Source organism: Saimiri boliviensis, chromosome 18 (genome assembly GCF_048565385.1).
Source record: "Saimiri boliviensis isolate mSaiBol1 chromosome 18, mSaiBol1.pri, whole genome shotgun sequence".
NCBI lineage: Eukaryota > Metazoa > Chordata > Mammalia > Primates > Cebidae > Saimiri > Saimiri boliviensis.
The window spans coordinates 17,641,834-17,786,012 of NC_133466.1; the positions used below are offsets into that span (position 1 = coordinate 17,641,834).

The 144,179-nt window shown below is 38.5% G+C and overlaps 2 protein-coding genes across 2 annotated transcripts; both read left to right on the forward strand.

The window, feature by feature from the left end:
• Positions 1–14,835: 14,835 nt before the first annotated feature.
• On the forward strand, positions 14,836–64,684 carry ADAMTS5 (ADAM metallopeptidase with thrombospondin type 1 motif 5). Its single transcript, XM_003934347.4, has 8 exons — positions 14,836–17,354; positions 27,654–27,786; positions 40,509–40,676; positions 49,680–49,963; positions 51,736–51,919; positions 52,292–52,467; positions 54,084–54,259; positions 59,828–64,684. The coding sequence occupies exons 1-8, from the start codon at positions 16,251–16,253 to the stop codon at positions 60,393–60,395; spliced, it is 2,793 nt and encodes a 930-aa protein (XP_003934396.2). The 5' UTR covers positions 14,836–16,250; the 3' UTR covers positions 60,396–64,684.
• Positions 64,685–127,415: 62,731 nt separating this feature from the next.
• On the forward strand, positions 127,416–137,262 carry ADAMTS1 (ADAM metallopeptidase with thrombospondin type 1 motif 1). The gene is made up of 9 exons (XM_003934346.4): positions 127,416–128,611; positions 130,159–130,505; positions 130,851–130,983; positions 131,995–132,162; positions 132,595–132,881; positions 133,074–133,260; positions 133,369–133,544; positions 134,945–135,120; positions 135,281–137,262. Exons 1-9 carry the CDS (start codon positions 127,891–127,893, stop codon positions 135,978–135,980), a joined length of 2,895 nt encoding a protein of 964 aa, XP_003934395.3. The 5' UTR covers positions 127,416–127,890; the 3' UTR covers positions 135,981–137,262.
• Positions 137,263–144,179: the final 6,917 nt, after the last annotated feature.

The following is a 144,179-nucleotide window of genomic DNA, read 5'->3' on the forward strand; positions in this document are numbered from 1 at the left end:
AGCAAAATACAATTAATAATGTACTCCTCATAGGTCTCTTAAGGAATTAAATACACTCATCTATTTAAAGTGGCTGCTATAATGACTGTCACATAGTAAATGTTCAATATATATTTGTTTACTGATGTTAGTACAAAATGAAAGAATATGTGCACAAAGGTAAGTAGCAAAGCCTTATACAATATATTCTACATTGTTATTATTGATTATTAACAAGGAATGTTTGAAAACAAGTACCACACAGAGGAAGCTGCAAGCCTCTCAGGAGGTCATCTGAAGTTAAAGATCCAAGCAAAAGGGTCTTAAATATTGGTGCCTGTCAGAAAGAAGACAGTGTCAATGATGTAACTGTGTGTGGCATTCTGCCAGGGCTCTTGAGTAACTGGCAGAGCACTGAGCATATGACTCATTATAAGTCAAATTGCTGTAAGTGGGAACCAACTGTAGTTAAGACAAGTGCCTTATTGAATTTATTAGAGCATGAGAAAATTCAGTAAGAGTGATCTCTTTGATGCAAAATACATAGTCCTCAACTCTTACTTTCAGTACTTTCTAGGAATTCCCTCTGAGCACACCTGTATCCGGTAAAAACCTTCTCTTCCAAGCCTCCTCTTTGGAGAAAACTGAGATCGGGAATCCGAGGCTCCTATGGCCACCCTATACTTACATTATGTAGACTTGCCTTCTATACAACATTGTAGATGATGGATTGGTCTCAAAAAAAATAAAAATTAAAAAGGAAACCATTTCCCATCAACATCATATACAAATCATAAACAAGGGAGCCCTGTGCTACCTACTTATCCTGAGTTCTTTCCTGTGTATAGGCACTCAAACTTGGTTTAGAAAACGAAATTTTCCAAAACAGCATCACCATTCACAAAATATGTTTCCATTTCACTTCAACTTGTCCAGGGTAGTTTTCACTTTTTAACATTAAAGTTAAATCCTGTCTGGATATTGCCACACATTACTTGACAATTGTCTGTCTCTTCTCTTTTCATTATTAAAGTTTTACAAGTTCACTAGTTCTCTCTGTCCCTCCAATTCGATCTGAATCAACCCTTCATTTTCCCTCATTTTATTTTTGTATATTTACTTTTCAATTTCACTAAAAAGGCTTCTGAACCCCTCATAACTCTTTCTTTGCATTCCTTCCTAATCTTCCAGCAACATTAGCCCAATTTTAGCAGTGTGTTTTTCTCATGGTTTGACTAAGGTTTTTCAAAGGAAGACAGTAAAGATGAAGTGTCATTTTCATTTTCCTCATATCATATCAAGAGTACATATTATTCACATTAGTTATCAGTGATGTAGTTAATTTTGATCCCCTGGCAAGGTGGTGTTAACAGGATTTTTCTATTGTAAAGACACTTTTCTCTCCTTCTACACTCTATTCACTGGAAGCAAGTTATTAAGTATAACCCAAACTCAAGGGACAGAGCACTAAGCTCCAACTCCTGAAGGAAGGGAGTGTTGACATGGTATGTAGTATTCTTCTGTATGGGAAATTTGCTATCTTTTCTTCCTTTTATTTGTTTAATAAGCATGTTCATAGCAATATGGACTTATAGATGTTTATTTTTTTGCTTTGAGTTACAATTCTATAGTACCTCTTATTTTGCTTTTCAAGTTGTTTCATCTTTGGCTATTAGAAGCTTTTTCAGGATAGTTTCTATACTAAAGTTCATAATAATTTTTTCCATTTAATTACCTTGAATGAAATAAGAAAAGCATACAAGTTGGGCTGTTTTACCTTTATGTCAAAATTCAATATATTTATCAATGCATTTTATCAATTTTGCATTTATCATCTTCTCTCTGGGCTGACCTTCTTTCTTGCTAAGTTTTATCCTTTAACATTTCCTTTATAAAGGTCTATTCATTGATGGTAAAACTTCTTAGTTATAAAAACTTTTTTAAAGCATATTTTGTCTTCATTCTTGAAAAATAATATAGCTGGGTATAAAAATTTAAGTTTAAATTTTCAGTCCTTTAAAGATATTATCTACTGTTTTCAGTTATCTATTTTTGCTGACAAAAAAAAATTGTCTAAAATGTGTTAATCTGGGTTTCCCTTCCATTTGGAAGCCATTAAGATAAATGAATTATCTCTCTTGTTAGTAAAATTCAACACAAAGAGTCTAAATTAAAATTATTTTCAATTAATTCATTTTGCATGCATAGTAAAGTTTTGATCTAATGAATTCTGGAAAATTATCAAATATTTTCCATTCATATACTGCTTTTCTATCATTCCCTTATTCTATTGTTACCCTTCTTATTAACATATACATCTTTTACCTGGCCTTTGTGTCTCTATTATGAAAAACTTTAGATGAAGTCACCTTCTTCCAAATCACTAATTCACTTGAACTGTATGCACAGTTTATGGAATCCATTAAAATAGTTTTTATATTTTTAAAACATATACTTTTTACTTTCAAGATTTTGACTTTATTCCTTTTTATGCTTCCTCTTACTTTTTATTTTACCTAATATTCTATTTTTTAATCAAATTTATTTCTTCATTTATCTCTTAAAATATCCTCAGAAACTTTACTTAAAATTTTTGTCAACCTCCACTGAAATTATATTTATATTTTGACGTATGATTTTGTTGCCTGTAATTTTAGCATTTTATTTCTGTATAATATCATTTGTGCATTTAGATAGGAAGGTTTGGTTTTTTCTAAAAATTTTCCTCGGTACTTACCCATCTCTGCTTAGCAGTCATTAGCTCTAACACCCTAATACTGCATGATTTCAATGCTTCTGCCAGAGGAGATACTTGGGATAGGACAGGTGTATTCACTAGTCCTCTAGTTTTGTTGGTTCAGCTTATGGTTTCTGAGCTTGGTTCCATTACTGACCTGGACCATAGCTTGTAACAAAACATTGTTGCAGATAACATTTAGTTGCCATTTTTGTAAGCCTCCTACTGTAATCTAGGTATCAGTGGTAAGATTTAAGTTTGAGCTTTAAGTAGTGAGGCAGATTTTAGCCCTTCATTTATTGTGCTAGAGCACTTTTTTTTTTTGTCTCTATTAGCACACAGGGGCCAAACACTTAGATGCCATTGCCTGCTTATCACAGAGGCCAGAAAGCCTCTGACTTCTTAACTTTGAGTTTCTGTTTCTGATCTAAAGAGATATGCTTTAGAGAATGCCTGTTTCTATTTATCTCTTTTCATATTTTATCTTACCCATATTCATTGCATATTTGAATGGAGGGATATAAACATGCATAAATATAAATTTAAAATGTAAGTTTATATATTTATAATTGTGACTTAGATGTAAAAGTATAAACTTTATGTGTTTTGTTGATCCTAGGTGTTAATATCTACTCCTGTAAAAATATTTAAAGTCTATTTTTTTCAAAGTAAAAGAATAATTGTTCTGTGTACCATGGCTTATACCTGTAATCCCAGCACTGTGGAAGGCCAAGGCAGGAGGTTAACCTGAGCCCAGGAATTCCAAGCTAGCCTGAGCAACATAATGAGAACCTATCTCTACAACTAAATAAAAACAAAAATGCCAGATGTGGTGGCATGTGCTTATAGTCCCAGCTATTCTGGGGGCTAAAGTGAGAGGATCGCTTGAGCCCAAGAGGTCAAAGCTATAGTGAGCTATAATTGTACCACTACATTGCATCTTGAGTAAAAAGGTGAGACTTTGTCTCAGAAAAAAAGAAAAAGAATAATTGAACCAATATTAAGTTCTAGATTATTCTTCTACATCCAATAGCAGCAGCAACATTTAATGAGCACATACGCTGACTGGGCTAAGCATTGCACAGAAGACTTATATTTGCTAGTTTTAGAGAGATGTGGGAATAGCAAATTATCACAGCCTTCTCCCTTTCTGAACCAACTTAGAAACAGGATACAGATCAAAATATAATTGGCAAAGCATAATTGAAGGATGGTTTTAACATGATTCTTTATCCTTCCATCCTGACTTCCTTGGTTAGCCTTGGGAGCTGCTACGGGAAGAGCAAGACATTTATCCAGTTTGCTACATGAACCATTAAGCGCAGAAGATCCATCTCACCCTCCATCCACCCTGACACACAAAAAGGCCACATATGCCCAGTGATTTCTGCCATATTAATTACATTCAACTTGAAAATGTGGGCTGACATTTGTCTACCTTTTTACTTCACCAATCAATTGATCCACTCTTTTCCCCTGGGGTGGGGGGAGTCAGGAAGAGATGGAAACAAAGTAACAGCATCCTTCTATTCACTAGTGTACAGGAGAATTACCTGGAGAGTTTGTGAAAATGCAAATCCAATAGGTCTGCGGTCTAGCCTGAGATTTTGCATTTCTAACCAGCTCTAAGTCATGCAGATGCTGGTTTGCAGTAGCAAGTTTCTAGGGCAAGATTTGTGAAGCTTTTTCAAGAGAGCTCCAAGATTTTAAAAATGTTCTTATAATAATACAAAGATATTACAGTGGAGTTTTCTGGAGAGTACACGTGATGTTAAAATGACTGAATACAGAAGAAGTTAGTAGAATTCAGCTATCTTCTATACAGAAATTTGTCAATATATAAAACAACAACATTTGTTTCACTATTTTTTTTGTTTGGGGGAATATAATTATTTGTCATAAAAATATTACCTACATTAGCATATGATAATTGTGTTATTGTTATTAAAAATACTTTTTCAGTTGTAATTTTCATCATGGTAAATATGAGTAGATATAACCCACATAAACCAAAGTTTTTAGGGTCCTTAAGAATTTTTAAAGGGATAAAAGGGCCCCAAAATATTTGAGATTCACTGCTTCCTAGAGGATGGAAGTCTATTTTTCCCTGGTCAACAGACACACAAAGACAAAATATGCTCTCCTGCTCTTATAGATATGTCAAGAAAATATTGAGAACACACATCTTTTAAAATACCACCTTAGCCCAATGTACTTGTGGACATTTTTGAAGAAAAAAAATTTTTTTGGCAGTGTCTTATGCTCTTTTTAATGGAATGTCAATAAACATTCAGCGAGTTCCTATTCAAGTTTCTTAATATTGGGAAATGGCAGAACAGGAAAACAAGTGAGTCTTAATCCCAAAATATGCTGCATTGCCACAAAAGTAGATGAGTCAATTTATCCTTGGCTTTCTTAAATCCTCGTGTTTTCTTACCCATCACATGAATGAATATTTGGGGAAGTATTCTCTTGTAACGTAGACCAGTATTTTCTTTATTAAACATACTATTTCTCTTCTATGAGTTTCTTCTCATCAAGAGAACACATGTGGGGCAGTAAGTCAAACAATGAATTTGTTGACATCACATGTGGCAGAAACTATAAAATGTTTTTGGAAGTTTAAAAGCAACATTCACTACAGGTGTGCTTAGTTTAGCTGCCTACAACTTGCCTTCACCACCTGTAGCTTTGTTGAAATGTTTGCACTCTTGACTCTCTTTCTTCAACCTCATTTTAATGGAAACTTACAGATGTGTTTTTTTGTGTGTAATAACACATTTGGCCATTTGCAACTTCTACCAAGCATTTATTGATGAGTGAATTCTGAAACAGATCAACTGCCTGGAGGGGCTGTCTCATCCACCACTTTTTCTTCTACCTGTGGGCAGCATAATGGAGATGATTTCCATGGTAGATTTCTGCCATTACTCAATTCCCTTTTTAAACCTATCTGTTTTACTTTCTGCCTTAAAACACAATGTCTTGCACTTACTTATGTTCTCATCACTTCCACCACCACCAATAACAGCTAACCTTCTGAGGAGGAGCATCTCTTTTAAAGAAACAGAGTTGTGGCTTTAGCATTTGCTTTAATCTCCTTACCTTAGCTGCTTGCTATGTAATAAAAAATACTCAAACCAAGACAAACAAACCAACAAAACCCAGAAGAAGAAATGTCATGCGACTGCATAGACTGGCCACATTTCAAATTATGAATTGCTGGGTTCTATGCATCTGAGTTCTTCAGGGAACCGCTCAGAGATTGAAAATGTAAATACCATATACGCTCATCCTAGGGGTCAAATACAACATTATGCTGCGGGAAAGATGAGAGTCATCGACTCTTCCCTCAAGTTAAAAGCAACCAATACCATTTGTTACTACCTGTATTAGCCCATTATCACACTGCTATAAAGATATTACCCGAGACTGGATATTTTATGAAGGAAAGAGGTTTAATTGACTCACAGTTCCACACGGCTGGGGAGGCCTCAGGAAGCTTGCAATCACAGCAGAAGCCCAAGTTGAAGCAAGGCCCATCTTACCTGGCAGCAGGAGAGAGAGACAGTGAAGGAAGTGACACACTTTTAAACCATCAGCTCTTCTGAGAACTCATTCACTATCAAGAGAACAGCATGCAGGGAACTGCCCCATGATCCAGTCACCTCCCACCAGGTCCCTCCCTGGATATATGGAGATTACAATTTGGATTACAATTCAAGGTGAGATTTGGATGGGGACACAGCCAAACCATATCACCCTCTGAGTTTTCTTTGGGGTATGGAGCTCTAGAACCTAAAAGTTTCTATTAAACTGAGTTACAGATAGTAATGATTCCTTTCTTAAGCTGTATTTCTTGTTCTTTTTCTTTAACTTAGACCAAGTCTTGCATCTTTATACACCTTTTTGGACTTTCTACTTGTTTGCATCAGGCTTTTCTCCAGCTTTAGTACCTGGAATGTCTTAAACTCTTTATTCCACACAGCCTTAGTGATTCTCTTCCAAAAGATTCTCTCAGGACAAAGTCAGAGGTAATCTCTGAGGCAAAATTATGAAAGAGTTAAAACAAGACCCTTAACTGCCATAGTGGGTAATTTAAAATAACAATAATACGTTTATTATTTTTTGCTATGTACTAGGTATTTCACACATATTCAAATTCTTAACCTCACTAATCTTCATAAAAAACCAATGAGGCATGTGTTATAATTGTCACTTTTTTTGCAGATGAGGGAAAAATACACAAAGTGTCTAAATAATTTCCACAGGATCCCAGATAGTGCCTATGCTAGAATATAAACTCAGGCATTTTGGCTGGTTGGTTTTGGCAGGGTGTGCTCAACCATACAGAAAGTTAGCACATAGTGAATATGCGCCTTCCATGCATTGTCGTTTGGTAGAAGAATTTTGTTATGATGTTCAGCTAGGCAGTTAGCTCTAATGGTTTAAGAACCACAATGATCAGTATTTTTCTATACTGCAAGGTCAGACGTGATATGAGGAGGGCTAGCTAAACATTTCTTCAGAATAAACATTGGAGGAAGGTTAATGTCCTTACATTCCAGGATTTTGCAGATAATTATTCAGTATGATTAAGCAAGCTTAGAATAATAGGAATACAGTGGAAGTCTTGGTTTTGATTAATTATAAATGTAAAAATGTTATATTTACTATACCAATGCAGATAAGAGGTGTTGACAATTTTGATATAGACCAGCAAATAAATGACATTCATAGGTGACAGAACAGAAAAACAGGGAGTACAATAACAGAATAAATGTCACACATTTATTAGTTACCTGAGACTACAATTTTTAGAAATAATATAAAAAATAAGCTCTTAGTTAACATCACACCAATAACTATATACATTTTTTTTTTTTTTTGAGATGGAGTTTCGCTCTTGTTACCCAAGCTGGAGTGCAATGGCGCGATCTCGGCTCACCGCAACCTCCGCCTCCTGGGTTCAGGCAATTCTCCTGCCTCAGCCTCCTGAGTAGCTGGGATTACAGGCACGCGCCACCATGCCCAGCTAGTTTTTTGTATTTTTTTTTTTAAGTAGAGACGGGGTTTCTCCATGTTGACCAGGATGGTCTCGATCTCTTGACCTCATGATCCACCTGCCTCGGCCTCCCAACGTGCTGTGATTACAGGCTTGAGCCACCATGCCTGGCACTATATACAATTTTAACTCAATATCTTAATATTGAGTATTCATTCTTATGCTCTTTGATACCAAAAATATTTAGATTGTCTATTACGTGCAAAGCACTGAGCTAGGAGCTAAATGTAACGGGCCTGGACGAAGTAGCATGTTAACCAGGTTACTTCTGCTTTAGATGACAGAATCCCTAATTAAACTTACTTAAACAAAAGTAAGGGATTTTATTGACATCACTGGATTCAAGAATCCTGATGACTTGTCTTCTCCTTTTTCTCTCCTTTCTTACTTTTTCCTTTTTTCTCCCTTTCTCCTCTCTGTTCATCTTCATTCTTAGACTTTCCCATTTGGTGGGATCTCTGAGATAAAATGACAGTCAGTAGAGACTGGCTAGATGTTTCTCCCTCTTTCTTCTTGGCTCACTACTGGTTTGTATTTTTCAGCTTCCCACTCCCATCTTTACATCCGGTTGAAGCCATAGGGCTATTACTGCCATATGGACTATATTTCTGACAATGGTCCAGAATTTTGCTACTTCTAGGAAAAGGTAAGCAAGGGAGAGTGTGCCTTCACTACTCTCTTTTCCCTTTCTGCATCAGCCTTGTAGGCACCTGGTTAAGGATGGGGAAGGATTACAGCATGGAGCAGGCTTGAGCTCCTACTGCATGGATCACCACTGTGCTTGCCATCAGCCCACAAGGGACAGTGACAGTAGCAAAGAATACACTTGATGTGAAACCACTGAGCATTTAAAGGTGTTTGTTACAGCAGTTTGACTTCCCTTCTTAACACATGATCTTTGGATTGTCTGATCCCAGAGAAAAGGTGCTTTTGGCTAATAGTTTGAGTAAATGTCCAGTGGGCAGAGCTCTTACCAAAACCAGCAGCTCTGGCCAGATGTACGGGGCACTCTGACCTGTCAGGCTTAGTATCCAGTGTCCAGATCTAAGGGAAGGCATTCAACCTTATTCAAACACGTGGACTGACTTTCTTTGGAAAGGTATGCTTTCATTATTAGAAAAAGAATGGTAAAGAAGGGCAAGAGGGAAATATCAGTAACCACCTGCATATATATTTTTAAAAAGTAGTTAACATATGTGCTTTGCATAGTTTACATGTGTCTTGGCATGCCTCCAATTTGCTAGTTACTGAACTAGAAACTGGAAATACCATGGTGAGGATGGCAGGTATGGTCCCTAGTTCCATAGAACATACATTCCATGGCAAAGACAGAAAGAAAAAGAGGAAGAAAAGAAAAAAATGTGGAAAGAAGAAAGAGATGTTAGACAAAAATAATTCTGAGACATTATTATCCTCAGCATGCAAAAAGTTGACTCATGTAGGAGGGACCCAACCATTAAACTCCTGTCAACAATCCAAAGCAAAAATGAGATTTATGATAGAGAGAGAAGAGAGGGGAAAGAAATCTCATAATCTCAAGACATTGTTTTGAATTTTTTGGAAGGTAAACTGGTTGCCTGGAAGCTAGCAGAGACTTTAATCAGGTTACTTTGCCCTTTAATGCTCTATCAGCACATTTTTTAAGTTATTTATGGATTCTCTAAAATTTCTGTGGAGTTTAGCTATGTAACATATGTAAGAGGCTTTCTCTGTGTCATACTGGCCATTTTTCCTATGTTAATACATCTACCTTTCTGAGATTCAATCGACATCCTTTTTCTCATTTGAATTCTCTAAAAGAAGGAAAGATACCTAGTAAGCTAATAGATGAATGAAATAATTGCCTATTTGATTAATACTTATCAGAAATTAAGTGTGAGTCTGAGATGCAAAAAAACCTGGAGATTATATAGTTAGTTATAAATATGAATTTAGTAATTTACAAGCAACTATCAATAAATTCGATAATGTCACTAGTCAGATTAACTTTTTCAGGTGCCATTTAAAAGTCACCTGAAACATTGGGACCCAAAATAACATGGGCCATTGAGGGTCTGATAAACTTTCTGGGCAGATGTGGTGAGGATGTATCTGAGAAGATGATTATGAACAAGAGTTTGAGTCTCACAAATGAGGGCACCACAACAGAATCCTTTCCTCTCCACCCCCATTCTGAAAATAATCTGATGTTCCATTTCCTTGAAGGATGGAGGAGTCTTGTTTTATCACTAACATAAACTGGAAACGGTATAGATGGATTGGAAGAGGATTGAAATGGTAGTCTGGCTCTTGGAAAGAACCATACCAGAAGCTGTGGGCAAGAGTTAGTTCCCTGAACTGTAAATCAGTCAAAGCCCACTTCCTCTCTTCCTGCTGCCTCAAGCTCATGTGCTCATATTTTCAAAGGTCAGAGGCATTTCATCTAGTGATGAAAGAGAAGTTTCCAACAGGCCCAGGTTGGGCCAGCTGGGAGGAGGAAAGGGGGAGAGTTGATGGCGAGTTCCTGGAATGCACTGTCACTTCCTGTTTCCAACTTGATTTAAAAGAGTAAGAAACAGACATGTAGGAAGAGAAACACATCCTAAGAAAAATAAAGTGGGAAAAAACTGAAATGTATTCACTTGAACCCAGGTCTAGAAATGTAACCCAGATAACTGCTCTTCCACTTGTTAGTACCTGACCAAGAAAGGTGTGTATGAGAGGGTATGTAATAGTGTATGGACAGTCGGAGAAAAGACAGTGTCTTCTTCCACTGACCACAAAAGCAACTTACAATGACCCCAAGATCATGGGTAGGAGATAATCACATTGATCAAGAAGCTACAGTTTCCATTTCCCTACTTGCCAGGGGTGAGACTGAAACCAAATGATATTTATCAGCTTTGTCTGGACTTACTTCAAATTCTTACTTCATTTACCAGAAAAATATATTGAACATAGAGAGACCAGATAGTTTTGAGGAAGAATGTAATATTCTAGAGCTTGAACAAGGTGGTGTGAAGATATAACCTTAACTTTAAAATGTATACATATATGTAATTATAGGACTGAGAAACGATTCCCACTACAACTACAGCTACTGCTCAGTAAGTAATCTGAAATCTTTGCTTGAAATTTGCCATTATGAAGTGGAGGAAAAAAACTCTCAAATGTTTCAAATTACTTTCTGCTGGGAATTCCTGATTTTCCATGTGTTTCTAGTAAGGTTTGATTTTTGATGATTTCTGGAAAATAAAGAAAAAATAGAACTCAAGTAACTAATAAAAGCAAGTAATATGTGCATAATTGTGTGAGAAAAGCTAAAACAACATTTCACAGCTGGTCAGTATAAAACATGACTTGTTGGTTTTACTTTACAGATAACACCTGTATGTCTTAAATAATGCATATGTACATTATTCATTTGAAGACTTCTATATAGTATAAAATTACTGTGTATAAAAAATGAAAATCTGGTTTTTCAAAAAAATGTATTTTCTATAATATTAAGTAAAATGGATTCTAATGTGTATGTTATTCATCACAATAGATAGCTTGTTTTGTAATATGTCTTAATCAGATAGCAGAGATGGTTTCGAGTTTTATCAGGCATTCAAGTAACATTTCCTGAGAGGGCTAAAAAAAGGAACCTCTACAATACAGGTCTCTAGAAAGTGTTCTTCCTGAGGGCAGGGGATGGTTCATTTAATTCCCTCTCCTATTATCTGATCTCTGATTAGGATTTCTATTAATCCATCAGTGCAGCCTAGAGGGAAACACGAGTTCTAGTGAATATGTGTGTGTCACATGGATGCTGCCCTGTGTTGTGTGTACTAATGCATATGAGATTGGGTACACATGCATTAATGCATCAGGATGCATGTTCTGCCATTGTAAATGTCAAAGGGGATAGACAGGAAGAAAAAGAGCTGGAAAAGGAGGGAAGAAGGATGATTCAGATGTAGTTTCAACCTCTAAAAATGAAGAATTCATATCAAAGCTAGAGTCACTCTCAAAGTGTAACCTTTGGTTTTGAAACAAAGCCTTCTAAAAACTAGTATTTGCAACGCAAGTGTCACAAAAGGAAAAAGCTCACCCAGAGTCTCAGGCATTCATTAGTGGTCCCATGCAGTAGTGGTGTTTAGTAGTGGAGATCCTACCCACAGAATCCATATACCCTGCTACCACCAAAGGTGCTGATATTAAAAGGGGTTCCAAAGCAGCAGGCCTAGGGTAGGGATCTTGATGTGGGAAAGGAAAACACAGAGCTGAGAGACTGTAATTCTTCTACATGGGAGGTAAGGAGCAGGTGTTTGGCTGGAAGGGAATATTTTACTGTCAGATATTTCCTCACTCTTACCATTAAAATCATAGTTTGGGGTGGGGAGTAGGAAATGACACTTTAGCAAATGGAAATTTGAGAAAATACTACTTACAGGGGTATACAAATCCTACGGCGTGGAGCTATATTGAAAATACAGGGCTCGGAGCACCTGCAGGAGTTATTCTCTTGCTTTTTCTCCCTCTATATTTCAATTTTCCAGTTCGTATTCTGTGCATCTGTTACACAAATGGCTCCATCTCTAAATTGTGAGTTTCCTCCAAATATTACTCATGACTTGTTGATCTTCTCATGCCTCCAGAGAGCCTCATAAGGCACTTTGTGGTAGAACATTGATAGATAGGTATTTATTGAACTGTATACTTTGTGAGAAATGCTGTAGCATGAGCCCAATTAGGAGCTGGGAGATTTAGGTTTCAGGACATTTGGCCACTAGTAGACTTTTTATCCATAGGCAAGCCATTTTGGGCTCTAGGTCTCAGCTTTTCACTCTTAGATGGAAGAAGTTGTCCTACCTGATCTCCAAGATAAATTCTAACCTTCTCAAGTAGTAAGTCCTTCTTCCATTTGGGAAATGTAAAGTCACATATCAGTGATATTTGTGATCATAATACTCTATAAAAGCAGTGGAAATTTCTCTTTAAATATGCACAAATAAAATTGTTACTTAGAATAAGTAGCAATTAGTCTACTTAAAGAAAAATATTTTTCCTTTCTACTGTAAAAATAAAAAAGTTCAGCTACTTTTATCCAGTGCAAATTACTTTCTTGGACTGACAGATGGTAATTTTTTCCACAACATAGCAGCTCATCCTAATCCACTAGTGTAATATTTTAAAAATACTACCAAATGAGGTTTCTAAAGTCTCCAAGTTACTTTCTAAAAAAAATTTATATCCAACTAGAGATTTTCTGAGATGTAAGAATTTACTCATTGTATTCATAAGATTTAGTATTTATTCCCTTGTGAATATGTGACTCTAGCAAATATTTTATGCTTGATATTCATGTTTGGAATTTTATCTGTGTCTGTGCTGTTCTTCCCATGTATTTCTAAACATTTGAATAAACTGATTATATATGTCACTATATAGTTAAAGGCATAAAATTCAGATTCAGCATTCAGCACAGTGTTTGTGAAAGAGCAGAAAGGCTTCATTAAGAAGCAAATTCAAGCTGGCACTGTGTCTCATGCCTGCAATCACCGGTAATCAGGAGGCTGAGGTGGGATAATCCCCGGAGGCCATGAGTTCAAGACCATCCTGAGTGACACAGAAAGACCCCTCATCTAAAAAACAAAAGAAAGAAAGAAAAGAAAATCTGTTGGAATTTCCTGAAATGCTAAATAACAAATCTGTCTGTGAATGAAAAGAACTGTAATTAACAAATTTAAACCATTGTCACCTAAAATGCCTGTCTATCAAAATGATTCTTTAAAATGAACAATGACGAAATGGTTAAATTTACTGAACCAAGGTTGTATTAGAAATGGCGTTTAGTGCCAAATATTAGACTTTTTTCAGTGTAACTGATTAAAAAGATCAAGTTTGCTATTCGTAGGTGAAAAGCAAGGACCACGGGAGAGAGAATGGTTAACGCAAGGCTCAAAGGCCTTGGTGGGACAGAGAATATTGCTGGAACCTCCTATCCTGACCCATCCAGCTGGCAGCATGGGCCTGGGGCAACTGGCCACTGAGAGGCTGAGGCATTGTGGAATTATCAAGCAATGGCCTTCAGCAATAGTTAACTTCCTCCCTAGTCCCGATGTATGTCAGAACCCATCAGGGGCTGTTGGATGTCCCTAGGCCCCAATGGTCTCTTAATTTATAAGTTAAAACAAAATGTTTTGTCGACCTCTCACATGACTCCAGAGGGTGTTCCAGGCATGAGACAATGGGCAGCATCGTTGCCGGGCAATTCTGTAATTCCTTCCAGAAATTATTGCCGTTCCAAGAACCTCCAACCAGTCCTGGACCCTCATGGTTACCTCCCGGAGAAGGTGATCAGCGTGGAAACCATTGAGGCACCAGCCCTGCTATTACCAGCATCACCAAAGTTAAATGCAGAAAAAGATGGAAATGTGCTAATTACACCACATTCATTTTTTTCCCTGGTGCATTAGTTAATTAGCCTGAAGAATAATTGGGGGATGGACGGAGCTCTTGCCCCTACAGTGTAGGTAGACCTTCTAATCCTTACCAGGTATTGGTTAGAAAGTCGTCGGGTTTTCCTTCTCCCTTCTTAGAATGATAATTAGAGGAAACAAAGAGGACAGAGAAAATGAGTAGCAGTGATAATGCCATCCGCGTACTAATAAGCACCAATCTTCCTTCCGCCAAAAGTATTCTTTTTTTTCTAAAAGGAATTTCTGAGAACGAAGGTAGGTCAAGGTCTATGGCCATAAATGCTTGCTTTAGAAAAGACAAAAACAGATACAGGAATTTATTGTTTAATTATCATTTAAGCCAAAATATAAAAAGTGTGAGCGCAAAATTTAAAAATCTTTCTGGAAGAAAAAAATGAGAATTCCCTTTAAGAGTTCACTCTTTCCCACCTTGCGTTTGCATAGCAAAGGAAGTTCCAGTGGGCCAGGATTAAGGGCCAGATTGTGGACCCTGATGAAAGGCGCGCTGGTGAAATCAGGAAGCCAGCCCTTTGCACACAAAGCTAAGGAGTTCCCAGGCCGCGCCTTCTTGCCCCAGGGCACAGCAGCGCGCCAGGAAGCGCCCTGGGCTTTCCGACCGCCCAGCAGCTCTGCTGGTGGCTGGGAGAAGTTAGTCACCCGGAGCCCAAATCTGGCGAGCCACAAAGCACGAAGAGGCTGGAGAATGGAGAGGGAAGAAACCGGGTGCCGGGACAGAGGGGAGGAAGCGAAGGGAACGCGGTGGGTAGCGGACGCACGGGATGCTGAGAAGCTCTGGCGGGTGGATGGAGTTGCACGGTCTGCGAGCGCACCGGTGTGCGAAGGGGGAAAATTTGCAGCAGGAACTTCCCACCGAGGGCGAGAAAAGCAGGCAAGGAGGAGGCAGGGAGAGACTTGAAACGTCTCAATAACTTTAAAAACACACCAAAACACCCGTTCAGGAGATGAGGTAAGCCGAGGTTGGCCAACCCCAATCGGTTGTGAAATATCAGACAGACCCGGAGCCGTGTGGCTTTAAAAGTGGCCAAGGAAACTGTTTTTCTTGCTCCATTACTTTTTTTTTCCCCCTCCTCGTCCCTCCTTCCACCTCTCCGGGTCCCAGTCCCTTCCTCCTACTTGGTCTCCCTTTCCTAGATCACCCTCCTCTTTTGCCCTCCCCCGTCTGATTAGGCGCGGACCGGGAAGGGTGGGAGTGGTGGGGGTAGCTCTCCCTTTAAGAGGCAGTGTGCAGTGACGAATTGTTGAAATTGCCATTGCAGGATGGCATGCCGCTATAAATTCATTGTTCCACCTCCTCGCATCTTCACAGCGCTCGCGCTGCTCTCGGCGCTCGCAGTGGCCGACTGGGGATGACGGCGGGTAGGAAGACACCGCAGCCAGAGGGACACACACAGGCCGCTTCGCCAGCTCGCCTCAGGCTGCCCGCTGCGTTTTTGTTTTAATTTTTATGGCTTTTCCCCCTCTCTTTCTTCTCTTCCTCCTGGTCCCAGCAGAGCCAAGGAAAGCCACAAAATACGAAAGGAAGTGGGCCCCGGAGCTTGGAACCTCCGCAGCCGGCGAGTCCAGCGCGGCGCGGGGGCGGGAGGCTGCGCGCACCAGTTGCCAGCCGGGTGCGCGGTACCTTCCTTACTTTTCTTGGAGCAGCGATCGTGTCTGCATTTGGTGGTTTTTTCGTTTTGTTTTTTTTTCCTTTTCCCGTTTTTGCTGAATCTCTACTATCCGACTTTTTTTTTTTTTTTTTTTTTTCAATCTGCTCTTTTTTTCCTCCTCCTCTTTCTGGAGCACAAATCCAAACATTTTCCCAAGCAACAAAGAAAAGTTCGCACGCTGGCACCGCGGCCGGGACAGGCTGGCGCTGCTGCCGGGCCCCCCTCCCTCCGGCACTTGACTCAACCTTGCAAGCAAGTGTGTGTGTGTCCCCATCCCCCGCCCCGGTAACTTCATAGCAAACAACAAATACCCATAAAGTCCCCGTTGCGCAGCCCCTCCCCACGGGCAGCGCACTATGCTGCTCGGGTGGGCGTCCCTGCTGCTGTGCGCATTCCGCCTGCCACTGGCCACGGCCGGCCCCGCAGCGGCACCTGCCCAGGATAAAGCCGGGCAGCCTCCGACTGCTGCAGCAGCAGCCCAGCCCCGCCGGCGGCAGGGGGAGGAGGTGCAGGAGCGGACCAAGCCTCCCGGCCACCCGCACCCCCTGGCGCAGCGGCGCAGGAGCAGGGGGCTGGTGCAGAACATCGACCAACTCTACTCCGGTGGCGGCAAGGTGGGCTACCTCGTCTACGCGGGCGGCCGGAGGTTCCTCTTGGACCTGGAGCGGGATGGTTTGGTGGGCACTGCTGGCTTCGTGCCCGCAGGAGGCGGGACGAGTGCGCCCTGGCGCCACCGGAGCCACTGCTTCTACCGGGGCACAGTGGACGGCAGTCCCCGCTCTCTGGCTGTCTTTGACCTCTGTGGGGGTCTCGATGGCTTCTTTGCTGTCAAGCACGCGCGCTACATCCTGAAGCCGCTGCTGCACGGACCCTGGGCGGAGGAGGAAACGGGGCGCGTGTACGGGGATGGGTCCACGCGGATCCTGCACGTCTATACCCGCGAGGGCTTCAGCTTCGAGGCCCTGCCGCAGCGCGCCAGCTGCGAGACCCCCACGTCTACACCGGAGCCTCACGAGCGTCCCCCGGCACACAGCAGTCCGGGCCGACGCACAGCGCTGGCCTCGCAGCTCTTGGACCAGTCCGCTCTCTCGCCCGCTGGGGGTCCAGGACCGCAGACGTGGTGGCGGCGGCGGCGCCGCTCCATCTCCCGGGCCCGCCAGGTGGAGCTGCTTCTGGTGGCTGACGCGTCCATGGCGCGGTTGTATGGCCGGGGCCTGCAGCACTACCTGCTCACCCTGGCCTCCATTGCCAATAGGCTGTACAGCCATGCCAGCATCGAGAACCACATTCGCCTGGCCGTGGTGAAGGTGGTGGTGCTGGGCGACAAGGACAAGAGCCTGGAGGTGAGCAAGAACGCGGCCACCACGCTCAAGAACTTTTGCAAGTGGCAGCACCAACACAACCAGCTGGGAGATGATCATGAGGAGCACTACGACGCAGCTATCCTGTTTACTCGGGAGGTAGGTCCAGCCGGGATGCGGGGGTCCCAGCCCTAGGATCAGGAGGTAGGTCGGAGGGAATCTTACTGGTGGCTTTGCTTCTCCCACAAACCTGCAGCTGTGGATGTGTTTAACTGCTTCTTGCAGGAAATCCAACCAGCCTTCAACTCTGCTCCTGTATTCAGGTTAGCCCCACAGGATTTTTTGCCTTAAATGCCAAGACCTGGTTAAGTAATCATGAAGAATCAGTAATGCTGCATGTCATCTAGTCTGATGTATTGCGGCCTGGGAACGTAGACGTAAGAAGGCACTAGAATGCTTGGGGAAATGACACAGTTAAATGGGGAAAAGAAAGGAAAACAAGATTGCCTCTGGGATCATGGGTCTTCTTTACAGTAAAAATAAAAGTGTCCAACCTTGATAGTTCATTCACGGTAGTCACTGTTGTCCGATGGCTTTCTTTTGTAAATGTCCACACCTTTTTACTAGAACCCCTTCTGCTTCACATGGGAAGGGAAAAGGAATCCTTTTCCAGGTTGGATTCCTAATGGAGTTCTTACAGGTCCACCGTGGAATCTCAGCTCCTGGGAAGAGAGGAATGTGGGCGGGCCAGCAGGGTATAGAGACCCAATCAGCTGAGAGGACAAACTTCTGAGGTTCCTTAACAGCTCCTTTGCTTAGTCCACCAGTGCATCGCAGGCACTGCCCAGGCCAACTCTGCCGCCTAGGGAGGGTCACATCCCGTTTGCATGTTTGGGTTTTGGATGACTATGTTTCCGAAGCCCCAGTGCAGAAGAACTGGGCGAAGAGTCAAGACAGGAGGAAGAAATGTGTTCCCAGCATTTCCCCCTTTTAAGAAGGATGGCAATGGGGAAGAAAAGAAATGGATGTTTAAGACTCAGAGGCTCTGGAGAGAATGCAGTATCTATTTATACAGTGTTTGTGTGACATTTACACAAAAAGTCTGGGTTGGTTTGGGGCCTGGCTTGGGTATAGTTCTAAGCCTCAATTGTCACAACTCTACTCTGACTGGCAGTTTTAAGTTGTGCCTCTTCAATGCCTGGTAATTGACTTTTAAAGCTCATTCTTTAAGCGTTTGAGACCCATCCAGAATAGATAAAAGATTACAAACTTTGAGGTATGATGTAAAATCATGGTATGAAATGAAGCAGACAGAACAAGGATAAGAAGTTACATGATGGATTGCAGGAGACTTTAGAATCACACAGCTTCATTACCTAATTCTTCTATTTTTACTAAGACACCTCTGGTATGAAGGGAAAGTGTTGATAAATTTGGAGTAGAGAAACACTTGTGGTTCATAGGGTGGACATTAATGTAAACCACATGTAAACAAAGATGCTGGAGGGCGGCAGTTTAGGGAGAGCCAGGCAATGCTCCGTGCTGTGCACAATGGAAAAAAATTTTTTCCTCATTAAGTGATTTTCTGGAAGCCATCTTTTAATTCCTCCATTCCTCCACACATTAGTCTTTGAAATGGTAGAACGCTGGTTTGCAGACTTCTCTGTAAAGTGAAGTTCTGTAAAACTATCTCTTTCTTGTTTGGTTTCCAAGCTCTTTTTTTTTTTTTTTTTTTTGGTAAGCAACTTTCCATGTCTGGGTTTCCTTGCTTTGCTGCATCACAAGAGGATGCCAAGCAGGAGTCTTTGGAGAGTTTATGGAAGGAGGTTCTCTTAAGAAAAAGGAAGAAATACTTTTGTAAGCCTACTGCTCCAAGAGAGTAGGTCATTTTAGTAGTTCACTTTCATTTTTAAACACAAATCCACATTTCATAATTTTAAAATAAATAAAAATTAATATAAGGTCTGTTACTTCCTACCTCCTGCCCAATAATGTTCCTAATTGTTTCCCAGAAAACAGGGAACTACTCAGTGATTCTCAATGATTTGTAGATTGCTTTTTCTGAATTTGTTTTTTGTTTGGGTGGTTCGCTGTTTCTATTTTTCCAAAGTCTAAAACCTAATGGCATATTTTAAATAGATAAAAAGCAAAGGAGAAATAAATTAATGGTCCACCTTAATTTTTGTCAGTATTATAAGGACATTCATTTTTCAAACTAGTCTACACACGGAAAATATTTCACATGGGCCCTCCCTGGTTTCCTTGCCAACCAGAAGCATACTTTTAGGAAAGCAAATCTCATTTGTGGTTGGCTGCCCCTGTAGTATATACATCGAACTTCACAAGAAGCAGATATTTGAAATACATGTGTATTTGGAATAGATGTGTCTAATTTAAAAGACCGCTACTAATCAGGGGGCTGAAAAACATATTTCAATGCCTTTATGCAGCATTCATTTGAGAGTATTTCACAAAGCAAAGTTAATCTCTGCCTAATACTTCAGAATGTGAAAAACAAGAAGATCTGAGGTCTTCCAGCTCATGAAAAACAGATATCTTAAGGCCTGAAGAAAACTTTTCAGAGCTATTTCCTTTTCAATGAGAAATACCAAGAGTTGGCACCAATATTCTACTTTTACAATTCTGTTTTGAATGTAAGAAGTACGTTGCTTAGCAGCCAGACGCCAAGCCATCAAATCCATGTTTTGATGGGCTCTGAGTCCTGTTCAAATTTAGGTCCAGATGTCTTCTCCTAAATTGCTTGTTTTCCAGGCATGAAGTGAATGTGTGAGGATGTTTTCTACCTCTGTTTACTAGCTGAGGCCACCTTGAATGTTGCATCTGGAAGTCAGTAGAATAGTCCTAGTAATTCATTTATCAAATGAACACACTTCCCTGTCCGGACTGTACCCAGCACTCCAGTACTATTCTAATTAGAAGGAGTTAGCACCAGTCAATTTCCTGGCATAGAAGCCGTTTTCATTCTGAAATGGCACTAATGCTGGAATTCACACCACTTCTGCCATCAAACAGTAGAAATCCAATCTCCCCAGGATTTAATTTTGCTTTCCAGAATCCTTTCCTTGTTCCGGACGTCCTCTTTTTTTTTTTTTTAAATAATTTCTTTAAAGACAAACTCTTACAGTCGTTTTTTTAGACCATTCACTCTTTAGAAACAAAAGCCTACCTGCTTGATAACAAAATAGGAAATTGTTTAACCTTCCTCCACCCCTGGCATGACAGCAGCAAAAGCCTTAACTCTTTCATAGATTGAAAACATTGAATTGCAATCAAACCCACTAAGAGATTATGCAATATAAAAACTTAATTCCCTTTCATTAACCATCAATATGCCAGTTGATAGATCACTGTCTCAGCTAAAACTCTTTACAGTCTGCCTTACCATGCTGGAGCGAGATCTCCACACATGGTATTTCTCCTTTACCAAGTAGCTCCTGACTTGGTTCTGACAATAGGGGGCACTAGAGGAAGACCAGAAGTTTGAAAGGAGGAGAGGGATGTGCTTTTTTCTTACTGGCTTGCTGCCTAGACTGAGCAGTTCAGTCACCTATTTGAGTTTAAATCTCATTTAAAGTCAAAAGTGAACCCTTGTCAAGGAATCAGTCTATAGGTCAATCCTAATCAATAAAAGGATGAATAACTCAGAAATGGGGAAACTGGTAGCAGAGCTCTAGTTAACATTTTTACAAGAAGCTGTGAGGGATGTTAGGTAAAATCTATTCGGTACCTGCCTATATTCACCTCCTATGTGTAGACTCATGTAGACAGTTTAAGGTAGCAAGATGGAAAATATCTGGTTCCAGCGCACTAGGCGTATTACCAACAGAGAGGAAACAGATACATCTGTCAATCACTCTATTGTTAGGAAAACTCTGATAAATGCCGTATTAAGATATAAACAAAAGGAAAGGAAAAGGAAAGTAACAGTTAATTCTGCTTATGGACCTTTATATAGGTCTCATTGCAAATGTGAAATTGAATTGGTCTTCAAAGGATGGACAGATTGGATTTGGATTCAACCAGCTGTTACTGAGCATTTCTTATGTACTATCCATGGCCACAAACTATTTTATAATTAATCCTTTCAACAATCTGCAACCATTGTATAATTATTTTGACAGACAAGGAATTCATATGAAGAGAAACAGAGGTAATCTTCTTAGAGGAACAGCTAACAAATGGCAGACAGAGAAGACAGTCCTGTCTACTGCTCTCTAAACTAAAGTATTATCACTAATTTATTCAAATATGTAATATGCTCCTCATAGGCAGAGAGGGATTCAGAGGTTTAAAAAGTGACCCCTTTCTTAAGAATCTATTCCTGGAAACAGACAAAGAAATGGTAATTGTTGTACAGCATGATGACTCTTAACAGTAGATGTATTTGTAAGGTATTACGGAAGTGCATTAGAAGGTTGCTGACCCCATCTGAGTTCAATTTTGAAGAAAGAGTGGGAGTTGACCAGATACATAAGGAGGAAATAGGCATTGCAGACATTACCAAACCATCATGTTCAATGGGGAATGATAATAGATTAGTCTGGAGAAGATAATAACAACCATTTACTAAAACAAACAAACAACAACAACAAAAAAAAAAACTATACACTATGTCTATTGGTCTGCTCTGACCACCGTAACAGAATACTGTAAAATGGATGGCATGAACAACAGAAGTATATCTTCTGACACTTCTGGAGGCTGGAAAGTCCAAGATCAAGATTCTAGCCAGTCCGATTTCTAGTGAAGGCTCTCTTCCTGTATTGTAAATGGCCACCCTCTCATTGTGTACTCACACAGCCTTTCCACTGCCTGCACGTACAAACAGAACACTGGTGGGTATCACTTCTTCTAAGGACACTAATCCTATCTGATCAGAGTCCTATCCCCATGACCTCATTTAACCTCATCCTCCCTATAGGCCGTATCTCCAAATATATGAGTTTGGAGAGGACACAATTCAGTCTATTGTACCATGCTGAGAAGTCTTCATTGTAAATTAAGTGCAATGGCAATCAATGAAAAGACCATGAGTAGGAAGACATCAATGATCAGAGGTGTGTTTTGAAATGAGCCCTCTGGTCTAAGTAGTGGACTGGATCCCGGGTGAGCAGGCTGTTTCAAAAATCTTCAAGAGGAGGCTCAAGGTGGTCTAAACTAAAGCAGTGGCATTAGGAATTGAGAGGCATAGACTAGGTCAAGAAATTTTAGGAAGAGGTGGATGTGAGTAAAAATTCTTTGTAGCAGAGGGAATGTCTTGGGCAGAAGTTCAGAGGCCAAAATGTTCATGAGATATGCACAAAATAGTGGACAGAATGGAGCAGGAAGGTACAGTGGAGGCAGACAGAAAGACTGAAACTGCATTGTGCAAGGTTTTGAGTGCTAGGCTAAGGCTGATGTGAAGGACTGGAGGAATCTAGTAAGATCTGTGCTCTAAGAAGGTAACTGACTACAGCATGTAGATAGGGAAGTTACAGGAGAAAAAGGGACCAGTTAGACGTCTCAGGTGATAATTCAGGCAGGAAGGACTAATGGAAAAAATGAGAAACAGAGGACCACTACAGTGACTTACAGTGGCTAATTAGATGTGACGGGTGAGAGAAGGAGGGGAGTTAATGATGTCACAAGTTTTCTTACCCAGTACTTCCATTTTCTTGTTTTCTGGAATATCTTTCATGGTGTATTTTATATATTTAGTATACTTCTAAATTATCAACTTTTTTCCAACATAGCATAGAGATAAACCCAGGCTATTCTTTGTTTGCTGCAAAAAAGAAATTTGCTTGACCAAGTGCAGATTGTGAATACAAAGGATAAGATTAATGTCAAGAATAACATAAGTGATGACTTAACAAAACCATGATGAAGTAAGTTCAGGATTCTGGGTGTTTAGATAAAGGTTTGAATTTCAGCTTCAGTATGCACAAGCTTGAGATTTGGGGCATTTAATGCCCCAGAGCTTTCATTTCTTTATAAATTGGAATGCTTTTAGTTAATAACAAGACATGTGTAGTTGGAACAAACCCTAAAGATCACCCGGACCAAACTCCTTATGTTAATGATGAAGGAGCTTTGTCTCAAAGCATGTAAATGATTTACACAGTGCTTTTTACTAACAACGTCGAATTAAAAACAATCTACTTTCCATTCATTGTCCCTAACCAGCTTCCATTTCTGTTTACCAAACTGACTCAGTCAAACATCTACTCCCCTACCCCCAGTCTCCAATTTTCTCCATCTCTTCTTCCCTTTCTTACCTCATATTTGTCAGAGAAAACTTCCTGACTTAGAACTCTGGGCCCAAACTCTTTCCAGGTTCCCTGTTAACCCTCGACTCAACAGATCCTGTGTTCCAGCCACAACAAACCTTCTGTCATTTCCAAAAAAGACTCTGCTTTTTACCATTCATGTTTCCACTAGTCTTCCCTTGCCAGAATATTCTTCCTCCCAGGCTATCAAATCCACTCACTTACGTGGAGACACCTTTATTGATTCCCTCAAGGAGAGTTCATCAATGCCTCTTCTGTTCTCCCTCAAAGATCTGTTCATAATGGCAGTCACAGTTTGCTTTGTTCTTAACATATCTGTTTAGCTCCTTAGATCATGATGTTCCTTAAAGCTCAAGATCAGATCTCATTTCATCTGTTTACCACACTGTCAGCACTTCACACAGTGTCTGGCAGACTCTAGGCACATGATAATTGTTTTAGGAATAAATATTCCTGGATCCCTGGGCCCCTAACCTATGTGGGCTCTGTGTGTTTGGTATCCCATAGTTATATCAAGAGGGAAGGCTAGAGATTGTATAAAATGGGTCATTGTAATGGTTGGCCTAACAGTTCCAATTAATGTAGTCTCTGCTGACGTCTAAAATTAAAACCCCTATTATTGGGGATTGCTGAATAAGTAGCCAGAAAGGCAAATGACTCCTTAAGAACCAGATCCACAGAACAAATATGCCTCTGTGTGTGTGTGTGTGTGTGTGCGCGCGTGTGTGTGTGTAGTTAATTCTTATGACTAAAATATGTACCATGCCAGATTAATTCTTCTATCACTAATCTCTCTTCACTAAGAATTGTGTAGACAGATGGGTAGATATCTGAAACCTAGTTGAACTCTCTGTTAGCTCTTCCCTTGTGCTCTATGTTTGCCCTTTACCAAGAGGTAAAATCTATAGAAACAGAAGTTGCTATTATTTTACTCCTATATAAGATATCCATTCTTAATTTCAGCTGTTGTTGCTGCAGCGGTGATGGGATCTACCTGTGTCAGCATTCATGTTCTGAGCATCTGCTTCTCAAAGCAGTATGCTTTGCTAGCTCTCTATCCCCCATCCCATCCCCAGGAAGTACCCAGTAGATCTTGGGTATTATGACAGATTCAAAATTCTATGATAAATCACAAGCTTGGCCATATTTATAGCCTTCTAAAGGTCATACCTGGTGAATGGTCACAGTATCAATGACCTTTCTATCAAATCTCTGTCGGTGGTGCCGACCATCATGAATACACTCTGAGTTAGACACAATGTCTCAGTCTTGTATCCCGGCCAACACCATACCACAAAACCACTGGATAAATCTCTGCCTACTCTTGCAACCTTGATATTTTACTAAATCTTCTATTGCCTTACGCTCCACAAAATGGTGATATTGATTCTGCATAAAACAATCCTTCTTTGATATGACAAAGATATAATTTACTTACAGATCTACACTGAACAAACAGATAAGCTTTCATCAGCACTTTTAATGCATTTACCTCTTACATGTTATTGTATGTGATTCACATCTCTCCAGTATCTTCTGCCTCCAAACCTAGATTTATATATGTATATGTGTATATATATATATATATATATATATATATATGTGTGTGTGTGTGAACCTATATGTATTTCATATATGTATATGTGTGTATACATAATAGCATGTGTGTATTTATGTATACATATATGTATACATATGCTATTGCCTCAATATATTTACCCCTGCTCAGAATTTAATGATTTAAGAAAGTATTCTATGAACTTCAAATAAGGTTTATACCTATAAATGTTGTTAGAAATCATCACCAGAAAGTAGACATGAATGTGATATGCTGTATTCTTAACAATTTGATGCACATTAGTTTTAATTCATTGAAATCAACGTTGTTCACAAGGAAATTCAGATGTTATTATAAATCTTGAGGCTGAAACTGTAACTGTACTGCCAAGATTTGAAATTGTGTGAGTGAAATAGAAAGGTTGCCAGTTTACATAATTATAGCTACAGAAATATATAGTGTGGCTGAGTAGTCAAGGAGTTTAATCAATGTGGTTAAAAAAAATAACAAGTGCTTCTGATCATAATTTTGTCACATTTCCATGGCAATAGGCCAAATGCATTTAATCCAATTCAAGGATAACAAGGAGGGTTGATGGCCTCTAATGAGCAATTGATTAGCAGTAAACAGAGAGATATTAAGGATCTCGTTTAATCTTTATCCCGAACAGGAGAGCCATTTCCCTTTGCTGTGGCTCTTCATCCAAGCTTATTCATAAAGAGTAAGAAGGGAATATGTAATCGTTTGATTTTATTACTTAAAGATAATAACCCCAAATTGTGATATAAACATAAATCTTGTTTTTAAAAATTGTGTACAGATATAACCTACAGTGTCTAGCAACTCCCTTAAGTCATGAAGACTTAGGTTTTTGGTCCTAGTGATACTGAAATGATTGTTGGGGAGGGGGTTAAAAATGTACTGTATTATTATCTCAAAGACTGATTATTATGCAAAAGTGTGTTCCAATTTCAATTGGAAAACCTACTAATTTGTTCACAACAGCTGTAATTTGGTATCCCACGGGATGACATGTGAGGATACACAGGAAACTTTGGAAGGCTGTTGGTTTTGTGACATGATTAACCAAGGCTACTTGTCTGAGATTTCCACTGTCTAAAGCTACGGTAACGTGGTGGCCACACTGTAACTTATCTTAGCTGAGAACTCATAATAAACAGAACACAATAAGGGCCTGAGAACATAGTAAGAGGAGAGAATACCACTGAGCTTTTAAATACTTTTCACCTTGGTTGGATTTTTATGTAGCAAAATAAGAAAGGGTTAGAAGAGTATGTTGCCACTGAGTGTGTAGCATCGGTTATGTGGTCACATTGCCTTATTCTGGTTGTCTGGAGCCTGTTGACGTTCTGCTAGCATACAGCATATTAAAGATGTGGGAGCACTATAATGCATATGACTGTAGGTCACAATTCAACTCAATTAAGCAAACGTTTGTTGAGTTCCTACTATATAAGCTGGAGAGTATGGAAATTAGGCATACAAAGATGATTGCTGTATAAACTGTTTATTTTATAAAATATAATAGACATTTATTATTTTAATTAATAAAAGTCTTTTGAAATAATATATTTTTGAAACTATTCCTTTTGAAGTCATTAACTATGGCTTACTAGAAACACGATCTTGCTCTTTGGGGATATAAATGTGCACATTGTTAGTGAATTTTCATAGAAAATTGTGGTCAACCACAAGAAATGCTAATGTCCATTAATAACTAGCATTTAAAGGGAAAGTTTATCATTATGAATATTTCATGTCAAAAAGTTGTGGCTTATGTTTTCTCTTTATGTTTCATATCTTAAGAGGCTTGTTGAGGTTCCTTTCATCTAAATTGATCATTTTTAACCATTAGTGGGTGGGGTAATGTTCCTATTTGAGAATCTCTTAAAAGATTATATGACATCTATGAAAAGCTATGACTTTTTACCAGAAAAAAAAATGTATATACTCATGTACACACAACTTATATATGGCATATATTTTCTGCAGATTTGTCAGGTTGAGAAATGCTACATTAAATGTTTGAGTAAAAATGCACAGATTTCAGTAGACACAATCTATACAATTACAGCTCATTTGGGGAGTAAAAGAAGACCTTTCAAAGAATTATGGAATAAAATTTACTTTTCTATCCAAATTCCTAATAAATTTATAGTCTGTTGCAGATGTCTGGTTGCAGTTTGCCCCGTAATAGAAAACAAATTACGATGCCAGATTTTGATAAATTTAGCATGAATTTCCATCAGAATTTTAGGACTTAAGCATGACCATATGGGAAAGTGATCTGAGACGTATATGCATTACAGCTTTGTTAAGGCTGCGGGTGCTATTGTAATAGACAAGCTACAATCCTAAGACATCTTTTTAAATGTAATTGAGTTTCATTATCCGTCTGTGTTTCTGAGTCCCAGAGTACTTTAGAGGAGTCTCTGCCTTGAGTTTGCTTTTGGAAACTTTCCAGAGAGGAACAGGTGATACCGTAAACATATCCCCGTCTTGCCATTTGGGGTAAGCAAGTGGCTGTATGTGGCGGCTCCTTCTGGATGTAAATTGATTTTAATGATTTCTTTTTTTTCTCCCGGGCAGGATTTATGTGGGCATCATTCATGTGACACTCTGGGAATGGCAGACGTTGGGACCATATGTTCTCCAGAGCGCAGCTGTGCTGTGATTGAAGATGATGGCCTCCACGCAGCTTTCACTGTGGCTCACGAAATCGGTATGCAGCGCCTTTTCTTTTCCCTAACCAAATCACACTTGTAACAGCTGCAACAGGAACCAAAATACTGTGCAATTAATTCCAGATTTCTCCTGGTTCGCATGTACCATTGGGGATTTAATTTGTTTATATTTGCGCTTTTAGGGTTAACTAACATGAGAGAGAGTAGGCAAAGTCAGCAACACAGTGGTGGTTTTCTTCTTACGGTGTCATTTAAAAGTTCCCAAGAAATTTGCTACCGTTCCTGTCATTTTACTGTCTTTTTAAGCATCCCTAAATGACCCCTGGATGAAATTTGTCACAGGCAACTTTGATATGCAGAGATGTCCCTCTTAGAAGTTACTGGAAACAGTATTGACTCATCCAGGGCTAATCAGTTTGCACAGAAATTTAACATGTTTTATTTCATTGCCAGTGATAATTGTAGGCTCCTGTCAAAGGTCATCAATGGCTTATGGCAAATATTTCTGTCTGGTTCTTAATAGCAAGGCAAATGAAACCAAGCCTGACACTCAACAGGGTTTGCTTTAAAATTTCACTTACCTAATTTGTTTGTTCTAAGGAATACACCTAAATCCTACATCTATAAATATAGGACAGAGTTGATTGCTAAAAAATATTTACAAATTAAAGAATATGTGCTTCCTAAGTATTGACTTAGTTTACTAGGTGCATGAGAAATTGGCTTAGTACATTTAGGACTAAGTGTTGGAATTAGACACAATGTGTGTGTCTAATTTTTTCTGTCTAATTCCAACATCTAGTCCTAAATGAGCTCAATTTTTGCTAAAATACTTTCTACCTATGTCACACTAGTCTAATTATTTAAACTCTCTGAGCTCCAGTTTTCATATCTGAAACACAGGAATACTAGTGCCTATTTCAGGGAGTTGTTACAGGGATCAAAGTGGATCGAGTTTAGATAATAGGTGTTATTTATATCCACATGTACTTACATTTTGCTTTTTAGTTAAATTATTTACTTTTTAAATGTATATATCAACTCAGCATCACCTTTAGGGAGCAAAGCATGGTTTGATCATTATTGTACCTTTTGCCATATGTAACAAAAAAGATTTTGATTTAAACAGATTTTGATTTTTTTAAGGTTAGAATTATAACTTTTAAATGGGAATTAAAACTACCTTTTTTTATATTCCTAATAGGCAGACAATATTCTCACAAAGCATCCGTTTCTAACTGCTATGTTTTCTTTGGGGAGTCAAATACCTTCTAATCCAAGGTACAGTGTAATTGCACAATTCACAATATTGCCCCAGTAAAACAGAATTCAGTAAATGTCAGTTTTTAAGCATGACATTAATGTTCTTGACACCTTTGTTACCTCCTAAGCAGAAAACCACAAACATAAAACCTAAACGTAAATAACTATCCAACAGCATCACTAAGAATAATTCAGTGTTGTATTAATTGGGCATCTTTGGCTTCAGTAGTCAAAGATCTGAGCGGAGTCCCAGCTCTGTCTCTGGGTTCTCTGTTTTATCTCAGACAAGTGATTTAGTTACTTTGAGTCTTCATTTCTTCCCTATAAGGTGGGCTAATGAGGAGACATGACTCTTCTCTGCTGCACTAGAAGAGCGGTCAGCTGAAAGTGTTTTTCTAACACATGCCATTTAAACTCCAGGGTAGGGTGTATGTCTCTCGTTTATGCCTATTAATCCTTACTGATAAAAACACAGCCTAATACAGAACCTTAATCAATATTTATTACATATCTGTTATGTGCTTGAGTGAGTAAGCAGGAGAAACATGAGACTTGCTCAAGGCAACATTCCGATCTGCAGCGGAAACTAAGAGGAATTAGCCCAAATACTCAAGAGGATGTAATTAAATAGAGGAGACTTTTAAAGTGCACTAGTAATTAATCACCATCATTCAGAGAGAGAGGAGTCCCATAAGAAAGGGTCTAAATCCCTGAAGCTGATTCGTCACAGGTTGGGGGCAGAAATCATGGGGAAAAAGCAGCAGAGTTGAATATTGGCATCATCCATCCACAGGATTATGGGCTCTAAATCCTGGTCTTCAAAAGAAAAGATTCCACATTCCTTAAAGGAAGGGCAATTTCTTTCCTTTCTCCTGCTTTCTTGTAGTGATTGGTTTTCACACATTGACTGCATCTGGGAGATTTCCCTGTAAGACAAACACTGTGGCAATAAATGTAGCTTCTTCAGGACTGCTTTGACCTCAAGTTAAGTAGGCTGAAAGGAAGAGCCCTGCAGGGTCACCTTTACAAGCTTTCCTGAATTCCTAAGCCAAGGATCTTGGGTTACCGGGCTGATGCAGAGTCTGAGAGGCAGAGGGCCAGATGCTGATAAGAACAAACATTATATTAAAACTAAATATATATGTGTGTGTGTGTGTGTGTACACACAGTAAAAACGTTTCTCGATAGTACAAGAATATTAGACACAGTTATACAAGAGAACAATGTTGAGAAATGTGGGCTTCTATATGGAAAACTCAAACCTAAATCTTTGATATATGATTGTGCCCTGGTGTCCACTTAAATTTTTTGGTTGGGTCATCTTTGTTTATTTCATTGGAATTCCCTGTGATTCATTGTCCAATCAAACACTTTCTACTTAACTTCCTTTTTGTATTACATATGGGCTAATCTGAGCTATTTAAGGTCTGGAAGTAGGGGAATATGGATTCAATTTTCCTTTCATAAAGGAATCTGGCTTTCATTCAGTTTATTTTCTAATCTCTTTATTATTCTTTAATTTCACTTTTTGCCTAAATATTATGAACATGTGTTATAAAAAATAAGGCTTCAACATTTAAGAAAGATAGCCTGACAAAAGATTTCCTGATCATCTGTGTATTATTACAGTCTTGCCTCTCCAGCCAGTGAAATCTTTGGAGCACAGTTTGCTGTTCTGTTTCCCGTGCTGTACTTTTTGGATTGTCTTGTGAAGCTCTCAGTCTGAGCTGACCATGCTCTCACTTCTAATTCTCCTCAATTCCTGCAATCTTCCCTCTTCCTTTTCTTTTAAATTATAGTTTACATTCTGGGGTACATGGACAGAATGTGCAGGTTTTTTACATAGATATGCATGTGCCATGGTGGTTTGCTGCACCCATCAACCTGTCATCTACATTAGGTATTTCTCCTAATGCTATCCCTCCCCTAGCCCCCCACCTCCTGACAGGCCCCAGTGTGTGATGTTCCCCTCCCATGTCCATGTGGTCTCATTGTTCAACTCCCACTTATGAGTGAGAACATGCAGTATTTGGTTTTCTGTTCTTTTGTTAGTTTGCTGAGAATGGTGGTTTCCAGCTTCATCCATATCCCTGCAAAGAACATGAACTCATCCATTTTTATGGCTGCATAGTATTCCATGGTGCATTTGTGCCACATTTTATTTATCCAGTCTCTCGTTGATGGGCATTTGGGTTGGTTCCAAGTCTTCGTTATTGTGAACAGTGCCTCAATAAACATATGTGTGCATGTGTCTTCATAGAATGATTTATAGTTCTTTGGGTATATGCCCAGTAATGGAATTGCTGGGTCAAATGGTATTTCTAGTTCTGGATTCTTTAGGAATCACCACACTGTCTTCCATGATGGCTGAACTAATTTACACTCCCACCAACAGTGTAAAAGAGTTTCTATTTCTCCACATCCTCTCCAGCATCTGCTGTTTCCTGACTTTTTAATGATTGCCATTCTAACTGACATCAGATGGTATCTCAATTTGGTATTGATTTGTATTTCTCTAATCACCAGTGATGATGAGCTTTTCTTCATATGCTTGTTGGCTGCATAAATGTCTTCTTTTGAGAAGCGTCCATTCATATGCTTCACCCACTTTTTGATGGGGTTGTTTTTCTTGTAAATTTGTTTAAGTTCTTTGTAGATTCTCGATATTAGCCCTTTGTCAGATAGGTAGATTGCAAAAAATTTTCTCCCATTCTGTAGGTTGCCTGTTTACTCTGATGATGGTCTCTTTTGCTGGGCAAAAGCTGTTTAATTTAATTAGATCCCATTTGTCCATTCTGGCTATGTTGCCATTGCTTTTGGTGTTTTAGTCATGAAGTCTTTGCCCATACTTATATCTTGAATGGTATTTTTTTTTCTTGAGGCAGACTTTCACTCTTGTTGCCTAGGCTGGAGTGCAATGGTGCCATCTTGGCTAACTGCAACCTCCATCTCCAGGGTTTAAGACATTCTCTTACCTCAGCCTCCCAAGTAGCTGGGATTACAGGCACCCACCAACATGCCTGGCTAATTTTTGTATTTTTAGTAGAGATGGGGTATCACCATCCCCCTTTATTTTTGCTAGACAGTTGCAACTTTCCAGATTTGGAAGTTGTGTATATGGCCAAAGTATGGTGATGAAAATGATGTTTTGAATGCTTAGTTTTCTAGTGTTTTTAATTTGCTTGAGCCTCCTTCCAAAATGTGTAATTTCCTTTATGCAAACAGTGAGAATGTGTTACTATGCTCAAAACACAAGCTGGGAGAGGATTCCCAGGCTGTTCTCATAATTTTTCTACTTTATTTTTTCTATAAGCAGTAAAAGAATATATTTGAGCAAGAAGAACACTTTTATTAACCTACCTACAGGTTCTCATGGAAGTGCCCAACTGTTTCCTATTTCTCTTCATAGTGGTTTAAAATAGAAAGTCATATATATTTTGTACACAAATAAACAGAATTGAAATTTTCTTTGAAAATGAACAGCTTGGGCAACATAGGGAAACCCTGCCTCTACAAATTTTTTTTAAAAAAATACCTAGGCATAGCAGTGCATGCCTATAGTCCCAGCTCAGGAGGCTGAGGTGGGAGGATTGATTGAGGCCAGGAGATAGAGAGTAAAATGAGTGATGATCACACCACTGCACTCCAGCCTGAGTGACAGAATGAGCCTCCCACCTTAAAAAAAAAAAAAAAAAATCTTACCTTGAGAATTAACACATAAGGTAAATAGAGGCAGAGTTAAAGTCTCTATCTGGCACCATTTCTATCCATGACATCAGATTACTTAAAGTCAGAATGACATAGGTTAAAAATGAACAATTATGAAAAGTTACTTTTATCATGTACCATTTGATAACTAGGACACTTCGTTTTTCCTGCTAATTTTTTCAAAAAAGCAGCTAGATTATGAAAGGTAACTAATCAACTGATGCCAATACAGACTTCTGGAAGATGGGTATTGATTGACATTGACTCTGGATAGGCAGTCATAAATTGCTTTTCTTCTTGTGTTATATGCAAGTGAATGTTATGAATTGTTAAGGCATTTCAGAAAGTCACTTCAAACTATCCAAAACACAGTCCCCATCCATGTTCCTTGAGTGGAGGCAGGAATGTGTTTACAGCCACTTTACAATCCAAAAGTGAACTGCAGAACGTTTTCAAGTTAATGTAAGTTTACATTTTGAGTTTATATTTTAACTTGTCAAACTTTTATTATTGACTTGTAATAATAAAGATTTCACCTGCTGCACACATGGTTCTTAAAAACAATAATTTTACTGATGTTGGGCCAGCTTCTAATATGTTAGGAGGAACAATCTGATTTTATTTAGACAAATGAAATCCATAATTTGCAAACATGCCGAAGCTCTGCTTTATAGTAGTTAATTATAAAATGCACTAAGTGAATCTCTCCACTGTGAAAGACCCCAGTGTGCTTCCTAAGCTAAACTCGGGGAACTTAAAAAGCCAAGACCAAATATTCAGCTGAGACTTAGGAAGTGGTTGAGATACAACAGCAAAGCTGCCTGTGTTTTTGGTGTGGTTAAAAGGTGTTCTCTGGTTGTGCTGATCTACGTGTGACTCTGTTCCTGTAGATGATTAGATTAAACACTGCCGTATTTTGAGAAGCTGCAGAGGTTCTTGAAATACCACAGACCAAAGCCAAGTACACAGAATCAGATGTCCAGACTGGCTGTAAGATGTGAAGTGAGAAGGAAACTAGAATTACACTTGATATTTACCTGCAAACCCATTGCTTTAATCAACAAGCAGTTTGGAGCAAAGCCACACTATGTCTTTCTTGGCCCCCAGATGACATACGAGAATATGTTTTTGCTATATGTTGAGCAATATTGAGAGATTTTGTGTCTATCATCAGTTTTTTTAAAAACTTAATTCCGATTCATGTTTCTCTAGGGGGAAACCTATAGTTTATTTCCCACATGTGTGGAAACCAGCAAATTCAAGATGGCATAAAAAGTAAATCTATCACACACTTGCTGAGTGATGTTTTATTCTTTTATGTTTAGGAAATTTCCTCTTCCCTCCCAGATAAAGAGTGTCTAGTAATATCAAAGTTTGTTGGCCGGTGTGGTGGCTCATGCTTGTAATCCCAATAGTTTGAGACTATCCCTGGCATTATAGTGAGATTCTGTCTCTACAAAAAGTAAAAAATAAATAAATAAAATTAGCCAAGGGTGGTGGTGTGCACCTGTAGTCCCAGCTAGTCAGAAGGCTGAGGTATGAGTATCACTTGAACCCAGGAGATGGAGGTTACAGTGGACTTTGGTAGCACCACTGCACTCCTGCACTCCAGCACTCCAGCCTGGGTGTTAGAGCAAGACTCCATCTCTCTCTATCTTTCCCCCTCTCTCTCTCTCTCTCTCTCTCTATACATATATATATATATATATATATATATATATATATATATATATATTATATACTTTTACTTATGAGTATTCTTGTCCTCAGTGGTTATATATACATATACCACTGAGGACAAGAATACTCATACGTAAAAGTATATAACATATATATAGAGAGAGAAAGAATATTTATATTTTGGGATTGTTTTATATATATATATATATATATATATATATATATATATATGTTATATATGTTATATATATACACGACTGAGAAGAATACACATAAGTAAAATTATGTAACAATCCCAGAATATAAATGAGGACAATAAAGTTAGCTAACAATCAGTGGTTCTTTGATATATGTCAAGCACATATTCTAATCACTTTGCATGTTTTATATCATTTAATTCTTACAAAATGCCATGAGGTAAGTACTATTAGTGGGTCACCCAAGAGAGATTGAAACTAACACACAGAGTAGTTTCTAAACCTAAGATCAACAACTAATATACTGCTAAAGTGAGATTCAAACCCAATCCATCTGGCTCCAGAGCTCAAGATGTTTCTACCCTTCCAGAAAGATTTTTTGGACAGTTTTTACTTTAAAGGATATAATTCTGAAATGGATTCAAAAGGATATTGACACAGCTAGTTATAAGGTGAAAAAGTTAGAGTTTCTTCCTTCCAGATAACATAATTGATAACACATTTACCATTCATGTTTAACATTTTGAAATGGGAGTTGAAGAGTTTTATCACATTTATGTAAAGATTCATGTTTGAATAAACATGTATGATCCAATTATTGGATCTTATGGTTCCCTTCTTCAAGAATTCTAGATTCTGATCCCATGTGAGCTGTTGATTCACTTTTCAACCCCTGGCAAGACCTTGCACCTCCATAATCCCAGCTGGAAAATTAGGTAAAATAAAAACATGACCTCATTAAGAAACAGATGCTTCATCTGAGCAGTGCTTTCCCAAGTAAACACATTACAGAGCTTCTTGTGACATTTTTTTAGGATGTGGTACTGTGTCGCCTTGACCATTGGTCAGTTTGGGATCAGGAGACAAGAGCCTGAAATTCTGTTTAATTTGCAGACCAAAGTTTAAAAAAACAACCAATTTCCTTCCTGAGGTTAATGTTATAAGTCAGCCCTGGTTGTACAGTAATACCTGAGTTGAATAAGAAGCTGAACCAACAGTTTCCTTTTATGCAATGTGTCTTCATCTAGCTGCACATTATCACAGATTTTCTAACACCATATTCTCTTGTGAATTTAAGAAAGCAAGGTGTTGTTTAAATCTGTACTGGGAATATCAAAGATAAAATTTATTTTGTAAAATGTTATCCCTTTGCCAATTCAAAAAGAGGATTTTCATGCCAGAAAAGTTGTTTTGCTATTTCTGAGCTAACAATGTAACTCAAACTCTCAGCCCTATAGACTTTTTTCTGACATAATTTATCATTATACTTATTTTCTTAGATTAATTCAAATAAACTCTTTTCTGATGTTACTTGCTGACAGACACTCAGCATGATTGTTGTATTTAAGATATGATTTAACATCTATTAAGAATGGATCAACAATGTCTAACACAATTTACACCTTAGTTTTTACTAATTATTTCAAGCAGTAAAATACAGTTCTGGCTGGGCACAGTGGTTCATGCTTGTAATCCCAGAACTCTGGGAGGCTAAGGTGGGTGGATCAACTGAGGTCAGGAGTTCAAGACCAGCCCAGCCAACATGATGAAATCCTGTCTCTACTAAAAATACAAAAAATTATCCGGGTGTGGTGGTGGGTGCCTGTAATGCCAGTTTCTCAGGAGGCTGAGGCAGGAGAATTGCTTGAACCTGGGAGGCAGAGATTGCAGTGAGCTGAGATCTTGCCATTGCACTCCAGCCTGGGGAACAAGAAACTCCGTCTCAAAAAAAAAGAAAAGAAATACAATTCTGAGGTATTTACCACTTGGAAAATACTCATGGATTAGACAGGTGCATTATTCTCTGAATTTCATGCTGGCTTCTGTCTCCCCTTTTCCAGTGAAAATCTTATTTAACATATAAATACAGAGGCAGCTAACAAGTACAGCTATTACACAAATGTGCTTGGTCCTTAATTGCCTCAGGATTTTAGGTAACAAGCTTCCAATTACATCATCAAGTATTAAAGATAGCTGAGAAAGATACTATTATAAACAAAATTGCTCAAGCAAACTGCTTTTAGATCTTTTGGATGTCTGCTGATTATAGGTAGTCTTAAACACAAATATTAATTCTTCCCTAAAGCAAGACCTTACTACCTCTGCTTTAAATCCTGACAGCAGATAGTTACCTCTAAATCCACCTCTGCCTTTTCACATCCTATTTTACTGAGGGAGTTTTCTCAAATCTCTGTCAAAATGGCTTTGAGTCTTCCCCACCCTTCTCTTGCAACACTGACTCTCCAAAAAGAAATCTTTCTCCTTCCAAGGGTAAGGATTGCCATTCTATATGGATTTCTGGATTCCATCCCCCTGTCTCCGCTAAAACCTCACCCTCAACTAACTCTGTTGCTCTGTATTGCTCCAAAAACTCACCATAAGGGCCAGGCGCGGTGGCTCAAGCCTGTAATCCCAGCACTTTGGGAGGCCGAGGTGGGCGGATCACAAGGTCAAGAGATCGAGACCATCCTGGTCAACATGGTGAAACCCCGTCTCTACTAAAAATACAAAAAATTAGCTGGGCATGGTGGCGCGTGCCTGTAATCCCAGCTACTCAGGAGGCTGAGGCAGGAGAATTGCCTGAGCCCAGGAGGCGGAGGTTGCGGTGAGCCGAGATCGCGCCATTGCACTCCAGCCTGGGTAACAAGAGCGAAACTCCGACTCACAAAAAAAAAAAGAAAAAAAAAAACTCATCATAAAATACAATTTGATGTAAACAACACATTAATTTTGGCATTGTACACATTTTCTCTACATTGTTTTATATTCTTCATGTGCTGTTTTACTCCCTGGGACAGGGTTATCTAATCCTATCTGCTGCTAATACTTCTGAGGTCTGCTTGTCCAAGAAATTCTTCATCTATAAACTACACCGTTCATTTTAAACATCTCTGTGAATGATTTATGAACAAATTCTTTCTGAAAAGGCAGATGTTTTCAAAGCTATTAGCTTTTCCAATTCCCCTTCACAATCCCTACTTGAAATAAACAGTTGTCTGCTGTGACATTGTATTTTAAATTCCCAGGATACTGGATTTTCTCTGGTGGCTAGCTTTCAGTATCATAGTATACTGTCTTTACGGTGAGCACTCCTTTAAAAGTGCTTATACTTTTGTAGACTTTTGCTATTTCAAGGCTAATTTCAACTAAGAGTCAATGTCTTAGCATAATTGCTTGGGGGCTCGAATTAGAAAATACCACTCCTTTTGCTGTTTACAGCCTTTAGAATGTGTGTCACGTCTTTCCTGAAGAGCATCCAAACATCCCTCACATTGATCTTCCCTTTCATATCCTGTCCAGCTCCTGAAGGGAAGTCACGTGGGTCTCTCACCCTGCCCCGGTTCCAGCTACTCTGGAACTGGCTGCCTGTTACTGTGGGTGCTTAAGTGTTCCTCACATTGCCCAGGACTCTCACTGCCTATGAGACAGCATGCTCCTCCCAGACAGCTGTCAGGCTTTCTTCATGGAGGATGGAATGTTCATTCACCCTCCAAAGAGTTGATCTCTTTCAGTTGGCTCTAAGCAGTCTGTTTCTGCCTGACTTTTAGAGATCTTACAAAATTCCTATCCCCTTGCTGAGGTGAAACTAAGATTTGTTCATGCTTCAATGGCAGTCTTTTCCAGTGGAATTTCTTCTGTTCATCTTCAGTGGCAATTAAGCTATGGTGGAAAATGAATAAATTTGGGGAGCATAAAAGTCATAATAGTATATTAAATAGCATTCCAAAAGATTCAGAAATGATGCCAAAATATTTAAAAATTAAATTGACTTGCTTGCACAATTGAAACCTTTAAAATTACATGCTTCACCTCTCTGTTTGAAAGAAAAAATTGAGGTACTTTCTCAGACCCCTCAAAATGAATTTGGTGTCTGCTCTGTGGCCTATATTTTAAATCAGAATTCTAAAATCTACCCTCCAGATGAAGTGAAAATTTCTTGATATAATAACAAAAAAATGGAAAGTGCTCTGTATTTATATATATTTGGAGGAAAAAAAACGATTACTCCATTAAATAAATATAAATATCCTATGAAGTAGATTGCAAAGGTCACGTTTGTTAAGTATAAAACCTGGATTCAAATACATATTATGTTGCAGAGGTCACTTGGGGATACTTTTCTTCTCTCTCTTCTATGTCAGAGGAAAAAACTCAAGTGTGAAATTTCTACACATGTCCCTCAGAGTTAGTTGAGAAATCTTCTATCTTGGAAAAGTTCAGGGAGTGCAGAGTGCATTATCAACATGTATTTCATGTACTAAGTAATTTTAAGTCATTTGAAATAGTACATGAATAAAAGATTGTTTTTATTTCTGTAAGCAATGAGTTCCTTGAAAAACTCAACTAACCACTCAAAACTCGGATGAGTCCTTGCTAACTTCCTTTGCATGTTAATTAGGACATACTTTATACATAGACTATCATGCACGTTTATGCTACTGACCAAACAAAATGTTAAGTGGTGGTGGGAGGACTTCCCAGAGAAAACTTGTTAGCCTAGTAAATATTGTTGAAGTAAATATCTGAATAAATGACATAAAAATGTGGAGACTTGGAAGGTCACTGAGCCCTAGCCACTTAATTTCAAACATAACAGCAGTCAGTTACTCAGTGGACAGTTTTGTTATGAGGTGTTGGTGATTTAACAAGTTGGCCCAAAATAGTCAGAATCTAAAGTGAAAGATTTCATCTCTGTTGGGTTTTATTGGTGCACACTAGACTCTTTTGCTAGGATGGCCGAAGTTTTCTGCATTTGGTATTCAAGAACCCAAGGAGAATGTAGTCATCTGTTTGCTATAGTGTTTTCTACATTCGTTTCAGTGGTTTGTGTATGATTCTAGAAAGCTTTGTTAAAAACACTACTAGGATGATTTGCTGTCTATTTTTTAGAATTTATAACTGCCCAAACTACTGTCCTAGATGTTTTAAATAGCATTTTAAGTTTGTTGGGGGAATATCATTTTATCCTTAGACTGTATGAAAATTGATCTTATATAATAAAAAGCAATTTACTTGGATTATAAGAATGAGATTATGGGCTCTGTGAAACAATATCTAGCTTGACTGGGATTGCAGAGAACATTGTTGATAGGCTTAAGCACAAATATCACCTGGCTGAGTGGTTTTGAACAGTCACAACAATCACTTGGGAAACCAAGGTGTTTTCTCTTCAAGCTCTCGAACTCCATGTTACTGGTATTTTAGACGTTTTAAAATGTAAATGGGTGTTTTGTCAAAATGAGCTATATGTTTGTGAGAATAGGAAACATTCATAACTCAGTAAATCACTAAAAGAAATGAACAGATGAAGCAAGCTTAGTTTTGCATGAAACTGGAAAGTTCCTCATTTCACTTCTCTGCTTTGTCTCCCCTAGTCCTCCTTTGTATTAGCCACCTATTTATTTGACTAATAAGATAAGTCACTGACATTCAAAAACCATCTATTAATTGTTTGCAACTTGCACAGCACTAAGTTCGGTACAGAGGCTTCAACAGTATATGGAAGCAAGTAAACTTCGATCTCATGGGGCCTGATCAGAGGAGGCAGAAAATCAGACAATCAAAATGATATGTGGTGAGGGCTATGACATAATCCCACAATTGTCTCGCAAATGCTAGATTCTAAATAAGGCTTTGTTTCCACATGTCATTAAGCATATGTGATCCAGATGAATTATGGGAACATCTACTCTTTAGTTTTTCAGTTTCCATCGAAATGTTCACCCAAAGTAATTGCTGTACTAACTACATGAAACTTTATTTCCCTGGAGGTTCAGTCTTCAGGTGAGAAGTCAGTTAAAGTGAACTCATCTACAACTGGGGGGAAAAAATCAAGCCCTAGCATAATTATCATGGAAAAATAGAAATACACAGTCATGGATTATTTATACTTCCTCTGTTCTCTCCCTTAGGACATCTACTTGGCCTCTCCCATGACGATTCCAAATTCTGTGAAGAGACCTTTGGTTCCACAGAAGATAAGCGCTTAATGTCTTCCATCCTTACCAGCATTGATGCATCTAAGCCCTGGTCCAAATGCACTTCAGCCACCATCACAGAATTCCTGGATGATGGCCATGGTATGTATCATTAAGGACAACACGGGTTGAAAAACAAAATTTGGGATTCTTAGGAGTTTGACTTCATTATATCCTGAAAATATTCATCTTGCCCTCTAAGACAATAGTTGTTTGGATAGTGTCAGAAGAAAGACCAAGGAAATTGATCGTATGTGGGAATGTGCTGCCAACATCCTTGGTGGCATTTTAGCTATGGTATTTTGGCTTTTGAATTGAAAAAGTTCAAAGGAGAAGCAGTGTGGAAGACCACACAGAACGCCTCACTAGTGCCCTGAAAGCCTGGCTTTTATTCCTTCTTTCACCACTAGCTTCCTGTGAGAACTTTGGCAGACATCTTGGTTTTCCTTGCTATTAATATGACCTGCAGAAGTATTTGTTACAGGCCTATTATAGGGGTGCGGTTAAGGTGCAGGTGACAATTCTACTGGATTCTTTTTATGGCAACCTAAAGCCAGAAGAGGAAGCTTTCTAGATTTGCACTGACTAGAAGCATTTGGTTTCATCCTGATAGCAGATTCTCCTGAAAGTGGAGTAGAAACTACAGAACAGAAATAGAAAAGAATCTGAATGATGGGAAAACACTTGAAGAACTTCAAAAGAAAATCTTTGGCTTCATCCTTTAAATACAGTTCAAGAGAACAGTGTACTTTATTAAATTCTGTAAGACTAGGATTAGTGCTGTAAATTATATGAACATACTGAGGAAGTTACAATTTTTAGAAATAATAAATCCCGACCCCTAAGTAATCTTGGAAACAAGCTGTTGCAAATTTCCTAGCATTCTTTAGTACTTTAAAATAATAAAAACACAGGAGGGTAGATGCATTGGCCTTGGAAAGAATCTTCAGAGATCATGTAGCCAAAATTTCCTCTTTTATAGAAATGGACATATTCTCATTTCTTGTACGTTCTCTTCAGATTCATCTTTCTAAAACTAGCAGTTAAATGAAATATGACAGAAATTATTAATCATAACAATTTTCTATAAAATTATCTAATGATGTATGGTTCAAAGTTGAATAAAGAGTATCTATGAAAACTGTCTTTTTCCAAGTTCCACAAAGCTTATGATTTAATATTCCCCTAATTTTTAGTATGTTGTCTTTTTTGAACTGTGGCTACATAATACCAGAACAAATAGCAAATTCAAATTATTTCAGACACAAATAAATTCGGCTGCACAGTTCTCTGATACCACGGAGCCAAAATCTGTTCATTAACTCATTTTTAACTACGTTAGTGGTGAACAGGTAAGGCTTTAGCTGCCTGTTACTACATATTTATATGTCTCATTTCCAGCTTGGTTTAAAATATATCTCACTACAAAAAAAAAAGGTTCTTTTTTAGTTGAAAGACTATGTCAATAATTTAAAGACTTGGAAACAACACTAAGAATTAATGTATGAAGCTTTCCTTTAGACCAATAATACAATGGTAATTTTATGTTTAGCTCAGTTTACATTGTGGATTAAATGTGGATAAAGTCCTAAAATGAATATTCCTTATCATCATCCTATCTACATTGATCAGATCAATATCTCATAAAGTCCTTCTTGGGTGGAATCTTAAGTCTCCACTCATAATATTGCTTTTCTGTTTTACTTCTTTTCAGGTTTTCTGAAAATAAAATAACATTAATATTTTATTTCAAAATCACATGTTACACATTCCAAGAAGTTGAGCTAAACCTTGAATCACTAAATGAATGGATTTAGTTGCTAAGGCAGCAAATACTTATGGCTAAAATGGGACCAAATTTTTTTCCCTGTGCAAGTATTAGGTCAGCTAATTACAATGCTGTGGAGAATTTTGTTCCTCATTTTGAAATGATTCATTTATTTCATGTTTATGGAATTTGTGATCTTAATTTCTATGCGGTAAATAATGCTTTTGGCATTGTCTCCATTTTTTTTAATATTAATTCTATATTTTAAAAAGTCCATGCTCTGAATTTTTAAAGATTTTGTAACAAGTTTACATATTTTTATATCTGTTTCTGTTCCAAAGAACTCATGATAGAAAACAACTAAGAAAATAATTTTAATAGAAATGGATCTTATTCATTTGTACTAATAAAAAAGTATATGAATTTCTCATATGTATATGAAATAAATAAATTCAATTATTACTAAAATTCCTTTAACAGAAGATGCTTATAGTTTACTTATTTACTTTATTTCATCCAATCTAGACTTTTTCACTTTTGAATATGTTGGTTTGGTTAGGCAGTCTTTTGTTTCAATAAAAATCCTATTTTTATCAGTAGCTTATAATATGAATAAAGTAAGTTCGGAATAACAGAAAACAAAGAAAAAATGTGGCACAATGACAAAGCTCAGTTATGTCTTACTTCCTTTCAAAAGAGCATACTCAGATACAGAATTGAAACAGTTGTACCCCCTATAGTGCTATTACTTAAAGATGAATTGAAATAACTTAATAACTTTTAAGTTGTAACCAAAAAGCTGACTTAAGTCAATGTAAGTGACAGTGTGGCCAAAGCAACTACTAAACTCACTGTAGAGATTATTGAGATTTTAACATTTCAGCCACAGAGCATGGGAGAGAAGAAGACAGTCAAAGCCCAAGATGATAGAATAACAAACAGATGTGTCTTTGTTAGAAGTCGAAATGATATCAGAAAACTATATTATAAAACCTTTTAACTTTACTCATAGGAAGCTACACAGGCTTCTACTCAGAGCCCATTTATTCAGATTTTACAGTTCTACCATTTTTCTGTTTTAATTTTCTAAGCCACTCAACATTTTAAGCAATAAAATAGTCACAAGTAGTGAGAATGCAGACTTTAGACAGGTAATCTGAGAGCAAGAAATGATATTATTTGACAATAAGAGAAGAGCTGTAAATAGCAGCTGTAAAACATGAAAGGCACAGTGGTCTGGTACCATTTTCTAAAGGTCAAAAACCCTGTCTCACCAGCACGGTCCCTCAAGTCAGTGCTATATTTCAGCGCGATACAATAATTGACACACACAAAAAAATGATTTTCAGTTATTTAGGAAAGTTAAACTGTGACTACTATAAAGGCAGAAAAGCAATTGCTAGTTTTAAGCAGGTAATCTCGTAACACATATACCATTTTTCAATGGTACCTAAAAAGTACATTATAAATGAGAAATCCATTAAGTCTAATATCTCATCCCTCCTCCTCTCACCTCCAAATACTGGAGAAATGAGATCAGAGAGTAAAATTAAATTCAAAGCATTTGATTTATTTTCAAAATTATTAGCTATAAGTAGCTGGACATTTGTAGCACTTTTCCACTGCCAAATTTAAATTCATTAGTACTGAGTGTTTCCTGATTTAGTTCCAACAAGAAATATGCAGCAGTTAGGTTATGGTTGAAAAACCAGTGTGTTCAATCTAAAGTCACTGTGTCTGCAGATCTGTGATTCAGAAAAGGAGAAGTCATGTCTCATAGAACCGCCCCCCCCGCACCTTCTCCCAACCTTGGCCAAGATAGTTGTAGACATTCTGCAGTGTTTTTACAAGCTAGCTCTAGGCAAGCTGGCTAGGAGTATGAGCCTCAAAAATAAAGGTAAGCACTGGCAAAGAAATTGTGCAGTGAAAGCAGGTTATTGAATTTCCTTTCTCAAACGCTTCCTAAACTTGAGTCCAAAAAAAGATAGCTGTGTCTGCTGTGTTCCTGAGTTCACAGTGCCAGATGATGAGAAAGGCCACCACTTAGGTAGATACAGCTCAAGAACACTCACAACACAGGTTGCTAAGGAAAATCTATAGATGGTTTTGAACATTTGACGTGTAATATAAAGAGAAGTTTATAGCTACTTACTGAACACAGAACTTTGCACATAAAATGATATTGGAAAACCAGTTCTCTGTATCTTTTGTTAAGTATAGACCGTAAAGCTGGCCAGGAGAATTTAACATCAGCTGTTAAGGTGGTGTTAATAAAATTCAAAGCCAACAGTGTTAATAAAATTCAAAGCCAACACTATGGTTGCATCTTGATTTTCATAATAAATATGCTCTTTAATAGAGTGTGCAAATAAGACATATAGTTTAAGGCCACAATGACTGACTTACTTCATTTATTTATATATTTATTTATTTTTGAGACAGAATTTCACTCTTCTTGCCCAGGCTGGAGTGCAATGGCACTATCTTGGCTCATCACAACCTCCACCTCCCGGGTTCAAGTGATTCTCCTGCCTGTTTCTGAGTAGCCAGGATTATAGGCATGCACCATGATGCCTGGCTAATATTGTATTTTTAATAGAGATGGGGTATCTCCATGTTGGTCAGGCTGGACTTGAACTCCCAATCTCAGGGGATCCACCTGCCTTAGCATCCCAAGGTGCTTGGATTACAGGAGTGACTTATATTTTTAAAAACATTCCTTTCTCCTTTGTCATAGAGAACCTTTAACTTAATTTCTTTGCCATTACATCTGCTAAACAGTGTACTTAATGCACCCAGACCCCTTGAGTTGCTTTTGGACAAAAAAATGTCTGTCTTTTTGAAGTGTCCTTGTTCATTCATCTATCACTGGGCCCAAAATGAATGATCAAAGAGCAGACAAATGCACCCATTTTTCTTTTAACATTAGACATTCAAGTAAAGACCTAAAAGCAGAGGGGCAAGGGCAGCAAGATGAAGAGAGGAAGCAAACGGTGATTGTAAGCAGTGGCCTTAGGCTTCTTTGGATGAGGTTCATTAGGAACATTAACTGTTTTCTCCTAGATCATGAATATTTGGGTCAATGCTTAATTTCATACCTGAGCATTGAAAAGGAAGAAAAGACAGAAATAGCTTTAGTGCTAGAAATAGGAAATAAAATATTGAAAATAAAGAACAATAACTTTGAGCCTGGGCGTGGTGGCTCACGCCCTGTAATCCCAGCACTTTGGGAGGCCAAGGTGGGCAGATCACCTGAGGTCAGGAGTTTGAGACCAGCCTGGCCAACATGGCAAACCCTGTCTCTACTAAAAATACAAAAATTATCTGGGCATGGTGTCTTGTGCCTGTAGTCCCAGCTACTCAGGAGGCTGAGGCAGGAGAATCACTGGAACTCGGGAGGTAGAGGTTGCAGTGAGCGGAGATCATGCCACTGCACTGCAGCCTGCTGGGCAACAGAGCTAGACTCCATCTCAAAAAAGCAAAAAGGAAAACAAAAAGAACAATAACTTTGATAATTTTGATTAATCATTAATATGAGAGACAAATAGTACTATAAGTCAGATATATAAAACTAGAGGTTTTTCTGTTCCATTTCCTGGAGGCATGACATTCCTTCCATCGTCTATTAGTGGACTTCTGCCACCATGGAGAGACTGACACATTTTCTTACAGTTTCGCCTCAAATCACAGCATCTCACTTTTTAATTTTTTGTCTTCTTTTAACCATTTGGTTCAACGTGAATGGTAAAAACATGTATGCAATATACACACATTAGTATTGACTTTCTTTTCTTTTCCTTTCTTTTTTTTGAGATGGAGCTTTGTTCTTTGTCCCCCAGGCTGGTGTGTAATGGCTTGACCTCAGCTCACTGCAACCTCTGCCTCACAGGTTTAAGCAATTCTGCCTCAGCCTCCCGAGTAGCTGGGATTGCAGGTGCCCACCACAATAGCAAGCTAATTTTTGTATTTTTAGTAGAGATGAGGTTTCACCATGTTGGTCAGGCTGGTTGTGAACTCCTGACCTCTGGTGATCCACCCACCTTGGCTTCCTTATAGTGCTGGGATTGCAGGCGTGAGCCACCACACCTGGTCTTTCTTTTATAATCTATCCATTTATACATATACAATGTTAAAACAAAATTTAAAAAGGAAGAAGGAAGGAAAGGAGAGAGAGTGAGGGAGAAAGAAACTTGCCAATTTGTGGAACAGAACAAACACAAAATCTTGGCAGCAAGGCCCAGATCAAATTTCAGACTACGGTGAATTGAAAAATACGTGAAGTAGATGTGAAGAAGTGATTGAGAATAAAAGTGAAACAGATTAAGAAAAGAATCAGCAGTAGGTTGGATGCCTCCAGACCTGAACATTAGAAATGATACCGAAAGGTTGACCCGTTTCCCCTTATGCCCCTCCCCCAAACTGTATACATTTTTTAAAAATAGAAAATGTATATCCAATCTCTTATGACTTAGATTTTAGATATTTTATACTATGAGATTCAGACTTAGGCTCATATTGATTTGTGTTATTGTTTCATGGCATCAGTCTAACATTTGGTAGAGATGCTTGTACCTATTTTGTTGCAAAAGTACGTAATTCAATGTAAAAATGAAATAATATATACTTTGGCATAAACAGAAATGGATGCAGCTACAAATCCTAGTACTGAGAATGCTGGAGTAACACAGCAATTGCAATTCTGAAATAAATTACTTTAAGCAAGAAAAGGTCATCTCCATATGTATTGCCTCTAAGGGAACATTATAGAGCTGATATATCTTATTTTTAATAGAAAGTAAATGTGTTATTTATTTTTAAAACTTGTACTTCTAAATTAAGGTTTGTAAAGAGATGCCACATCTTGAAGTCTCTTTGTTGGAAGCCGATTTCAAATTGTTTGCATTATGCATTTTTTTTTCACTTGTCATCTGCTAGTAAGGCAGAACAGGTGTCAGTGACTGTGTATGCATAGTCAGGTGGCAAGTTATTTTGGCTCCAGAAAAATGAGGTAGACCCATGTCACGTGCGTGCATACATAGTAAAGACTTCCTAGCTAATATTTAGTTACCCAGTCTTATGGTCTGTGCTTTTTAGTAAAATAAAAAAGAAGTTTATTAAAACAGCACTTTTGAAGATTTGGAAAACATTCTTGCAGACTCAGAGATTTATTGACAGTCTTCTAACATCAGCAATCTGCCAAGCAACCCCTGGTTTACATAGTACTCCTTTTTTTTTATTCTGGAATGAAGATGTTTTTCATGGAATTCTGAAGCCCTAATCACATTCTATCTTATAAACAAAGCCTAGTGAGCTTTTACTATCATTCTTTCCTATTGACTTGATGTTGATGTTTTTCTTTTAACTTGATGTTTTCCACCCAGAGTTCTCTTTGGCTGGATACTTATTTTTAATGCTTTTTCTGGCTTGCCTTAAGAAGCTTTACCTCTTCAAACATTCCGGCTCAGAAGTTAAATAGGAACTTTGCTCTTTATGCATTTTCATGTAATGCCCCCAGCATAGATTGACAAATTCTAAGATATTCACTTGGAAGAAATTTGAATGTACTCCTTAAAAATTTACAGTATACTTAAAATGTGCTGAATATTCTATTTCTCAGTGGAACATAAGAATTTGAATATGACTGTTTTTGTTGAATAAAAAGAACAACTAAGACATCTAAAAGGCTGTTAAATATTCCATTATTTTGTATTTTTCTGGTCACCCTTAATTCTCTGTTAGCTAATTTCACATTTACAGTAACATAGTGAGAAGAGAAACATTATGCGGATCTTGAAAATAAATTATGGAGAGGTTAGCTAACTTAGCCAGGAGCACTCAACCATTTAGTATTTCACCAGAGTAAGACTTCAGATTGGGTGTTTCTTCCATTAAGCTCAATATCCACCGTTTAAAGGATCCTTACACATGGTTGCCCTTCAGCAATACAATCAGGCAGCTACTCACATGCTAACAGAAGCCATATGGTATCTGAAGAGGAGGGCAGGCTCTGAGCATAAAACCATAACAGCTGTGTGACCTTAGGTAACTGGTCTACTGGTCTACCTCTTTTGTGCCTCAGTTTTCTTATCTGTGGGATAAATAAAATGCGTACTAGAATCTGCCTGATGGGGTTGTGGTGGTGAACATTAAATAAGCTAATACATGTAAAGAACAGAGAATAGTGTGTGTAACTAATATTTGTTATTTTTATTGCTATGGTAATCATTGGGTAAATTCTAAAATCAAGTAAACAGAAAAATACAGAAACAGATGGGCAATGCTTATGCACGTGTGTGACAAAAGAAAATTAATGATGTTAACTCACTGGACAGGGACTCTTAGGGAAGCTTTTATGGGGAGGGAAAAGAGAGAGCAAAGCACATTTAATGTTCTGGAATCTCATTGCCCATGTTTCAGCTTCTATAGAATTCCCATCTCACCCCCTTTGCCTATATACCTTTGTATATGATGCAGTGAGACACGTACATGGTTTTAGTAGGTACACTCAAATGCCCAACAAACACCAATTCTATTAAATAGACACAAAGAGGAAAAGAATATAGAGACTAGACTAATCCTAAATTATCAAAGATTTTTTTTTCTTTTTTCACTGCTCCTTTGTTCAAATCTTGATAGCTTTTTATTAAAATTTTTATCAGTCTGGGAGAAACACTTTATCTCCTTGACTTAACTGGAAGGCCTTGAGGGGTAGATCTGAGTCATTTTTCAGTATTTCCAATGCCTGGTGTGTTTTCTAGAACATTGTAGGTGCTGAGCAAATGCTTGTCGAATGTGCAAGAATGAATGAGGAGCCAGCCTGGCTATTATTTATGGAATTAGTGGAAAGGAGACATGTGATAGGCACAAGGGGAAGGGGTGAGTTAGAAATGGAGAATGGATTATACAAAGAGAGTGCCAAGGACAAACTCTGTTTCTCAAAGTGGTAAAGGCTTCGTTACCATTATCACTATTATAGTTATTACTAAAATGCATCATCCAATTTCCTCTAGGCCTATCCCAATTTTGTTCAGTGCCTTAGCACAATGGCTAAGTTCACAACTAATCATTAAAAAACCATTTTATTTCATCACACCCCTGCCAACCCCATTGTTACAGACACTCCGGAGCCTATCACTCCTGAGAACCCTGGAGGGTATCATGGGCCCAGTGAGGTGCCCGGCCTTGTCCCCACGGAGTCCCTCTCCAGAGCATTACACTGTGGATTTGGGGGTGCCTCATGCTTCGACAGCAGCCGGGACATTTTGTTTTCAGATCCATGATTTTAGCGGTTTGAAACCTAAATACAGAGCAGTGGTCAATCTCAGTTATTCTTGTAGGTAACTGTTTGCTGGATCTACCACGAAAGCAGATCCTGGGTCCCGAAGAACTCCCGGGACAGACCTACGATGCCGCCCAGCAGTGCAACCTGACCTTCGGGCCCGAGTACTCGGTGTGTCCAGGCATGGATGTCTGTGCTCGCCTGTGGTGTGCCGTGGTGCGCCAGGGCCAGATGGTCTGTCTGACCAAGAAGCTGCCTGCTGTGGAAGGGACTCCTTGTGGAAAGGGGAGAATCTGCTTGCAGGGCAAGTGTGTGGACAAAACCAAGAAAAAGTATTACTCAGTAAGTGATTTTCTCATCAGCCAATGCCTGGAGACCCAAGAAGTGAAATGCATTCTTGTGATGGGTATGGGCACGGTCCTCAGAAGTCTTTATTTTCTAATTGAAAAGCTTTTCCTGGATGAGGGCAGTGGCTCATGCCTGTAATCCCAGCACTTTCGGAGGCCGAGGCAGGCGGATCACAAGGTCAGGAGTTCGAGACCAGCCTGGACAACATGGTGAAACCTTGTCTCTACTAAAAAACTACAAAAATTAGGCGGGCATGGTGGTGCATGCCTGTAATCCTAGCCACTCAGGAGGCTGAGGCTTGAGAATTGCTTAAATCCAGGGGTCGGAGGTTGCAGTGAGCAGAGATGATGCCATTGCACTCCAGCCGGGGCAACAAGAGCAAAACTCGGTCTCCAAAAAAAAAAAAAAAAAAAAAAAAAAAAAGAAAGAAAAGAAATAATAAATGAAATAAGAAATAAGAAATGAAAAACTTTTCCTTTTGAGATCTATTTACACCTGCTTCTTTCACCTGCAGTGGCCATTCCCAGTGATCAAATACTGGGGAAAATGCATATACTAGGGATTTCTTTACAGATCACATCTTTTAACAAACATTTGTGTAGTTGAGATTCTGTCCAGTTGAGACCCCATGTAGGTCCCTATTAATTGCTTTTGAGAAGTTTACTTTCCAACTTGTCTTGCTAACATTATCAGAATATAAATATTTAAATTCAGTAAGAAGGTCATAACGGAGCTGACACATGTGGTCCTTGTACATATTTGGTGAGCTCCAAATGTCACTTTCTTACCCTGACAATAAGTTAATCTAAATTTAGGAGCTAAAGTAACTTATGACTGCTCCAGGGAAACACCTCTGCCACCATATACACAGTCCAACTTCAGGTCAGCGACTGCCCTATTAATTTTCAAGGCCTGAGTAAAATATGTGCTCCCTCTCAACCCACAAGATTTGCAAAGTTCCTGAAAGGATTATATGTGCTCATTGCCTGCCTCTTTCAGGGTATCACCCAACCATGCAACGTCAGACAGCCTGACTGAGTCAGTCAGAGGCGGTACATATAACCTCTCAGCAAAGCAGTTGATCATATTCTTCCTGTCGGAATCTCTGAGCTCCCTCCCAGAATGTGTCCAGAGAAATAGACTTGGGCTCTTTTTTTTTAAGGGGTGTGTCTGCATGCATGGCCTGAGTGTACTTCAGAATCTGTCACATCTAATTATGAATTAAGCCAAATTGGGTCTATCAGATACATTTATGTACGTCATAGAGTCTGTCACAGACAGAATGTGGGATATCAACAGAGGGACTGCAGAGTTTTACTGCTTAACAGAGAAAGAGATGCAAACACAGTTAAATAATGCCCAGTGTCATGTAGATCCTTCAGCATTGTATGTTTCAATAAAGATCCAAGATCAGAGTGGACAAAAAGTTACAATGGTTCAGTGATTTTAACAGAGATGGACCATATCAGAAGACATAATTTAAAATGACCCATAGAAACCAGGAGGTAATCTTTGTGGTGTGCTCAGTACTTAGAATGACGCTTTCAGATCCTCTAGCACTGGAGTGGGAAGGGTGGAGAAGATAAACTGCTTAGAATTGGGAATGTGTTGCATTTCCAAAGCATGATCCTGTTAAATTCAGTGAAAATATAACTGTATCTGTGACAGAGCTTCCACTCTGTCATTAAATGCAAGTGATTTCCAAATGCACATTTTGAATGTTTTTCTCTCATCTGAGTTAAAATACCTTCTATTTTCTATTTCAGACATCAAGCCATGGCAACTGGGGATCTTGGGGATCCTGGGGCCAGTGTTCTCGCTCATGTGGGGGAGGAGTGCAGTTTGCCTATCGTCACTGCAATAACCCTGCTCCCAGAAATAACGGACGTTACTGCACAGGCAAGAGGGCCATCTACCGCTCCTGCAGTTTCACACCCTGCCCACCCAATGGTACGCTGCCCCCAAGTGCCGGCAACCAACACATGCTATGTGTCATTTGTATTCTAGCAATAATAAATAGGGGAAGCTAGGAAACTAACATTAATCTTATACTACAGAATTCCACCCATATGCAGATCAAGTACAAACACGTGATTTCTAAGTTATTATTATAAGCAATAGAGTATTCAGAGATGGAATAAATAATTACCATTTGAACTCTATGTCTAGGTAAAATCCATCAGCATTGGTGAGTAAAGACTGGGGGGGGAAAAAAAGCACAATGTTTGCATCTTTCCCTTGTAATTAACTAATTTAAACACACAAGAATATATCTAGGTTGCAGAACCTATAAGGTAATACTGGAACATGTTTGTTTTCCAGGTAAATCATTTCGTCATGAACAGTGTGAGGCCAAAAATGGCTATCAGTCGGATGCAAAGGGAGTCAAAACTTTTGTGGAGTGGGTTCCCAAATACGCAGGCGTCCTGCCAGGGGATGTGTGTAAGCTGACATGCAGAGCCAAGGGCACTGGCTATTATGTGGTGTTTTCTCCAAAGGTAACTACACACCAACTGTTCAGAAGCAGTAGGCGTGCTGGTGGAAATTATTTGGTTGAAGGAAGCCTGCAGATGCCAAGTGTAAACAGTTATTAGTTTGGGGTCAGTTAGACTTTTGAAGGTTTTTATTTTCATCTCTATAACTTCTATATTTTCAAGCTTTATACAATGAATAAAAATTATTTCATAAATAGAACAAGTAAATGTTTTAAAAGCTATATTTAAAAGGTGGAACTCCCTGTCAACAAAGGCAAAGTGTGACCTTAACTTTAAAGTAACCATGAAAACAACTAGTATTTCCTAAGCACCAATCTCCTAAAGGAGATTGTAAGGCAAGAAAACTTTCTCTGTTTTTCTATTATTTACTTAAGAATTCCTTTGATGAGCCATGAGGATGGGTTTCAAGATCATATACCTCTGACTCAGGGTTTTGAATAAGTCTTGAACCCTTAATATGAATCAATGTCCCTCTAGTTATCTATGTTATAATATTTGTGTATGAAATATGCCTTATTTTTGCAGGTGAGTGCTTTCTAAATCTATAGCAGAGTTTTATTCTTATGGTCAGGATTATACAGCAATTTATAAATTTGTAAATAGTTGCTACATTTAAAGTCACTTCTGAAACTTGGTCTTCAGAGATTTATAGCATGTTATTGAGAAACAAGCTAGTGTCCAACTTATATAATTTTTTAAATATCATGGTTTTATTAGAAAATAATACATTTTTATTTAAAAGTACTACACAGAAATAAAAACATGAAAATACCACCATCTACAGAGCTATTAACCTGATGAAGTATATTCTACTTCAATTCACACACACACACGCACATGCATAAGAAGAGTTTTCTATGTACATAAATATAAAATGTATAGGCTTATTTATATATATGTGTGAGTATATATATATATATGTATATATATATATATACTCACATGCACAAGCCACAATCTATAGACACACTGTTTTATAACTAGCTTTTTACCTCTACACTAATCCCTTTATTAAAAATATATACAGTCTCTTCCAGAATTATGTTCCTCTAACTTCCCCAGACTCCTTTTTCTATACTAATTTGGTTGTCTCTATTTCAGTGTCTGACAGTTCAACACATAGTAGGGAATGCTCTCCAACCATGACATAGCTTTGAATGTCAAGTTTAGATTTTCAAATTTGTCATTATAATAACAATTATGCAACAAAGAAGGATCTTTGCGTTCTCAAGCCTGCTCATATTCACTTTTATACAGAAATGATAATCCAAAACACTAAGTGAAAAGATTACTTCTATAACTGTAAAAAGTCACGATTGAACCCTGAGAATGTAGTATAAATACAAAAACGTAGATGAGTACTTCGTGTCTCCTAACACAGTCAGAGGTAAGCTCAAGAGAATATGTGTAACCTAGGCTTATCCGAGAATGCTTTCTGCCAATATGTCAAGGATTTTTCAGTTAGATACTTCTGGAAACTATGTTTTTTGGCTTTTATTCTTAATGTATTGTCTATGCCAATCAAACTCAGAAAATCACAAATAAGAACTTACTAGTTGACCAAAAGAGCAAATACTGACACACCCATTTCCCACTGCTAATGTGTTTGCATGATTCAGGTGATCGATGGAACTGAATGTAGGCCATACAGTAATTCTGTCTGTGTCCGGGGGAAGTGTGTGAGAACTGGTTGTGACGGCATCATCGGCTCAAAGCTGCAGTATGACAAGTGCGGAGTATGTGGAGGAGACAACTCCAGCTGTACAAAGATTGTTGGAACCTTTACTAAGAAAAGGTAATATGATAGAACCTTTGCCTTCATATGAATTGAACAAAGCTTTAGATTCTTGCAAAATTGATAAAGAGGGACTCATATTACATCTTGAGTTATCTATAGGAGGAGGTCTAAGGTGGCTCTGGTAACACATTTTGAATATGAGAAGGAAGAGAGAGGATATGACTAAAATTCTGGTTGCTCAGGGAAAACTTATGGTGCTTCTGGAAGCAGATAAACTGCAGTAGCCATGGGAGTCAATAGCTTGCAGAATCAGAAAATTGAAAAGAAAAAGTGGGTGACATTCTACTTGAGTGCTATCTTGCAGTTCTATTGTTACTCCTAAAACAATTTAGGGAAGATTGGCTGGTTTCTATCTCAACTATATTTTTCAAAACAAATTCTCCGTATACTGTGTTTTTTTTTTTTAAGAAAACATTTCTCCTTGCAAAATGTAAGTTCACTGCAGTGGTGTGAGCAATAATCCTATTTGATAGTGAAGTATCCTGGTTTATATCCACTCTCTAAACAAATATATACAGCAATGTCTGTCTCCTGCTTCCTCTTGTGGTACTAGATTATACTTTAAATATTTAAGTTTGTAAAGTACCAATTTCTAGCATAAAATATGCTATCAGGTAGGATGGCTGAGTTGGCTAGAATCTGATAAAATACAGGCTTGCTTCTCCTCTTCTCCAAATCACTCTTAGGCTGAGTGGTATTCATTGTATGTATCTGTGTTGTCTGTAACTTGAAAGTAACATATAAACCAAATTAACAATAGGATTTGTTAAAATAATTAAACATGTTAATGTAAAAAAAACTATAAGTTATCTCTGATGTGATTTGAAAATATATGGCTGAAAAATTTATTTTGAGTTAAAATATGCATTACTAATTCTGTTTGCTAAAGAAATGACAATTATTCACCTAATTGTGTTAGACCTTCTATGTCAAAAACCCTGCATATACAATTATATCCTACATTTTTATATGTTTAAAAGGTATAAAACACCTTAGAGATGGATGACCACTTCAACTTGTTGTTTTAAAAATAAGATGGACTGAAAATTTAGGAGTCAGCCAATCCTCCATGGCTGATGAAAGCCAGAGAAGAGCAGACACCATAACTGAAACCCTAGACTGTGCAGGTCATTTTGAGAAAAAAAAAAAAAAGAAGAAAGGAAAGAGAAAGAAAGAAGGGAAGAAATAAAGAACAGAGAGAGAGAGAGAGAAAGAAAGAAAGAAAAAGAAATAAAGAAGAAAAGAGAGAGGGAGGGAGGGGAAGATAAGGAGAGAGAGAATTCAGGAATCATATTAGAAACAAAAATATTTTTAAAAAGCAATACCTTATATACGATATGGTATATTTTCTCTCCTATATAAAGTTATAAATCCCCTTCCAAAATGCTAAATTTAGCATTTTAAGTGTTTTTGTGTTGACAACTAATATCTGCACATTTTATCACAAGAAAAGATGAAGAAATTCATTATAGCAACAAGTGGTGTGCAATGTAATCACTTGCAAATTGGTTTGACCAAAATTATATTATGGTACAAATGACCTGTTTGAGTCATTAAAATTAATTACCTATGGAGGCCATAGTAACTTCTATGATTTATAAAAAAAGAACATTGATCTCAGGCTGGAATATTTGTAATCAAGCTTTGGCTGATTCCTTGGCCATGTGATCCTTGAATTGTTACCTAATTTCTTTCCCATGAGATTTACTCAAAAGCAAAGTGGAAAAAAAAAAAAAGTAAAGTGGAAATACTAGTAATTATTATCATACAGTTAATAAAACTGTTGTGAAGATGAAATGGGTTAATACATATTAAAATATTTCATCAAGTTTAAGCCTATTCATAATATGACCCTAATCTTAACTCGCCCCTCCCTCAGTTTTCCTCATCTTAGTAAATGGCAACTCAGTCTTTCCACTATTTAAGCCCAAACTTTGGAGTCATAGTTCACATCTCATTTTCTCTCACACTCCACATCCATCCATCAGCAGATCCTGTCAGTTCTATTTCCACATCTCCAGCATCCAGGTGCCCCTCACCACCGTCACCACTCCCACTGCAATCCAAGTGTTATTCAGATCTTGCCTAGACTAAGACTGTAGTCTTCTCGCTGGCCTCTGGACCCTTTGCCTCTCAATCTCATCTTACCAAGCAAGAGAAGCCATGGCTATTACCTAAATCAGATCATTGCATTCCTTTGATCAATACCCTCCAATGGCTTCCATCTTACTTAGAGTCAATGCCCAAGACTGTATTGTAATCTCCAAGTGCTGAAAGATCTAACTAACCCCTTCCCTCCTCTGTGTCTTTTCTACACTGTCCCTTTCTCTTGCTCTGCTCTGACCACAATGGACTTTCTGGTACCTCAAAAACATGACACCAGGTATGTGAAGGCTATTTCCTCTGCCTGGAACACTTTCCGCTATTAGTAAGCAATACACCTTCCAGATTCTCTTTAGGTCTCTGTCAAATGTCACCTTCCCAGATAGCGGCTATCACAAATGAACAAGATACCTCCTCCATTCCCACCATTACTGTCTAACTTCTTACTCTGTTTCTTCACAACTCTTATCAGTTGATATCACCACATACTTTGTTTGCTGGGAGTTGACTAAAACATCCCCTTCCCGGACAACATGCTTGAATGTAAATGAATGTATTTCTTCATGACAGATATTGTTCTTAGCACTGTGCAGATAGCCCTGAACAAACCAAGATTCCATTGCCCTGCCAGCCATACTTTATCAGAGTTATATGAAAATCACATGCATTTATCGTAGTCAGGGAAGCTGGTCAGTGTCTGGAGTGTAAATGATACCAATCAGGGTGTAAAGAAAAGGAATAAGGAATACCAAGAGAATCATCTTTACTAAGGCACTAAAAAAATCAGGGCACGAATACTCAGGCTTACCAGTGCTTGTGAAACTCAGTTTGAATACCTGCAGCAATACTGCCCATCACACTGATTCTCATCAAGATGAGACAAGCTTTAAGGAACAAGGATAAACACCAAAAAAAGGTTTCCTTATCCTTTATCCTTTATTTTTCTTACTGTTTACTGGTCATCATTTAAACTCTGGACATACCCAGAATTTAATTTCATTTAACTGCTGTAACATGACTGGCAGGGTTCAGGGTTTTATGCCTTGGGACAGAGTGAAAAAGAGCACTAATTGGGAGTCAGGAAGCTGGCTTTTTTTTCTTTTTTTCTTTCTTTTTTGACAGAGTCTCATTCTGTTGTCCAGGCTGGAGTGCAGCGGCATGATCTTGACTGACTACAACCTCCACCTCCCAGGTTCAAGTGATTCTCATGCCTCAGCCTCTGAAATAGCTGGGATTTAAGGCATGGGCCACCACGCCCAGATACTTTTTGTATTTTTAGTAGAGAAGGAGTTTCACCATGTTTGCCAGGCTGGTCTCAAACTCCTGTCCTCAGGTGATGCCCCTGCCTTGGCCTCCCAAAGTGCTGGGATTACAGGTGTGAGCCACTGCGCCCAGCTGAGCCTGGTGTTTAACCCTAACACTGCCACTAACTAGTTCTGCAGTGAACTTGTTCAAATACTTTCATATATCCCCATTTCATACCCTTTCTGTGTAAGATGATATATTTATCTCCAACATCGCCTCCTTTAAGATAGAGTTTCATTCTGTTACTCAGGCTGGAGTGCAGTGGTGCAATCGTAGCTCACTGCAGCCTCAAAGACCTGGGTTAAAGTGATTCTCCCACCTCAGCCCTCACAGTAGCTAGGAGCATAGACATGTGCTACCATCCCCGGCTATCTTTTTCATTTTTTGTAGAGACAAGGTCTTCCCTATATTGCACAGGCGTTCTTGAACTCTTGGCCTCAAGGAATTCTCCAACATCCTTTTGACTTTGAAGCCACCATAGTTTCATGGATTCTTTATTAATATTAGGTACTACAAAAAACATCTGTAACAAAGTCTGATCTGTAATGTACTACAAAAATGAAAATAATGAATAGAATTATACAGAATAAGCAATGCCCTGCGTATTGCATCTCTATCTTCAACACTGTAGGAAGCTTTAACAGCTGTCTGGCTGTCACTGTAGAATAGACTGGCCTGTAGGCAGGGGCCTCCTTGGCGGTAAGTTTCCTCTCCAATTCAGAGGAAACTCTGGAGTAAGGGAAAGACATCTGGATTTTTAGCATGTGAATGAGAACTGGAAACGCTCTGAAGTCAGTCAAACTGAGCAAGCAATAATATTCCTGTTTAAATAACTAGGAAAGTGGAATATGTACGGACTTTATTATGAAATTACTTAAAAAGGCAAAAATTTGGGCAAAAGTTGACTCCTCACTTCACCCTCATTGCTTAACTAGCATTTCCATCCAAGCATTCATCACAGGTTTATGGGTATTAAAGATATTTATGCCTTTGCCCATTTTCCCAAACAGATGATTGCTCTTTGAAGACTTATGTCATTCATCATAAGGTCTTTCTCAATCTATAATGTCTTATGGGCACTAAGAATTCAGAAAAATTTGCTAAGTCATTTTTAAAAATTCCCCTTTTATGATGGTATTAGTAATATCATTACCCAATTTCAGAATTGTATGCTTCATTTAGTGGCCTGTCCTATAAAATCCAGAGTTCTAGTAGAAAGGGATGCAGAGATTCTACTCATCTCCAGTCCAAAATCTAATTAAATCTGTGATCCTAAGTTACTGTGCACATTGGAACAACGTGAGGAGTTTCAAAAAGCACTCTTGCCTGTGCCTGATCCTGGAAGACGGGGATTTAATTGGTCTGGGGTGTGGGTAGGCTCTGGAAGATTTACAAGATTCTCACCTAATTCTAATGTGCAAGCAAATTTGAGAAACATTACAGAATTATATGAGATTAAGTGAAGGCATATTTTGGTCAGTTTATGTTTAAATATATCCCATTTTGTGCCAGAAAAAAATGTAAAGTAGATTTGTAAAGATGATAGGATTTTATAAGGATGAAAATGGTTGTATGAATCTTGAAAGTTAGTATTTTTTTTTTTTTGAGATGGAGTCTGGCTCTGTCGCTCAGGCTAGAGTGTAGTGGCTCAATCTTCGTTCACTGCAACCTCCATCTCCGGAGTTCAAGCGATTCTCCAGTGCCAGCCTCCCGAGTAGCTGGGACTACAGATGTGCATCACCACACCCGGCTAATTTTGTATTTGTAGTAGAGACGGGGTTTCACCATATTGGCCAGGCTGGTCTCAAACTCCCGACCTCAGGTGATCCACCTGCCTCGGCCTCCCAAAGCGCTAGGATTACAGGCATGAGCCACCACACCCAGCCATAAATTTTTTAAATAAAGGCAGGTTGCTAGCATCATTCTAATTTTGAACAGCTCAATTAAATTGTATATAACATTGTAGTCTAAATGCAATTCTGTCATAAAAAATAATTTGCAAACCCAATTTTAAACTAATCTCTTAAACACATTAAAACTGTGTGTTAAGAAAAGACTTTCAGAGAATTTCTGTTTATTCATTTAAGTGTTTACTTCTTTTTTCTCCTTTTTTTTTTACCTACCACCCCTGCTTCCCGTGAACATTTCTTCTTCTAGTAAGGGTTACACTGATGTGGTGAGGATCCCTGAAGGAGCAACCCACATAAAAGTTCGACAGTTCAAAGCCAAAGATCAGACTAGATTCACTGCCTATTTAGCCCTGAAAAAGAAAAACGGTGAGTACCTAATCAATGGAAAGTACATGATCTCCACTTCGGAGACTATCATTGACATCAACGGAACAGTCATGAACTATAGCGGTTGGAGCCACAGGGATGACTTCTTGCATGGCATGGGCTACTCTGCCACGAAGGAAATTCTAATAGTGCAGATTCTTGCAACGGACCCCACTAAACCATTAGACGTCCGTTACAGCTTTTTTGTTCCCAATAAGTCTGCTCCAAAAGTAAACTCTGTCAGTGGTCATGGCAGCAATAAAGTGGGATCACACACTTCGCAGCTGCAGTGGGTCACGGGCCCATGGCTCGCCTGCTCTAGGACCTGTGACACAGGCTGGCACACCAGGACAGTGCAGTGCCAGGATGGAAACCGGAAGTTAGCAAAAGGATGTCCTCTCTCCCAAAGGCCTTCTGCATTTAAGCAATGCTTGCTGAAGAAATGTTAGCCTGTGGTTACGATCTTATGCACAAAGGTAACTGGAGGATTCAGCACTGATGCAGCCGTGGTGAACAAGAAGTCTACAGAACGCACAGAAAGTCATGCTTCAGTGACATTGTCAACAGGAGTCCAATTATGGGCAGAATCTGCTCTCTGTGACCAAAAGAGGATGTGCACTGCTTCACGTGACAGTGGTGACTTTGCAATATAGAAAAACTTGGGAGTTATCAAACACCCCCTGGGCTTACAAGAAAGAAACACTAATGAATGTAGAATCAGGGGACATTTGAAGATGGCAGAACAGTCTCCCCCTTGTCACCTACCTCTTTAGAATGTCTTTAACGGCAACATAATCATTTTTCACCCATAATACACAGTAGCTTCTTTTACTGTTTGTAAGTACATTCTCACTTGGTATGTCACTTTATATCTCTTGGTTCTATTAAAATATACATATATATATATATATATATATTTCTATAAAAAAAGTGTTTGACCAAAGTAGGTCTGCAGCTATTTCAACTTCCTTCAGTTTCCAGAAAGAGCTGTGGATATTTTACTGGAAATTAAGAACTTGCTGCTGTTTTAATAAGATTTAGTGTATTTTGTGACTACAGGAGATAAAATTTCAGTCAAACAACCATTTTGACAGCAAGTATCTTCTCAGAAATTTTGAAAAGTAAATAGATCTCAGTGTATCTAGTCATTTGAATACATACACGGGTTCATTTACTTAAACCTTTGACTGCCTGTATTTTTTTCAGGTAGCTAGCCAAATTAATACATAATTTTGGATGTAGAAGTAGGGTGTGTGTGTGTGTGTGTGTGTGTGTGTGTGTGTGTGTGTAATCAGTACTCAGTAGTCTAAAAACTAGTTTCCTTGTATTGGAAATTTAAAAGGAAAAGAAATCATATTTCACTGTGTTTTCAATTTGTATTTTCACAACTATTTTCTCTTTCCAGCATCTGATATCTCACAATGTATAATATACATACAAAACACACAGCAAGTTTTCTATCATGTCCAATACCTTCAACATTGGTATACCTCTTACCAGCAAGCCTTTAAAATGCATTTCTGTTTGCTTACTTGTTTTGTTCAAGGGTTTGGTGAGACCTACAATATTTTGTACTTCTTGACTTAGTTTATTGGAAACATTAAAGATCACTTGGTAGTTAGCCACATTGAGAAATGGTTATCATTATTAATGTGGTTAATGTAGAAAAGTGGTTAGTATTAATAAGACTGTTTCCACACCACAGGCAATAATTTCTGAATTTTTTAAATCTAAATATATTCTGACTGTACTAAAGATTTTTCCCAACTGGAAAGCGCTTGGTTGTACCAGTAAGTGTTTGAGTGACGAAATGTGATGATTTTCAGGAAGTTGTTGTTTTTGTTTCCAGAACCTGTTTAGGTAGGTTGTAAGTAGGTTATAAATTTGAATAGTTAGACATGGAAATTATTTTATAAGCACACACCTAAAAAGATATTTTTAGATGGTAAAATGTATACCTCCTCATCACTAACCTCACAGCTTAGAAAAATCTAAGGTGTTTCATTTCATTGGGATTGCTTTTTTTGTGAAATACTGCAAAGCCAATTATTTTTTTAAAAATTCATAGTAATCATACCAAATGTGCCTGTTAAAGATTTTCATATAAAGATGCTAGGGAACCATTGTTAGAGGTCCGCAAGCTCATGAGAGTTTATTTTTATTGTAAGATACTTTTAATGTAAAAGAATTATGTAACTGATCACTATATCACATCATTTCAGTGGGCCAGGAAAATAGATATCTCACTGTTTTAAGTATTTTCTTAAGAAATTGCTTTTTAAACAAATAATTGTTTTACAAAACCAATAATCATCCTTTGGATTTTCATAGACTAACTTTACTTTAGATATAGTCATTTTTTTTCTTAACAAATTATCAGTTTGAGAAATGAGGCCTGTACACGGCTGATAACCTATACCTGTTGGAGATCACCCAATGCCAAGGGCAGAAAGCCAACCTAGTCAAATAAGTCAGAAAATAATAATAATAATAATAATAATAATCCCACTGCCATTTGTCTGTGCAAAAAGAATTAGGAGAGGGGTTAATGTTACTTTTTTCCATTTTGGAAATAATTTTAATCAAGTAACTCAAACGTGACCAAATTTATTTTTATTTTTTGTGGTTATACTCCCAACAACATTAAAAAATAATTGAGCCATAAATGTAGTTGTCTCCTGCTCTGCTTCTCTTAGTATACTCATAAATTTTTAATATGATATTAATGATTGATGTTTCCCCCAAACAGTGATGGTTTACACCTCTCATGGAAACAATCCTAGAGAGCTTAGAGCAAATAAACCACTATTCCATGCTTTTAAGTAGTTTTTTCTACCTTTTCCTTATGAATCTCACTAGATTGACTGAGGAATGTATGTTTAAATTCCTGGAGAAGATGATATGGATTGGAAACTGAAATTCAAAGAAATGGGGTGTTCAATAGATACCAAGAATTATGAACAAATGGAAAATTCTATACAACTCAATCTAATTCAGACAGACTTTGTGCTGTCTTTCAACTTTCCGTTGATGCATCTTGAATTTTTAAAAAAATGTCTAGAATTCAGGATGCTAGGGGCTACTTCTTAAAAAAAAAAAAAAAAGAATTTGCCTGAAAATGCTCAGGTTTGTAAGAATCTAATCTCACTTACGTAACTAAGCACTTCGTAATAAGTTTTATTAAATACAAAGGGAGCCAGAAAAAAAAATGACATTCATTTCCTCTAGAACAAAAAAATTTAAATTAAGCCCTGCCTTGCTATTTAGAAATATAAGGGCATTGTTATAATATATTCAATAAAGTTAGCTTCCTTTGCCTTCCTGTGGAAACAGTTTTATCCCATTAAACTAGGAATTAGGGATGAATCACAAAGAAAAAGTTGCAGCACTGAAAAAAGGTAATTTATTGTTTTTGCAACTGGTATGTGAATTTGTGTGATAAAATTATTTATTCTTATTTAACAAAAAAAGTGCAAATTTTTCTATATTTAAAATGTTTTGCTGTTCTACTTTTTAATTTATGCTTCATGTTTGTGTATAAAGTACACTTTTACACTTTGTGAGTTTACATAATATACAGCACTGGTTGCTTTTGTATTTTTTTTTTTTGAGAAAGCTTTCTGTGTGAAACAGGTGTATATGTATATATTCCTCGTGTATTCTTATTCTGATACTACCATTTTTCTTTCCAAGGAAATTTTAATCTTTCATGACTAATAGTGTTCATTACTTGTAGCTGTGATAATAAGTCTTTTACATCACACTAACACTAATTTTTCCCAGTCACAAATAAGAGAAACATTCAATGAAACAAGGTGCAAGTTTTAAATTTGGGTTCACAGATAGCCTAAAAGCTTCCTGTAGATGCTAAGACACAGCCAAGAATCAGATCCTTTCACTTCATTGAGGAACTTGGACAAGTTGATGTTGATACATTAGATGAAAGTTGTGTACACACAACTTCTGGGGGATACAAATGATAATAAAACCATGTGTTGTCCTTTTCTGCTTTAGAAATGCCCCCTAAAATTAACATCATTTAGTCTCTAGTGTCTGTGGGATTCTACAGACAAGCACAAATAAATTGGATTTGTCTAACAGATGCTAGTAGTTATAACTGTTTCTACAAATATGGGGTATCAATTAAGAGAATGTGATGTTTTTCTACTACTGTTGAACCCTATGGAGTGATTACAGGATTTGAAATAGGCAGAGTCACCTCTGATGATATCAGCTTGCCTCTGTGATTTCAAAGCCTGATCCTGGCAATAAGACAAAGCACCCTGGGACACACAGCCAATCTCTGTTTGTGATATTTCCCCATTGATTCCCTCCTTGTCAACAAGGTCATTGTAATGGTTCAGGTGAGGACAGCAGCCAGATTCAAAGTCCAGAACTTATGCTGTTTCTTAGAGTTCATACTTTGTAAAATAAGATTGAATTTAATAATGATCAAATTTTTCTAATAGTCTCTGGCAGAGTTTATAATCTCATTGGCATGATGGGTGAATATTATGAGTCTCTTTATAATGAAATGATGCTATACAAATATATTTGCTAACATTTCAAAACTACTAAATAAATGAAATAGCCATGTGTACAGAAATGCTCATCTAAAGCTTTAATAGAACGAAATTCAAGACAATGTATCATTTAGACACACAGAAAAGAAACTTGTATGCTTTCTCTATTGTTTTTCTCATTTGCCGACAATCAGTAGTTTTACATTATCAAACAAGTAGATCAACTTAACTGGCTAGTACATGGAAAAAAATCTTCCTAATAACCGTCTATTAGCATAATCTATGAGGATGATTTCTCAAATTATAGCATCGTGATGTGCATCAACTCTATAATGCATAATTGTGTTCCATTTATTTAATCTGTGAGAACATATTGAAATATAAAACCATGTACTAGTCAAAAAAAATGGAATACAGGTAGTGTTCAGATCAGCAAAACATTCATTCTGGCAAATGCCTGCTGGGGGTCATGATATCATTCTTAATGCAGGTTTTATAGGAAAAATAAAGGAATATGTTATTAGGTGATGTCAGTTTTGAAAAAAGTAAGACATTAACATACACATTAGTTAGCCCAGTTAATTGCATCCTACTAATACACTTGCACTTTAGCAATAATGTTGCTGTCTCTGGTCCTTATTTTGTGGGTCCAACTAACTAGACCCTGTGGACTGTAAAGGCCAGATGAAAGAATAAGTAATGGCCCATCATCCTAAAATGCACTGCCACATCAGCGTGACCTAAAAGTCTAACACTGTGAGGAAAACTGTGATTTGTAGGAAGAAAAAAACAAAAACCAGGGCATGCTTTTAAACTTTTTTTTCACTTTCCTTTGTCACATCTGATGAAAAATTGTAATTTTTATTGAGGTGCTAACATCTTTCATGACCAAATGTCAAATGTGGTATTTCTGAGTTACTATTTTTCTACATGATTTTCCAGTTTGCAAGGAAGACCTCTAAGCTTTTTGTCAGGGTAGGGCACACCTTGATGCTCAAAGTTTGGAAAATAAGCCCATCCAATGATTGTTTTGACCAACAGTGGTCAGTGACAGAAACTGTATGTGCATCTGAGGACATTTAAGGGTCATTAAAACTTGAAGAGTATCAGGCCAGAGTAGCAGACTTTTAGATGAGTCATATTTCAGCATTCACTAAGTCCTCAGCCTTTGACGTAAACTTTCATGTATATTTGGCCTGATTTTTTTTTTTTACAAGCTTTGCAATAGTTTAGGTTAATAGTAAATACTTGGTGACTATATCTCAGTCTTTTAACAACTCACAATATATTAGAAACATGTCTACCTATACTAAGAATATATTTACAATAGAAGACCACACTGTGTGACTTTGTAAAGCTAGACTTTTGGTTAAGAAATATATAGTCTCTGGATGGTATTTTTGCATTACACACTCAGGCATGACATAAACATTGATGGTTCATCTTGCTACAATTAGGAGTTGACAAACACTACTTACACATTTGTATGACCTATTAGTCAGAGGAAATCATACACATGTTTTGTAAATAGACTTTGCAGATAACTAAATAGATTAAAATATATTGCATTTGATAGAAGCAATGGCACAAATATTTGGTTTCCATATTAGAATCTGCGAGTAAAGTCAAGTAATAAACCTAAGTAGGTATAACTGAGATTTTTAAACCTTGAAACTTGCTTTGATGGTAGAGAAAATCATTGAATTTTTACATACTGTATATAAGATGTAAATTGTAAGCTGCTTATTACCCTCAATTTTCCAGAAGCAATGGTATATACTGCAGTTGAAAAACCAAAAATCTTGGAAAACTAAGACGGGTCTTGTTTAAAGTGTCTCTCAGCTTCGGCAACCTTCAAATCTTAATCAACTATTTAAAGCATTACTGTGTCTTGTAGCCTGCATTCCACAACAGCTCTGTTATTCAGGTAAACCACTTGACTGAGCCGTTTGGGACCTATACTGTAATATTTTTCATTGAGGAGCAATATCCTATTTTGTAAAGCATTTCCCTATGTGTGACTTTAAACTGTAAAATTAAACATTGCTTTTGTGGTTTCAGTGGGCATAATAAATATAAATTGTAAACTAGGTTAAAGTATGTACTGCATATCATATGTGTTAGATTTGGAGACTATTGTCCATTTATTTTTAATTTTCTCATAATGGTGGTAGCACCCAGCCGGGTCTCAGGGAAGCCCTAGGCTCTTTGTAATTCCTATTATTGCTCACTCTCTTTGTCATAGATAATTAATACTTTACCTTAGTTAAAGTTCTATGAAACTATTGCTTCAAGTTCTTTTTACCAGACTATCAACCCCTGAAGACTGTGTACTATTAAAATTCTGGTGTTAAATTAGAAACAGCAAGCAACGTAACCTGCCACTTCATTTTTATCTTTTATATCTAAACTTAGTCCAGATATAAACAGTTGAGATAATAATACATGCATAGAAATGTTTTAAAAACCTAAAATTGACTAGCAAAAGTCCATTTTATAACATTTATAACATTAAGCTTCCAAAGAGTTTTAATTCCCTTTAAAGCTGAAATCATTACTTTTTAGCATACATTTCAAACACTGAATTTCCCTCTCATATCAAGTAGTATTTTAGAATTGTGGTACTTTAAATTTTCTCCTTAGGAGGATGTATACTTTTAACAAAATGATTTAAAACATCTATATTTTTTTAAAAGATGGTATTACACACACACACACACACACACAACCTATCAAAACATAGCTAAGATTTATTCAACATCTCATTGAGTTAGGGCCTGTGGTAATCACCCCACAAACTTTCTATTACAAATTTCTCCCCATGCCCTTTGGCCCTGGTGAGATTGGTATTAAGATTCCGTATTACAGATAACAGTCACAATATAGTAGCCATTAATTATTATCTAGTCCATTGGAACAAAAGTAATTCCTGTTTTGCCATTCCTTTTATGGCAAAAACTGCAATTCCTTTTACACTAACTGAATAGGTTTCACCAAGTGCCAATCACTGTTGTAAGCACCTTAAATGGTTGTTATCAATTGTTGGTTTCTGGAAGCACTGAATCATAAATCCTTTTGGACTGTGAATCTGAGCGAGGGATTGCAGGGTGGCTGGAGGACTTCCTGTGCAAGATTAGAGAAATGGAGGGAAGCGTTTAAGTGCCCTTATGTGTCAGCCCCCTGAGTAAAAGCAAGAGCAATCCAAAAATTCCAATGAAAATGGTAAGGAAACTATGGAGAATTATGCAAGCAGTAAGGATAGAGTCAGGAACTGAGGTAGCATGGAGGATTGTTCTTTAAGGAGACAGGACAGATAATTTGATTTAGAAAACTAAGAAATTGCTGGTAAGATGGTTTTTTTTTTATTTGTTTGGTTTTTTTTGTTTGTTTGTTTTGTTGTTGTTTTTACGCCTTTTTACCTTACAGATTGGTAATGAGTTGGGTCAGACAAGGACAAAGGTCATGGGGGCAGCTTTTAGATTAGGAGTAGAATGAACAAGGAGATGCTTAGAAATGGAATTCTAGATGTTTGTGAAGTCGAAATCATCTCTAAGTCTCACATTCTGTTGGGTCTTTTTTTGAGATATTATTGAGTATTTTATCTGTACAATTAAAATCATATTTTCCCACAAAATAAATGATTATATATTATTCTGTAGACACAGGTGAGGGAGCATAGTGGAATAGCCCTGCTTTTTCTAATTCCCTTCCAGGTCTGTCACATAAGGAAGACTCAAATCTCAGAATGATTAACCATCTGGGGCAGCGTCTAGCCCAAGACTACACTCCAGTGTACATTCATAACATTTTCTGCAATGTAGATTTCTCCTTCTACTTCCAGCTGCCTACAATGCTTTGTCTCCCTATTTAAGCCTCCATTGGGATTTGCCTTGAATTGGAATTACAGACATTTTATTGTTGTTCTTTCTTATGAGAAGCAGCTAAATTTTGGAAAGCATGGAAGAATATTTCTTAATCACTTATAAGTAGAGGGCTTTCAAAAATAGTGGCTGAGCCACGTTTTAGATTTAAAAAGAGTGTTTTATCTACAAAAATGTTGCGAAGCATTAACTTCTTCATCTTCCAGATGTATCTGGTACCTATTAGACATATGTCTGGTCCCTAGATTGTTTCCTTACTGTCAAGCTCCTTTACCAGCCCTCTGCCTGTTCAAAAATGTAGCTTTGAACACTCAAAGATATTCAAAGCAAGGTCTTGCTCCTAGGACCTTAGTTGTATTTTAGGCAGTTTCAGGATGGGAGCTCAGAGATTGGAGATGAATAGATAGAGGCAGAAGATACAGAAGACACAAGAGCCTATATAGGTAGGATACTTCGGAAGTGCCTGACTATGACCAGCTGTAGGAATGCCAGACAGAATATTAGTATATGAGAACAAGAAATAGATGACTCTTTTTAAAAGATTATCTTAAGACCAGCCCGTTCACAGCTCCTCCACTGCTACCACATGAGTAGAATCCTTCAATCTTTTCTGTCCTCAACAACAGCAAATGCCTCTGTATGGGACTTCCTGCTGCCTTCACAGCCAAACTAATCATGAAAAACATTAAGTGAGATCATTGAAATCCTCTGCCAAATATTCTCCAACACCTTCCTATCTTACTGAAAGTAGGAAACAATCTTCTCTCCATGGGCTTCAAGGTCTCACGGGATCTGATACCACCGACTTGCCTGATTTCCTTTCCTTTACTCACGACTTGGTTCACTCTCCTGCTACTTTGCCTCTCTGCTATTCTTTACAGCGACAAGTTTAAACCCCGTCCAGAATCATTTGCCTAGAACACTCTTCTCCGGGTATACACTGGCTTCTTGGCTTCCTTCAAGTCTCTACTTAAATGTTATCCCTCAGGGAAGTAATCGCTGACCACCCTAAATTAAATAGATACATTCCTCCTTCATTTCTGTTCATGTCACTTTTAAGTTCGTGAAACTTCATTATATCCTCATTTGCATAAGTCTGTTATCCCTATTATACACCCAGGCGTAGAAATGTATGTACTTTGAGAGGATGCTCTTCATTTTTTATCATTGCTGTATTACCAGCTCCTAAGAAGGTATCTGGCATATATTCAATGTTCAAGATGTACTTGTTGAATAAATGACTGAATCAATAAATTGATGACAATCGAGGCAAATAATAATTATTAATGGATTCAAGAAATGGTTGATGATGTCTCCACAAAATGGGAAAGATGTGAGTATGTAAATATTCTAACAAGTAATGCTATTAAAAAAAATTCTTCAGAAAAAAATCAAGCCAAGGTTAGGCCCAAGAAGTAGAGGAGCCATGGTGGATGGGAGTAGCGAAACCCTGGCTACTTGATTATAAGACAGATCCTCAGTTCCTGGTATGACACCAACGTGGGAGACAAAATTCTAAAGATGTGCCCCCATAGTTCCTGTCCCTTAGTCATTCAATCAAAAACAAATTGAAGTACTGCTGTGAAAGTATTGTGCATATGGAATTAATGTTAGTAACCAACAAACTTTACAATAGGAAGATTAGTCTAGATTAATTTGAAAGCCCCGTTTAATCACATGAATTCTTAAAAACAGAAGAGAAAGGTAGGAGGGGAAATCAGAAGAATTCCAAGCCTGAGAACGAGTCTGTGCACCACTGCTGGCTAGGAAGATGAAGAAAGGGATCAACAGGCTAAGGGATTCTGGCAGCGTCTAGAAAGCTGAGAATGGCACGTGGCCAACAGGACGGCCAGCAGAGAAATGGGAACCTCCGTTCTACAAATTCCAAAGAAAAATGGATACTAGCTAAAACATGAAGGAGTTGATTGGAATCAGATTCATCCTCAGAGCTTCTAGAAAGAAATGCATCCCTGCTGTCACCCTGGTTCCAGCCTTGTAAACCCAGAGCAGAGACCCACCTGAGCTCTGCCGAGCTTGGATAGCTATGAACTGTGAGGTTACAAATGGATTGGTAAAGCTGCTGATGTTTGGTATTTGTTATGGTATTCATAGAAAATGAATGTACACATGAGAACAAGGAAGAATCTCAAGCTAGAGTGGATTATTAGAAGAGCTACCACGTTAGACCCATAAGAAGAATAAACAAGGTTACAATCCAGTTATCGGGGTCGATGCAGGATTTTTTGTCTGCTCCTTAGCTCAGCTAGGACTGGATTCTTGCCTCATGACTGGGAAGAATTAGGCAGGCAGACATCAGAAAGTGAACAGAGTAGAATGTATTAAATGAAAGGAAAGCTCTCAGCAAAGAGAAAACGTAGAGGGTGCTTCCCTTACCCAAAAGCATGAAAGTCCCCTAATGTGACAGAGCCTGGGCCTTTGCAGGTTTTTCAGACTTCCTCTCCCTCTTCAGGTATTCTAAGGGCCTTTCTATGTGGCCGCTTCAGAAGAGTATTCTTACAAAGTGGCTCAGGATTCTAAGAACAAGCATTTCCAGAAAACCAAGTGGAATCTACAACAATTTTATGATTAAGCCTTGGAAGTCCCAGAGCATTCCTTTGTAACACAACTAATTAAAATTAAAAATTTCGCAATGCAATGAATCAATAAGATTCAATGGTACTTCCTTGATTCTTCTAGAAGTTGAAAAATTATAAAATATGCCACTTTCCACTTTGGTTACCAACCTTTTAAAGTAAATTTTTCTTTGTTAACATGTCTTTTTCTATACACTCAAAAAGGAGGCTTTTATTTCAGAAATGACAATGTTTAGAATTACAAATTCATAATCAATGAGTAATAAGTTATCAATGAGGAGGAAATTACTACCCTTTATATTCATTCAAGTATAAAATACTACACTTGCTCTTAACCAAAAAGCCAAGAAGCAATCAAGTGCAAAATAAGCAAACTGCAGACAAGAAGTCACAGTCTTTTAATTAACTTAGTGTAGCAGCTCTGACTGGGAAAGCTTCTTGATTGAGGATGAATTGATTCTTTCATTTGTTTGTTTGTCCCAGTCTGAATACCCACCCCTGAAGAAAAGGTTTTAACATTTTTGAGAGGTGTTGTTACTTTGTGAACCAGAGGTGTCCAGATGTAAGGTGGACAGGAAGTACCCAGGGACCATTCTGTGGATCAGGATGTAAGCAGGCCCCAAATATAAGACTAGAAAGAATGTTTTCATCTGTTGTATGTGTAAAGTTGGACAAGATATCTTCATTTTACAAAATAGATTAAGCCAGTTGTGTACAAGACTGTAATGAATTATTCAGGCATTTGCTGGGTCATTTCCTGAGCAACTGAAACCCCTCTAATGAGAAAAATGAAGACTTGGGAAATACGATATTTAGAAGATGTAGATAGCCTTAATTTGGATCCATTTAATGAAGCTACAATTAAGTCCCAACTCCATTCAAGTGATAGAGCTCACTGCTAAGTCCTATGTGTTCCTCTGCCATCGCTCCACTGAGGGCTGATCAGAGACATGCATTAATTAGTTTAAATCCATCAACACAGACTTTAAAAGGCACCTACTACTGAATATTGGTCAGGAAACTACAGAAAGTACAGCTTGTATGTTGCACCCTCCTTATACTGAAATAATGAAATAATTTTAATGTCAGTTGAGTATTTCTAGAGTTCATTATTATTGTTACAATTTATTAGAATCAGACTCCCAAGCCATTTCTGAAATTTTTGCATTGATTAGTCCCCATTATGTAAACTCAGTGACAGAATTAGACACAAAATTCAGAATTGTCATTGTAATTTTTTTACTTTGGCGTCATAGGAGGAAACAGAAATCTCTCCAAAATAGGCCCCAGTTCGCTGTTATAGTTTCTTGAAAATAAGTGTTCTCTCAAAATCCTTTAACTTTGATCTTTCATTTATCCATTTCCAAAAAGTCTGTATTGTATAAGAACTTAACATTTGATGGAGGGGAACAAATGCTTCTTCAAGAACCCTATTAAAGCTGTAGGTTACTTAATAAATGAGCATGCATACAAAATATTATGTACAACTTGGAGCTAATTCATATACCTCCAGAAGCTAACTAACATAATCCAATGTAACATAAACAGAAAGAAATGTGCTGCAAATGGAAATTTTCTAGGAAGTAACTTCTTGCAAGTGAAAATTTTGCTCCTAAGTTTAGAATATGTTTAATATTCATTGATGCTTTAAACAATTCTTGAGCACATATGTAATATGACCCAGAATAATACAGGGATGTGATAACAAATAAGACTCGGTTTCAGTATTTTCAACAAACCAAAGCCAAGGGGGTGAATATGTAGAAAATTACATTGCAGTGGAATCGCTCCTAAGATTACAACGTATTTGGTATTCACCGAGTCTTCAAACAATTCTTGAACACATATGTAATATGACCCAGAATAATACAGGGATGTGATCACAAGTAAGACTCGGTTTCAGTAATCAACAACCAAAAGCCAAGGGGGTGCATATATAGAAAATTACATTGCAGTGGAATAGCTTCTATGATACAGGGAAATATAGTATCAATCATGTAATACAGCAGCCAGAGAAGCAACAAGGCTCTCAAAGTGCATTAATATAGTTATAGATGGTGATGTTCTTCCTAGTCTGCATTGATAAGGTATGTTGCAGATTCTGACAAGGCTAACTTCCATTCAACCTGCTCTTTTGCTCCATACTAACATCTGCTCAGCTAGAGACTAGGTCTTTTGAGTATTTGAACCAATATCAACAATTAACCATCCCCGGAATTCTTGTTATGTGAGAACTTTTTTTGTTAAAGGATTAAGTCACCGCTGGATGTTCTAAATTTTGCAGACAAAAGCATTTCTAACTGATTCAGTTTCTCATGGGAATTAGGATTCTCAACCTTGGGAATCTTAATTTAATAATAATATAAACAGATTGAAGCTCTGTTTGGAGAAAGGTTAGAAAGATGGAGGATCTTAAAACTACGTCCTATTTTCTATGACAAAATAAAGTTTGGAAAACAGACTTTAGAACAAAACAGTATGTGCTTTCAAATAGTTGAAGAGCTATCATGGAAAAGTTATGATTATTTTACATAACCTGAAGGGTACAATGAAAACCAATGAGTTGGTCAAAGTAAGAACCAGTGTAGAAAAATGTTTCTACCATTCTCACATTTCATTTTTTCTTCCAAACATAGTTGCTTCAGAATGGTCATAACTGTGGACGTTTATTTTCACCACTCCCTTTCATGAAAAGTTTTCCAAATGTCAGTGTATGCTTTGTGTTTATCTACATTACTTTAAGTTAGTTTTATGAACATTTGTCCTATTATTTTTTCACTATAAAGACTGCCTATACTTCATGCATTCAGTATATAATGCTGACTAATTATAAATTCCTAGTTTTAGTTTTTCCTTAGTACAGTGGTTCTAAATCAGGAGAATTGTTCTCCACATGGGGTATTTGTGATGTCTGGAGATGATGCCATGGTGGGAGGGATTCTATTGACATCTAGTGGAAAGAATCCAGGGAAGCCAAAATGCACAGAACAGCCCCCACCCTCACCAGCACAAAGAATGATCCTATATAGAATGATCCTATCCAGAGATTGAGAAACCCTGCTTGAATAGGCCACTCCTGTCCTATTGTGCCTGGGTCATAAACATGCTCAAGGGAATACTTCTTACCGTCTAATTAGATGTAATGAATATGCCTGTTACTCTTTTCTCCTTGCTGTGATAGAAGTTGGAGCAGCAGAAGCTGGGAACCAGAGCTTCATTCTTGGAACATTGGCACTTGGTGTGTGTTTCCTGAGCCCCAAATAACCTCAGGTAGGTTATGAGCTCTAGGCATTGTTGGGACAATTGATGGATTATGCAGGTGAGCATGGCATAGACTGATGACAGGCAATTACCATAAATCATCATTATTTCTACTTCCAGCCATATGCAACTGATTGCAAGAAATCTATGGAAAACAGCCCTGGCCCATCCATTTTAGAAAATTAGTGTTGTACCCAAAGCCAGTTTTGCACATTTTCTGAATGAGCTAAGTGGAATGTTTTCCATATAGTCAAATGAAAAGAATTGAGAAGAATGAAAGTTTTGTTCCCTCAATGGCATTTTTAAATAATATTTTATTTTAGGTGCAAATAGCACGTATTTTTAAATAGTAAGTTCTGTAAGTGAGCATGTTCTAGTTTTTAGGGAATTCTAGGAAGTACAAAAACATACTACAACAGACAGTTTCCAATGTGCATTTCTCAATATAGATTTTTTAAGTAATCTTTTTGTTTAAAAATTCTTAAACTTTTTCTTGAGAGTAAGAGTTATTTAAAAGCTTGTTCATGAAGATTTATGCCAAAATGTACAATCTTAAACTTGGTCATTAAACTTGGCCCTAATGTTATTCTAATTAACTAAAGAAACAAAAATTTGGGGGGCCAGGGGAGGGTTTTCTTTCTGTTTTTCCAAATACAATTGCCTAATCTATTTAGAAAGGGAGTCACCATTAACACAATAGCCAGCAATTTGGTCAATACCAAAAGGAACCACAATAAACAATATCTCAGAGGTCAAGAAGAGAGAGACAGATAGAGAGGAGGGGGAGGAGGAGGAGGAAAAAGAGAAGGAAGTGGAGAAGGGAGGGAGGAAGATGGAAAAGGAGAGAGAGAGAGAAGGCTACAAGCACTATGGCTAAGATCAGGTAAGATCAGGGCGAAAACACTACGAAATTCTGCTTACATTTTCATGAGGTTATCACTCATTTTTAGATATATACAGTGTACTTGCCACTGGATTCCATCATGTCAAGCCAGAAGGATTCCTGAGGTTCTTGTTTATTTCTGCTGTCTAAAGCCATTACCTTCCACCTCCTTAAGGACTCAACACCACAGCTTTCAAGTCAAGGCCAAAGATGCTACATCTCCAGAAGCAAGTGTACAATTTGAAAAATGACTGCACTTGGATGTGCTTTGTTTTTTTTCTCATGGAAATGATCTCAATTAAGAGCTAATCTTGACTCAGTTCAAAGCCTGATATACACAGGGACTACTATCTTAAAGTATTCAAGCCAGCAGAAAGAAAGGTAGTCACTAAAAACATATATTGGTTTTGATTCACTGTGCATGTGGTATAGATGTGGCAGTGAATACTTCCTTTTCTCAGTTCAAAGCTAAATTTTGGAGGCCACCTGTTTTCCTGAAAGTTTAACCAAATCTTGGCTAACTTTGCAAGTTCAGAGCAACAAAATTCCAAAATACTATTGCATTTAGAAATGCAGTTCATTCTCACTTGTGAGGATTTCACACTTTAAAGACTATTTGCAGCTCAGTGTTTTACCCCATAGTGCCTGCCTGCCTCTGGAATCTAGCAGATGATAGGTGCCTATCTAAATTCCAACCAACTTTTCCAGCCACATGTGCAACTGTTATACATAATCAAACACACTGATGATTCTGATACAAAAGCCAGATTTCCTCTAAATGCTCATGTCTCTGGGTCTTGCCATATAATTCTTCAGCCAGGTTGCCTTTCAATCATCCTTCCTAACAAAACCCTATGCAGTTAAAAGCTCTCATTTGTCATGCAGATGGCCCAATTCTCTGCTGTTACTACTAATTCTACTACACACACACACACACACACACACACACACACAATTTCTGTTAAAAACCAATTACTGTATCTTCTAAATATCCATAGTATGGATATCTATATTATTATATATTTCTATTTTTGCCTTGACTTTAAATAAATTGTAGAAGTCTGTTTCTTCCCTACCGTGATAACTTCACTACCCCATGTTATAAGTCCTGGGAGGGCAAAGGTCATGTTTTAAACATCCTTATATTTGCAATAACTACAAGTTTAAAGTATAAATGATTACATGCATATGTACTGTAATATTTGCTGTAACAAACATTGTAGATACTAATTTATAATTTACTAAACATTTAATTTTAAAATGCAATCTGTCTTTATTTAGAAATGTTGATGCTTTACCCATCTTGGATTGTTGTGCAGTTATTTAAATTTTAAAAAATTTAACACTGAAGTATTATTTTTCTTGATAACACAGTCTACTAAACTTCCTCCCTGCTCAAATGTGGTGCTGGAAGCAAGTCCTTCTTATCTTATCATAGACTCAGTACTAGAATATTTATTACATCTAACATAGCTGATGAAATGTTAGTAGAGCATGCTTTTTAATTTGTTGTCATCAATACTAATGAAATTGTTACTGAATAATAATAATGTAATGCATAGATTAGAGAATTAAGGAAGCTTCTAAATCATATCATCCACTCCCCTCACGTTAAAGATAAAGCAAGCACCTAAGGGCCAGGAGATTAAGAGAAAGTAGTCTAGGAACACATTTTTTTCTTCTTTTTTGTCAGTAACGTGAGGTCTTCATCAGGTTAGGGGTCTGTGGCCATGAATAGAGCCCAATAAGCTTTCCTATGCATTGGCACCAATTCGAGATCTTTGCTTTGTTAGTACTGTTCTCTATCATTCTGAAGTCAATGTGTCTTAGGTGACAATACATTTTAAAATGTAAAAAGCACAAAGAAGTAATCTTAGATCTACTGTAATTTTGGCTTATTCCATTTGCCAATTGGCTCTCAGATTTTGGCATGGATGTGTATTTCCTTGAAGGATTTTATAATAAAAACAATAAAGTAACAGCATTTTCAAAAAAGTCAGAGAAAAACAATAATCTATTGCCTTATTAAAGGTTTCTCTTCTACCAGATAAGGAAACTAAGACTAAGTGAGAGAAAATGTTTGCTGACAGATGTTCTTGCTCTAAGTCAGTGGTTTCTGAATCTTGGCTGCATTGAAGTTGCTTATGAAACTTTAAAAAAAAATACCTGTGGAACAAAAGGAACTCTCATTCATTGCTGGTAAGAATGCAAAATAATACAGCCACTTTGGAAGACATTTTGGCAGATTCCTACAAAAGTAAATATACTATTACCATTAATCCAGCAATCGTACTCCTTGGTATTTACCCAGAGAGACAGAAAACTTCTGTCCACACAAAGATGTTTATAGCAGCTTTATTCATAATTGCCAAAACCTGGAAACAAACAAGATGTCCTTCAGCAGGTGAATGGATAAATAAGGTGTGGTACATCCAGATAATGGGATATTATCAAGTGCTAAAGTAAAGGAGCTATAAAACCATAAAAAAAGGCACGGCAGAAACTGAAATGCATGATACTAAGTGAAAGAAGCCAATATTAAATGGCTGCATACTGTGTGATTTCAAATGTTTGACATTCTGGAAAGGGCAAGACTATAGAGATAGTAAAAAGATTACTAGTTTCCAGGCTGTAGGGAGGGACAAATATGCAGAGCACAGATTTTTAGAGCAGTGTATTAGTCCGTTTTCATGCTGTTCATAAAGACATATCTGAGACTGGGCAATTTACCAAAAAAAAAAAAAAAAAAAAAAAAAAGAGGTTTAATTGGACTCACAGTTCCATGTGGCCAGGGAGGCCTCACAATCATGGTGGAAAGCAAGGGAAGCAAGTCGTATCTTACATGGGTGGTGGGAGGCAAAGAGAACTTGTGCAGGGCAACTTCCGTTTTTAAAACCATCAAATCTTGTGAGACCCATTCACTATCACAAGAACAGCAAGGATAAGACCCGCCCCTGTAATTCAATCACCTCCTACCAGGTCCCTCCCACAACACATGGGAATTATGGGAGCTACAACATGAGATTTGGTTGGGGACACAGAACCAAACCATATTAGGTAGTGAAACTGCTCTGTATGATACTATAAGGGTGGTATAAGTCATTATACATTTGTCCAAACTCAGAGAATGTACAACATCAAGAGTGAGCCCCAAAGTATGGACTTAGGGTGATAATAATGGGTCAATGAAGGTTCATCAATTGTAACAAATGTGCCACTCTCCTGGGGGATGCTGGGAACAGGGGAGGCTGTGCATATGTGGGGGAAGTGTGTAGATGGGAAATCTACTTTCCTTTCAGTTTTGCTATGAACCCATAAATGCTCTAAAAAACAAATCTATTAAAAACAAACAAACAAAAAGCAATGTCCAGGACTTACTCCAGACCAATTAAATCAGAAGCTCTGGGTTGAGGCACAGGTGTGGAGTTTTTTTTGTTTGTTTGTTTTTTTAATCTCCTCAGGGGATTTCCAAAGTGAAACAGTGAAACACATTATTTCTGTACATCTTTATGGCAATGTTCTCATTCCTTGTTCTAGATTTTTTTATAGACTATATGCTTTGGTTTGGTGTTTACTCATCTTTGAGTGGAAAAAATTATTAATCCAGACAATGATTTTAGCAATAAAGAGAGGAGCTAGCCTCCATCAAGTTTTACCTGACTTAGGAGAGTTTTTCAGTCTTGATCTAAAAGTCAAATGAAGGTGCACCACCACACCTGGCTAACTTTTTGTATTTTTGGCAGAGACAGGGTTTCACCATGTTACCCAGGCTGGTCTCAAACTGCTGAGCTCAGGCCATCCACCAGCCTGGGCCTCCCAAAGAGCTGAGATTACAGGCATGAGCTACTGTGCCCCACCCCCAGGACCCAGTTTGTTGGCTTCTTTCTTGTCCAAACTCAGAGATGAGAATCTAAAATGTAAAACCCAAGAATATGCTTTTCAAATCTGTCACACCAAAGATGCAACTAGGAAAAATTCTGCCCTTGTTCGCCTCTTGTATTTAATTTATAGTGCTGCTGCCACTGTGTGTGTATTATTGTGGGAATTTTAACAGGAAGTTAAGAGGAGGTATATTATTAAGCATGCCTTGAATGCTAACTCAGAAATTGTATATACTTTTTTGTTTTTTTTTTGAGACACAGTTTCATTCTGTCACCCAGGCTGGAGTGTAGTGACATGACCTCAGCTCACTGCAACCTCTGCCTCCCAAATTCAAGCAATTCTCCTGCTTCAACCTCCCAAGTAGCTGGGATTACAAGTGCCCACCACCCCACACCCAGCTAATTTTTGTATTTTTAGTAGAAATGGTGTTTTACCATGTTGGCCAGGATGGCCTCGAACTCCTGACCTCAGGTGATCTACCTGCCTTAATCTCCCAAAGTCCTGGTATTGCAGGCATGAGTCGCCATGTGCAGCCTATATACTTTTATAACCAGAAGAAAAAAACAAAAAAATAATAAAACTAGAAATTCTGGTGTTTTGTCCTATGTTCTGGAGCATTAGATACAGTTTACGAGTTTCATCTGGATGCAGGCTAAAGGGTTACATCTAGAATCCCCACTCTCAGTATCTTATGCCTAAGGCCACATCTCCCATCTTGAAGCCTCTCTTGAATCCTGTAATTCTTGAAGTTTAGGTTTTGTTCAATCAATAAACGTGGATCAAAATTCTCAATCTATAAATCTTAGCAAGTTTTTAAACATTTCTGAGCTTTAGTTTCCCTACCTGAATGATAGGGGAGATAGCATAACTATGTAATACATAGCACAGAGGAATAGCTCCGTAAATGTTTGATGTTTTTTTCATTGATTCTCTCTTACCCATTTTTTCATGGAACTCTACTTAAAGTTGTTAAAAACTACCAGGTGCCAATTATTAAAATAAAGCTCCAAATCCTAACATTTGTGTGCAAGCCTAACTTTCCTTCTTTACCTTCCACATTGCCTATGTCCTATACCATGAGGTTACTCTCAACTACCTGACAAGAGTTGGCTCTCACCCACACCCTTGTATTCTAGGAGCCCAACCCCTCTGTATGGGCACTCTACCCCAGTCTTTTGTTACTGAAATTGTGCCCTTTCTCTAAGGGCCAATTTAATCATTACTTCCTCCAGGAAGCTAAGAGGCCCTCACTTCAAAAAAACTTCTTCCAAATTTAGAGACTTAAATTCATCCCTTGCCTTTTTAAATCAAAAGTCAAATAAACCAAGAACCTGCCAAGAACTTATTTAAGTTCACGGTGAAGTCAACAAATGAAAGAAGAAAATAAATATACCTGAAAAAAGAAACATTCTAAAATATGTTTTTAATAAAAAATCTAATGTTTCATTTGTATTTTTTCTTCTAATTTTAAAAAGATAAGCTAAATGCAATTCGTTCCATTTTAGCTTAACCTTTTTTCACTATAAAAGGGCGAGTGTTTATACTAATCCTCTATGTAGATGAAATACTTAGATTGTTAAGGGGTCTGGTATACATCCTGTTTGCAAACTAAAATTTCTTTTTGAATGAAGAATAAATTGTGCATGTGCAGAACTGAAACAAAAACCACACTTTGGGTCTTTGCTATTAATTCCAGTCTTTATAATCTGCATCTCTAAAATGTTCCACTTCACAAAGTACAAAGCTGTTTTCATAGTTTCCTCATAACTTGTTTTCCTAATGCACTCCAATCAGTTTTATGCCAGTGAGTGTCTGTTTTGTTTATTATATTTTATATTTTCTCCACCCAGGCCCCTACCTCAAATCCCACATTGTGAGCAAGTCTTTTGAGTATCCAAGCTTGTTAGCAAATTTTCCAGCAAATATAATTTTTTGGAATTTTTTCCATTTTTGGTTGATGGGCTTACCCAGAAATAAACCAGTCATGTTTGTACTAAACTTCTAACGGAACTTCACTTCCACTCACATTTAATGAATGAATGACAAACTGAATATACCAACAAAATCAAGTCATGAAAAAGAAAATAGAGACAGAGAGTCACTGAGTAAAACAGAAAGAATGTGAGAAGAAAACTTTGGGAGAGAGAATAAGTGTTTTATTTCCTGTGGCTCCCAAAACTTAGCAAATACATTTTCCCTAGGCTAAATATGAATATCTGAACATCAGAGAGAATCAACTAAAGAAGTTCAACTCTTATTTTGTTTCCATTAGATCTACTCAATAATTATTGGTCTCCTCTACTAGGATCAAAGTGTTGATAAGCCTATTACTAATGTAACTGTTAAAAGTCACAAAGTGAACCTGAGCTCACTTTAATTTAATTTAAATTAAATCTATAAATTTTAGCATTTAATTTAAATACTAACTAGACCTATCCAGATGAGTCAAGAAGCAAACATTGACAAAGCCTTACCTAAAACATCAAACCAAATGGGATCTAGACTTCGTTGCTTCTGAGAAGTCCATTGACCTCAATAGAGTCACTCCTTTAGCTTTTGGTCCCATGCTATATCATTTCATTTTTCTTTTCTTAATTTCTCCACATTTAAAATTTTTTTAAATTATTTTTTTAAATTCTTATGGGCATCCAGTAGGTATACATATTTAGGGGATACATGAGATATCTTGATACAGGCATGGAATGTGAAATAAGCAGATCCTTAATAACAGGGTATCCATCCCCTCAAGGGTTTACTTTTTTTGAGTTACAAACAATCCAATTACATTACTTAAGTTATTTTAAAATATACTATTAAATTAATATTGGCTATAGTCACCCAATTACGCTATCAAATAGCAGGTCTTATTCATCTTTTCTCTCTCTCTCTCTCTTTTTTTTTTTGTACCCATTAGGCATCCCCACCTGCCTCTCAACCCTCCACTACCCTCCAATCCTCTGGTAACCATTCCTCTATTCTCTATGTCCTTTTCCAAACATGCCAAAGTGTTAGCTTTGAACTAAAATGAATAACTGACTACCAAAAGGAAAAAGAGGGGGAAAACATCAACCAAACAAAAATAAAGTATTCAAAGCATAAACACCTTGAAAAATGGTTACATCCTCCTCCTCTAAATAAGTTTCACATCACGGCTTAACCTATAACCATCTATTGTTCACTTCACTAAATTTAGTCTCAAGAATCTTAGGAGATTGAGAAAATGATCATAGTGTAACCACCCTGACCTCAGATAATGCTAACAAAATGTTATCAATCACCCAAGATACACACTTCCAAAATCTCAAATCCCCAGAGAAATAATCCTTTCTTATACATAAGATAGTAGTATATACTTTTATAAATGTATTCAAATAGTACATCATATATTGTCTGACTAATTCAAAGTAGGTGCTGATTCAATGCTTGCTCTATTGGATAAAAATATATTGAAATCACATGAGAAACTTTCATGTGTAACATGGACCTAGAAAATGGGAAGTCAGAGCAAGTGCTTGTTGGAGACAGTACTTGGTTTGGATGCAGCCAGATCAGAGCTAGGCATCAGGCTTATTGGAAGAGTTGACACGCCAGACAGCTGGAGTCAGTTTATTTACCTGTGGGAGAAAACGCTTACATTTCCGTGTGACACTTCTCCATGCCTTACCATGGCAAGCATGGTACCATGCCCAAAATCTCCTTCTCACCTCAAACACTGACTATAATTAATCCCTCTCTGAGCTTCAGGGATTCAGCGAGCACATGGGACTGCTAGTTCTCAGTAGGAAACTTGGGATTGTTCCACCCACAAATCCCTGTGCTGCCTTTGTGATATGTGGCCTGATTTAGGGCAGGAGCAGACACAACTTAAGGAGTGAGAGATCAGAGAAAGGGATCAAAATGAGATTATGGCCAAAATTAGGAGCATTGACTCTACATGACTGTGAATGAAAAGGGATCTCTTTAAAGTCCTGTTTCAGGACTGAACGTTATTTAAACCTTCCAAAGAGAAGCACTGAAATTCATCTTTATACGCTATATGCCAGGGGATACGTGGTTGTCTCTTTTGTGTACATTTGCTTGTATGGAAAAATAATGCAAGAAAAAAGAACAAAGCAGTTTAGATTAAACTGATTTTTTTGCTGATGTTCTGTTTTTTTCCTGTCTTTTTGTATATTTGCTCTTGAATTAAATGCAAGAGTATGATTCTAGTATGTCAAATAAGAAAAAGGAATGAGAATATCTACTACTACAAATATACTCTAAAGAATATAAATTTTACTCTGAAAACTATAAATGAAAAACTGATACAAACATCTTTGGCTGATTTGAGGAATATGAAAGACTTTATTATTCTGATTTGGGGGATTTATTTGGTAAATGTTTTTTTTTTTCTTTTTTTCGGTGTCACTATAAAAAATTAAAGTCATATTATTATTCTGACAGTTAGAGGTATCTAGGCATTCCCAAAATAAAATGCAAGATTACTAATTTCATTTAAGACCAACATATTTGATGACCATATGGATTTTGAAAGTATATTACCAATTATTATTTTGACACCATTTTAAATTTCAAGGCAGAGATTTAAAAGTTAAGAAAGGGACCGGGCGCGGTGGCTCAAGCCTGTAATCCCAGCACTTTGGGAGGCTGAGGAGGGTGGATCACGAGGTCAAGAGATCAAGACCATCCTGGTCAACATGGTGAAACCCCGTCTCTACTAAGAATACAAAACATTAGCTGGGCACGGTGGCGCGTGCCTGTAATCCAAGCTACTCAGGAGGCTGAGGCAGGAGAATTGCCTGAACCCAGGAGGCAGAGGTTGCGGTGAGCCGAGATCGCGCCATTGCACTCCAGCCTGGGTCACAAGAGCGAAACTCCGTCTCAAAAAAAAAAAAAAAAAAAAAAAAAAAAAAAGTTAAGAAAGGACAGCTATTTGGGCTTATGACACAGTCGCAGAAACTGAACTTGCCGTCCCACCGAAAACAATAAGGAAACTGACAAAATACGGAAAACAGCTATTTTCAGGCATTACACAGCTGGGAGCACAGGACCGCACCGCTTTACAAACGGGAAACAGAAGAGGTCAGCTATGTAATCATTGTACCTTCTTCCTGGAAACACCTTTCTAAATTTCAGAGCCAATCGAAGGAGACCAAGCCAAGCCTGACATTCTCACACAGTTGATGCGGCAATAATTAGAGTTCAGAGAGGCAGAAGCAGCAGAATAATTCCCAAAGATCACACAGGAATGGGTGACAACTTCGCACTGATCAAGCCAAAAGGGAATAACTTGTTGAACGTCTGAGGCATTTAAAAGAAAACCCAGAGAGTACTTCATAGTAGGCCTACTCTATGCCACCCTTAAAGAGACGAAAGATAAAGTTCAAAATAATCCACAAGTGATTACATTTTCTGCCAAAATATACTTCAATACTCTTTACATGAAGACAGCAAGATTCACACACTTCTCATCATAATATTCACAATGTCCAATATCATATAAAAACGACTGAACACAAAGCAGGAAAATATGGCTCATAATCATGAGAAACATAAAAGAAACAAATTACAGAGATAATGGGACTAGCAGACAAGTACATTTAAACAATACTATAAATAGTCTTAAGGATGTAAAAGAAAACAAGATATTAGAGCAGTGGAAGACTTGAGAAAATAAATGTACATTACAGAGCTGATTAGCATAATATCTGAGAGAAAAAATTAAATGGATGGACTTAGTAGTAGATGAGACTGTATAATAAAAGACCAATGAACTTGAAGACACAGCAATGAAAGTATGCAAATGAAAGTACTGAAAGGAAAAATCTTGAAAAATAAATACAGTCTCAGTCACCTGTGGGACAATTGGACTTCCAGAATAAGAGAAGTGAAAGTCAGATTAAAGCAATAATAGTCATATTTTCTCCAACTTTGATGAAAACTATGGATAGACTTAGGCTTTATGTTCCACCCAAATTTCATCTGGAATTGTAATCCCCAGAATCCCCATGTGTCAAGGGAGAGACCACATGCAGGTAATTGAATCATGGGGTTGGTTTCCCCGAGGATGTTCTGTGACAGCGAGTTCTCACGAGATCTGATGGTTTTATAAGGGATTCTTCCCTTTTCAGCTCAGCACTTCTTTCTGCAGCCTGTGAAGAAAGTGCCTGACTCCCTTTTGCATTCCACCAGATTGTAAGTTTCCTCAGGCCTGCTCAGCCATGCCCCACCATGAGTCAATTAAACCTCTTTCCTTTGTAAATTACCCAGTCTCCTGTATTTCCTTATAGCAATGTGAAAACGGACTAATACAACTATAAATCCTCAGTTCTGGGAAGCTCAACAAAGAGGATGAAAACAAAGAAAACCACAGAAGGCATATTTTATTCATACTGTTGAATATTAGTGGAAAAGAGAAGCATTGGGCAGGCAGAATGTCTTTCAATGTTTAATTCTATTAAATATTGAAGAAAGAAAACAATAGTTTTACATGAACTCATTAATTAGAATTAGAGAAGGAAATAATTTCCAACTCATTTTATGAGACTCGCTTTGCTGAAATACCAAAAACAGAAAGAGAGATTATAAGAAAATGACCAATATACCTTACAAATATAAACAGAAAATTCTTTACCAAAGATTCTCAAGTAAAATCCAGCAGAAAAAAAAGTTAATGCCACATGACTAATTTGGGCTTATCACAAGATTTCAAGTTTGGTTAATCGTTGAATAGCAAATCAAGGTAATCTGTCATATTAACAGAGGAGAGAAAGAAATAATATATTATTTCACTAAATGGAGAAGAAATTAGTTGACAACATTCAATAATTATTCATGATAAATGCTTTTAGCAAATTGGGAATAAAATAAGACTTTCTTTACTGGAAGACAGTATGACAGTGTGCATAAAAAACTTAAAGAATCTATAAAATATCTGACCCAGCAATCCTATTACTGGGTATATATCCAAAGGATTATAAATCGTTCTACTATAAGGACACATGCACACCAATGTTCATTGAAGCACTGTTTACAATAGCAAAGACCTGGAACCAACCCAAATGCCCATCGATGATAGAATGGACAGGGAAAATGTGGCGCATATACACCATGGAATATTATGCAGCCATCGAAAATTATGAATCCATGTCCTTGGATGAACCTGGAAACCATCATTCTCAGCAAACTGACACAAGCAGAAAATCAAACACCTCATTATCTCACTCGTAGGCGGGTGTTGAACAATGAGAACACATGGGCACAGGGAGGGGAGCATCACACACTGGGGTCTGTTGGGGGGAAATAGGGAAGGGACAGCGGGGGTTGGGGAGTCGGGGAGAGATAGCATGGGGAGAAATGCCAGATATAGGTGAAGGGGAGGAAGGCAGCAAATCACACTGCCACGTGTGTACCTATGCAACAATCTCGCATGTTCTTCACATGTACCCTAAAACCTAAAATGCAATAAAAAAAGAATCTATAAAATATCTTCTCAGAATATCCTATAAATTTAAAATAACAATAGGATATAGGATAGAAGATCAATATTTTTAAAATTAATTATAATTCTATATATTTGCAACTAACAATGGCATATTGAAATATTTAAAAATACCATTTCAACAGCATAAAATATTTAGTTATGGATATAAATAATCCATGACTTCTATTGTAAAAATTATAAACATTACTGAGATGAATTAGAAAAAATTAAATGAAGAAATATATTATCGTCATTAGAACACAACATTAAAAAGTAAATTTCCCCAAGTTGATGTATTGATCATTCTGATGGTGATTTCAGCAGTGGTTTTTCTTTCTAACTAACAAGTGATTCGAAAATTTATTTTGAAATTCAAATGATCAGAATGGGCAAAACAAAAAATTTTTTAAGAACAAAGTTGGAAAAAGTGTACTAACGCAATTTAAGACTCACCACAAAGCTTCAGTAATCAAGAAGGCGATAATTTCAACTGTATCAACATATCGCTCAATGGAGCAGAATAAAAACTTCGGAAGTACATCCGCACATATATGGTCATTTTATTTTACTTTTGTATTTTAATTTTATTCTTAACTGACACAAAACAATTGTACATATTTGTGGGGTACAGTTTGATGTTTTAATAAATGTGTTATAGATTTACAATGGGAAAAGGAGAGTTTTTTCAACAAATAGCAGTGGAGCAACTGGATATCTATGTGGAAAAAAAATAAACTTCAATATTTACTTCATACTATTAAATATACAGAAATTTTTCTCAGACTAGATTATAAACCTAAATGTTAAAGCTAAAGCTATTAAGTTTTCAAAAGGGTGAAAAAAGCTTTGAGAACTCAATGAAGGCAAGGATGTACTAGGATATAAACAAACTGTTGTGTCCCTACACAATGCAATACTACTCAACAATAGAAAATGATGAATTTGCATGACACATGCAACAATTTAGCTGAATCTCAAAAACATTGTCCTAGGTTTCAAAGTGGACACACTGCTCTGGTGTCCTGTGTAGAACACAAGGTAGCATGGCCTTGGCTTATCTAATCACAAATATCTACCAATCTTCACATTTGGAGCTTGAGAGGTAGAACAAACAGAGTCCATAGGGAATTCATTCTAACATCAGCTGCAGCTACACTGATTATCCAGGGCACCAGTAGCTGAGATGCCCATCTACGACAGCATCCAAGAATCAGACCTAGAAGTGGAGAGTATATAAGCTGAGATACTCAGTTGTGGCCTGGTGGCAGCAGCCGTGTTCTCTCTGGATAGAATCTGTATCATTATCATGGTCTGTGCAAATCTGACTCTTACCAGCCTTCTTTGTTCCTGACAACTCCCTGAGCTATCCCGGCAATTGTTTGAGTGACCCAACATCAATTCAATATTCTTTTCTTCTTGAGATGAATGCTTTTAGTGTTGTTTGCTAGTAATAACTCTGATTAATACAAACTGACTTAAATACCATGTAAAGAGGGATGATTTTGAAAATTTATTGTTCTACTTTTGACCCCATCTGAAGATATATAAATTTGCCTTAAAATCATGCTCAGATACAAACTAAATATCTATGAAACAGAATTCTTGTTATCCTTCTTTTCCATAAACTGGCAATCGACTAACCAAAGCATAGTGTTTTCTTTCTGCAGTACGTCAATTAGCAGCCACCAAACAATGCCATCCTTCTTATGATTACTACCGTATTACAAAAGTATTAAATTTCATAGCTGTTGTGCAGTCCAGTGCATCCCTTTCCACTTGTATACCATCAACTTGCCACGGGTAAAAATGTCAACAACTTAATGCTACATCAGGCCAGAGAATATAATCCCTTCACTCACCACAAACACAACTGCTTCTCTGTTGCTATCTGGGCATTGAGTGACTGAATTCTGAGTCTCATCCTAAGAGTTGGTCTCCTAGAAACAATTACAGTACCTAAAATTACTGACATAGGGTTGGAATCCCCAGAAGCACCATACTGAGAAGAGGATTTGGTGGTGAAAGTAACTTACTGGAAGTACTCCTAGAACAGAAGTAAAGGAGGAAGGAATTTGGACCAGAAGGGGTAGGAGACCAAGGAAGGCTGTGACAGCAAACATAGTCCAGTAGAATGTATATTAGGTTAAAGAATCCAGATGCAGGTTGCATTCCGTGTTGTTCTTAGCTTAGAGGTATCCTGATTAGGGGATGGAGTATTTCTACCATCGCCCCTGTATCAATTATTAGCCAAGAGCTGTTCCCAGGGAGAGGTAAATGCCCAGCTACTTCTCCTCTCTGAGCTTACAGGAAAGGCAGGTTCTAGAAGCCTGGAAAAGAAACACGCATGTTTATGTCTCCCCCACTAGACTGTGGGTCACTTGAGGCCGGAAGCCATGTCTTCCTATGGAGCTGTATCCAGCACCTAGAATAGTGTAAAATGTCAACAACACTTTTGCATCCAGCTTTGCACTATTCTGTGTTCCAACAATCAAGGTGCAGAATTGAGAGGATATTACATAGAAAGCAGAATTCTGAGAAAAGACACGGGAAGTAATTTAGCTCAAGATCAACAGGTACATGTGAGATGAGACAAGAAGTTTAAGGTCAAGAATATGAGAGATCCAGAGGAAGCAATATACTAGCTGGACTAAAGCAGATAAAATTAAGATATCCTGGAGGTATTATTGAATCAAGACTATGAACGAAAATAATTTTTAATGCCATGCCTGTGACTATCACGTAGGTTAGCCTTGAGAATTAAAGGGGGCTAAGGGAATATGACATAATGAAGCATTAGGTGACGTAGACTATTTGATAATAGTGAATTTGTTCTCAGAAGAAAACAAGATATTCTCAGAGTAATTAGGTGATTGGATGGAAGAATCAGAGTCATTTCTTCTGAAACCAGCTATTAAATCAATTAATGAAAACAGATATATACCATCACTCTAGACGCGGAAAAAGGAAAACAGATTATGCATCTGAGTAAATCAGACATCTTTGAGTCACCAACAAGTAAAAGACAGAACTGGCCTAACAGAAATATAATACAAGTCATATATGTAATTCTAAATTTTGTGGTGGTCACATTAACAAAAAAATATAAAGTAGCACGTAAAATTATTAATAGTAATACATATTACTTAACCCAATATATTCAAAATACTACCATTTTAACATGATTAATATAGAAATATTAATGATATATGTGGCTCATGGCTGCTATATTGGACAAAGTCATGCTAGAACCAAAGAATAATGATGATGTGAGACTTTCTGAGAAACATTCTGAATTTAATACGTAATGCTTTCATGGTCTAATGCTTACAGTTAATGACATTTTTACCCTCCTTTCAGAAGGGCAAGTTTTTGAAAAATTTGCTTGTTGAAAGCTTCTTAATGGCAGATCATCAGTGAGGCTACTGCAGAAGCCAAAACAATCACCACTTACTGAAGAACATTCTGAGTTAAGCTGCTTCAATTTAGAATGTTTGGCCTCCCTGGAATGTTCCATGACTTTAACCTGACCTTGCCACCCAGTTTTCATATGTGCTGCCATATATTAATGATGTTCTCACTGTGGCATGAATGGATAAATGATGAGCCCATGAGAAGAATTTAGAGAGTCCTAAAGGGTTTTGATATGTATCTGAGTGAAAAATCCAGTGTAAACTTCCCAGACTCCAAGTAGTATCATTGGTATTTTCCTGCCCAGATCCAAACACAGAAACACAGGAACTGTGAATGCTAAAAAGGCAGCATGATTTTAAAACTTCATTATAGTTACTTATTACAATTCCTTTTTCTGCTTCCTCTCCTTTCCCTGAAATAATAAAAATCATGCAAGGTCATTGTATTAGTCAGGGTTCTCTAAAGGGAAAGAACTAATAGAATATATTCATACATGAAAGGTAGCTTATTAAAAAGAATTGACTCATACAATCACAAGGTAAAGTCCCACAACAGACCATCTGCAAGTTGGGGAGCAAGGAAATCAGTGATGGATCCACCAGTCCATGTCCCAAAAACTCAAAAGTAGGGAACCTGGCAGTGAAACCTTCAGTCTGTGGCCAAGGCTCGAGAACCCCTGGCAAACCAGTGGTATAACTCCAAGAGTCCAAAAGCTAAAGAACTTGGAGTCCCATGTTCGAAGCAGGAAGTATCCAGCTTAGGAGAAAGATGAAGGACAAAGACTCAGCAAGCCTTCTCTTCTATCTCTTGCCTGTTTTATTCTAGCCACACTGGCAGCTGATTAGATGGTGCCAACCCAAATTGAGGGTGAATATGGCTCACCAAGTTCATTGACTCAAAGGTTAATCTCCTTTGGCAACATGTTCACAAATATGCCCAGGAACAATACTTTGCATCCTCCAATCCAATCAAGTTGACAGTCAATATTTACCATCACAGTCTTCATATTGAAAACTGGAATCAACCTGGAAATGACATTTTATAGTTGAGGAATTTATTCTTCTCTTGTAAAATCCAAGGACATCTACCTTCCATGAAAATTTATCAGAAAATATAATCAGCAAGACAGTGTAATTTTATATCCATTTCTCAGGAAATACAATTGCTTAATTTGATAGGTAACTCAAAATGGCTTCAGTGCCAGTAAGTTTCATTTCAAACATCTCCTGAAATAATATAAAAAACACACAAAGAGCCACACAATATTATTGCCAATAGCAGTCTGATTAATTCAGTTCAAAGAATTTCTCCAAGTTATCATACACCCTTCATCATCTTCAACAAATGTCAGGCTAGAAGGAAGGTAGAGACCACTAAGGAAATACTAAAACAAATCTTTGTAAAACTCTGAATTACTAACCATTCATCACCACCATGCCATTCCATATTCCATATCAGCAGTTAGTCTAGATGGCAGTTATGGGGCAGCATCTCAACACTCAACTCCATCATAAATGGGGGTCAGCCTTGGGTTCCGTTGGCTTCTACCTGCCTAATCATCTCAACTCTACTACAAAAAGTGACAATGCTAGGAAAAGCAGTTAGAACAAAATGGTTTAAACCTGCTTCAACTGTATTCCATGTGACATGGGTTGGAGTAGCAACATTGTGATACTCGACTGAGATTTTCCTCTCAGGATAGCTTGATAATATCATGACTATTCACTCAATTCATTAAAACCATCTTCTTTATTTAAAAAAAAAAATACAAAAGTTAGCCATGTATAGTGACACACACCTACAGTCTCAGCTACTGGGGAGGCTGAGGCTACTTGGGAGGTTGACCTGAGCCTGGGGAGGTCAAGGCTGCAGTGAGTGACCCATAATCAGACCACTGCACTCCAGCTTGGGCAGCAGAGTGAGACTCTGTCATACACATACATACACACACACACATACACACACACACACACACACACACACACACACACACACACACACGATACATCCATAAAATACAGTAAATATTTCCACTTATATATACATGCACTTACATAGATATGTAAGTACATACACATGCACTCAGACTCATAACTCTCCTCAGAACCATCAAATGAAAGAGCAACTAATAAAATAAAATTTCCAGATTTTTCTTTATCAACTAGTATTTATATAGCTCTGCAAAGACCAGGCTTTTTATTTATTTATTTTGCATATTTTGCAATTTATGAATGGCAGCTGATTCCATAGGTGAGAGCCAGGATGTGAACCAGGCAGTTTGGCTCACATCCTTAACTACATCCCTGGCCACAATAATAACATAGAAACTCATTTTTGGAAAGAATTTAAGAAGTTGTCTTGCCTAACTCAAAGGCAAATAGTTAATGTGTTCAGTATTCCTGACAGTGTATCAATTCTTCTGGCAGTAAGGACAGAAAAAGATTTCCAAGCAAAAGGAATATGCCAGATGTCTTTTCTGTGTGACAAATTAAAATAGTTTAGTTATTCCTTAAGCAGCTCCACTATCTGATTTCCAATTTGAGTTCCAATTTGAGGAATTACCCCTTCCTATCTTCTATTCCGTAATCATCTTTTCTACATAAAGAAATACAAACTCACACTCATGAAAAGTGAAAGAATAAATGTTAGTAAAAGAGCTGTTTAATTCACCATTTTATTTTCTAGGGTACCTGTCTAGCTTGGGAAAAGAAAAACTGAGAAATTCTAAGGTAAGCTGTAAACATCAACTGTATAGGTTTATAAAGCCATCCTATAACATATCTAATACTTGTAATAACAGAATCAGATTGCTCACAGAAAATACTAATTCAGTTTTCAAGAAGTACTTTTCACCCATTATGTCTAATGACTCATCTCTATTTTATCCTGCACAGGAATGTGGACTTTCTCAAGGTTGAGCTCTTCTTCGAAACACACACACACACACACACACACACACACACACACACAGAGAGAGAGAGAGAGAGAGAGAGAGAGAGAGAGAGAGAGAGAGAGAAATTGTTATCTAGGAAAAAATATTAGAAATGAAAGAAAATAGAAAAATCATCAAAATTGTGGTTTCAAATAGAGATCGACTGAAACCCTTCCAAAGTTTTTATAATCGATCATAAAAGCAGTTATTTTACTTATTTTCTCAAAAGGGTTGGAATAGGGAGCCTTCCCAGGAATCTAAGCAAACTTCAAGCAGGATTATAGTCCTATTTCCCACATTTGCATAAACATTCTTCACAATGATTTGACTTCGCAGCATCGGTATTGTCTGGCAGAGCAAACAAAGCCAGAGTTGGCACAGGTATCTCCCTAGTTCTGGAATGAGATTAGAGATGGAAGAAATATCAACATCTACCAAAGCCAGTGAAAGCAAATTTAAACTTTCTCCTACCACCAAACAAACAACCACAGCCACATCTTAAAAACTACCATCGGATGGCTGATTCGGCCCCACGGTCCTGAAGTGGCTTCTTGTATATCTTAGTCCTGTAATTAGTGGCGGGTGTTCCCTCCGGATGTTCAAGAGTTAGATTTGGTTTGAATGTTGCTCAGAAGCTTATCCAAATAATGCTGGATTTTTCTTCTGTGTGTGTTCCTCCTTTTACTCATATGTTTTCTTCCCCGACCCCACCTATTCATTTTTTTTTCTGCAGAACCTAAATAACACTTATTTCCGAGTGTCAAATGTTCTATTATATCTCATTAGTTCAGTGCTTATGTCTTACTTTTTAAAAAAAATATTGATTTTGCTTTCTAGAAGCTGCAGAATATATTTTTTGTCAAAAGAGTAGCTTAATTGAAAAAGTTCCAACTTCTTTTTAACCAGAAAATAAATGTCTCATGCCCATATTTCATAAGGCTTCAATTTTGCTTTTAAGAATCTTTCTAAACAGAAAACAATAAAAGCTAGAATCAGCTGGCAGTAGACATTTGTAATTATTTGGCTGGCTAGCATAATTTTTCTCTTCCTAAGTGCACCATGATTTCTAAATATTTGAGGAATTACCTCCTTCCCTTCTTTCAGGGCTATAATTATGGGCCCAACCCTCTTGTAGACTAAGCAGTGAAAATGTTCCTCAAGATAGGCAATAATTCAGAGCCCTCTGGAATTTGATTCTTGAGCAGAGGGACAAAGAGACTAAAAGTTGTGGTTTTTCCATTTCCACTGTGGCTTTCTGACTGGATCCTTCATGTTACAGGAGACTTTCTGTGGTTCTTGACTGGTTTGCTGCATGTACTTTCCTGCTTGCCTATTTCCAAGTCTATTTCTCCGGACTGTATGTCAGGTCTGAGAATTCCCAATAACTCATCACAATTTTCTCCAGTTCCTGTTAGTCAATTTCTTTTGCACAGAACCAAAGAATACTAATGAGTTAAGAGTTAAGATCTGTCACTCATTCTTAAATAGATAACAACCTGGGACTACAATTCAATGAACGTAACTGTAACGTTCTTAGTGCTAAAAAAATGATATGAGAAAAGGAAGAAATTACTTATGCTCAGGGCATTTACCATAGAGTTAAGATTAATCCACACACAACAATTACAGTTCCCAGGCATACAAAGAACTCAGAAGGAATGCATTCAGTATCCAAGCAATGAATTTTTTTGTCACCCACCTGGTTTCCCAAGCCTAAACCTGAAATTCATTTTGAATTATTTCTCTTTCTCACCGCATACATCTAATTAGTCAAAACTTATTCATTGAGGAAATATTTATTAGCAAGTCATATTCATCGTGCTTACTCTATATCTCTTCTTTCTTTCCTTCCCCAAAGTCACTACTTTAATTTAGCCCCTTGCGGTGCATTTCTCACCTGACAGACTGCAGCAATTTCCTAAATGGCCTCTCTGCTTCTGTCTCTGTTCCTTACAATTCATTCACCTCTAAGAAGATAGAATTACCCTTCTAAAATGCAAATCTGATCATGTTTCTCTCTTCTGGAGGCTTACCAACATTTTAGGAAGGGCTCCAAATGTCTTCGTATGGTATTCATGGTCTTTTGAGGCACTTAAAAACTCTTCTGGAACAAAGTGAGCTGTAACTAAACAAACAATTGAAGAAGCAAGGTCTATCATGAGTTGGCACTTGCTTATCTCTCCGGCTTCATCTCTCACCATGCTGTACTACAAGCAGATTGAGCTACTTACAGGCTCTCTCATCTGGCCTGGACATTGGCTGCTTTTCTGGCTGGAATGCCCTTCTTGCTCTTTTTCCTCATTTCACCTGATGAGCTCCGACTTTCCCACCTCTGGTCATAAGAGATCTGCCTCTCCTTTGCATTGTTGTGCTAGTCCCTCTGTGCCTACCTCTAACACAGTATTTATCACTCTATACTCTAATTCTCTCTTCCTTTGCTTACCTTTCTTTTTAGAAGGCAGGTGCTATTCTTTGAATTTGGACACTGTGTCTGTTTCATCTTTGTGTTCTCCACACTTAGTAGGACACCTAGCACATGAAATCATCCAATACATATTTACTGACTTACTGAATACACATAAAATATGTTCAGAAGCAATGCATACAGTGTCTTTTCTACAGACCCTAATAGAAAAGACCAGATAATACGTTTTAAGACATTATCCTTGTAAGCATGAGATGTTGTAACAGCTAAAGAGTCTTTTCAGGATTCTCTAAAAATGCCAACTCTAAATTATAAAAAAATATATTACGATACAGCAAACAAACTTTACAGATTCATGTAAAGCTTCTGTTGACTCAAGCAAGCTATATAAAGTCTCGTGGACATTTCAAAAGTACTATAGATGTTCGTAAAGCTCTTCATTTTGTGGGATAACACTGACTATATTGATGCATGATCCAGCCTGAGATCGCTGGTTTTCTAATGGAAGAACAAACTAAGATGGTTCACTGAAGCCCAATAAGAAATATGCAAACTTTTTTGACAATCTTCTCTGAATAAATTCTGACAAAAATAATAGAAAGTTATACAAGAAACCAGAGAATGAGTGGATTTCAGGTATTCTCCTTGGATTGGGTCAAATGGAATAAAAGTTGTAAAAACATAAACATGGTTTCACAGGCACTTTATATTAGTCCATTTTCACACTGCTATAAAAATGCTACCCAAGACTGTGTAATTTATAAATAAAAGAGGTATAATTGACTAAGAATTCTGCATGGCTAGGGAGGGCTCAGGAAACTTACAATCATGGTGGAAGGCAAAGGAGAAGCAAGGACCTTCTTCCCATGGCATCAGGAGAGAGAAGAGCAACCAGGGGAAATGCCAGAAGCTTATAAAACCATCAGATCTCGTGAGAACTCAGTCACGATCATGAGAACAGCATGGGGAACAACCTCTATGATCCAATCACCTCCCACCAGGTTCCTTCCTTAATACCTGAGGACTGCAATTCAAGATGAGGTTTGGGTGGGGATAAAAAGCACACTTGTAACAAAAAAAAAAGGCACCACGTATATCATAATGAGCTTAACATGCTGTTCACAAAAGATACTTGATGCAGTTCTTCAAGAACTTGTCTTCTTTTTTTTCTACCATGAACAAGTCTTAGCCATTAGCACTTTTCACATCTTTGTACAGATAGATAATTCTCTCTATATATAATTATAATCTAAAGGCAAATTCTCACCACCTAGCATTAATCCCAAATATGTAACTTCTGTTCTTCTAATTATTTTATTTCCTTATGTACAACTGTCCAGGGAGTTTGCTTTTATTGTAAACAAAATATATTCAATCATAAATCAGTTACCTTCACTTAAATTAGTTCTCTTTCAGCTTCTATTTCTGTAAAAGTATGACCATTCTTCATTAACTCCTTTATTTTTTTAATATCCTTTCTGTCTCCTTCTCTGTCTATAACCAAATGCTCAAATAAATCAATGATTATAGTTGCAAATTATCCAGCACATGCCAACCTTTCTCTGATACTAATTAATTAGTGAAATATAATCTTATCTAGGTATCGTGAGCAACATTGACAACATCATCTTCCAGAGCCATTGCCTACTGTTTCCATCATGGCCCTTTTGCTCCTCATCTTCCTTAAAAACATCATGTAAACTCTCAAGCTATTTTCTTACTCCATTTTCTCCACATCTACGAAAGTTCTTCCTATATAACTTTGTAACTTAAACACTTTGTTCTCTTCAAATCAGCTTTCCTGTACCACACACATTTCTCTTCCCACTGCTTTGCTTGAGTTCCCTCCTCAGTATGCCTTCATTGCTTTCTCAACCTATCCTAACATCTTAACTGTCTTCTAAATGCTTGCTCCAATCTCATGTTTGTGAGGATTTGCGCAATCTCACCATTAAATCTTTTCTCCTAATATAATAGTGCCTCCAGTGAACCACACAAACTATCTTGGATTCTTGTTGCATTCAAAACCTCTGAGTAACTATATTAGTCAAGATAGGCTAATTTGTGCTGTACTAACGTACAATCTATGAATTTCAATGACTTCGCAGAAATTTTTTTCTTACTCTCCATGTCCCACATAAGCCATCAGGTAGCTCTACTGTGTCGTCACTCAGGTATTCAGTAAACAAAGGCTCCCATATTCGGTGCTACATTACACTCAGTTGCAATGGCAAGGGAAGACAAAAACTAGACAAATGTGCAAGGAATTTTTATTGCCTCTGAGCAGAAGACAAAATTTGTTTCACCTCCTGTAATCTCACCTGGCAAGTGGGCCACAAAATGTAGAGGAGTGAACAGAATACTTGGTGAGTACTACTATTGCCATCACTGTAAATTTGTATTAATAATCTCAGCTAAGCTTATGTAGAAGGAGGAGTTCTTAATTCTAGAACTGCAGTCTTCACATTGGAACATTACAACCTATAGAGAAAAACTGACCATAGTACCTGCCTGTCCTTGCAGACCCACTTATGTAGCCTACTGTCAGACCAGATGGAAAGCAGCATGAATAGGAGCATGATCTTAGAATCTGAAGGCCAAAAGCCCAGGCATACTAGGAGATTCCCTCCTTAGCACAGATAAAAGTCTGCCACTTGTGAATGTGAGATAAGCTGACCAATAAAGATGGTCTAGAATGCACCTGATGTGATAAGGCCAAATTCTCTTGAATGTCCAGAAGAGCTTTGAAAGATAGAAGCCAGCCACTGTCTTATTGTAATCATCCATTTAGGCTGCTCTAACAAAAATACCTACATCTGAGTAATGTATAAAAAACATAAATTTATTTCTCTTCATTCTGGAAGCTGGGAAATCCAAGATCAAGGCACTGGCAGATTCAGTATCTGGTGAGGACTCTCTTCTGCATAGACAGACATCTTTTCATTGTAACCTCACATGGTGAAAGGGGCTAGCTAGCACTCCGGAGTTTCTTTTATAAGGGTGCTATTCCCATTCATGAAGGTGGAGCCCTCAGGGCCTAATCACTTCCCAAAGGCCTCACCATCTAATGCTTTTATGTTGGAAATGAGTTTTCAATGTATGCATTTAGGGAAGTAGGACAAAAAACCATTCAGACGATAGCACTTGTTTTGCTGTTTCACTGCTTCAAGTGTCTATTCATTCTCCTAGGAAGAATTCTAAGATAACAAGCATTGTGCATAAATTTCCCTTGTGCTCCAGCATTGTATCATGAGGGAATACTCAAGGTTGTTTAACAGTGCACAAGAACCTCTTCATTAGAAAAACCAGGTGTGCACGGGTAGGAAGTACTTCTTTATTACTTATGTTCTCCTCTATGTGGAAAAGATTCCATCTTACTCCCAGCTTTCCTTGCCTTCTCACTCATTTCCACACAGTTCATATACCTGAGAGGGGCTTATCTCACGGCTAATGTTGGAAGGAACACTTGGGTAAGTGGAACCCGCATCTGCCTTCTTTGTTCCTTTTAAAAAAGAGCTGCCCCCATGTTCTGCTTGACTTCTCTATGGGTGACTTCTGTTTTCATAGGTAGAGCCTGCCCAGTCAAGCGCTCCTGTGACAAGATGAATAAGGCTCTATAAATCAGGGCTTCCGTGCGGAAGTCCACATGCTCCCAGATACAAAGCACATTCTCTCATTTCAATTTTGACTGTAGTAAGCATAATTTTTTTGAATTCTCTGTATGTCAACTAATTTATTGTATTTCTTAATTTGAACTGAATGAATAAATGGAGCACAATTTGTTGCATCTCCCAAATAATCTCAAGAAGATAGCATATTGTTTTCTTTATTTAAATATATTTGTTGTTAACCTTTATAGTACCATTTTCTTCTGTTACTATAAAACAACTACTACCTTCGGCCTGACATTCAGTGATATTATTAGAATATGTAGCTACTGCTAAACTTTTCATAGAAAACTGTCAGTTTAAAGTAAAACATGTCAATATGAACGTGTTTTTTTTTTTTTTTGAGGCAGATTCTCACTTTGTCACCCAGGCTGGAGTAGCATGATTACAGCTCACTGCAACCTCTGTCTTCCAAGGGCTCAAGCCATCCTCTGGCCTCAGCTGCTGTAGCAGCTGGGAACATAGGTGCAAGCTACCACACTCAGATAGGTTTTGTTCTCGTTTTTGTCTTTGAGACAGAGTCTTGCTCTGTTGCCCAGGCTGGAGTGCAGTGATGCAATCTCGGCTCACTGCAACCTCTGCCTCCCGGGTTCAAGTGATTCTCCGATCTCAATCTCCCAAGTAGCCTGGATTACAGGCATGTGCCATCACGCCTGGCTAGTTTTTGAATTTTTTGTAGATACAGGTTTCACCATGTTGCCCAGGCTGATTTCCAACTCCTAAGCCAAGCAATCCACCCACGTCAGTCTCCCAAAGTATTGGGATTGCAGGCATTAGCCACCACGCCCAACATGCATTATGTTTTTAATCTACCTCTATTGTGAGTTGGTTATTTGCAGAGGCAAAAAAAAAAAAAAAGCAAAATATAAAAAATGGTTCAAACATAAAATTTTCTGCTAGCATTATAAAATGCTAAGGCATTAGAAAAGTAGTTCAATCTTTTCTGATTGTGTTGATCAATGATACAGGTCCTCTAAGGAGCCATAGGAGCTTAATGATTTTTGAGATTTTAAAAGGAAAATAGTAGGTATAATTCAAAGTCAAACTTTATGTGAATGCAAGTCCTGGGGCTTATAGTAGGGGAGGAGGATATAATGGGTGACGTTGGCAGGGGTTGTATCACAAGAGTCAAGAAACTCTAGAAAGGAAACTTCACAGCTTCTATTCAAATCAAACTTAGTCCTCATAATTCTAATTCCATCAGTTACATTTATCCATTCTGAAAAAAGAATTAGTTCTAACAAATGTCTTTTGCTTGCTTACTCATATCTTGATAAAGCGGGTTGAATTCTAGGTGAGATATAAAATCTGCTCTCAAAATTCCACAGCAAAATAGCATATTACCCACTTATACTAATGTCTGGTGTTTTTAAAACTACAGTTTTGAATTTAACCAACAACAAGGATCTCTCTGCCTTAGATTGGAAATGGAAAATATTATTGACTGTCACCCAGGATCTGCCATTGGCAGGTCATTCATTAGAGTCAATTTTCTGTAACCTTGAGGCACACAATAGTGTGAAGGGATTCAGATAAGAGCATCTGTTCATTCAAAACTTACAGTATAAGCATGACTCCAAAGCAAATCAGATTAGTCTACATATTCCAATGTCTCTGATGATTACACACACACAAAAGATCACTAGTTTTGCAGGCTGAGAGATATTAAATTAAATCTCTACAGCTACAAGACAAATGAATTTCAAATGCTTTGACTGAAAATGGAAGCTTTTATTCAAAATATTTGCAGCTTAATATTTACAAGTGGCTAAGAAAATTTAAGTATTTAAACATTACTTTAAAGAAGACTAAAGCTTCTCTATCATCACGCTTTTATCTCACCATGTTCTAGTTACTTGAAGGTCACATATCTGTTTTTTAGTGCCACCTTTTGGGTGGTCTTGCTATTACATAACATTAAAATTGAAATGCTGGAAATTCAGTGTATGTGTTTTAATTGAAATTTAGCATATTGAGTTTATGCTCTTAGTTGTCCGCATTAACTGTACAGTTTATTTCAATAGAGACACTTTTCACCTGTTTTCTATAATAAAACAGAAGCTGTGATGTTTCCTTATTAGAGGAAACTTTTCTTTTTGAACCATGAGATTCAACGCCCACCAACCTCATTCATTATATTCTCTTCCCCCAATGTAAACCCCAGCACTCACATTCATATAAAGTTTGACTTCGAATTATACCTACTCTTTACCTTTTAAAACACTTAAAAGTAGGCTCCTATGGCTGCTTAGAGGATCTTTGTCCTTCATTGACACAACCAGAAAAGATTGAATTGCTTTGCTAATGCCTCATGATTTGCAACCAGTGAGGCTCAAATCAAACCTAGTTCTCATTATTCTAATTCCATCAATTACATTTACCCATTCTGGAAAAAACGTATTAGATCTAACAAATGTCCTCTGCTTTGCTCACTCATATCTTGATAAAGCAGCTTGAATTCCAGGTGAGGTATAGAATCTTTTCTCAAAATTCCACAGCAAAATAATAAAATTACTCACACTAACATCCGGTGTTTTTAAAACTGTAGTTTTGAATTTGACCAACAACAAGGATCTTTCTGCTTTAGGTTAGAAATGGAAAATATTGACTGTTACCCAGGATCTGCCATTGACATGTCATTCACTAAAAAATCTATTTGGCATATTATCCACCCATTTGCCTACATTCTTAAAGTCCCATTCCTATAATTAAGTAGATAATTGAACAATAAGAAATCTAAAAAAATTAATGCAGTTTTCCTAAGAAATATTTTGTGAATTTATAATATAATATTCAGCTCTCAGGTCAGTAAAAACATTATCTCTTTAAACACAATTTTAGAGCTATATTTGGTAAAAACTATAATAGTTCTTCACTGATTTTCAATGTACTTCATAAAAGCATCCCTTTTACATTAGATTCCTGCAAAAAAAAATGTTATTAAGTGAATAGTTATCATTTAAATTTTATAACTAAAAAAAATGTCTTTGCTTCCAGGCAAATCAAACTTCATATCCAATTACGATAAGTAGATTATCTCAGGTATTTAGTAGTGTTTACTTTTTCCACTCTTTACTGGTGACCTCTGTTCTGCTTTTGTTTTCATTCCAAATCGCTCTGCCTTTTGTTATGTTTGCTTTTACAAATCATCTTAAATCTCGTTGGATGTAGTGCAAGTGCCAGAATGTAAGGGTTTAATTCAAAGATTCCAGGAAAGAGGTGGTCACTGCAGCTAGCATCAGACAAGAGTTGGGTGGAAGAGCCTTTCAAGATTTCCAGGGTCATAGCTGAGGCCAACAACGGGGAGGTAAAGCAAAAGACAATGAGAACTAATGCCAGACAAGTAAAGAAAAGAATGTATCAAGCACGTTGAGAAAGCAGGCAAGAAGACTTGTAATTAGACAGATCCATAGCTAAAGATTCTCAAGAGAAAGCTTATGAAGGCTGCTGGGTCTGATGAAGAGCGGGTTACCAGGAATTTACCATGTAGAAGTCAGGTTGTCTTACTGGAAGCAAAACCACTGTGGCCACATACTTAAGAATTTATGACAGTGAATTACAGATAGTGGCCCACCAAATGTAAAGATACTTTTTGAGAACTGGTACCTATGCTTCCTTCTGAACCCACCCACTGAGTTCTCCCCATGCCAGGGCTTCCCTCCTGAGCCCACCCATTTTGAGAAACTGCCACAGTGTGATAAAGGAGTAACTGGAGAAAAGCAGCTGTACAAATCTAGGATTCATCAATTATACAAATGAATGCATTCTGCACAATACCACATCACGTTCTCTGAGTTTATTTAACCTTTAAGATTATTTGCCATATGCACATAGTATGATGAAACACAAATTTGTTTTGAAGGTTGTATTCTCTGAAAGTGTACTGTGCCCACTTTAGGGTGTGTACATTGATAATCATTTAAAGCCAATCAATAATGTGCTACACGTTGTTCTCCATAAAGAGGAAGCCAGCTTTGTTTGGGAATCAACATAAATGTCCACAAACTGAAAAAACTGTACTTCACAACTTTTCAGAGTCATTACTAGCTTTAAATTCAGGGTAGTATTAATTGAAAAATAAACACATATTCAAACCTTGCAAATCTTACTGCCTTCTGTATTTTGTTAGTATACCAAGAAACCATCACTTTCGATAATGGGGGAAGAATGCAGCATCCATAATAAAGGGGAAGAGGGAAAGGAAGAAGAGGAGGAGGAAGAAGACATCTACTACATTGATTTGCCGAGATTTTATGAACTTCGAGAAAACTTTGAAGTGTATCTGTTAAGTTTTGTACCTTCTAGTATAATTATTATTCTCATTTTGCTCTCATGGGGCATTCATTTACACTTTGTGTATTGTGTAAGCATAAAATTATACGAAAGTGTTGAAATAATAAATACACACATAATCTGAGAAAGTGAAATTTATATTTTCATATATTCATTACAGTAATATTTGTACTGTTTATACAAGTATTTCTATAACTAAAAACCATCTGGATTGGATAAAAGAACTATTTGCATAGATAGAGATGCTACTCTGAAATACCTAAAAAACTAGAGAGAGAGGAGATAGATACTTTCAGCCATTCAAGGCTTGGGAATTTCTGAGGAGTTGTGGAATAGAAAGCCACCCTTAGTAAAGTCTTTTTGGAAATTGCACTTAGAGCCAATGTATTTTGGATTTGCTAACTGATATGGTAGAGTGCACAGCATGAAGGAATTAAAAGGCCTCGTTTTGTTTAGGAGTAGTCAGTTCCACAGCGTTACAAGGTTTGCAAGCCAGAGCATGAAGAAAACTCAGAGCACACAGGAGAAATAATGCAAATATGGTTAAATGATTAGAGAACACGACCATTAAGTTAGAAAATCATTTACCCTCAAGAAAGAAAGCTAAAATCAATCTTCAGTTTTAAGCTTGGCTACTACCCAGAGGATGCAATCACTAGATCTACTGAAACCCAAACAGATGGAAGTAATTGTAACAATAGAAAGATATATGTGAGATAAAGGAAGTGAAAGTCTTCCTGACTGTGGAAGCCATTAAGCTGTTGAAAGTTCAACAGCGTTTTTGTTTTTAGCAAATAAGAAAAACAGCATTCTGAATAGCATGTCCTTGGTTTTCCTTAGATTATCACCATGTATTTTTGCATCCTCTAACATTGTGTCTACTTTGAGGTATTTCTAGTTGTCATACGAATAGAATGATACTGCATATATTCTGCAATATACTTTTGCTTGCCAAAAAGTATGTTTAATATAAGTAATTTATTTTTATAACCACTTTATTTTTGGAAACCACAAGGTCTTTCAAGCACATCTTATATTTTCCTTGTCCAAGCAACCTCTTTACCAAGGAGGGTGGTTTCTTTGATTGGAGAATGGTATTTGAAAATCAAAATCTGGGCTCCAAGTGTTCTTATTGCTACTGGGTTGTCACTGCTTTTAACCCCTTTCAGCAGACAGAGTGTGAAGAAATGTGTATGTATACTACCTCATGCATACATTCATACACATTATTTGTGCACGCACACACACACACACACACACACACACACACACACAACCTTCATACAGATATTTCCAACTCCAGTCCAGAAGCATAGATTTCATTCTAGGCTTCCTCTTTTGCTTATTTGAAACTTTTATTCCCAAATGATAAAAAAATAAACCGGTTTTTATTTTCTACAATATATCTACTTGTATTTTCAACCATCATGTACACATAATTTCAGAATAACTAACCGATATCTCTATAAGAAACAAAGCTAGTAACTGCAATGCTCTTTTTACATTTAGTTTTAAATCATTCATTCTTTGTGGCATGCAGTTCTATGGGTTTTGAAAAAGTCATGGGCCTATATTTGTGATATAAGTCGCTGTAGTTGTGATTCAAAAATGTTCATCAGCCAGCAAATTCCTTTAAATGCTGCCTTTTTGCTGTTGACATCTCCCCTCACCCTAACACCTAGCAACTACAGACTTCTTTTTCATCCTGTGCTGCTTAATTTTATGTGTGGACGTGACTGGGTTGAGGGATTCCCATATGTCTCTGTGATGAAACATTATTTCTGGATGTGTTAGTGAGGGTGTTTCTAGAAGAGATTATCATTTGAATCAGTGGGCTATGTAAAGAAGATCCACCCTCGCCTATGTGGGTAGGCAACCATCCAATCAGCTGAGGGCTCAGATAGAACAAAAAGACAGAAGGAAAGCGAATTCTCCCTCTCTCTTTTGGAGGTGGAACATTCAGTCCTCACCAGTGGAACTCCCCTCCCTGTTCTCAACTCCCCTGATTCTCGAGCCTTTGGATTCATGGCGAATTATACCTCTGGCTTTCCTGTCTCCAGCTTGTAGATAGAATACCAGGGTAGCTTTCAGCCTCCAAACTCATATGAGCCAGTTACCATAATAAATCTCATATATCTCTGTACATATGTTATTGCTTCTGTTTCTTGGTAGAACCCTGACAAATACACATCCTATAATTTTGCTTTTTATATAATACCTTATGAATGGAATCAAGCAATATGTGACATTTTGAGTGTGGTTTCCTCTGCTTAGCAAAATGTATTTCAGATTCATCTATGTTCTTGTGAAAATTAGTAGTTATTTTCTTTGCTAAGTAAGTTTCACTGTATCACTGCACTAGTTTCTTTATCACTTCACTGATGAAAGAACATCTGAATCATTTCCAGTTTTGGATAATTACCCATAAAGCTGCTGTAAATATTCGTGGAATGGTTTTTATGTTATTAGAGTTTTTCATTTATCGTGTGTAAATACTGAGGAGGATTACTGGGCCCTATGGTAAGTACAAGTTTAATTTTATAATAGAATAAAGAGTTTAAAAATAGATTCACACACAAATATTTCTTTAAATTATGATAACTATGATGCAATTTAATGGGGGAAAGCATGGTCTTCTCAATATTATGCTGTGGCTGATTAAAGATGGTCACAAATTTGTTCACATTTTTTTTCGTCGATATGTGGTTCCTTCCCTTGAATCTGAACTGTTTTGTGACTGCTTTCACCAACACAGCATGGTGGAATCGATTATAATGCTATTTCTGGACCTTGCCATAAGTGGGCTAGTAGCTTCTAGCTTGGATTCTTGAAACCATGAGCTGCTATGTAAAAAGTTCAACTACTGAGGTCACTGCTCTGTGGAAATCCCAAGCGACATTAAGTAGTCCGAGAGGAGGCCAGGCGCGGTGGCTCACGCCTGTAATCCCAGCACTTTGGGAGACCGAGGCGGGTGGATCACGAGGTCAAGAGATCGAGACCATCCTGGTCAACATGGTGAAACCCCGTATCTACTAAAAATACAAAAAAATTAGCTGGGCATGGTGGAGTGTGCCTGTAATCCCAACTACTCGGGAGGCTGAGGCAGGAGAATTGCCTAAACCAGGAAGCGGAGGTTGCGGTGAGCTGAGATCGAGCCATTGCACTCCAGCCTGGGTAACAAGAGCGAAACTCCATCTCAAAAAAAAAAAAAAAAAAAAAAAAAAAAAAGTCCCAGAGGATGAGACACCATGTGGAGGTTAAGAAATAGTAAGAAATAGAGAGGGGCCAAGAAGCCCAGGCACCAGACACAAGAGTAGAGAAGCCATTGAGGAAGTAGATCCTTCAAACCCAGGCGTCTTCGCAGGTAATATAGAGCAGAGATGAACGACCTTGCCAAGCCTCTCCATAATTCCTGACCCAAATAATCATGAAAAAAACGAAATGAGTGTTTTACGCCTTTTATTTACTGACGTTATTTATTTTAAACTTCTAAGTTTAGGGATAGTTTTGTCTGTTTTGGTTTGGTTGGTTTTTGGCAGAAATTGATCACTAGAATAGTACTGAAACAATTATATATCCATATTAAAATAAAATAAAATTTGACCTCTACTTCACTTCCCATACCCAAAAATTAATTTGAAAATGGATTGCTGTAAATGTAAAAGGCAAAATTATAAACATCTGAAAAAAAGGAGAGAATCTTTACAACTTGGAATTGGGCAAAATTCCTTAAACAAAGTTCAGAAAACACTAAGCCTAAAAGGAAAAGTTGGTAAGTTATATTTCAATAAAACTGAAAACTTCTGTTTTTTTGAAGATACCATGTAGCATTTCAAAAAGTTTGCACAGATTTGGGACAAGACATTCACAATACATATATTGGCTTAAGGTTTTATTGTATTTGATATAGTTCAGATATTTGTACCCTCCCAAATCGCATGTTGAACTCTAATCTCCAGGGTTGGAGGTGGGGCCTGATGGGCAGAGTTTGGATCATAGGGGTAAAGATACCTTATGAATGGCTTTGGCTATACCCTTGATAATAAGTGAACCCTCACTGAGTTCACACAAGATCTGCTCATTTAAAAATGTGTAGCACCTCCTCCCACTCTCCCCACTTTTCTCTCACTCGTGCTTTTGCCACAAAACATGCAAGCTCCCGCTTCACCTTCTGCCCTGAGTAAAAGCTTCCTGAGGCCTCCCAGAAGCAAATGCCAGTGCTATGCTTCCTGTACAGCCTGCGAGCTCACAAACTGTGAGCCCAATCAAATCTCTTTTCTTATAAATTACCCAGTCTCACATATTTCTTTATAGCAACTCAAGAATAACCTAAAACGTGTATCTTTTCCAGTGTCTATTTTCAACTTGTCTATATGTTATCCTTCTGAAAAAGTTATGTCTCAAGATCTTTTTTCTTTGTCTTTGAAATATTTAGTACGGTTGCCTTTGATGTAGCTACTCATAGTTATTAGCTTGGTTTTCTACTTGGGCCATCTTGTTATTCCTTTTCCTTAACTTACTATTTTTCAGTGTATTTTCATACAATTGCCAAAATTTTTTCCGCAAATTATTAATGTATTTGATTTGCATGTATTGATTTTTTTTTTTCTTTTAAAATAAAGACTGGGTCTTGCTATGTTGCCCAGGCTGGTCTCCTATTTTTGGCCTCAAGCAATCCTCCCACCTTAGCCTCCCAAAATGCTAGGATCAAAGGCATGAGCCACTGAATCTGGCCTGATTTTATGTTGAACCTCTGTTGCACTTCTGAGTTAAACTACCTGGTCAAAAACTATTTATATTTTTTATCATACATTGCTCAGTTATGCTTGCTAATATGTGGCTAAGCATTTTTGCATCAACTTCACAAATGAGATGACCTGATATTTCCTTCCTCATTCATTTTTGGGGGGCTTTTGGTAACAAACTTATGCTATTTTCCTATAAAGAGCTCAATTTTTCTTTCTTTTTATATACTCTGGAATCATTATATAAACAATGAAGTTGTTGATTAACCTCCTGACAAAACTTCCAACTAAGGTAGTATTCTTTCTTCCTAAAATACATATTTTAGGTTTTTCTTAGTCTATTGTGGATAGACTCTGTTAGGTTTTATCTGAAAATGTCATTATTTTGCCCTAATTCCTGTGATTTTTTCCGGTATTCAATTCTGCACTGACAAGTTACTTTCTCTCCGGATATTAAATACATCATTCCACTTTCTTGAAGCTTTCATTGATACTGTTGAGAAATTATTTCTCAGAAAAATTATAATCAGACTGAATATAGTCGTCCATACTTCCGGCTGAGGTTTTAACCCTTTTCTCATTTGCCCTGAGAATATTCGTCAGCAAGGCTTGCAGCTGCAGCATTTACCCCGAGATAAATTTGCCACAAAATATCTTGCTCTTATTTTTGCATTACTCTTGTATATCAACGTCAGAAACAGAAAACAGCATTCTATTTATATAGCATTCTGTTTTTATTAGCGGTATTTCCATTTATAAAATATAGTAATTCTTCATTGCTAAAAAAAAAAATCAAATCCTAGAAAATATAGCATTCCTACACGTGATATTAACATTGTTCTCGAACAGCTGCTAGCCAAAGATTCTTTTGATGAATCTGATTTTTCCAAAAAAAGACAATTTTCATGACTTAGACAATTCTGATGTTAGTTCTGTTTAGAAATAACTTTGAAAACAGTTTTTATATTTTATTTTCATGTTGAAAATCAGATTTGCTTCAGCCTCAAAGAGCATATTTATGTAAAACTGTACTGTCAGGGAGGTGCACTTTTTTTTCTAAACTAGAAAAGGGTTAAATCTCTAATTTATCTTTGGTCACCTGGATTTTTACTGTTATGATAAATTTACTGTTTATATATGAATTTCTTGTTTTTAGTCTGACTCTTTCATTTTACTTAACATATCTTCTCTATTTTTCAACCCATGGAATTTTTTACATTCTTTGAAATTTCTCCCTATCTCTTTCCAGTTCACTAATTTGCTCTTCATCTTTGTCTAATCTGCTAATAACTCCATCATATTCAGATTTTGTATTCAGTCATTTTTACAGACTCTCGCGTGTAACTAATTTTCAAATCATTCTTTTATATGTTGTGCCTGATACTTCCAACATTTAATGGTGTTTTCAGATTTGATTCTGTGATTTGTTTTTTTTCTGCTGGCTCAGACTCATCAAGGCTTGCTTATATTGTTTTGCTTTGTTTCACTTTTGTTTTTACTGTGAGCTCATATTTCTATGGATATTATTTGAGCCCCGAGCTGTGGTAGTTTTCATGGGAAAGGGCTGTTGTCTGGACCTGCCAGGTCCTGGGGGCAGTAGAAACCAGGACCACATGACACTGAGTGTATGCTGGGAACTAAGACCACCCAGGAAGTATGAATTCAGTATATAAAACTGAAATCATATGGCTTATGGTTACAAAGTCTGAGAGAAAACTTTTCTTTTCCCTCTATGCAGCATCAAAGTCCTAGATGGACTATTTTTCTTGTCCTCTCCTGAAAGGTAAATATATGGGACATAGAGAGGTGATGCCCTACGAATATCTGTCTCATATAGACCTGGAGTGGATCCTGTGTTCCCCACTTATGGACAGTCCCTGAAAACAAACTTTATTCCAACAGAAAATTTCCTCAAGGAGAACTTACATCAGAGTTTTGTTTTCCTGTGTTGATTCTTTGGCATCTAAGAATTCCTTACTTTCTTGTGTGTTTACAAGATGCACTCATAAAGAGTTTATTGTTATATTTTCTCTGTCTCTTTCAGCTTTTTTTCCATAAAAATCTTAAGGCACTCTAGTCCAAAATATAGCCTGAAACGGAAAGAAAACCCAACTAATTTTTAATTCCTGTATTATAAATTTAAATAAAAACCTCCAGTTAGCCAAGTCTTGTATTAAAGGGTTCTTACCTAAAACAATTATATAGCTTAACAATTGTTAGTTAAAACTAAGAAACACAAAGGACAACATTAAGAAATCTGCCTCCTAATAACTACTTCACCATAAAATTCACTTAAAGAAGTATGCTCTCCTTTGAATTCCATCATAGACAAACATCATTTCCATATGGATCTTAATCGTTTGCACTTCAATTAATTTGAAATAAATATTTGTTGGTTTAGTGCTTGAGAATTTTTTTTTAAGTTACAGGTGGTGACAAGACACAACCACTGCCCTCAAGAAGCTTATACTCCAGTGGGAAAATTATATCAGTAACCAAACAATTACAGCAATTTTATATGTATAAAAGGTAATAAAATAATAATACGTATAGCAATAAAAATAGAAGAAAGGAAGATGTTCCTACTTCAGCCTGTTTGTTTCTCAGAAAAAAAAGAAAACCTGTCACCATGTGGGATTTCTTCAACATGATGCCACCAGAAGAGCAGAATATTAAAAATAGTAAATATTTTTCAGGCTCATGAGAGTGTAAAGAATGTTTCAAGATTTAGAAAGGGAATACAGACAAGGTAAAAGTACAGAGATATAAAGCAGATTATGTGTGCAGAAAACAAAAGAGTTTAGTAGCATGAGAATTCACAGTGCAGGAAGAGCTTGGAAGAGTTGACACTAGACAGCTTATCCCAGGGCACAGACAGAAGTTTGGATTTTAACTTTTTTATTATTATTTTACTTTAAGTTCTGGGGTACATGTGCAGAACATGCAGGCTTGCTACATAGTTATACAAGCGCCATGGTGGCTTGCTGTATCCATCACCCCATCATCTACATTAGGTACTATCTTCTAAGTGACTAGGAAGGTTAGTTTGAAGCACCAAAGGGGCAAAACAAAGTCATACAACAAAAATGTCATTTTTGAAACTTGTGGAAGATGGAATCCATAAAACATGCAGCATATATGCTTTATCTCTTATTTTATTCTATTTTATTTATTTGAGTCAGAGTCTCGATCTGTCACCCAGGCTGGAGTGTAGTTGCATGATCTCAGCTCACTACAACCTCCACCTCCTGGGTTCAAGTGATTCTCCTACCTCAGCCTCCCTAGAAGCTGGGGCTACAGGTGCACACCACCATGCCTGGTTAATTTTTTGTATTTTTAACAGAAACGGGTTTTCACCATGTTAGCTAGGATGGTCTCAAACTCCTGACCTCAGGTGATTCACCAAACTCAGCCTCCCAAAGTGCTGGAATTACAGGTGTGAACCACCAGCTCAGCCCTTCTTAGGCCATTTTTATGCCACATAGCACTAAATCAGCTACCTGTATTCTAATTTATCTGAAATTGGTTATGTTTGAACATTTTTTGATTCTTTGCTATTATAAAAAGCTGGTGGGGCATGAAGTCTGACACCCGTGGACCCAAAAACTCAGGAGGCTGTGGTGGAAGTATTGTTTGAGCCCAAGAGGTTGAGGCTGCAGTGAGCCACGTTCACACTGCTGTACTTCCAGTCTGAGTGACAGAGCAAGACCCTGTCTCTCTCACTTTCTCTGTCTGTCTGTCTCTCTCTCTCTCTTTCTCTCTCTCTCTCTCTCTCTCACACACACACACACACACAGTGATGGTTAATTTTATCTATGAACTTGATTGGGTCACAGGGTGCCCAGAGTTTTGCTCAAAGATTATTCTGAATGTTTCTGGGAGGTTGTTTTGCATGAGATTAACATTTAAATCAGTGGACTGAATAAAGCAGATTGAACTCCAGGAAGTGAGTGGGCCTGGTTGCATCAATAGGAGGCTTAAATAGAATAAAAGGTGGGCCATCTCCCTAGTAAGAAAGAATTCTTCCTACCCAACTACGTTAGAACTAAGACAATGAGTTTTTCTTGCCTTTGGAATCAAACTGAAATTTCACCTCTTCCTGGGTCTCTTCTCCCTTCCTCCAGGAGTGGAATGTTTTATTTCACTTTGTTTTTCCCTGGCCTGCTCAAGAAAGATAGTTTGTTTTAGTTTCCACCCACGGAGTTAGTGGATTATTTCCTTTTACCTTTGGCTTCAAATAAGATATCATTCTGGGAAGTAAGTAGAACTTCATAACTAGCATCACCAAGGGGAGGAAGATGTCCAGTCTGTGTGTGAATGCAGAGCTTTCTCATGTTTGGACTTTATGAGATGCTGGTTAATACTTGGTCTTTTTTCTTACTCACCTTTACAGTAAGTAACTCTTCTTTGTGCTCTATTAATGATGAAAAAAAATTAGGTGTTCTCGCCTGGGAAGGGTTTGTTACACTTTGGAATTTAGTGTCCCTACCTTATAACTGCAGCTTTATGAACAGTTCAAAAAAAGTCATGATGTTGTTTATCATCCAGATTTTTCTAACAGTGTTCTCTGACAGTTTTATTCATCCTAAGCAAAAGCTAAACTTCTTTGAATTAGTTCTTCCATATAAATTTTAAACTTGCTGTTCTGTGTTCCCTCTGAAAAACATTCTGTTAATATTTTTATTGTGAGCATATTAAGTATATAAGTTATGGGGAACTAATATTTTTATAATGTTGAGTCTTCCACAGACTCAACCTTCCATGGTAAGGTATGACACCATTTGACAAAATCATTTTGCATTCCTCATGGGTTGTTTATTTTAACTTTATTATTTTTCAGCAAATCTTTAATATATTTTTATCATGCTCCTTTTTAGGATTTTAATAATATTTTAGAGTTGTGAAAGGAACTTTTTTTACATTCTATCTTTAAACTGCATCCTTTTTATATATGTGAAAGTTATGACAATGCTATTAGGTTGTTTACAGTTTTTACTTGATTTTCTTAGTTTTCAGAAAAATAGTGCTAAGGTCTTAATGTTTGTGTTCCTTCCAAAATTTATATGTTAAAATCCTAGCTAACCCCCAGTGATTTAGGTGGTGGGCACTGACTACCAATTGTGCAGATTCTTGGCATTTTGAACAAAATATTGGACAAAACAATGAAAGAAAAAACAATGGAAGCAGAGATTTATTGGAAAGAAAGTACACTCCACAGAGTGTGGGAGCAGACTCAACCAAGCAGCTCCAGAGTGCTGGTCACAGAATTTTCTGGAATTTAAATACCCTCTAGAGGTTTCCCACTGGTTACTTGGTATACATCCTGTGTAAATGAACAAGTGCTCCCCTCCTCAACCAGTCTGATTGGTTATGGAAGGCAACCAATCAGAGGCTGAAGTGAAGTTACAAAGTTATATCCCTAAGCAAATTTAGACCAGGCCCACCACCAATCTGATTGGTTACAGAAGGGGACCAGTCAGAGGTGCTTTTCATTTTTTATTTGCAAAGTACAAAAAGGGAGGGCTGCAAAAGGAGTAGCCTTTGATCTTTTTGTTACTTGGGCATGCAAAGTTGGGGTTTCCTTTTGATTTAATTCTTGGAAGTCAGCATAAATTGGTCTTAGATTTCCTGCCTCCAGGCTTCATTCTCTTGCCTCACCAAGATGATGGCATTAGGAGGTCCCACCTTTGGGAGGTGATTAGGTCATTGAGGGAAGAGCCCTAATTAATGGGATTAGTGGTCTTATAAAAGAGGCCCAAGAGAGACCCCTAGCCCCTTTAAATATGTGAGGACACAGCTAGAAGACAGCTATCTATGAATTAAAGAGCAAATCTTCCCCAGACACTGAACTTGCTAGGACCTTGAATCTGCTTCTCCATTATGGTTGTTGGCACCATTGCCATCGTGATGCTTCCAGGACTCAGGCTTATGGAGCAGCCAGTGATTTTGACATAAGCATTGTGATTACAGAGGAAAAGAAAGGGAGCATGGCAAATCACTCAGTGGCTTCAGAGTTTCCAACTGGAAGTCATACTCTGCTTTCATTTTATTGGCCAAATTAAGTCACTTGGCTCGCAGTTTGTAAAGCAAGTCACACAGACACACCTAACTTCAAGTGGGTGGGGAAGTACAATACTAACATGAGCTTGGAAAGAGAATCAGAAATATTTGGTAGGCAGTTTATAATGACTACATAAACTGCTTTTAGCTATGGGGCGTTAGGCAGGCCAATTAACATTTCCAAGCTTCCAACAATAATAGAAAATATTTCATAGGATTGTTTTGAGGAAATAAACTAATACATGGGAAGCATTTAGTGTAGTGCCGAAAACCCCAATAGTAAGTAAATGTGAGCTATTATGACTACCACCACTATCATCATCATTATTGTGAGTTATAGCTAAATCAATTTTACTCAAGTATTGTTAAAAATATTTGATATATGTGTGCATGTGTCTTTACAATAGAACAATTCACAGTCCTTTGGATATGTACCCAGTAATGGGATTGCTGGGTCAAATGGAATTTCTATTTCTAGGTTGTTGGGAACCCAGGCTAAGCTGCTGCAATCAAAGCAAAAGATTGCATCAGCCTCCCGCCAGAAGCATACCACGGACGTGGTGGCGGGCCACCAAAGATCACGCACGGCTGCACCAATGGGATCGCTGATCACGTGCGGCTGCACCAATGGGATTGCTGATCACAAGCTGAGCACTCGCTTTTCAACCTATCAGAGCCACTTTCCCCTCCCCTCTCCCCTCTCTATATAAGGAACCCATTTTGAAATAAATTTTGCAGCTTGATCAGAACTTTTGTCTTGCTGCCATTCTTCGCGCCTCTTGTCCCATCCCTTCTCATCCACGATAGGTTTGCCCGGGTTCCTGTCTGTTGCTCTGCAGGCCGGAGCAAGTGGCGCCCAGACGTGGGGCTCGATGCCGGCCTCCGTGGACCGCCGTCCCCATTAACCGCCGGCCCCGTTAACTGGTTCCCCGCACGGAGCACCGCGGACCACCCGACCGCGAGCCGACTCCTGGAAGTTCGTTCTTCGACGGCGGCATTACTCAGGTAAGACCCAATCATGGGACAAGCATCTTCACACAGTGAAAATGATCTCTTTATAAGTCAGTTAAAAGAGTCTCTCAAGGTGCGTAGAATTCGGGTTCGTAAAAAAGACCTTGTCTCCTTTTTTAGTTTCATTTTTAAAACATGTCCCTGGTTTCCCCAGGAAGGATCTATTGACTCCCGTGTTTGGGGACGTGTTGGTGATTGTCTGAACGACTATTACCGTGTTTTTGGTCCTGAGACTATTCCGATCACCACTTTTAATTATTATAATTTAATAAGGGACGTCCTTACTAATCAGGGCGACTCCCCTGACATTCAACGCCTCTGCAAGGAGGGTCACAAAATTCTTATTAGCCACTCCCGACCTCCATCTAGACAAGCCCCTGTAACAATTACCACCTCTGAAAAGGCCTCCTCTCGCCCTCCCTCTAGGGCCCCTTCTACCTGCCCCTCGGTTGCAATTGACATTGGTTCAGATGATACAGGGCAGTCTTCACTGTACCCCAACCTTGCAACCCTTACGGACCCCCCCATTCAAAGTCCTCATTCTCGGGCGCATACTCCGCCCCAACATTTGCCCTTGCTTGCTAATTCTAAAACCTTGCATAACTCGGGTAGTCAGGATGATCAACTAGATCCCGCCGATCAAGCAGATCTGGAAGAGGCAGCTGCCCAATATAACAACCCTGATTGGCCCCAATTAACTAACACCCCGGCATTGCCACCTTTCCGGCCACCGCCCTATGTTCCTACAGCAGTGCCCCCAGTGGCAGTTGCGGCTCCTGTTTTGCATGCCCCTACTTCAGGCGTTCCTGGTTCCCCCACGGCCCCAAACTTGCCCGGTGTAGCCCTAGCCAAACCCTCCGGTCCCATTGATGAGACTGTTTCTCTTCTTGATGGGGTTAAAACCTTAGTCACAAAACTGTCCGATTTGGCCCTTCTACCTCCCGCGGGAGTTATGGCTTTTCCCGTTACCAGAAGTCAGGGACAGGTTAGTTCCAATACCATGGGCCGAGCGTCTCCTCACCCTGACACGCACACCATCCCTGAGGAGGAGGAAGCAGACTCCGGAGGATCTGACTCAGAGGATGAGGACGGTGAAAGCTCAGAGCCCACCGAGCCTACATACACCCATACCTATAAGCGGCTAAATTTAAAGACAATAGAAAAAATTAAATCTGCTGTTGCTAATTATGGTCCTACCGCCCTGTTTACCGTGGCCCTAGTAGAAAATCTCTGTGAAAGATGGCTTACTCCTAGTGATTGGTTTTTCCTGTCCCGCGCTGCGCTCAGTGGAGGTGATTTTGTCCTTTGGAAGTCTGAATACGAGGAGACCGCTAAACACTTTGCAGAGCGCAACGCGCGCAAAGCCTCCTCCAAAGGGTGGACCCTTAAAAAATTCCTTGGCTCCAGCCCTTACCAAAGCAACGAAAAACAGGCCCAATTCCCCCCAGGGCTTTTAACCCAGATTCAGTCCGCAGGCCTAAAAGCCTGGAAGCGACTCCCCCAGAAAGGAGCGGCCACTACTTCCCTTGCAAAAATCAGACAAGGCCCAGATGAGTCATACAGTGATTTTGTAAGCCGTCTCCAGGAGGCGGCAGATCGCCTTTTTGGCTCCGGGGAAAGTGAGAGCTCCTTTGTAAAGCACCTAGCCTATGAAAATGCTAACCCCGCTTGCCAAAGTGCAATTCTGCCAAATAATTGCACCCCCAGCTTACCCTTTAGAGTCCAGCCCATGCCTTCCCAAGTATACCCTTGCTTCTTTAAAGGTGCACAAAACAACAGCTTTGATATTCCGGTTGGCGTTGCCAACTTTGTAAACTGCTCCAGTAGTTCCAACCACAGTGAGGCCCTTTGCCCTGGCCCAGGCCAAGCTTTTGTTTGCGGCAACAACCTCGCCTTTACTGCTCTGCCTGCAAACTGGACAGGGTTATGTGTGCTAGCCACCCTCCTGCCAGATATAGACATTATTTCTGGTGATGACCCTGTCCCCATCCCTACCTTTGACTATATCGCAGGGCGGCAAAAACGAGCCGTTACACTAATTCCTCTACTAGTAGGATTGGGTATCTCTACAGCAGTCACCACTGGTACGGCAGGACTCGGGGTGGCTGTCCACTCTTACACCAAACTCTCCCATCAACTTATTAGCGACATCCAAACTTTGTCCAGCACCATCAATGACATACAGGACCAATTAGACTCCCTAGCTGAAGTAGTCTTACAAAACAGAAGAGGCTTAGATCTACTCACTGCAGAACAGGGAGGCCTCTGTTTAGCCCTACAGGAACGTTGCTGCTTTTATGCCAACAAGTCAGGAATTGTCCGAGATAAAATAAAAAATCTACAAGAAAACCTCGAACGAAGACGCAAGGCACTTGCAGATAATCCCTTCCTCACCGGCCTCAATGGACTTCTCCCTTACCTCCTCCCCTTCCTTGGACCCTTATTCGCTATCATCCTGTTCTTCTCTTTTGCCCCCTGGATCCTAAGACGAGTAACAGCGTTAATCAGGGATCAGCTTAATTCCTTACTGGGAAAGCCCATACAAATCCACTATCACCAACTAGCAACGCGTGATCTAGAATATGACAGACTGTAGCCAGTTCCCCTCCTACGGGAGCAGCATACCGCTCGACACTATGCTTTACGAAGGTAATGGACACCGCTAGGTGCAAGGCAAGGCACTGCAAGGAGAGGCCTTACTAAGGCTACTGTCGAGTCTCCTGAGAGGTAAGCTGGCTTGCATAGAGGTTGGTACCCAAAAGTCCTCTCCTCCCCAAAAGGTACCTACAAGCCTAAAGATCAAGGCTCAGGAGGAGCACAGCCTCTACCTCCCCTAGCTGGTTAAGGTCCGCCCCCTTTTTAAAAGAAAAAGGGAGGAGATGTTGGGAACCCAGGCTAAGCTGCTGCAATCAAAGCAAAAGATTGCATCAGCCTCCCGCCAGAAGCATACCACGGACGTGGTGGCGGGCCACCAAAGATCACGCACGGCTGCACCAATGGGATCGCTGATCACGTGCGGCTGCACCAATGGGATTGCTGATCACAAGCTGAGCACTCGCTTTTCAACCTATCAGAGCCACTTTCCCCTCCCCTCTCCCCTCTCTATATAAGGAACCCATTTTGAAATAAATTTTGCAGCTTGATCAGAACTTTTGTCTTGCTGCCATTCTTCGCGCCTCTTGTCCCATCCCTTCTCATCCACGATAGGTTTGCCCGGGTTCCTGTCTGTTGCTCTGCAGGCCGGAGCACTAGGTCCTTAAGGAATCGCCACACTGTCTTCCACAATGGTTGAACTAATTCACACTCCCACCAACAGTGTAAAAGTGTTTCTATTTCTCCACATCCTCTCCAGCATCTGTTGTCTTCAGATTTTTAAATGATCACCATTCTAGTTGGGCATGAGACGGTATACATTTTTGTCTTGGACTATCTAATATTTTTTGATGATTTACATCTTTGATTCATTCATTAATCAGAAACATTTATTTTTCATTGTGATTCTTTTTTTAATTCTTTTAGATTTCTTGGGGAACCATTGAGTCTATATATTAACATTTATGTTAATATCTACCAGAGAATGAATAAGGAAAAAAGAACTTTCGGGTTGAATACATGTTGCATTCAAATGGCACTTTTCAACTCCTCAAATGATTCACATTAAAAAATGATATATTACTCAAAGTGCCAATTCAGATAACACACTCACGATTTCAAGATTATCATAATTTGTAAAAATATAATTAAAGGCACACATTGATTGCTCTAATGTATGAGTGTTTGTGTATATACATATAAACATAGATATATAATCTAGTCTACAAAAAATAAGTATAGGATAAAAACTGTATTATTTTTCATTTACAATTTTTACCTCTCAATATATGCATTTCCCTCTTATCTGAGAAAAGGAAGTGAAAATAAGCTTTTTCTTAGGAAGATAAGATTCTGCTCATCAATTTTTTCACTATTATGTACCACCCTTAATAGAAATAATTAGAAAAGTGGGGGAAAAATACAAGAAGTCAAACATTCTATTCCTATTCCTTATGCACAATCATTTTAAAGAGAATAAGCAAAACATATGTAAAGGAGAAAATATTAAAAGCAAAATATTTAAAATATTTTAATATTAAAGACTCCGAGTTTAAACTTTTTCTTTACAATGGAAAAATGCTCCAGATTCATTCTTTAAACTAAGTAGTGAATAACACTTTAGAGTTTGAGTTTTATAAGCTCCCATAATTTTTTCTTTTTTGGAAAATACAAAGAGGCATTGATAAAATTCTTAAATGACGCTAAAGTTTTACAGATAAGCAGAAAGAGTTAAACAATAATAGCTATTCACTATGCTTTTAAAATTAGATTTTAGCATAATTTTCTTTATTATTTCCAGACATTGCTAAACTGTATTTCTCAGTAACAAAGTCTTTTCATGTGTGAATATCTGTGTGTGGTCATATAGATTTTGTATTGCTTCAAGACGGAAGAACAATTTATAAGGACAGCTTAGAACATAGAAACTAAGCTATACAGACTAAAATGTGCTAATGCAAAGGAGTAAAACCTCAATTGAAAAATCTTTTCTAGAATATGTGACCTTTCCAAAAGAAGAGAAGTGATCCATATTCTTAACCTTTTAAAGAAGGAACAGAAACGGAAATATATTCACACGCAAGATAGCTCAATCAAGTCTCAAAATAATATAATGAAGAAAATCAGATCAATAACTCCCCCTTTGTAAAATGTCTCTGCTCCTTCCTCCCCCCACCTCATGCCCTTGAATAAAGTTAATGGCTCCATCTTTGTCCCAATCTCTCTATTCTGTCTGTTTTCCCTGTACATCACCAGTTACACTCAAGAGCAAGTATGTTAGCAATTCTTGATGAGACTATGATGTCTTTGGGTGCAAAGTAAATACCATTAGTGTGTATATATATATATATATATATATATATATATATATATATATATACACACACACACACACACACACACGTATATATATAGCATTGCTTCCATTTTTTAAATTTGGAAAATATTTATGAAATATAATTCATACGGCATGATGGTTAATTTTATGTGTCAACTTAACCAGGACAAGTGGTGCCTAAAGTAGACACTATTTCTGGTCTAATCTCATCTGGCAACATGTCTGTGAGCTTGTTGCCAGATGAGATTAACATTTGAATCAATGGACTCCAGTAGAGCAGACTGCTCTCCCCAGTGTGGGTGGGCATGATCCAGTCCGCTGAAGCTCTGAATAGAACGAAAGGGACAGAGGAAGGAGGAATTTCCCCTCCTTTGTCTCCATGCCTGCTTGAGCTAGGACATTAGTCTTTTTCTGTCCTTTGACTGGGATTTATACTATCTACTCCCCTGGTTCTCAGACCTTCAGACTTGAACTAAAATCACACCACTGACTTTCCTGAGTCTCCAGCATGCTGACAGCAGGTTATGGAACTTCTCAGCCTTATAATCATGTGAGGCAATTCCTCATAATCTCATTAAATATGTATGTTTAGCTCTCGGAAGAATCTTGACTAATACATATGGTCAGTGTCTCTTACAAAAGGTCCCCAAGAAATTCTGGACTTTAAGAGGTTAGGAATGAAGGGGTAATGGGGCAGAAGATGAGCAGGACAAGCATCCTTTTGAGGCACCTGTCTCTGCTGAGAATTTTACAGTTCTAGGCCAGGAAAGGGTGTTCTTTTCTAGTGAGGTGGTGGCATCTGCTTCTTCAGGGTCTGGCAGAATCTGGGGCTCATCCATCCAAATGTCTCCATCTTATGTCTCAGAATCCCACAGTTTTTCTATGAGGACCCTAACTTTAACATAAAACAACTATAAGATTATGCATTTTTGGATTTTCAGCATTATTTGCCTTCTGACTGCAGGAGATAAAAGTGACTTTTAGGGCATGTCTTGAAATTAAGTTAGAAAAATGTGCAATCTCTATTTTTCCAAAGTAACCTTCAAAACAGGCATTGGTAAATTTTTTCAAAGGGGACAGATAACAAATATTTTGGACTGGAGGGCATTGGTCTCTTTTGCCATTATTCAATTCTGCTTTGTATTGTGAAAGCAACCATGAAAAATACCTAAACAAATGATTGTGACTTTGTTCTAGTAAAACCTTATTTACAAAAGCAGATGGTCATTCTGAAGCTCATAGCTTGCCAACCGCTGCTCTGAAGCTACCGTCAAAACCCATCCAACTACACACTCCTTTCAATTGTTTTTTTCCTCATACTGTCTAAGTGTCACTGTTGTTGCGTACACCTGCTCCTCACCCCATACTACCACCTCATCCCACATGGAGACTCTTTGCCATTGCACTCACACTACATGCCAGAGCTGTCCCCTTTCCATTCACTACCAGCAAAGGGGTTCTACTGCCCTCTGATCAGTGAGCAGTCCCATCTAGAAGATCTCCTGGTGCTCACTGTTTTCAACTCAGTTTAGCCCAGAAAGCACAACCTAAAAAAAGGGCTTGTGTGTATGAAGTCCTTGTAGAGGTGGGGAAGGCAGGTGGTAAGTAAGTTTAGGAAACAGGAGAGGGTAACTAGGAAGAATGAGACAGAGAAGGGAGGAAGCAAAAACAATCCTTCAAGTCAGGATTGTTGTCATCTCCATTTTACACTTGAGGAGGCTGAGGCCGAGGGATGATCAATGGCTTCCCTGACGTCACAAAGTAAGGATGCAGCAGTCAGAAATCCAGAATTTAAAGGTGGATAATGTGGCTCTCCACCACTAGCTCTCAGGGTATTAAATGCAGAGAACAGGCAGACCCCCAACATCTATGCTTAGACACTGTGCCATTCTAGAATAATGTCGAACTCTAATCCTTTCAACAGTCTTGTCCAATTATGTATTTAGAGAGATTGTCTAGGTCTTTCCAATCAAGACTTCATGAATATATAAGCCTACCATCAAACAATTACAAGTGTGCCCAGTTCTTAGGTTGACCTGAGAGCCACAGGGAACAAGAAAGCTTTCCAGCCAGTGTTTCCAGAAGCAAGCATCCTAACCCAGGCCTAGGAATTTGAAGATGCAGTATTCAAATATCAGTGATTCTGAGCTACTAACTGTTCTAATTGCAATAATTCATAATTCAGTATTTGGTTATTAATAAGATGCAAAGGAGCATTATAAAGTCATGAATGTTGTAGACCAGAGGCTGAGATATAATCAAATATTGCTCTTCAGCAAAAATCACTTTCAAAGCACAATTGATTTTTAGCATCTGGTTAAATAGCTGTATAGCGGGAGTGTAGGTAGGGGACCAGCTCCTATCTCAATCAGCTTATCAATAATTGTAGCTGGGTGGGGAAAAAAAACAGTAGTGAAATAGTTTAAAATATCTTATTCTGTGGTCTCATATGCCGCCTGCCGACTAAAAGTGTCCACTTTCAATTCCAGCACTTATTAAACTAGAGATCATATGTTAATATTAATTTGCTTTAAGTAATAAAATATTCCCAGGATATGATTTTAAATTCACATGACATTTAGAAGTCACTAATATTTGCAGTATTCAAGAATGAAGCACACACTCGTGAAGAGCAACTTTAAATTTTATCTTTTGTCACCACCTGGTGGTAGAACATTTTCTCACTTTTCTTTTTTCATTTTAAGTGCTCCTAAGGAAAATTTCTAAACCAAGGAAACCAGTTAACTTCGGTATAGATTGTCAAGTATTCATGTATACTAAATATACTGTCTGTACTTAATATCTATTGAATAAATGAATGAGTTTTTAATCTGTTTTAGTGGATTGCAAATGTACATAAGCTTTCATTTGAATTGTAGGAAGTTCTCAAATGTAATAAATAAAAGTGGTCCGCAGAACTAGTCTGTCAGAAGCAGTTTTCTTTCCTTAAAGTTTAATTGGATTTTTGTTTGTGGTAATAGGAATACACAATTAAAAAGCAATTGGTTATAAAAAAGCATTTTATTACGCTCTTAAGAATAAATTCATTTAACATTGTACTATTTTAAAAATATTTTTCATAATTCCAAGAGGTAAGAGAATATTTAACTAGAATTTATTAAATATGATTGAGAAGATATAAAACTTTTGCAAATTCCTAAACTATTAAGAAAATAAAACAAAACCAATCAAAACAAAACAAAAAACCCAGATAGCACATCATTTGTTGTAGACCATCGCCACCTTGTGTTTGGAGAAAGAGGCACTAAAGCCTGTGAATCTCTTAAGGTGGAAACTTTTTATTGCCAAAAAATTCCAATTTATAATTAAAACAAAACTGAACAACTGGCGACAACATCAGTGAAAAGTCTGACAACATAATTATGTCCTACACAGTTAGGTAGGTTAAAATGTCAAAACATTTTATTAAAAGTTATTAGTCAGAGTCATTTCTAAGCCCCCAGTTTGACTCTGGCTATGACATCTCGGGAAAACGCCTTAACCCTTTTGAATCTCATTTCTGCATCAGTTACACAAAGGGAGTTGATCTGGCAGATCATACTCCTCTCAAGTCTACAAGTGCGTGATTTGGAGAGACTATCAATTTTGAGTCTAAATGCAAGCTACGATAATTTTTCTGTCTCCAATATTTGCAATACTTCTGGGTATATAACCTGTTTAAACTAGAAGTTTTCTAACTACTTTCTCGTTTGTGATCAAATAAAATATCCATTTGTTCAATATTACTTTAGACCATATGTTCCCCAAAGTAGCACTAATCCCAAACAGCTTCCCTGTTTCTAATTAGTAAATCTTACGGTATTAAAATGTGAATAAAAATCATTTCATGGTTAGTTCTTTCTCTAGACAATGTTTACTCTAAAACAATTCTAATGGCTCATGTATATTACCAGATTATGGTAGTATAATTCATGCCCTAATTTCATGGCTACCTGCTGAATACTTACTTTGGTATAGATTTTGCGAAAATTGTGAATATTGTGTCTGTAACATATTTATCAGTGAAACAAATAAGAACATATAAGGTGTAAATAGAAATGAGCACTCTAATCCTTCCCTCTCACTTTAAAATGCAAACAAGAAAGTCCCTCTGTTCATAGAGGACAACAATGTGTTTAATAAGTCAAACTGTTAATTGTTCCAATAATTTAATGACAAATACTTGGAGTTTTGTTCTGTTATCTCTACAAATAAAAATTGGCTTACATATGTAAATTAGAACATGTTAAGATTAATGTTTATATAAACCCATATGTATTCTATAAAGCTAAAATCCAAAATATGGGGAGTAGGCATTAGGATAGCATGTGTTCTTTTGGGTACACATTCAAATCAAGGAACAAAAATTGTATAAGGAGTGGAGTATGAAATTTACTATGAGAACTCAACATTACATGTCACTTTTACTCATGCCATGTACAAATTTACTCCTGTGATCTTGTTTCTACATTCAAATGTTTTTCCAATTCACATTTTGCTTATAAATACACATATTTGTTACATGTATATATTTGCATATTAGGTTGCCTGAAGAGTGCTGATCTTAGAGAGAGAGAGAGAAAGAAAGTAAGTGGATTAAATGTTCTTCTGAGCATGGATGGAGTTTTTCAGCTTAGTAGCTGGCAACTCCAACATCCATGTCTCTGTTGAAGCGATTAAAAAAGAATCATTTCCCAGAACTACAGGTGCACAACAGATTGGAGTCATTATGCAAAAGAACAGAAATCTGGACAGATACCCAGAGAATAAAAAAGCCATGTTCCCAGCCATCGTTTTGCCTTTAACTCACTGTTTTTGCAACTCTATTTGTATCTACAACATGAAATTTGAAAAAATGATAATGGATTAGATGTAACCCATTTAAGATCAGAAAAGTATGCTTTAAACAAACCTTCAATAAGAATACACTAGAGGTAGAAACATCCTAAAGGTCAAACTTGCATTAACATATTTTTAAAAGCTAAAGTTTATGGGAAGAAGTTGATAGACTGAAATATATTACATGATGTATCTTTTTAAATATACACATTTTCTGTTTTCTGAATGTCCCTTCTTGTCCTAATTTAAGGTAATTATATCTACCTTCACTAATCTTCATTCAGCCCCTGGGTCACCTCTCCCTGAGATTTTCGGTGTACAAAATCTCCGTCTCAAATCTCCATCTCAAAGCCACTCTGAGGCTCTAACTGTTGTCACCATGGATTATCTTCTGAGCCCTCTTCTAAGCAAGAGGTTTGAAAATTTACAGATGGCTTTGCCATCATTCGTTTCTGATCCCATGGTCAACAGCTTGGAAGTCTAACATGACTTTCCTCATATGTTCTCTCAAGTATCTTACCTCTCTTCTAGATCGAAAGAACAAGTGAAATGAAATAAAATAGTAGAAAATGGGCTGTCAAATAATTAATGTAATGGAAGATAAAAATGTAAAAAAAAAAAAAAAAAAGTCTGAAAACCAAAGTGGGAAGTAGGAATGATCAGATGTTTGGGAAAAGATATTTAGGAAACACAAACGGAAGGAGTAATCCTCTTAGTTCAAAGCCGAAGAGAAGGAGTTAGGCCGACAATGCTGGACAATGCAGAAAGGAATCGGCCATCGTGAGTGTGGATGTCAATGTAGAGTTTGAAGGAGAAATGGAACCGGGTAAGAGCGAGGGCTGCAAAGAAGAGACTCAGGGAAAAGAGGTAGGCAGAAACCACTATAAGAATGTTGATGGAGCGCTGTCAAAATAAATCTAAGTCCCTGGTTGATCATTCAGCGTTCGACGATGAAAGTGACTGCAGGAAACCAAGATTACATTAACAAAATCACCCACTCCTAAATGTGTGGGGACTAGAGGCCGTTACTAAGCGCTTTTTGGAGTAAGCTTCTCTCTGCCATTCTTGCTCATTTGATTTTTCTTTAATAGGGGAAAGCAATGTTTTTGTTTTCGTTCTTCAAGTAAACAATCTCGCTAGGAGAAAGGAAATTGGAAAGCATCCGAAAAGAAACGCTTGAAAGAGGGACGCGGTAGAAGCACCAGAAGGGACGCTTCTGGCTGGGGCCCAGTGAAGTGGGAAGATCTGGGGAGGAGCGAGGAAAGGACCCAGATCAACCGGGAGCCAACCCAGAGACAGGACGGGGCTGGGGCGGAAAGGCGGAGACCAGGTCGGGCACGAACGCTGGGGCCGCGAGTGGGAGGGATGCGGGTCCACCAGGGTCCAGGGCCGTGGCTCTCGCCATTGTCCCCGCGGCTTTCCGCCTGTGAAACTGTCCACCTTCTGGGTCCTTGAGCCCCTCCCACATTTGGAGAGAAGAGGCGCTCAGTTTTTTGTTGTTGTTGTTTTTTGTTTTCTTAAGAACCTGTGGGTGAAAAGGCTCAGCTCTCCTCGCTTTCCTAACGCGCAACGCGGATATAGGCTTTTCCCTTCCTGGTAGGAAGAGAAGGGAGGGGTCGGGGAAGGAAGACGATTTCCTTCTTTCCCCACTGCACGCTTGCTAGCCCCAGCGATCGCTGCAGGCCCCTGGGTAGAAAAGGGGGCTTCCTGGCCGTTTCCGCAACGCTGGCCTAGGGGTTGCCGCTGCAGTAGAGTGGAAGCACACAGGCTGGCGGGAGCCGATCATTTCTCGAATGAAAACGAGAAAGCGCCAGTTCCCTCCTTAGGCTCTAGGGAATTGAGCTGCGTCCCAGATCACCCATTCCAGAAACGTGAAACCAAGTCCTCACTGAATTGTCTCTGGGGAAGGGGTTGGTGTGTGGGGTGGGGGCTGGTGGAGGATGAAGGCGTATGCAAACATAGTTTAAAATCCAGACCCTAAGAAGTGTCACCTGGCCCCTCACCCAGCCATGCTTTCTAAGGAAAGCACAGGGTCAACCAAGCTTTCCCGAGAAAAGTTGGGGTAGAGAGCGAGCAGGCTGCAGTTTAGGAGCTCCCGGCAGGCTGGGGAGGTGGAGAAGCGGAGTGGGGCTACTTTTCTAGAAAGTGTAGCCCTAGCTCATCTCCTAGATTGGAGAAGCGGGAGCTGAAGGAAGACGGAAGGGGACTCAGGGCAGCTCCAGGATAGGGAAATGCTGGAGAAGGGACTCCTTTCTCCCCCCGAAACCCTCCTTCCTGGCCACTCTAGCTCAGCGCGGTAACTGAGTTACCGCACCGGAGGGAAGGCTGGTTGGAAGGGTGGTCCAGGAAGCCGGCGAGGGAGAAGAGCGGTGGAAGGGAGAGTCTTCTCCCCGCAGCGGCCCCAGCAGTACAAAGTGTTGGTCACAGCGCCCCTGCCGCCCCCAGATTGACGAGCAGTGGCGTGGAGCCAGCGCGGAGGCTGCCCCCTCCCCCGCCCGAGCTCGCGGCGCAGAGCGGGGTTCCGCAACCCCGGAGCCTGGGGCGGCGTCTTTGGGATGGAAAAGGGCCAAGAAGGAGGAGGAGTGTGTGTGTGTGTGTGGGGGGGGGGTGAGGGCGGTATTCGCTCACTGGCTTTATAAAAGGATGGCCCGGCTGCCCGGTTCTTGCACTCGCTGGAAAGCAGCTCCAAGCCAGGGGCTATTGCAAAGCCAGGGTGCGCTACCAGACCTAGAGGCGAGAGCCCTGCTCAGAGTGAGCAGCACCGCAGCCAAGGCGGAGGCCGAAGAGGGGCGCCAGGCACCAATCCCCGCGTGGCCTCAGCCCCGGAGTCGCCCCCCGAGCGCTTCTTGTCCGCGCAGAGCCACTCTGCCTGCGCCTGCCTCTCAGTGACTCCAACTTTGCGTTGGAAGAAAAACTTCCCGCGCGCCCGGCAGAACTGCAGCGCCTCCTCTTAGTGACTCCGGGAGCGTCGGCTGTAGCCAGCTCTGTGCGCCCCTCCAACGAATAATAGAAATTGTTAATTTTAGCAATCCAGAGCAGACCAGCGAGCCTTTCGTCTCCCGACCCGAACCAAAAGCTCCCTCGCTCCGTGAGCTGCTGCAAGCAGTGTCTCCTGGAGCTCCAATGCAGCGGGCTGTACCCGAGGGGTTCGGAAGGCGCAAACTGGGCAGCGACATGGGGACGGCGGAGCGGGCGCAGGGGTCTCAGTGCCTCTGGCCCACGCTGCTGCTGCTCACGGCGGCGCTGCTGGCAGTGTCGGACGCACTCCGGCGCCCCGCCGAGGACGAGGAGCTGGTGGTGCCCGAGCTGGAGCGCGCCGGGGGACACGGGACCACGCGCCTCCGCCTGCACGCCTTTGGCCAGGAGCTGGATCTGGAGCTCCGGCCCGACCGCAGCTTTTTGGCGCCCGGCTTCACGCTCCAGAACTTGGGGCGCCGACCCGGGTCCGAGACGCCGCTTCCGGAAACCGACCTGGCGCACTGCTTCTACTCCGGCACTGTGAATGGCGATCCCAGCTCGGCTGCAGCCCTCAGCCTCTGCGAGGGAGTGCGCGGCGCCTTCTACCTGCGGGGCGAGGCGTATTTCATCCAGCCGCTGCCCGCCGCCAGCGAGCGCCTAACCACCACCGCCCCGGGGGAGAAGCCGCCGGCACCCCTGCAGTTCCATCTCCTGCGGCGGAATCGGCAGGGCGACGGCGGCGGCACCTGCGGGGTCGTGGACGACGAGCCCCGGCCGACTGGGAAAGCGGAGACGGAGGACCGGGAAGAAGGGATGGAGGGCAAGGAGGAAGGGGTGCAGTGGCCGCCGCAGGACCCGGGACTGCAACGCGTAGGACAGCCCACAGGTAGAAGAATTGCTCTCGCTTGTCTGTCCATTCATCCTCCACCCGTCACTTTCTCTATCCCACGCGACTTCAGGGTAGACTCCTGCTGGCAGGCGGGAACTTAAGTTCGCGGACAGCACGGAGACCTGGAGTGGAGGAATGTGGTTTGAGGTTTGGATTGGTGAACTCAGCTAGAAAACATGCTTCCATTTGCCCGAATAATGAATAACCAAGAAAAAAACTAACGATTTTCTGCAAACTAAAGCAAAGCATTTAGACCGGGAAGGGAGTTTGTAATCTGACTCCTTCCACCTTCAGTGAGTTGGAGCTTGTTCGAGTTCTTTCCACCCTCGTGTATTTCTTTTTAACGATTTTGTGTGTGCCTTTTGTCCGGGTTGCACTGAGTTTTGTAACCACTGCCTGTGCCTGCATCCTGAGCTCACAGGAGGGCGTTATGTGGAGAGGGCAGAAGAGGAATGATGACCTAGGAAGGTACCCTCAGCAGCTGCGCTGGGATCTCTGTTCTGCAGGCTTCTGTCCCCTTCCCCCGCTTATAAGGCTGACCCGGGCTGACTGGAGGCGGCGGGCCCCTTTGCAGAACCTGCTTGGGAGGTCTTTGCCGGGCGTGCCCCGCCTCCCAGTTTGCACTCCCTCTCGCGGCCATAATTCTGCTCTCTAGCACTGTTGAAAGTCACTGCAGGTCCTTCCTGCTACGCCTTCTCTGTTGTGTGCAGTGCTTACTCTCCAGTTCTTTTCGTTTTGTCACTTCGGGGCCTTTTTCCTTCTTTAATTCTCTCACGTGTCATTTTTAAAGTAATTCTCCCTTTTCCCCCTGCTCCTTTGCTCCTGGGAGCAAAGTCAAGACTTTCCCTAGAGGTTGGGTCTCAGTCAGGAATGGAAGACTCTGTTCCAAATACTCCATCATGCCAGGAAGCCAGAACTTTTTTTTTCTTGGGGCAGTGGGAGTTGAGCCAAAGGCTGCTGGGCAGAGTGGGTGGTCCTTGTGCCCGGAATTGGCAAAAGCAGAGCACCCCAGGGACCCCTGGAATGAGACAGCAGAGCTGTGCAGTGTGAGATTCCTTAAGGCCCGGCCCCTTGGCAGCAGCCCAGGCCCTACCCGAGGCCTTCCACGTGGAGCCTGATGATCTCATTCAGGATTTGAATCCTCGCCTGTGAAAGAGTGACTCAGGGCCTCTGCCTGCCACCCTTGCTCCAAGATTTTACTACAATTGGGTAGGATGATGTGCATAACTGCTTTGTTCAGGCTTTAGGATTTTAAAGAGAACGGGAGAAATCCTGCTCACACGCACACACACACACACACACACACACACACACAGAAAGAGCTTGACCAGGCAAAGGAGCACGTGGGCTTTTTATTTAAAGGAGAGGAGAGAACTTTTAAAATAACACTTTCACTGAAGAGATGCAAATATTTTTGTTATTGTTGTTCCGAGTATATTTTTGCTTTGTTTGCTTTGACTGGTTAGGCTTTCCTAATATATGCTAGGAAGGTAACTATTCTTGGATAGCCTGGCCGTAAACAAACTTTCTTTTTTTCTTTACAGGAACTGGAGGCATAAGAAAGAAGCGATTTGTGTCGAGTCACCGCTATGTGGAAACCATGCTTGTGGCAGACCAGTCGATGGCAGAATTCCACGGCAGTGGTCTAAAGCATTACCTTCTCACCTTGTTTTCGGTGGCAGCCAGGTTGTACAAACACCCCAGCATTCGTAATTCAGTTAGCCTGGTGGTGGTGAAAATCTTGGTCATCCACGAGGAACAGAAAGGGCCAGAAGTGACTTCCAATGCTGCCCTCACTCTGCGGAACTTCTGCAACTGGCAAAAGCAGCACAACCCACCCAGTGACCGGGACACAGAGCACTATGACACAGCAATTCTTTTCACCAGACAGGTAAGAGGAAGATGGTACCAGTTGTGACACTGTCCTCTTAGGAGTCTACATTGTACCAAACAGATATACACAAGGCATTTCATTCATGTTTTTGCAGTTAACTTTGCTTAATTGGCCAGTGTGGTTTATCTTATTTCTACTGTAATTTTAATATCTCAAGTTTTACAGTTCTATTTTAAAAGCATTAGGAACAAAGCTTGATTAAAGTCACATGAAGACTTCTTATCTCAACAATAATGAATGTAGATGCTCCAAAGCATATGTGAAGGCTCGTCCGACCAAAAAAGTTGGATCCCAAGGTTCATGCTCCCGTTGTTAAGAAGGATTTGCCTTTGCTTTTTGTAGGACTTGTGTGGGTCCCAGACTTGTGATACACTTGGGATGGCTGATGTTGGAACTGTGTGTGATCCAAGCAGAAGCTGCTCTGTCATAGAAGATGATGGTTTACAAGCTGCCTTCACCACAGCCCATGAATTAGGTAAGTCTGATTCTAAGTAGGAGGTAAGCCTCATTCAGAAATGGAAACTGTTAAAACAGTATATTAATTTTAAAAGGAGAGTCTATAGGTAATATTACTATTTTAGGTCCTAGTGCATGTTAGAAACTATAGAAAATATTTTTCACCATTTCGAACAGGGTCATTTTCATTAGAGTAAAAAATAAGATAATAGTAGTTATGGACATTTGGAAATGTACCTTTGTTTACACCCTGTGAAAAGTAGACATGGTCTCAAAAAATATATGGTCTCCTAAATATATTTCTTCCTCTAGAAATATCATTTTGGGACAAATGATGCATCCCTGTTGGGAAAAAATAACCTGCTGCATATAATCTGTATTTTATTTTATTATTATTTTTTGTTGAGATAGAGTCTTACTCTATCTCCCAGGCTGGAGTGCAGTGGCATGACCTCAGCTTACTGCAACCTCCTTCTCCTGGGTTCAAATGATTCTCCTACCACAGCCTTCCCAGTAGCTGGGATTACATGTGGGCACCACCACAGTCGGCTAATTTTTGTATTTTTTTTTTTTTTCTTGAGACGGGGTTTAGCTCTTGTTACCCAGGCTGGAGTGCAATGGCACAATCTCGGCTCACCGCAACCTCCGCTCCCTGGGTTCAAGCAATTCTCCTGCCTCAGCCTCCCTAGTAGCTGGGACTACAGGCGTGCGCCACCATGCCCAGCTAATTTTTGTATTTTTTTTTAGTAGAGATGGGGTTTCACCATGTTGACCAGGATGGTCTCGATCTCTTTGACCTCGTGATCCACCCACCTCGGCCTCCCAAAGTACTGGGATTACAGGCTTGAGCCACCGCGCCCGGCCAATTTTTGTATTTTTAACAGAGATGGTGTTTCACCATGTTGGCCAGGCTGGTCTCAAACTCCTGACCTCAGATGATCCACTGGCCTCAACCTCTGGAATTACAAGTGTAGGCCACCATGCCTGGCCATGATCCATATTTTCATGTGGGTTTTGGATTGCTTCCTAGGCCACGTGTTTAACATGCCACATGATGATGCAAAGCAATGTGCCAGCCTTAACGGTGTGAACCGGGATTCCCACATGATGGCGTCAATGCTGTCCAACTTGGACCATAGCCAGCCTTGGTCTCCTTGCAGTGCCTACATGATTACATCATTTCTGGATAACGGTCATGGTGAGATTTTCAAGCTATTCTCTCTAGATAGCATCCAACCTTTCACGCATAAAGTCTAGTTAAATGAACTCTTTCATTTTTGTTCATTCCCCTCCCCCTTCAAAATTACTTTGCCTCTTTCAAGATCCTAACTGTTGAGATCTTAATTCCAAATAAAAAATAGTGCTTCTGGTTGAGTAGCTCCCAAAGTCCATTCATTCACATTGTTAGCAGATCAATAACTTCCGGTCATTGTTAATATGGAAATATCCCATTCAGAATAAGATTTTATAGTAATCTAAATCTCGTTAGCATTTTCTTCCCTCTAGCTTTACAGTTTTCAAATCACTTTGCTATATATTTTTCCATGTGATAAATATTTTCTGAAATGGGATCTACCCCTGCATGCTCTCACTAACTCTGTATTAATGTTGGTTGGCATTTGCTTTGCAGGGGAATGTTTGATGGACAAGCCCCAGAATCCCATACAGCTCCCGGCTGACCTCCCTGGCACCTCATACGATGCCAACCGGCAGTGCCAATTTACATTTGGGGAGGACTCCAAACACTGCCCTGATGCAGCCAGCACGTGCACCACTCTGTGGTGTACCGGCACCTCTGGCGGGGTGCTGGTGTGCCAAACCAAACACTTCCCCTGGGCAGATGGCACCAACTGTGGAGAAGGGAAATGGTGTATCAACGGCAAGTGTGTGAACAAAACCGACAGAAAGCATTTTGATGTGAGTTTTTCTACTGAATCACATTCAGAATTGAAAAGTACAAAGTGATGGTGAAAGATTTGCTACCAAGTTAAACATCTCCATCTGTGTCCTCTAGCAGGAATAAAACAATAGCTTATTTTTAGAATTGATTCTAAATTTTCAATCATTTTCCTTGATACCCTAATGCTGATGATTTGTGTCTCCATTTAGACTCCTTTTCATGGAAGCTGGGGGGTGTGGGGGCCTTGGGGAGACTGTTCGAGAACGTGCGGCGGCGGCGTTCAGTATACAATGAGGGAATGTGACAACCCAGTCCCAAAGAACGGAGGGAAGTACTGTGAAGGCAAACGAGTGCGCTACAGATCCTGTAACATTGAGGACTGCCCAGACAATAATGGTGAGGAGCAGTGGACTCTGATTTTAAGAAATGGCATTATAAAAGATGTGCCCACAAACAGGTGGCTCAGGATTGGAAACTGATAGTGTTATATTATTCTCTTTCCAGGAAAAACCTTTAGAGAGGAGCAATGTGAGGCACACAATGAGTTTTCAAAAGCTTCCTTTGGGAGTGGGCCCGCGGTGGAATGGATTCCCAAGTATGCTGGCGTCTCACCAAAGGACAGATGCAAGCTCATCTGCCAAGCCAAAGGCATTGGCTACTTCTTCGTTTTGCAGCCCAAGGTGGTTAGTCTTTACCTTATTTTTACCTAAAACCCCAGGCCTAGGCTTACTACCTTTTCATGCAATTTTTGATATGCTTTCTTTGCTTTACATATTAACATATCTTCAGTTTCAAATTTGAACTTTTTTTTACATGCATTGGCAACCACCTGCTTTGAGTTTAGTATTGTTTTTAGTTATGAATGAAGCTTAAATCTAATGTGTTAGATGCTTGCAATTACTTACTATTACTCCTTTATATACAAAGAAAAGCTTTTTGGAAAATCAAGCACTCCTCTGTGTGACTAGGCTTCACATACAGCCCATAGGTAGATACATTATATGTTTACACAGTAACCTCACTAGCAACAGGGGGAGAAAGGAGCACAAATAGGATCTTTGACCAGCACTGTTTATGGCTATGGTTTCAGAGAATGTTTATACATTATTTCTACCAAGTGTACTGAAATCACTTCTTACTGGGTAACTGGCAGTAGCAGGTGCAAACAGAATAATTGAAATGGAAGTCTGAGTATTGATAATTTTTGTCTTTGAAAACACATATTGAACTAGGAAAAGCATCCTTTTTTTGCTGTTTTGATAAGCGGATATATCTGTATCTGAGACAGAAAATGGAACTTAATGTGATCGAGATGATCTTGTGTCATTAGTACCGTTGGCTATGAAAATATTCCCAAGTTGCAGATTCAGTATTCAGCAAGTGATTTATGGAGCACCTACTCTTACCAAATATTAATTATTCTAGGCTCTGAAGATACAGCAGTAAACAAAAAGACAAAGAGCTCTACTTTCATTGACCTTAGCTGGAGGAGTGATAGGTCAAAAGACAAATAATTTTTTTAAAAAAATCTCTAATTTCTTCAGATGTCTATATGTAGTATTGAAAAAGATACAGGCTGGCCAGGCGTGGTTGTTCACACCTGTAATTCCAGAACTTTGGGAGACTGAGGTGGGCAGATCATGAGGTCAGGAGTTCCAGATCAGCCTGGCCAATATGGTGAAACCTCGTCTCTACTAAAAATACAAAAACATTACCTGGGCCTGGTGGTGGGTGCCTATAGTCCCAGTTGCTTGGGAGGCTGAGGCAGGAGAATCACTTGAACCCAGGAGGCAGAGGTTGCAGTGAGCCCAGATCACATCACTGCACTCCAGCCTGGGTGACAGAGCGAGACTCTGTCAAAAAAAAAAAAAAAAAAAAAAAGGCGGGGGGAGAGAGAGAAAAAGATGCCAAAGTGAAGAGTAAATGCATGCATGAAATACATAATGGTAATACACAATGGTAGAGGGTACTGTTTTTAATTAGCATGGTCATGAAAGTAGAGAGAAAATGTTCACACTTATCATAGCACCATCGCCTTCCTTTGCTCGTATGTAACACTAGACCTGCGTCTTTTTTTCAGGTTGTAGATGGTACTCCATGTAGCCCAGATTCTACCTCTGTCTGTGTGCAAGGACAGTGTGTAAAAGCTGGTTGTGATCGCATCATAGACTCCAAAAAGAAGTTTGATAAATGTGGTGTTTGTGGGGGAAATGGATCTACATGTAAGAAAATATCAGGATCAGTTACTAGTGCAAAGTAAGTTTTAAAACACCTACTCACAGACATTATAATTTAAATGGACCTTTCAACGGTTCTGGGAAAAAATATACCCTGTAAAAGATTAATGTGTTTTTAAGCTAAATACTCTAATGAGCCAATGAATCAGAGATTTATGCCTGTTTTTTGTCACCTGCAGACCTGGATATCATGATATCATCACAATTCCAACTGGAGCCACCAACATCGAAGTGAAACAGCGGAACCAGAGGGGATCCAGGAACAATGGCAGCTTTCTTGCCATCAAAGCTGCCGATGGCACATATATTCTTAATGGTGACTATACTTTGTCCACCTTAGAACAAGACATTATGTACAAAGGTGTTGTCTTGAGATACAGCGGCTCCTCTGCGGCACTGGAAAGAATTCGCAGCTTTAGCCCTCTCAAAGAGCCCTTGACCATCCAGGTTCTTACTGTGGGCAACACCCTTCGACCTAAAATTAAATACACCTATTTCATAAAGAAGAAGAAGGAATCTTTCAATGCTATCCCCACTTTTTCAGCATGGGTCATTGAAGAATGGGGCGAATGTTCTAAGTCATGTGAATTGGGTTGGCAGAGAAGACTAGTAGAATGCCGAGACATTAATGGACAGCCTGCTTCAGAGTGTGCAAAAGAAGTAAAGCCAGCCAGCACCAGACCTTGTGCAGACCATCCCTGCCCCCAGTGGCAGCTGGGGGAGTGGTCATCATGTTCTAAGACCTGTGGGAAGGGTTACAAAAAAAGAACCTTGAAGTGTCTGTCCCATGATGGGGGGGTGTTATCTCATGAGAGCTGTGATCCTTTAAAGAAACCTAAACATTTCATAGACTTTTGCACAATGGCAGAATGCAGCTAAGCAGTGTTAGTTTTGAGGGCAAGGCAAAGTGAGGAAGGACTGGTGCACTGAAATCAAGAAGGCTGGAGGGTTCCAGTGTATCTTGCCTGTAACCAGGGAGGTATTTCAGTAAGGTGGGATTATGGGAGATAGAAAGGGAGTTGAATCATCAGAGTAAACTGCCAGTTGCAAATGTGATAGGATAGTTAGTGAGGATTATTAACCTCTGAGCAGTGATATAGCATAATAAAGCCCCAGGGCATTATTATTATTATTTCTCTTGTTACATCTATTACAAGTTTCAAAAAACAGAAGTAATTGTCAAGAAAAGTTAGAACTATGACAACCCCTGTTTCCTGGTACTTATCAAATACTTTGTATCATAGGGGTTGGGAAATGAATAGCAGGAGAAAGATGAGATTTTACTAAGACCTGTTTTACTTTACCTCACTAACAATGGGGGGAGAAAGGAGTACAAATAGAATCTTTGACCAGCACTGTTTATGGCTGCTATGGTTTCAGAGAATGTTTATACATTACTTCTCCCAAGAATTAAAGTAAGTTCAGATTGTTCAGCATGAGGGAAGGGATCAGCAATGTGAAATGACTCAAGTGGCTTCCTCTTTCCATTTTTGTACCATCTCAGTCTTTATTTGTATAATTCATCTTGAGGACAAAATAATTCCATGTATTTATTAAAGTTCATTAAGTCTACAGTGGAAAAAAAAGCAGTGAAGTATTAGGTGCTGGTAAAAAACTAGAGGAGACACAATGAGCTTAGTACCTCCACCTTTTTGTTTTCCTACCATGTAAACCTGCTTTGGGAATATGGATGTATAAGAGTAACTTGTGTCTCATGAAAATCAGTATAATCGCACGAGGAGGATAAAATGCTGGAACAAAAATGAGGTGTGTAGAACAGAATCCCACAGGTTTGGGACATTGAGATCACTGTCTCGTGGTGGGGAGGCTGCTGAGGGGTAGCAGGTCCATCTCCAGCAGCTGGTCCAACAGTCGTATCCTAGTGAATGTCTATTCAGCTCTTCTGTGAGAATACGATTTTTTCCATATGTACATAGTAAAATATGTTACTATAAATTATATGTACTTCATAAGTATTGGTTTGGGTGTTCCTTCCAAGAAGGACTATAGTTAGTAATAAATGCCTATAATAACATATTTATTTTTATACATTTATTTCTAATGAAAAAAACTTTTAAATTATATCGCTTTTGTGAAAGTGCATATAAAATAGAGTATTTATACAATATATGTTACTAGAAATAAAAGAACACTTTTGGAATGTGTATGTCTGTTTTTTGAAGTGGGAATTAATTCCTGGGAATGAAACCTGAAAACACAAACATTGAATCTGAAAACTGGATTGTTTTCTAAAATTATTTGGCAGTAAGATTTTGTTCTAGAGAAAGGTAGAGCAAGATGGCCAAATAGAAGATTTTTGTTCTAGTGAAATACATTTATTGTGCCCTTGGAATAAGTGATTGATGAAAAGAAAAAAAAATTATGATATTGTTTGTTACTAATGTTTCTAATAATATTTACCAGTGGTTGGCAAACTTTTTGTAAAAAGCTGAATGGTAAATATTCACAACTTTGTCAATCATGTCAATAACTATCCTGTCAATACCATCTCTGTCACAATTGCTCAACTGTGCTGTTGTAGCAAAAAAAGTAGCCATAAAGAATGAGTAAGTGAATGGACATGGCTGTGTTCTAATAAAACTATTTGCAAAAATGAATAATGGGTTAGATTTGTTCTGTAGATGCAGCTTGCCAACCCTGGTATATACCATAAATTAAATGGAAAGGGCTTTGAGTTCTGTATGTTTTTGAATCTGTATCTCTTCCTTAGTTACATCCCATAAGTAAAAATATGTGAAGATATTTTGCTATTAACTAGAAAACAATGACTAATAAATTACATTTAGGGTAGACATAGGTGGTGAGCCAAACCCTCTAAATGTTTCACATGCTCATCAGGAATACCTGAGGGCTTTTGGAGAAACCTTGGAAAACTCAGGCCTTTCTGGGTAGTCCTTTTGTAAATCACTGTCTTTTAAATACTAAGTGGTACATCAATAACTTTAGAAGTTCAGATTCCTTCCAAAGTAACTATACTTCTCCCAGGAAATAGTATTTACTAGAAGACTCAGATTATGTGGTTAACCACGGACATTTCGAACTTCACATTTTTCTCCTTTTCCTTGAAAGGAGCAGTTTGATAAAGACATACCCAAGACTGGGAAGAAAAATAGGTTTGATGGACTCACAGTTCCACATGGCTGGGGAGGCCTCACAATTATGGTGGAATGCAAGATGGAGCAAGTCATGTCTTACGTGGATGGCGGCAGGCAAAGAGAGAGAGAGAGCATGTGCAGGGGAAGTCCTTTTTATAAAGCTATCAGATCTCACGAGACTTATTCACTATCACAAGAACAGCACAGAAAAGACCCACTATCATGATTCAGGTACCTCCCACTGGATCCCACAACACATGGGAATTATGGGAGCCACAATTCAAGATGAAATTTGGGTGGGGACACAGCCAAACCATATCATAGGTATTATAATATAGCATCCTAGTTTTTATGTATAGATGATAATTTCTAATTTCCTCCCAGTTATTCAAAGTGTTCCTCCCCTGAGCAATTGAACATGTCTTTCTCAGCAGTCAGGTGTACAGGTGCAGATAATCAAATTAATTTCTGGTTAATTTGTTTTCCTACCTAGTGGATTAAAGGACTGAAAATTAAAATCATCTTCTCACATTGTGGAAATTAGTCTTGGTTCTACAAAACTCATTTAAACATGGAATTTGACCATTCAATTCAGTGGTCTACCTTGCCACTTGCAACAACCACCTCTCACAATAAATTATTTGTCTACAGTGGTGCAGTACAAATCCACACAGTAAGTGACACGGAGGATACACACAAGAAATGCTGTGATCATCATTAACTATACATGTCATTTGAGAAAATGTGATACAGAAATCTAAAATGATAGCTCATAGTATTAAAAAGTCACTTTTGGATCTTGCCTGATTCACCACAATTCTTTTCTTTTTAAGGGCTTAGATTGACTTAATGTAAGTAACAACACTAAACTTCAGGACCCTAAGAGATAAAATCAGCCAAAAAATGTACTATCATCCTCTCAGACCAAGGCAAAGTCAGCCAGCTTTCTGGTATTGCCACATTATTTTCAGCCCTCTGCTGGTGAAATTTTTTTTTTCAGCAATAGGCTGAGTAGTTTTAGATACTCTATGCTGTCAGCAAACTGAGATTAGTTCAAAACACACATCCTGGTTCTATAAGCTTGACTAACCATCTCCTTGAAAGGAGGAGAGTTTTTGTGCTCTCTCCTGTAAATGATGAGCTGTGCCTCTGCTAAAACTTTCCACAGTGGAAAGATCAGAGACTCAAGGTCTGCAGTCTGGTTTCCTTTGTCCCATGATATGTTCCTTTAATGTGATATACTCCCCTACTCCTAACAGTACCATTCCCGAGGGCCAGACTACTGTGAATCTTGCTGCTCCTCTGGGTCTACCCCTGCAGTGAGGTTTCCATACTTCATGCTGGCGCTGGTGAATGTCTGCAAAGTATACTGTGAGATGATCTGTCTGGTCCTCCAGCAGTGGGTACCAGTACCAGCTCAATTGTGGGTAGGAAGGGAATGATGTAGGCCCTGTGAGATTTCCATGATTATTAATAGCCTTAGTGTGGCAGCCTTCTCAAATACAGATGTGGCAGTCATGTACTGGGCACATGGACAGACTCAAGACCTAAATTTATCTATGTAGCTACAGAAGTGATAAAAGAGGTTAAATTCTGCAGCTCAAGACAATGAGATTGCAGATGAATGTGATGTAAAAGGAAAAGAAAAAACCATCAAACAATAGACTCTAAAAATGTCTATTGTTTTTCTGGGTTTTGTTTGTTTTTGTTTGGGTGGGAATATATCTATCTTATAATAAATAAATCTTACAGTATATCTCTATCTTTTTATACAGATCTATCTATATCTTTCTACCTACCTATCTATCTATCCTTAATCACACGATTAAGGAGGCTGAGAAATTGTAAGATCTGTAGTCAGCAAGCTGGAGGCCCAGAAGATTAGGCCAATCAAACATCCATATTTGATGGATGGCATCTGTGAAAGGTATTCTCTCAAAAAGAAGCAATCTCTCAAAAAAATAAGAAAAACAAGAGCTGATGATACGGTTCTGTCTAAGTCTGATGCCAGAAGAATACTCATGTCCCAGCTCAAAGGCAGTTGGGCAGAAAGGGAAAATTCTCCCTTACTCAGGTTTTGTGTTCTATTCAGATCCTCAACAAATCAGATGAGACCCATCCATATTGCGGAAGCCAACCTGCTTTGCTCAGTCTACCAATTCAAAAGTCATTCTCATACAAATACACCCTGACAAACACCCCGAAAAATGTTTAACCAAATATCTAGGCACTCCAGAGCCCAGTCAAGTTGATACAGAAAGTCCACCATTACAGAAGTCTTAAAAAGTATTAGTAAATTCAAGGATATATATTGTCTGATCCCTGGAAGGCAGCATATATGTGAACACAGAAATAATGTGATTACACAGCCAAGCCACAAACACATAGATAGACACAATACACACATACATAAACACAATACACATACACAGAGATAAATTGAATGATTTGATTGTCTTAAAAGCTCTATACATCCATGTTCCAAGAGAATTCTTTTAAAAATATGAAAAAAAAGTATTTCCATTAAATACAAACAGTATAGGGTTGTAATCTGTTATATAGAAAAACCTCATACAACTAGATAAAAATAATTACTCAAGACATTGTCAAAGAACCTAAACAGATAATTGAAAAAAAATATCTACATGTACATAAAGTTAAGAAAAAAACTCTCTGACTACTGGAAATCAGAGAGCATGATTTTAAGAAAATTAAAATGCAGGTACCAAATAGACAAAGTTTAAAAATAATGTAAAAAGTACAATAATATTAAAAATTGGCAATGATAGTGTGAAAGCCCCCTCAAATCCTGCCGGTGCAGGCGTAAATCACAACACTTTTTCTTAAAGTCGTAATTATGATTTTCCACCTCAAAATTCACATATTTAAAGTTAAATTCAACCTGTAATTCCAGCTTAACACATCTGCTTCCTCCACACTCCTGCTTCTTAGTATGCTGAAATAGCAGAGAGCTAGAGGTCACTTCTCCCCATGCCTATTCTACACGCGGCCCATAGGCAGGTTCTGCTACTGTGTCAAAGACTTTTCACCATCTCCATGCCTCTGCCTCCCATCACCACCAACCTAGCCCCAGCTCCCATCTCTCCCACCGCTAGCTAGGCTTGCATCTGCCTCTTAAGGGGAAGGCTGCATTCCTTTATAGTAATCTCTCCAATGCATACATGCAGTGTGTTCTTTATTTTTGATAATATAAATGAATGTCATTTTTAAAAAATTACAATTTTTTTTTTTTACATGGATGCAGTTTTATTACATGGATATATTGCATAGTGGCGAATGCTGGGCATTTTGTGTAACCATCATCCTAATAATGAACGTCATTCTTTTGTTCAAACACTTCTCTGACTATGTGGAAGATAAAGCCAAAATCTGCAGACAGATTACAGGGCTTCTAGGATTTGGCCCAACTGTTCCTCTTCCTGCACAATCTCTCTTCCTCCCCTCTGGTTTCTCAAGGTTTCTCCCAAACTGGTTTCAGGACTTTCCTGCTGGCCGTTGATTTCACCTCCTGCTTCCAAATGGCCAGTTAACCCCTAATCATTCTTTAGATCACAAAGTCAATGTCACTTTATCTCAAATCCCCACCTGGTGAGATTGCACTCTCAAAGTACTCTGCACATTCTCCCTTGTCACTTTTCATAGACATCATATCCTCTTTTAGCTCTGGGTCTGTTTCTCTCACCATTCCCCAAACTCCTAAAACTATGCCTGTGAGATATTATTTTTATTTAAAGAATAACCCTCAAAAAACTCAAATGATTGGATATAGACATTTCTACTCCTAGGGATCTGTGCTTTCACAAAGACACATATTGAATGTTACATAACTCTGAATGTAGCCCGCAAAGAGGTATACTGTATTTATTGACATAAAAAAAGTTGAATCTCAGATAGTAATAATGATAATCGATATTCCTTTTTTTTCACTCTTTTTTTTTTTTTTTCCTGAGATGGAGTCTTACTGTGTCACCCAGGTTGGAGTGCAGTGATGCAATCTTGGCTCTGCCTCCCGGGTTTCAGAGATTCTCCTGGAAATAGCTGCGATTATAGGCATGTGCCACCATGCCTGGCTCATTTTCTATTTTTAGTAGAGATGGGGTTTTAGCATGTTGGCCAGTCTGGTCTCAAACTCGTGACCTCAAGTGATCCTCCAGCCTCGGCCTCCCAAAGTGCTAGCATTACAGGCGTGAGCCACCATGCCCAGCTGATAATCAACATTCTTTGAAGTTTACAATATGTTTTATATAAATTAACTCACTTAGACCACAAAAAGCTGTATTATTATAATTTCTATCTTATAAACAAAGAAACAGAGGCAAAGGGAGGTTGAACTGCTTGGTCTAGGTAGGGCAGTTAGCAAAAGGTAGAGCAAGGTTTCAAACTCAGACGCCACTGTGGTTTGGATATGGTTTGTTTGTCCACACCAAATGTCATGCTAAAATTTAATCCCCAGTGTGGCTGTGATAAGAGGTAGGGCTTAGTGGGAGGTGTTTGGATCAGGGATCCAGAGCCCTCTCGAATATTTGGGTGCCATCTTACCATAGCAAGTGAATTCTCACTCTGTAGGGATTGCATTAGTTCCCTTGGGGATGGATTAGTTCCCTGCACAGTGGGTTGCTATAAAGCTAGGACAGACATCCCTCATCCCTTGGCTTTAGTTTCCCTTCACACTTTCCCAATTCCCCTTAGACTTTCTCTGCCGTATTTTGATGCAGCATGAAAGCCCTTACCAGAAGCCAAGCAAATGAGAGTGCCCTGCTTCTTGTACAGCCTGCAGAGCTGCAAGCCAAATAAACTCTTATTTATAAACTAGTCAGTCTCACATATTCTGTTATTGCAACCATAAATGGACCAAGACGAGAACCCAACCTCAAGAGCATACGCCTTCTATGTTCTTAAGTATTAAGCCATGTTGTGCTGCAAAGTTGTATACACACACAGGCACAATGATACACATATACAAAAGTAACCTAACTGGCTATTTTTGTTTTATTCTTTGTACCTTTATGAATTTTTCATTTTTTCTACAAAAAAACCTCCACATTATATCATTTTTATAATCATCAAAAAAATGTAGTTTTTAAAGGGTCGAAAAACCCTAATTAGAAATTAGAGTGGTTTTTCTTAAATGTAGTTTTCAAAAAGCTGAAGCATTTTTGTAGTACAATATAACAAAAGAAAATTAGGTATACTGGTATTTAGATGAAGATGGCTTTTCCAAGCATGAGGTAGACAACTGCAAAATAGATAAATTGGTCAGTTGATTACTGAGAGATTTCATATTTTAACTTCAATATATAAATTATTTTACAGAGAGATGTATACTATATATAACTAAAAGTACAAACATTTAATTTCAAATTCAAACCTGTTTGGGTTGCTCACAATTTTGTATTTTTCCATCTCTCTGTCCCTGTTCACCAGCGAAGAAGATGAATAAATGGAAAAACTCTAAGAATTTAGAGTTTGTAACACTTAATTTTTTTTTTAACATATACCCAACTACTAGGGGAGATCTGGGAGAATCAAACTCATCAATCCCTAATAGGCATCAAAACAACATGGATTGAGTATTCCTTTATGTGTCACATTGTGATATTAAGTCCTTTCATATTAAGTCCTTTTGTTCTAAAGCAATGTAGGGTGCAACAGCAGCCAAACATGAGAATTGAGAAAAAGGCTGTGTTGAAGCCCTGCAACAATAGTCCTATACAGTTAAGATTTTCTGTGGAACAAAAGAATCCACCAAAAGCTAAGGGTGAAAGAATAAACTATGATTTTCATTGTAGGCATACCTATAAGGAATAACGCCAAGGTAAGATGATGTTAGTCCTCTTTGTGACAGAAGTTTTGCAGAAATAACTTTGTAAATCACTTCAAAATCACTTTTCAGCTGTCTTTATTTTTCTTATGAAAACTGATATGGTTTGGCTGTGTTCCC

What these genes read in the sequence shown, in the direction of transcription:
- ADAMTS5 (XM_003934347.4), top strand. Translation starts at nt 16,251, where the DNA reads ATGCTGCTCGGGTGGGCGTCCCTGCTGCTGTGCGCATTCCGCCTGCCA. An exon ending in CACACCCTGCCCACCCAATG is followed by an intron (nt 51,920 to 52,291) that starts GTACGCTGCCCC and finishes TTTGTTTTCCAG; the next exon opens with GTAAATCATTTCGTCATGAA. An exon ending in GGAACCTTTACTAAGAAAAG is followed by an intron (nt 54,260 to 59,827) that starts GTAATATGATAG and finishes TTCTTCTTCTAG; the next exon opens with TAAGGGTTACACTGATGTGG.
- ADAMTS1 (XM_003934346.4), top strand. Translation starts at nt 127,891, where the DNA reads ATGCAGCGGGCTGTACCCGAGGGGTTCGGAAGGCGCAAACTGGGCAGC. An exon ending in ATTTCTGGATAACGGTCATG is followed by an intron (nt 132,163 to 132,594) that starts GTGAGATTTTCA and finishes TTTGCTTTGCAG; the next exon opens with GGGAATGTTTGATGGACAAG. An exon ending in CCGACAGAAAGCATTTTGAT is followed by an intron (nt 132,882 to 133,073) that starts GTGAGTTTTTCT and finishes GTCTCCATTTAG; the next exon opens with ACTCCTTTTCATGGAAGCTG.